This window comes from Pinus tabuliformis, chromosome 2_2 (genome assembly GCF_031772625.1).
Source record: "Pinus tabuliformis cultivar Carrire ecotype Pingquan chromosome 2_2, CPIR1, whole genome shotgun sequence".
In the NCBI taxonomy this organism is placed as follows: domain Eukaryota; kingdom Viridiplantae; phylum Streptophyta; class Pinopsida; order Pinales; family Pinaceae; genus Pinus; species Pinus tabuliformis.
The window spans coordinates 25,805,155-25,949,333 of record NC_142300.1 but is presented as its reverse complement, the minus strand read 5'-3'; the positions used below and the strand labels follow the sequence as shown (position 1 = coordinate 25,949,333).

The 144,179-nt window shown below is 36.6% G+C and overlaps 2 pseudogenes; one reads left to right on the top strand and one right to left on the bottom strand.

The window, feature by feature from the left end:
• Positions 1-36,348: 36,348 nt before the first annotated feature.
• Positions 36,349-106,947, bottom strand: LOC149191350 (endoglucanase 6-like; annotated as a pseudogene).
• Positions 106,948-135,138: 28,191 nt separating this feature from the next.
• LOC149191349 (uncharacterized) lies at positions 135,139-135,730 on the top strand (annotated as a pseudogene).
• The last annotated feature ends 8,449 nt before the right edge of the window (positions 135,731-144,179 follow it).

Sequence of the window (144,179 nt, the reverse complement as noted above, 5' to 3'; positions counted from 1 at the left end):
TCTGACTGGTAGGCAAGTACACCCGATAGTTGTGAGGTGTATCAGTGTACCCCACAAGTATCCCAAACTCTATTGTTGGCTCAAGCTTCTTCCGTGCATCTTTTGTCACATGGCAATATACCGGTGAGCCTAAGATCCTGAAGTGACCCACATCTGGTCTCTTATGGGAGAAAGCTTCCTCTGGTGTCTTCATCCCAAGTATGCGATGCGGGCTTCTATTCTGCAAATAGACCACTGTGTTGCATGCCTCAACCCACAAGTGAAGTGGTAGGCCTTGGTCATGCAGCATCAACCATGCTGCCCATACAATAGTTCTGTTCTTCCTCTCGGACACCCCATTCTATTGTGGGTTATGAGGCGCCAAAACTCTCGTTTAATTCCTTCTGCTGCACAAAAATCTTTAAACTCTCGAGAGACATATTCTCCACCGTTGTCGCTTCTCAAGGCCTTGATCTTCTTCCCTGTCTCTTTCTCGACCAAATCTTTGAACTCACAAAACTTTGAGAAGGTTTGGTCCTTCTTTTGCATGAAATAAATCCAACATTTATGAGAAAAATCATCAATGAAAATCACATAATACCTTTGCTTCGCTATGGATGCCATCGAGAATGGTCCACACACATCTGTATGAACTCGCTCTGAGATAACCTTTTTTCGACTGTCTCGATAATGAAAGGAAGACTTAGTGTACTTTCCCAAGGTACAAAATTTGCATGTGTCAACTTGCTCAAGTTTACCTTTGGGAATTCTTGTAGATATCTTCTGCATTATCTTCAAAGCCCCATGATGTAAATGGCCCAACCGCCTGTGCCACAACTCACCAATGTCTTGGCTTTGCACCAATTCTGCTTTCATACTCAATGCCGCACAATCATCTACCTCTAGTTTATGGAGATTCTTCACCCGAATCCCTATCCTCTTGGTCTGACCCATGTCTATGTGTCTTAGGAACGCCTTTCCTTTACTGAAGACAACACCATAGCCTTTGTCCTCCAACATTGCAACCGATACCAGGTTCTTCTTTAGTCCAGGCACATACATCACATTTTTCAAGGTGAGAGGAGCTCCATGCTCCCTCTTAAAAGAAACCGTGCCCACTCCTGAAACACTATAATTTCCATCCTCTCCCATCTCTATGCACATCTTGAGGTATTTCTCCTCCAAGGCACTAAATAAACTTTTATCGCCGATCATGTGGAATGAGGCTTCACTGTCAATATACTAGACACAACCCATCATTGATGACACCATGCATGCGATGAGGGTAAAGTCCATTTCGAACTAAGAGGCTAATGCCTCACCTTCCGATCCTACCAAGGATCCCTTCTTGGACTTCTCTGATGGGCAATTAGTCGCATAATGTCCCATCTCAATTTGAAGTATGATATGAATTCGATTTGCTCCTACAACCCTGAACTTCAAACTTGGAATTTTCTTCTTTATATACTGTTCACTGCTCCAATAAACTTGGCTCTAATACCATGTAGAATTTCCTGCAAATTCTCTACAAATCTACCTCTGAGATCTATGTAGAAAAACTGACTATAGATTAACTCGACAATGCAATATACCAAAGAAAAATACTATAATCTACTTCTACTATCAAACTTGCGGAAGCTTAAAGATCGAGCTGAACACATATAATCATAAGAAGAAGAATCAATACACATGAAACACATAAAATACTCAGGGGAAAGCCTTAGCTAAAAAGCCCATTATCTTTATTATCATACGAGGTGGAAATACATCAAGATTATACAAAGCCTTAGCTCTCATAGCTAGCCATCTCTCAGTACAATCCTCCTGGATGCTCATAGGCAATCAAAGCTTCTCATAAGCCTTCTCCTATGCCCTTCAAGATCCTATTTCCTTGTGCAGTTTCTCCTGGGTGATCCTCCTGTTACCAAGTGGAAGACTGATCACTCACACTGATCCTACACCCTGTCAGAACTGCACAATCCTCCTATGCATTAATCCTTCTGCATGCATGAGTTTCCTTTATAGGAGAAAACATGCAACTGATAGTACACTGTCCTTGACATTTAGCTCAACTGTGTCTTTCTCAGAATAGACATGCATGAATTTCTAATGAGGGAATCTTCAGTTATTTGGAGTACACTAGTTGAGTGTATACATGCATCAATTGACTGATAACTCACAATTAGTTCCTCAAATAGTTTGGAACTAATTTAATTGGACTTAACTCAGTAAACTGAGCTAACTAATTACAACTTAAATATAACTCAATCTTATCTCCTTAATTAAGGGATAATCTCCTTAATTTAAGGGATAACTCTTGCATGACTTCAGAAAGACTTCTAACTTGAATTCTCCAACTAATTAATCCATAATGAATTAATTAATTAATTCCAAGTGGCTGGTGAGACTAAATTCGAATTTAATTCACAGTTTTAATTCAAGGTCAAATTTAAATTGGAATATTCTTGTTGCCACATTTCAACGCTCCCTCTCAACAAGAAAGGGATTATCTGCCACCCTGATCCTGTCTCTATGGAACTCGAATTTACACTTTGACAATGCCTGTGTCAAAATGTCAGCATCTTGCTCCTCTATCGAAATATACTGCAGCAACATGATCCTCCTCTCTACACAGTCTCTAAGATGATGATACCGGATGTCGATGTGCTTGGACCTATCATGAAATACTGAATTCTCAGAGAGTTTGATACAACTCTGATTATCACAATAGATCACAGTTGTATCGATTCTCTGATCAAACAAACCAACTAGTATTTTCCGCATCCAGATAGCCTCACATGCTGCCTGACTTGCAGTCGTGTATTCTTCCTCTGTCGAGCTGAGTGCAACCGACCTCTATTTCCTATTGTACCAAGAAATTGCCACTGACCCAAGGTTGAAAATCCCTCACGATGTGCTCTTTCGATTTGATGGACTCCCTGCCCAATCTACATCAGTGAAGTTCTGTAGCTGCACTCCCTTTGTCCATTTGTACCATAATCAATACTGAGATTTGCCTCTGAGTTATCTCAATACATGCTTTGCCACCTTCCAAAACATCTTAGTAGGTTGAACCATCACTTGACTCAGCTGGTTCACCGCATAGCATAAATATGGTCATGTGTTCACTAAGTACATCAGTGAACCCGCAAGCTGCCTGTACACAGTAGCCTCCACTACTTCTCCTAAAGTAGCATCCTCCTTCCTCCAATTACTTGCTAGAGGAGTCTGCATGGGCTTGCACTTCTCCATGTGGAATCTCCTGAGTATCTCGTTAGCATACTTGCCCTGAGACACAAACAACTCCCCATCCTTCTACCACACTTCCATACTAGGGAAGTAATGCATGAGACCCATGTCTTTCATCTCGAATTCTCTTGCAAGGTCCTCCTTACAAGACACGATCAACTGATCATCACCAGTCAATATGAGATCATCAACATAAAGAACGATGATCAACAACTTACCTTTCACCATGATGCTGTACAGGTTCACATCCGCTTGACTCTTTGTGAAGCCCAACCTAGTGAAGTAGTTGCCTATCCTAGTGTACCAAGCACGAGGTGCTTGCTTCAACCCGTACAACACTCTCTTGAGTTGGCACACATGCAACTCACGATCAAAGGTCTCAAAACCTTCCGGCTGATCTATGTACACCTCTTCCTTAATCTCGCCATTGAGGAATGCAGTCTTCACATCCATCTGATGGATCTTCCAACCCACCTATGCTGATAGTGCCAACATTGATATGATAGATGAGTACCTTGCGACAGGTGAAAAAGTCTCATCATAATCAATCCCCTCAACCTGTGAAAAGCCATGGGCAAAAAATCTTGCCTCATGCTTCTCTACACTACCATCAACAGCTTGTTGTAAAGCCAATGGGAACTCACAACTGACTTGTTCTTCGGTCTTGGAGCCACGTCCCAAACACTGTTACGAACTATGGAGTCATACTCCTCCACCGTAGCATCAACCCAAATCAGTTGTTGTACCGCTTCCTCAAAGGAAGATGGCTTGATCTCAACACATTCCCCAGCAAGGGTCATGTATCTAGTGTACCTCTCAAGTGACCTCCTCCGTCTGCGCTGAGAAGAAGGTACTCCCACATTCTCTCTCGCATCCTGCAACAATCTGTCAGCTTCTTTTGTGCACTTCCGTCCATCTCTGAAAGACTTTGCTTGAGTGGATGTCTCCACTCCTGGAACCTCTGCATGCGGCTGCTCCACATCAGTCTGAGGCTCCTCCTCCTTAGGAACCAACTGTTCCTCCATAGCCTGTAGTTGGAGCTCCCTCTCAAGGGAAACTCGCATGGCCTTCTGCTCATCAAACTTGAGATCTCTGCGAACCACTTTCCTCCAACTGGTAGGCAAGTACACCTGATAGTTGTGAGGTGTATCAATGTACCCCACAAGTATCCCCAACTCTGCTGTTGGCTCAAGCTTCTTCCATGCATCCTTTATCACATGGCAATATACCAGTGAGCCAAAGATCCTGAAGTGACCCACATCTGGTCTCTTCCGGGAGAAAGCTTCGTCTGGTGTCTTCATCCCAAGTATGCGATGCTGGCTTCTATTCTGCAAATAGACCATTATGTTGCATACCTCAGCCCACAAGTGAAGTGGTAGGCCTTGGTCATGCATCATCGCCCGTGTTGCCCCTACAATAGTTCCGTTCTTCCTCTCGGACACCCCATTCTACTCTGGATTATGAGGTGCCGTCAACTCTTGTTTAATTCCTTCCATTGCACAAAAGTATTTAAACTCTCGAGAGACATATTCTCCACCATTGTCGCTTCTCAAGGCCTTGATCTTCTTCCGCGACTCTTTCTCGACCAAAGATTTGAACTCACAAAACTTTGAGAAGGTTTGGTCCTTCTTCTGCATGAAATAAATCCAGCATTTACGAGAAAAATCATCAATGAAAATCACATAATACATTTTCTTCGCTGTGGATGCCATCGAGAATGGCCCACACACATCTGTATGAACTCGCTCTAAGATAGCCTTTGCTCGATTGTCTTGATAATGAAAAGAAGACTTAGTGTACTTTCCCCAGGTACAAACTTTGCATGTGTTAACTTGCTTAAGTTTACCTTTGGGAAGTCTTGTAGATATCTGTTGCATTATCTTCAAAGCCCCATGATGCAAATGTCCCAACCGCCTGTGCCACAACTTGCCAATTTCTTGGCTCTACACCAATTCTGCTTTCGTACTCAATGTTGCACAATCATCTACCTCTAGTTTATAGAGATTCTTCACCTAAATCCATATCCTCTTGGTCTGACCCATGTCTATGTGTCTTAGGAACGCCTTTCCTTTACTGAAGACAACATCATAGCCTTTGTCCTCCAACATCGCAACCGATACCAGGTTCTTCTTTAGTCCAGGCACATACATCACATTTTTCAAGGTGAGAGGATGTCCATGCTCCCTATGAAGAGCAACCGTGCCCACTCCTGAAACACTATACTTTCCATCGTCACCCATCTCTATGCACATCTTGAGGTCTTTCTCCTCCAAGGCACTGAATAAACTTTTATTGCCGGTCTTGTGGAATGAGGTTCCATTGTCAATATATCAGACACAACCCATCATTGATGACACCATGCATGCGATGAGGGTAAAGTCCATTTCGAACTAAGAGGCTAATGCCTCACCTTCCGATCCTATCGAGGATCCCTTCTTGGACTTCTCCGATGGGAAATTAGTCGCATAATGTCCCATCTCAATCTAAAGTATGATATGAATTCGATTTTCTCCTGCAACCCCGAACTTCAAACTTCGAATTCTCTTCTCCGTATACTGCTCACTGCTGCAATAAACTTGGCTCTGATACCATGTAAAATTTCCTACAAATTCTCTACAAATCTACCTTTCAGATCTATGTAGAAAATCTGACTGTAGATTAACTCGATAATGCAATATACCAAAGCAAAATACTATAATCTACTTCTACTATCAAACTTGCAGAAGCTTAAAGCTAGAGTTGAATCAGAGTTGAACACATATAACCATAAGAAGAAGAATCAATACACATGAAACACAAAAAATACTCAGGGGAAATCCTCAGCTAAAAACCACACTATTGTATTATCATACAAGGTGGAAATACATCAAGATTATACAAAGCCTTAGCTCTCTCAGCTAGCCAGATCTTAGTACAATCCTCCTGGATGCTTACAGGCAATCAAAGCTTCTCACAAGCCTTCTCCTCTGCCCTCCAAGCTCCTATTTCCTTGCGCACTTTCTCCTGGGTCATCCTCCTATTACCAAGTGGAAGACATATCACTCACACTGATACTACACCTGTCAAAACTGTGCAATCCTCCTATGCATTAATCCTTCTGCATGCATGATTTTCCTTTATAGGAGAAAACATGTAATTGATAGTACACTATCCTTGACATTTAGCTCAACTGGGTCTTTGTCAGAACAAACATGCATGAGTTTCTTATGAGGGAATCTTCAGTTATCTGGAGTACACTGGTTGAGTGCATGCATGCATCAACTGATTGATAACTCACAATTAGTTCCTCAAACAGTTTGGAACTAATTTAACTGGACTTAACTCAGTAAACTGAGCGAACTAATTACAACTCAAATATAACTCAATCTTATCTCCTTAATTAAGGGATAATCTCCTTAATTTAAGGGATAACTCTTGCATGACTTCAAAAAGACTTCTAACTTGAATTTCTCCAACTAATTAATCCATAATGAATGAATTAATTAATTCCAAGTGAGACTAAATTCGAATTTAATTCACAATTTTAATTCAAGGACAAATTAAAATTGGAATATTCTTGTTGCCATATTTCAACATTTATTGATTTTTTATTTGAATTAGTATTTTTATTAAATATTCTGAATTTTGTTATTATAATTTTTCTTTTCGTGATTCATTTGTATTTATTTATTATTCTTTGATTTTTAGTTAATTTCTTTTATTACTTTCCATTTCATGTATTAATTAAAATAAACAAATAAATAAATTTAATAATAGTAGTAATAATAAAATAATAATTTCCTAATTTTCTTTTTTAGTATTATTTCTTATTTTAAAGGCGTTTTCATTAGTTCTATTTTCTAGTTTTGGTTTTATTATTTCTTTCTCACATCCACTTTTATTATTATTATTAAATATTTTTAATATTTTTTTACTCTTGGATTAATTGTTGCATCTCTACTATTTATTAGTTATATGGTTTAGCTATTCATATATGTCCTAATGATGAATCACAATAAGTTGTTCCAAACACGTCGACTTTAAAATCAATATGTGATTTTTTCCAGAAAATATTAGGCATAAAACATTTCAACCTTATAAATAATCCAAATTACAATAATACTACTCTAAATAACATTTTAAATAATTCCAAATTATTTCTTGCACTTATAAGTTAATTCTAAAATTGTAAATTAATTCATTTTATGATTTGATGAGTATCATTTTGAACTAGCCAATTCCGCATACAATATAACTAGAATTTCCACTATGTGAGAGACAATAAACAAAGAATGGAAAAAGAACTTTCACTCTTAGAGGATGTCCTTAGTGTAGACTAGTATGTGCTACAATGTATGTGTCGCTAGTTAGAAAATTCTTGTAAAGACAACATTTTTTTGCCATTTTAATCAAGTAGAGATATATCATCTAACCTTAATGATTTTCATACGTGCAAATCCCATGGTGAATGGTCATCAAGAAAAAGGTCAACTACTTGACACCCCTATAATTACATCATTATTACTATATAGTTAGATCTTGTAATGAGAGTATTTATTATTTGATGATTCAAAAATAGAATTAGAAATCACACAAGTTGCTAACATACTCTCATATTTCAGAAATAAACAATGTATAAAAAGGACTATGTTATTGGAGAAATAACCATAAAAATATTGTTATCCATGATTTTTCTCATTCTATAGGAAGATGTTTATCGAAAAGAGAAGTTCTCATTCTTAGTACAAGGTCCCAACCTTTTTATATAGGAAGCTGTTTATCCAAAGAGAAGTATTGTTGGAAAGGTTGCACTAAGGTTTTTGTGATATCTTATTGTTAAATCGGTTGGTTCACTATGGAGTCGTCTAACTAGGCGGAAGAATTGCCTGGACGTCAAAAGTGGTCGGAATCTGGGTAAAAAAATGTCAAAAAATCTTGTAGAACCAGTGTTTGAGTTGTGTTTTTGATGGTGGAAATGGATTCAGCACCATCAAAAACATATAGAACACTTGAAATTTTGAAGTTTAACAACTATAATTTGGATTTACAAAAATTGATTTTCTCTAAATATAACTAACTTTCCGGGCAACTCCTCTGCCTCGTTAGACTACGCGGTTCACTATTTGGCCCTATCTCATTTGTTGGAGTTTTGGTGTGAAGAGCTTTTGAAAGATGACGTCAAAAATCCATATGAAGCATCATCATCGAAGTAGGTCGACGGTATTATGAATATATTTTGAAGCATTGGTGGATAAACATTATTTGATGATGTCAACATGACGTTCTTCGGGAGTCAGGATGATGTCAGCACATAGTAGACATCCAATGGCGAAGTGTAGCTGTTTTACGTTTTGAGCTTTTTATTTAAATTATATTGTTGTTAAATATATATGCAGTTTTAATTCTCCGATTTTCTTTTGGGTATTTTGTGCTACGGATTGTGTAGATTACAGATTTAAAATTATAATTTCACTCAATCTCCACCCACTTTCAAATAAAATTTAACCGGAAAAATATAAATGCAAAAAAAAACCCATCACGTTAACATATTATAATTAAACTTTTCGGAGCATTTTTATATTTTTAACTTCAGTTTCACGTTAACATATTATAATTAAACTTTTCGGAGCATTTTTATATTTTTAACTTCAGTTAAGTTTCGCACCAACCATCTGACTTGTTGTTGCTTTCCTCTCATTCCATTTAGACTCACGATTACTGCTCATACCAACCAAAATATTATTTTCTCATTTATTGTCGGGTACTTCCTTTCGTTGCATTCACCACAAAAGTTTATATCTTTAGTTCACCCATATCTATGCAATGTGAGGCGTAATGACGTATGAGCAGTGTCATGTGAGTAAAAATTTAAAGTTAAATATTATAATTATAAATATATATATATATATATATATATATATATATATATATATATAAATAAAAAGTATGACGTATGAGCAGTGTCATGTGAGTAAAAATTTAAAATTAAATATTATAATTATATATATATAAAAAGTTAGTATTTTATTGTATCATAAAATTTATTTTTAATTTCTATTAGTTATCTAATTAATTTATGTTTTTAGGTAGATGGTCTTAATTTGTCTCGTAAGCAAGAGTATTAACAATGGTAGCATCTATCACACAATCACACAACAAAAAACTATTGGCAATTATTTCAACAACTAGGAATTAGAAGAGACAACAAGTGTTAAATCAACAAGTGTCAAATTCTTTATACTAGATTTTGGAGGAAATATGATGCTCAATATGAGCTGCACCAGGGTTCATTCTCTCAAAACAAACTCATTAGGTTCACATCCTTAGGACTATGAATTCATAGTTTGCGATTCATATTGTATTCAAGAAAGTCTTTTGGCATAAAAATTACATTCAAATTATTGGGTTTAACCACCTAGTGCAACTCATTGTCAAGACTAAGATGGAGAGTCTAATCTCAGCATGAAAATAAATAATGTAGAAATAAAGAGAAAATCAACTCACGATAATTAGATTATAATAGTGATAAAATAAATAATAATATAATACTTTTTAATGTAATGTTCAACAACTTATTAATTACTAAAATAGTTTATAGGAATCAACAAATTTAAATACCAAAAAAAATAAAGGAAAAAAGATATAATAAATAATAACGAAAGGACCATCACTTAATTAATATATCAAAATAAAATAAATAATTATAATAAAAAGAAATTGACTCAGTGAAGAATAAAAAACTATAGTATAGTATTAAATAAGAAAAGTTATATATATAACACTAAGACGGAGAGTCTAATCTCAGCATGAAAATAAATAATGTAGAGATGAAGATAAAATCAATTCACAATGGTTAGATTATAATAGTAATAAAATAAATAATAATATAATAATTATTAATGTAATGTTCAAAAACTTATTAATTAGTAAAATAGTTTAACGAAATTAAATACCAAAGAAAAATAAAGGAAAAAAGATATAATAAAGAATAAGGAAAGGACATCATTTAATTAATATGTCAAGATAAATAATAATAATAATAACAAATTGACTCAGTGAAGAATAAAAAACCATATATATATATATAAATATATATATATATATATATATATATATATATATATAAAACTAAGGGGTAGTCTAACTTATAGACGAAATGACCTTTTTCACGACATTTTTTCTAGTTATAGAAATTTTAAAAAACTTGAGTTTTTTAGGATTTTAATCTATTTATGCATTCAAAAATACATTTTAAAAAACAAAAAATCACATTCTTTCTTGAAATTATTTGGTGAAAAAATATATTTCATTTGTAAATTAGACTACTATCTCCAATTAAACATAATATATATGTTAATAAATAAATATAAATATACAAATAAAAAACTATATCCAAATAAATATTACAGACAAAGACATAAAAAGAAAACAATAAATCAAGAAATAAAAGAATCATAAGTTTTATATATAAAAAACAGAGAAAGAAAAACTATATCTAAATAAATATAGAATAAGAATTAATAAATGATAGATGAAAGGATAAAAAATAAATAAAATAATCTAAAAACTAAAATAAAAATATCAAAAGCTAAGAAGTATGAATATTTCTAATGAAAAAATATATATATATATATAAATAAATGTAAAAAAATAGAAAAATGAAAAACTAATATTAACTAATGATATTTATCTTTTTTATATAATATGCCAGACCAATAATAATAAGCATATAAATTAGGAATTTCTAATAAAAGTGATAAAAAATACATACTAAAAAGGAACATACAAAGAAAGGAACAAAGTGAAAAACAATTCAAAAATAAAATCCCTAAGAAGAAAGCACAGAGATCCAATTACTGCTAATTTTCCAACCATCATCCCTATTCAGAGTACTCAACTTTCTTTCAATCTCAATGGCCTCCCTAAACTTCTGATGATGGAAATGATTGATTCTTGCAATGACTCGGGCCTCTTTAGTATAGATGTGGTGTTTCGTCTTCTAATCATGTTATGCCAGCACTGAGGAGCGAGTCCTACCATGTTTGATGTTGGTTTCATGCTCATGAATCCTTTGATTTATAGAGTGACCGGTTTCTCCAATGTAGGAGGGCCCACACGAACATGGGATTACATAAACACATTTCATATTTTTAGGGTCCAACGGGTCTTTGACAGATCTTAGTGAGCTCTGAATGGTGTTTAGGGGCCTAAAGTTGGAAGGAACCTTGTGCTTCTTAAGGATCCAGGTAATCTTCTTTGTGGTCCCTTGAATGAAGGGAAGATGTACCCTGGAAATCAAATCTCAGGGCTCTTTTCTTATCCTTGGACTCGTGGTCACTTTTACGAAAGCCTTGAGACCTTGGCGCTTATTATAGGCATTATTTTCAAAAACTTTAAAGAGATGGGTTTTCTCACTATCAAGGTGACTTTCATCAGAAACTCTTAAAGCACGAGTAGCCAATGTGTTGAAAAGTCCCAATTTTTTAGTAGGATAATGATGGGACTTGGCATGAAGATATTGCTCGGTGCGAGTCTTCTTATGAAATAATTGGTGAGAGAAAGAACCATAATCCTTCTTAGAGATAAGAACGTCAAGGAAAGGCAGGCTACCATTGGCTTCTTGTTCCATTGTAAACTTGATGGAGTTAGATTGATTGTTCAGATGCTAAAAAAATAGATCTAACTTCTCCCACCCATGAGGCCAGATGATGAAGGTATCATCCACAAACCTCTTCCAAATATTAGGTTTGAATTGAGCTGAGGCCAATGCTTTGGATTCAAAGTCCTCCATGAACAAGTTAACCACGACTAGGGAGAGTGGAGAACCCATGGCAACTCCACATGTTTGTTCATAGAATTCACCTTCAAAGCTGAAAAAGGTTGAGGTAAGGAAAATTTCAACCAACTTGGCTATAGTCGGATTTGTAATGTGATTGATCACTTCTATAGCCTCATCAATAGGGATATTCGTGTAAAGGGAGACTACACTAAAACTAACAAGAATATCCTTAGGATCAAGCTTAATAGCCTTTAACTCATTGACAAAAGAGAAACATTTTTTGAAAAATGACTTTGTAAGGCCAACAAGGGGCTTGAGATTTTGAGCTAAATACTTCACTAGAAGATAAGTTTTCCCATCTATTGTATTGAAAATGGGTCTAAGGGAGCCCCCCTCCTTATGGATCTTGGGAAGCCCATAGATCCTTGGAGTAAGAGGGATACTCTCAATGAGATTATGGCTAATGGATCTAACGATGTTATTGGATTTTATAACTAGAGCCACAAATTTTGAGACTTTCAAATACATTATATCTTTTAGCCTTAAGGCTTGCAAATACATTATATCTTTCAGCCTGATTTTAAGTAAGAACCCCACCCAACAAGGTTTTCATTTTCGAGTAATGGGCTAAGGCTTGAAAATATTGCTTTTTCCTTTCCTTGGTATGACTAGAGTTAGGAACCCACTACCAAATTTAATTCATGAGCTCCAAATCATAGAAGATCTTCCCATATCTAACTATGATTGTTTCCATGTGTTCAATTTCAATACGGGTTTTTAGGGGAATTACCAAATGGAAGGTCTCAATAGCCTCTTGGGCTTATTGTTGGGCTCGGTTTTAGCCTTGAGGGTTGCGACCTCCCCCACATGCCTACTTCTCATGTGTTGGTACTATAAATGGTTAACTAGCATCACCTTCTAGCTTCAAGACAAAGCTATCTAGGAGAAGAGAATTGAGTGCAAAAATAAGGAAAAATAATAGAAGACAACCAAAATGTGAGGATAAAACTTAGAGGAAGCTTGACCCAACTCAAGCAAAGTAAAATCCAACAAAAAAAGGTATAAGTACATGAAAGTCCTAGCAAGAGTGGAAGATAAATAACCACAACATAGGTATAGAGGCACAATACTACAAACACCCAAATTAAATAGTGATCAAGCACATGAGAAAACACAATGCACAATGTTGAGACCAAAATTTGACACTAGAAATAAATACCCGTAGCTAATCGAAGAAGTTGTTGTGAAATTATAATTACGAGTAGGCTCTAGATTTACTGGAGATGTAGTGGCCTTCGAGCGATGAGAGCAAGTGATAGAAAAATATCTAAGTACCTATAACCTTGAAACTGACTGAGCCACTATAAGTTTCCATATGTACAAGGCTTAAACTCCAATCATACCTCCTTAATACAAAGCTGCAGAGAACCAGAGCATGATTTTTTAAACACAACTAACATAAAGCTTCCCTTTTAGCTCCTGGCCCTAAAAATCACTCCCAAGGGTACAAAGCAGCTATAATTCCATATTAAGATTAACAAATCACCTTTCCCAGGCCTGGAGAACGCCCAGAAATAGGACATACCTATTATCTAGGAGCAACAAGTAGTTTCTTTGCAGGGATGCTTCACAAGCGGACCTGTTGTGGCCCTCTCCTCCTTCAAATAACATTCAACATGAATGATGGAATACTTTATAGTCACATGCGTTTGCATGCATAGGGGTGGCCACACCACTCCCTCCATTTAATGACCTCACCTTCGTATGGTGGCAAGCACAACCCCATGGGCCCTCATTCTCCTCGAAATACACCCCCATTAGGGAGAGTATTAATATGTTTATGTTTTAACATTTTAGGATTTATTAATATTTATTAAATTGGAGAATAAAATAAATTTACATTAATAATATATATTAATTTATTATTTAATTAAAAAATAACTTTTAAGAAAAAGTACTTTTTATTTATTAAAATAAATATACATGTTGATGTTCCCAATGTGATTTATCATGGATTTTAAGTCCACCTTTTTAAAATCCAAAAACAACAAAGTAGATCTTTTTTAAGTATCTCTTCCGAATTGTAGTCTAAGAGATATGATCTTATGTTTCTTATACGAAAATATTTACTTAGGATAGTAAAAAATATTCTATCTTAATAGGAAAAACAATCTAAAAACAATCATGTGTATTGGAGATAATCATAAGTGAGAATCCATTTATTCATGTTCCTCTCCATCCACAAAATTAGAAATGTCAAACTAATTGATAGGGAGCTCCAAATCGTTTTTAGATAGAGCATTTAGAGTTGAGTTGTTTAGTTCTATAAGTACGCGGGGAAAAGATAACCATTAAAAGGAGAGCATAGCCTCTTGCATGTCTTGAAGAAGAGGTTGCAAGGAAAAATTTGCAACTTCAATTTTGTTGTTATCCCAATTGATTTCCAGTTTTGAGTCCCCCATCATTTGTAATTTCTTAACATTTTTTAGAGAAGCAATATATAAAAGTGTTTTTAATGCTTTCAATTATACTATATTGTTTGACCTATAAAATGACATCAATACCACACACCAACGGGTGATGCTTAAAATAACCATAAAAATACTCCATGGCACATAATCCAAAGAGGGCATTGACATATTCCTTTTCTTCTTCTGCTTCAAATCCACTCTAAATTCTTTGCAAAGTTTAATGATGAAGCATATTATAACTTCGATCGGAATGTCACGTGAACTAAATACACAGGAGTTCCTTATCCACCATATTCCATAGATTAATATGCACATAAAAGCTCCAAATTGGGCTATAGAGCTATCTCCTCTCCAGACTTTCATACAAACCACCAGCTCAGGTTGAGACCAACTAGCTTGTGTATCAAGTTGTAGGACTACCTTTCTGTACACTTGCTTTGTATATCGATAGGAAATAAAAATATGAAAAATGCATTCTTAAGATGCTTTTCACAAAGGATATCTACTTAGACCAACTCAACCCCTTTTTAATCCATTATCCCAAGTAAGAAGTTTGTTTTTTAGTGGAAGCCAAAGAGAAACTTTTCTTTTTAATGGAAAATGAAGCTTCCACATAGAGCTTCTCCACCACTTTGGATCACCTTAATTAAAACGGATTCAAAATAAGAACAATATCCATGTTTGGTTGTGAATTCACTATTACTTGGATTCGTTGACGACACAAGTTCATCCTCTATATTGTCCTTAAAAATTATAAAATTTGAGACAAGCAAACTTATGAAGGATTTCCATTTTATCAGTTCTGACCCTAAAAAGCCAAATAAATTGAGGATTTTCATCCCACGTGCCCCCAAAATTGGGGATATTATTCCTTTGCATCAAAGAGGACAATAATACCAGCTTGGTGCAATTGGTTGAGGAGAGATTTTGAAAAACATAGATCATATCTCACCTCGAGACTGGGATTCACCCCCAACTTCACCTTCAAACCATTTCCATTATGCTAGACCATCCATGATCCAATTAATGGAAATGCCAAAATTGGGGATTCCCTTACCTTGGAACCTTTTGTAGATTTCTTGGGATGCCTAAACATTCCTCTAAAGTCACAGGGGGAAGACACCTTGATTTCATAACTACGCCCCAAAGAGATGAATTACAAACAAGACAACAAATATTAGGGGCTGCTAAGGCTTTGTTGAAATGAAAAATATTCTTGACCCCCCATCCTCCAAACTTCTTCAAGAGATCAAATTTATCAAACTTCACTAAACATATTCCACCCAATTGCCTAGCTCCAAACCATAAAAATTGAAAGCTGATCTTACAAATATTAGATAAAATATCTTTGAGCACATGCAAAATCAACATCCAATAAACATGAATACTTTCAAGGATAACTTTATGAAGGGTAATCCTACCAACTCTTTCCAAAATGTGATTAACACAAAAAGAGATTCTTGCTTCTATACTTTTGTAAAGCCACAACTAGTCTATGTACTTGTATCCATTTGGTTTGAGGAAGAGACAAGATATTTAAAGCCCTCGTCCAAAGGCTTATGCGGGAACAATAAACAAAGATCCACTTGGAGAGAGATAAGCTCAATAAGAGCATGAGTGATGAAGCAAGATATATCATTGGTTACTTACATGCCCATTGCTATATAGAAATGATCCAACATGTTTTTTAAATCTAAAATATACCTCAAACATCCCGTAGAGAAAACTAAAATGTCATCCACAGAAAGTAGATGGGAAAGGAGTTGATTTTATACCACCTTTATAACTTTAATAACTATCCTATATTGGGTCTATTGTCCTCTGAGATGACTCTAGGTCAGTTAGTCATGCCACAGCATCTAAAATATTTTGTTGGTTTTAAATTTTATGGATGACCAATGATATGAATTATTTAAAACATGTGCTTAAGCCTTAACAATTACTAAACTAGATGAAAGGGATGCTATTTGTCTAGCTATAGTTAATTGATTTAAAGTGAATGAATAACAGAATATGTGATGGTATAACTTGCTAAATATTCAAACATAATATTTGATTGGTTATAAGCAAAGAATACAGGCAAACAACATTTCCTATAGAACAAAATATATTCAAACGAATGTAGATTTGTGTGACAATTAATTGATATAGGGGAGTTTATAATAACAAATAGTCTTATAAGCTAGTCCCTAGTTATTGCTGATAACTTCACAGGGGATTTAAGACTGACTGATACTCAATATGATCTTACCCAGTTCTCTGCATAAAGAATTGAATATATGAAGCAATACATAATGAAATAAGCACATGTGAAAACTTACAAGAAGACAGAACTATAGTAGGCAAATTCAGAATCCTTTCATTAGCTTTTGCAATTCTCCAACTCGGTTACAATTATGTTCTCAATGTTCATACAAGGGTTCAACCCATAATAACTTGAATGAGGAGTTATTTATACAAAACTAAATATCTGCTAGAGATATTTCTTACAAAATCTTACAAAAATAGTACAAAATAATAGGAAATTAAAAACTGCTAAGTGGTGGCACTATTCTTTAGGAATCTGTTGATGACTGGTCCCCAAAAAGTGTTGCCCAACTGTCTGTCGGTTGAAGATGAAAGTTACTCAATTACTTCGCAGAAGTGATCCCATATTTCTTCACTTGGTATGGTGAGATTCACCAACTTCTTGTAAACTTCATCTACTTCTGTATATTTCTCAAAAGTGGGCTTATTTATAAAAAGATGTTTTATTTCATGCTTAATGGTCAAGTCAAAATCTAATGCTTCCAATGCTTGCTTCCCTATAATGTGCCCTTTTATGCCTGCAAAACTTGATTTATCAGTTTCTTTGTTGTAAAGTTTCTGGCAGTAATCTTCCAAACTAATAAGCCTATCATTTGGAGCCACTAATCCTGGCAATCCTCTCTGATTAAGTAAATTAAACTTAAAGTGAAATCTTTGAACATAGGTCCTTAATACTTGACATTTTGTTTCAAGTTGTGTCATCAAGTTCTTCTTTTGGAGAACCTTCTTGATCTCCAAAATGGTTTTTGTTCTGTCTAAAATCTGTATCTGCTCCAACTCTGTCCTTCTCTTTGAATTAAGAACTTTGATCATATCAGTAGCCTCACTTGGTTTATCTTTAAGCAACTATTTCACTTCATCAATGGCTACTTGACATTTGTTGATGAGTTCCTCCTGCTCAAAAATGATCTGAATGGATGGCCATATTTCAGTTATGTTTTGACTAATGTTAGACCAAATGCTTGCCTTGGCTTGGTCCAAAGACTATGCCATCAGTGCCTCACTTTGCAATTCTTCGATCCTTCTGTTCAACCTATGTGTTTTCTACATTTCCTCAACATACAAACTGTCATTTTTTATTTTTTGTGCTTCCAAAGTCTGAAATTTCTTATGGATCCTCTCATTCTCTTGCTTTTGATGAATGAGTTCCTGTGAAAGTTTGTTCAAATCCTCTGTTGTCAATGTAGATTTCCCTATGGCTGATGAAGATGTAATAGGAATAGTTGTGATGGGGGCTACAGATAATTGAGTAAATTGCTCTTTTTATTTAAGAAACTTCTCAATTTGTTCCTCCATGGTTTTAATCTGTACATTTTTCTCAATTATTAGTTTGAGAATTTCTTCCTTATGTTGTTCAGTCTCTGTTATTTCCTTAGTTTGGGGGTCCTCTGTAGAAGGCATTTTCAACTGTTTTCTCAATGCTGCAATATCTTTGTTCTTTCTTCTGATTATATCTTTTGTTGCTTTTACATTAGTAGGGTCATATCCTATTTTAATGACTAAGTCCTCCAATGACTTAACCCTATTATCCTTAGCCAGAGATGATATTTTCTCAATTTTCAATTGAGACTGGACATTTGATAGAGCAGTTTTAAGCTTAGACAATGCCATAGTAGTGTTGGTCATGGTTGAGAACAACATCTCACCAAACTGCCTATGCATGTCCATTTGGTCAATTGGATGAATCTGATTGGCATCAAATGAGAATATAGTTTTCTTATAATCAATAGAACCCTTGGGAAAAGGTACTTGAGCCTGCAGAAAGGCCATCTGCATTCTTCCCTTCTCACTATCAAATGTTGTCAGTAACCTATGTTGTGAAGTGGAAGTCTACTTCCAGAACTATGCATAGACATTAGCTTTTAAAGCTTCATTCTTTTGCTTGATCTCAAGAAAGTTAGTGAAAACATTTGACTCCTCTATTTCACTTGGACCAACAGAGTGAGTAATTTCTAGCAAATTTTGTGAAGTAGAAGAGGAAGAAGGAGTAGTAATTATAGGCTCCTCAGAGCCTATAGATACAAATTTTGTGAAGTAGAAGAGGAAGAAGGAGTAGTAATTATAGGCTCCTCAGAGCCTATAGATACTTGTGAATCATCCAGGTTGATGTTAACATGCTCCATTTGACCTTGAGTTGTAGCAGTAATAGTAGCCTTTGATTTGATCCTTGGTTTCTTCTAGTAGTGGATGAACTCCTTTTCTGCCATTGCTGATGATGATGATCCTTCACTAGGCCTTTTGTTTAGCTTAGTTTGAGAAACTGGAGTCTGATGAGTAGAAGGAGGCAAGACTTGTTCCTTTGCTTCTTGAAGAGTATTATCTTCCCACTGTTCCTGATTTCTAATTTTCTTAATTCGGGCCTAGGTGTGTGATTATAAGGAGTAGCCTTAAGCTCGACCCTTAAATCTGAAATAATACTGAATGGATTGTAGGACCAAGTGAAGCTGGGTTGAAAACCCATCTGTTTGAGTATGGCATCTGCCTCTGAGCCAGTTGATCTAGTGTTGCAAATGAATGACCCAACCTGTGCTTTAAGATTAAATTGTGATTTTCTCTTTCCTGAGATGAAATGTAGCTCATCCATATTCATCATTTGCCTGATATATTCCAAAGAGAAAATTCTCATTGGAACATACTTTGGCAACTTATATGGAGCCAACTCACACCCATATACTCTGATCTCTGTGTAGTTCTGGTAGAGATACCAGTCTCCTATTCTGACTTGATCACTAAGGTGCAAGATCCTCTTGATTTCAAGACTGACTCTTGGTTCACTTTGACTGCTGAAAAGTTGTGCTATTGGGTGAATGAAATAGTCTATGAAATCTGCAAATTTGAACTTAGTTGAGTTCTTTCTGATCAACAAGGTCTAATGAATAACTGATTGATCCTCTCGCTACTCATCCTACTTGTGTAAAACAATGGTTAATTTGTCTCCCTTGCTGAAAAATAAATATGTGAAATAAGATAGAAGAGTATTTGATATTCATAAGCTTCTCATGCATAGCATCAGCCAAAAATTGATTGTAGTTATACATGAAGGTAGGCTTGTTTTCCTTTGAAAATATAGACAAATAACCTAAGATAGCCTCATCTACCCATTGATCTGATGGGTAGCCTAACAGGCAGGAAATGAGGGAAATAATTTTCTTGGCTCTCTTTGGAAACATGGATGTTGAGTAAGGAGGATTTTTCTTGGGAAGCTCAACATCTTTAGGGAGAAAAATCTCAAAGATCTGAGCTCTTTGAGGGAATGTAAGTTTATGATATAGGTCAATCAGAGTTGCAGGGGAGAAAAATATGAGGGAATCACTCTCAGGTATCAAAAGCATTTTTTTTATGGCTTTAATAGTGATGGTTATCAGAATGTCACCATTCTGAGCCACTATTGTTCTTTGCAAGGGATTATACTTAGATTGACACCAAATAACCAAATCAGGGAAAGAATGAGCTTGGGGAAACATGTACAAAGGAAGGTTTGATTCCTAGAGGTTTATTTCTCCTGAATCAAGGTATGTTTGTCTGAGCCAATTATGCAATTCAAGCATGTCAAATTCACACTTAGTATCTGTGATTTTGAAGTATTGGTTGGCTAATGGGATATGGTCCAGGTCAAGCGGATCAGAAGTTTGTGGGTTCTCCTGTGCTGAAGAAGAACCAATGGAAGATTTTTCCTTCTTCCTAGGAGCCATAATTTAGACAGAAATGGTAATATGACAAAAACTTCAGAGATAGTTGAGTGATGATTCAGATTACAGACTTGGCTCAATAGCAATTTTGTAGGAAAACTGAATAATTTTGAAGCAATGGAACAGTAAGAAAAGCAATTATAACAGGGAAAATAAGTATTTATAGGGAAAATTAAGCTACTATTATAGTAGAAGCCATTAATAACGGGCTAATCGATGAATTAATGACTTAACGGGAAAGGATTGTAGCAACGGATAAGCATTTACAGTGGAACGGTTAAGGCATTTATTCGGCAACGGATAGTGGGAATGGTTAATGGGAACGACTATGAAAATAGTGGGGGACATGTGGCACGAAAAGATTTGATAAATGTGGAGCGGAAGGAATAGATGTCGAGGTGGTATCAGAAGATGCGGGAGAGGGAATAACAGATTTTGGAGGGGGGGTGGTAGTGGTCAGTGGTTTAGAGTGGGGGGGTGATGCGAAATGAGAGGGAGATACATGTGTGGGGGGACTGCGCGGGCGGAGACTGCTTTTCGCACCCCCCCTCATCGTTAAATCGTTTCGTAGCTGGGTGGTGTGAAGCGCTTCCCCATCGTTGATCTAGGCGGGAAAAGATTCAACCGTTGATTTCAGTTCGTTCATTAACACTTTCTGACAAGCGTTTTTGTCGTATATGAGCTTTATTAAATAAATTTTTACATATAACCTTTACAATAATTAATCACCACTTAAGCAGGGTAATTAACAATAATAAGAATTAATACAATCACTAATCAACTATTCTAAACCTAATCTATATGTTTTTAGGCCAATTTTTAAGCATATTAGGCCTTTTATTTGTCCTAATCTAACCTAATTTATAATTTTGAACCAAGATTAAATTGTTTGGCTGAATTTATTCTCTAGACGAGAACACAAATTTAAATGATATGATCAAGATTAAATAGTTTGATTCAGACCAAAAGAAAAGCTCGTAGCATAAAAACAAACTGCACACAAGCCTTTATTATTACAAATGAAATTTTTTCATGAAGTGGCACTTTAAACAAGCACACTTATTCAATTTTTTTTTACTTTCTTTTGATGGGGTTCTATTTCATCTCTTTTTATTTTTCTATTTTTTCAAAATAAAATATGTTACAACATCGGCTCCAACTGGGGACTGCTTCCTCCTACAGGATGCAGAGAACTTGCAGATCCATGTGCCTTCTCCTCGGGCTAATGGGGTCTTCTATTGAAACAAATACACACTGCATGTAAAATAAAAATCTCTGGTATAATACAATGGTGAATGAATGGAAACCTCTCAATATTAAATATAGTGCTTCAAGTACTTCCCATTGACAAACAATGAGGAATACTCTCCCTCCAAATTCTGCAGAATGAAAGTGTTATTACCCTTGACCTCAACAATACTAAAAGGTCCCAACCAAAGGTTGTCAAACTTGCCATGTTTTCCTTTGTCTTCTCTCCTAGCATCCCATCTCAGTACCAAATCACCTTGCCTGAAATCTCTTTCCCTGGCTTTCCTATCAAACAAGATTTTCATTTTACTTTGATATTTCTTAAGCTTGTATTGTACTTCATCTCTATCTTCATTCAATTCTATGATCTGATTTATTGTCAATAGCCTCTTCATTTGACTCTTGCAAAAAATTCAAAACAAGAAAAGCTAAATGTGTGGGAAATATTGCTTCTTTTCCATAAACAAGCTGAAAAGGGGATTTACCTGTTGATCTTTTGGGTGAAATCCTGTTGGCCCAAAGAGCATAAATAAGATGAATATCCCAACTCCTTTTATGATCCTCCAATGTTTTCCTTATTACTTTAACCAAACTTTTATTTGAGGACTCTGCCAGTCCATTTCCCTGTGGATAATATGGTGTAGAATGATGCAACAAGATCTAATATTTCTAACAGAATTCAATCATCTTAGTACTGTTGAATGCTTGTGCATTATCTATCACTATTTGCTGAGGGCATCCAAATCTAGACAATATATATTCTTCAATGAACTTGATCACAATAGTATCAGTTGCATTTATGACTGGAATGGCTTCTACCCACTTGGTAAAGTAGTCTGTAGCAGTCAATATCCATCTGTGTTGACTGCTTGATGGAGGATGAATTTCACCAATGAAATCCAATCCCCATTGACAGAATGGTGCTTGGACTAAGACTAGAACCAATGGAAGAGTTTCTAATCTTTGCTTTCTAGCAAACATTTGGCACTGTTTACAACTCCTAACCTTTTCTCCTACCTGTGCAAAAAGAGTAGGCCAATAAAACCCTTCCCTTAGGATCTTGTATGTTGTGGCCCTCCAAGCATAATGGCCTCCACAAATTCCTGCATGAAATTCATCAATGATCCCTTCTGTTTCATTCTCTGTTAGGAAAAGTAGAAGGATATTAAGAGGATCCTTCCAGTACAAATTTGCATTCACAATACAATACTTAACAACTTTCAATTTCAATGTTTTACATTGATTTCTGCTAAATTCAGCTGGACATTCAAATTCTCTAAGAAAGTTCACAATGTCAAAGTACCAATCTGATAACAATTTTTTTTCATCAATGTGAATCAAAATTGTCTGATCTAATGCAGAAGGTTCTTGTGGATTCTCCTGTGTGGGGATTTCAAAAGGTTCTTGTGTATTCTTCTTCATTGGGATCTCAAAATGTTCTTGTGTATTCTTCTTCATTCAGCTCTCATAAGGTTCTTGTGGATTCTCCTGTGTAGGGGTTGTAGAAGGTTCTTGTGTATTCTTCTCAGCTGGGATGTCAAAAACAAAATTTATTCCTAAGATCTTGCAATTGGATTCAACAAGGAGCTTGGCCAAGCCTTGACCTTTTATTAGTTTGGTAGTCTTGATGATGAGATCATACTCTAAAATTTTAGTTATCCATCTCCCTCTCCTTCCATTAGTGTCAAGCTGAGTTAGAACAATTTTGACAACACTATTAGGCACATAGGCAATGATAGAATATTGGAGATGATAGACCCTAAAGGCTTTTAGAGCTTGAACTAAAGAGTAGGATTGTTTTTCAATGATGTCATACTTTAGCTCAGCATCTCTCATAACCTTGATAAAAAAGGCAATGGGTTGGTCATCTCCATCTTTGTTCCTTTGCAAAAGAACAACAACTAATGTGGTTTCAGAAGCAAAAGAAAAGACACTGAAAGGTTGGGAGTAATCTGGACTGGCTAAGATGGGAGCTTCTACAATGGCCTTCTTAATATGATCAAATGCATACCTAGTAGGAAAATTCCATTTGATTTCATGATTCTTTTTCAGCATATCAGTTATGTCCTTAACTATTTATGCATAGTTAGGGATAAATCTTCTTAAAAAAATAATTTTGCCAAGGAAAGCTTGAACTTCCTTCTTGTTCCTTGGTAGTATGAGTGCCTGAATTGCTGAGACTCTTTTAGGATCAATGACTACTCCTTCTTTAGAAATGATGTGGCCAAGCAGTTTTCCTTCTTGAAGTGCAAACAAAGACTTCTTGGGATTAAGAGAAATCCCAAATTTTTTGCACCTGTCAAAAACCTTTCTCAAATGCTTCAAATGCTTTTCATCAGAATTGGAAAAAACAGTTAAATCATCTAAATAGATAACAACAAATTTGTTGATCTTACCTACAAATGCAAGATCCATAACACGTTGAAATGTTTCTCCAACATTAGTTAACCCAAAAGGCATCCGATTATACATGAATGTGCCCCATGGAGTTGTAAATGCAGTTTTTTCTCTATCCTCTAGACTAACCATAATCTGGTTATATCCGGAGAAACCATCTAACATGGAAATTCTCTGGGCTCCTGAAACTTTCTGAAGTAATTGATCCATCTTAGGTAATGGATAATTGTCCTTCAGGGAAGATTTATTCAAATTCCTAAAATCTACACATAATCTAATTTCACCATTCTTTTTCCTCACTGGAACTAGATTGGCTACCCAATCTAAATATCTTAATGGAAGTATTATTTTAGCATCCAATAACTTCTTTAGTTCTTTTTCAATTATAGGAAGAAGTACAAGATTAATTCTCCTCAATTTTTGTTTGAAAGGTTTTTCTTCTGGTTTTAATGGAATTTTGTGTTCAATAAGAGATGTTCCATTGATAGGGATGCAGAAATTTTAACGTTTCTGATCTCTTCAGAACTTCCAATGTTATAAATTTCAATATTTTCATCAGGTGAATCAAAAAGTGGATTTTTGGGAACATCATTATGATCAAAGAGCTTCTCAAGAGGGATTAACCCTTTTGGAATAAAATTGTTAGAGAGTTGGATAATGTTATGATCAGCAATTGTAGAATCAAATTGTGGTGTTTGATCTTCATTATCAATTTCAAGATTATCAAGTGGTTCTTCCTCAACTTGCATGTTTGAGAATCCATCTATGACTTGCAAAAAGGATTTTAGTTGCTTGTCATCATAAAATTTTTTCCAATACTTAAGATTGTCAGGAATAGATGGTTTATACTTGACTTGAATTTGATACTGGACAAGCATCTTATCAAGGATTTTAAAGGAACTTGCAGAAACAACCAAGGAATCTGCATGCATGTTTTGATCTCTAGGAATAGCAATAATATTGAATGTTGAAAATAAATTTTCAATTGAATCCCAAACTTCATTCCTATAAGATCTCAATCTTGGGTGCTTGGTTTGACACTAATTCCTAACTTGTCTGACAATAAGTTCATAATCACTATATACACTTAAGTTCTGTACCTTAAGACTTCTTGCTAACTCCAATCCTAGCAGAAAAGCTTCATACTCTGCTACATTATTGGTTACATCGAATTCAAGTTTGTATGATTGGGTAATGTTTTCTTTATCTGGAGAAATTAATACAATTCCAGCTCCTGCTCCTTCCTTTGAGCAAGAACCATCAAAGTACATTTTCCAAATATCAATTTCAATGGTTTTAGGTTGATCAACAATATCTTCAATAGTTAGTTGAGTATTTTGTGAATTATTTACAGATAGTTCAAAACACCCAAAGTCTTGATCAACAACATAAATAGGATGATTCCTAGCCTGATTAGCTCTACAAACAGTGTTCATAAATTTGACTTCTCTATACAGCCTGAGATGTTCACCCCCATAAACTGGGATAGTGGCATAAGACATATCCATTTGTAGGCTCCCTTCTAGTTTAGCACAACAAGATCTTGAAAGCAGCATGCCAAATTTTGGAGGAATGTTAGTGACTACTATGTCTAAAACCACACTTTTGACAGGGATCTAAGCTAAGGTTACCACCAAATCTTTAATGAGTCCAAGACAAGGAACTTTCTTGGAGTCAAAAGTGTAAAGATCATGATAAGTTCTAGTGACTTCTAATTGCAACTGGTCCATGATCACTTTAGGCATTAGATTATGGGAAGCCCCAGAATCTAGCATACAGTTATATAGTAGGAAATCATGAATTTTCAAAGTCACATAAAATGGTGGTACATTCTCATCTATCATGTCAGAATTAGGACCAAAAACTACTGAGGGTTTTTCGTCCTGCAAGCTTATCACATCCCCTTCAACATCCACACTGGATGACTGAATCCATTTTGAAACTTGGTTCTTATACCCTGTGTTTTTTGACAATTCAGCTAGGGGAATTGGTATTTTAACCCTTTCTAGTTCTCTTTCAACATTAAAGGTTGTCAAAACAGTTTTATCAATTTGACTTGTTTCACCTGTTTGATTTACGGGTTGTGTTAGTGTCGGTCTTGAAAGCCCTCCATCAGTGATCAAAGCTCTTTGCATTTGCATTAGTAGGTGTCTCATCAGTGTCAAAATTTGCATCCCGTTAGGCATGCCATAACCCTGATGGAGGAGCTGGTCTATTCATATCCCTTTTGGCTTTGCTGGATCAGGTCATATCAGGTCATTGAGTTTGTCAAGTTGCTCTTGTTTGGTCTTAATGTCAAAATTCTAGGTCTAGGGTTTTGGTCAGTTGTTTTAGCAAGGTCATGTCTCTGAAAGTCCTTGAGTGACCAGCAAGCCAGAGGGAGGATGGTAAACATGTTCCTTTGAAATTTTCATCATGTACAGTTCATTTTTAGCCTTGGATTTAAAAACCCTGTTTTTAAAGCCAAGGTCATGATAAATTTTGTAAAAAAGAATAAGTTTCCAAGAAATCTTCAAAAAGGCAGCAACAACCCTGGTCCCCTTGCCACAGTCCTTCAGATGATCTACCTGCAAAAAGAATCAGGTGAAAGCACTCAAAAAATCAACTTCAGGATAAAGGAAACCAAGAAAATCAGTGTTTTAAAAAAGTGACAAAATAGACTTTATAAAGTGGGTTTTTGGATGAAATTTTTTCAAAATGAGATTATAAAAGGTAATGTTCCTTCCTTTCACTCTCATTGTGCATTTCAAGCTTGTAAGAGAGATTGTGAGAGAGTGAAAGGCGAAGGAGGCGAAAATACAAGGGTTTCGGGCAGTTTGCAGGTGCGCGACCCGTCCAGGCTCGTGCGCGACCTGTTGGGCGGTGCGCGACCCGTCCAGCGGTCTCCGGCAGTGCAAAATCATAACGGGCGCGACCCGTTGGGCTGTGCGCGACCCGTCCAGGGCTGTGCGCGACCCGTTCAACTGCCTGCTACCAAAACTTCAAACAAATTCCTTTATTCCACTTCAAATTTGCTCAATTGGTCGAGGTAGGCTCTTAATCCATGGTTGTTGATATTGGTGGTGAAAATAATGATGTATGCTATGATTTCATCTTCTAAATTTGCAAATGAATGGATTAATGTGGCTGTTTGCTAATGTTTGTAAAATGCTAGGGTTTTGTGACTGTTTCAAGTGTTTTTGTCCCATTTGGTCCCTTCCTTCTTCCCCTCTTTCATTCATAGTCATGCTTGCATCTCTGTCCCATTCTATTTGTACATAAAATGTTGCCTTTTTCCCTCATCTCTAAGCTATAAACCCTACCCCTCTCACAAGCACACAAAACCCTAATTCCCTCTACCATACACATGCAAAAAAAATAAAACAAAAAGAAAAGATACATTTGAAAATAAAGAAAAGAGTCATGTGAAATTAAATGTTGCTGTATATCTAAAGGCATGTACATAACCCCTATATACCCTTGACATCCCCTTGTACATGAACACTTTCCCTTTATGTGAAAATAATGTGTATGTACTCCTTAATGTGCATGTACTCCTTAAGAACAAAAAGAGCAAAATTTGCCTTATGACACACATGAACTCCTATAAGCAAATTTGGTGTATGGTGTCCCTATGTCCCTATTGATACATGTATGCCCCTTCCATGTTCATTATCATACATGTTTTGTCCCATATGAGATGTTCTTTGCAAATGATTTCCCAATGTTAAAATTGTTCCTATATACATGATAATTTGTAAAGTTGCCCTTGAAAATTCCCTGTTATTTTCATATATTCCCATTCCTCGTTAAGAAGTTCCCTCCCCTAACATTCCCCTCATGTTTTTCCCCTTGAAACAGCATAGAGTTCAGTACTTTTGCAGGCAGAGGCAGCAGTTCAATTTGTCCTTCAGTTTGCCCACCTTGCTCCAAAACCATGTCAGATACCGAGACTTATGAGCAAGGTGATGACCATTCATCATCTACAGAGATTGAGGAGTAGAGGAGGCCTCGTAGAGGGGGTAAGGGAGGTCATCATAAGAGGGAGGAGCCTACTTCTTTGGCAGAGTTACAGGCTTGTCCTTTGGCACTGAATTGTTTCCAGTATATGTCATGCTATCAGTTTTGTAAGAGGCTCTCTCAGATTCAGCATCATAGAGAGTTGGCCCGCTTGTTTATCTTACACCTCCATGATGGACATGTCACTCTTGCAGGGGTAAATTTCATATTGACACCCGAGGTGATCTCAGAGGCTACAGGGATACTAAATGTGGGTGAGGTGTGGTCTAAGCACCGATTACTTGATTTTGTTCACTTTGAGCCTTATGTCTGGCCATCATTTGTGAAACTGTTGATGGGTGTTTTCCCATTCAGATTTCTTCGGAGTGAGTATGCCCCCCTCATGAGACTTATCATGCATTATTTTACATGTGAGGGCAGATTTTCACAGGTGTATTCATATCACATTCGCCTGTTGATGCATTTCACCCGGGTGAGGATGATGAACCTCCCGGTCTTCCTGTTTCAGAACATTCAGAGAATGGTGCCCATGTTGCAGAGGAAGACCCCGGCCCAGCAGTACAGGAGCCTTTGTCACTATGGTTTGATCCAGCTTATAGTTTCTCATCAGTTGACTCAGCAGGGTATCTTATGGGAGGAGTTTATCTCCCGTGAGTTTTTCACAGTGCCACCTCAGCCACATCAGGAGGCTATTCATGAGGAGGGAGGACCATCTCAGCAGCCTGATGCTCCCATCACCCGACATGTCAGCTCCACTCCTATGGTCACCTATCAGAAAGGCCCACGGGCCTTATTTGCAGCAGCTAGGCGAGTACTATCTCCACAACAGGTGGAAGGGGTCTCGCCTTCGTTTTCAGAGCAGCGAGTGTTATCTCCACAGCAGGTGGAAGGGGCCTCGCTTTCTTCGCCAACACAGGTATTGTAGAGGGGCAAAGAGCCCATGGTTCATGAGGATCCAGTGATCGATCTTGAGGTCACTTCTCCTAGCCAAGAGGCAAAGGAGACCATTCAGCAGCTCAGGGCTGAGAATGATATTTTGCAGCGGAGAATTGAGGGTGCCCAATGGACCATCACATATCTAGAGCAGCGAAACACACAGCTGGAGGAGGAGAAGGCACTTGATGAGATTTGGAGGATTCGTAGTGACCGAGTCCTAAACCGTAGGAGGCCCGGTGATCCATTGCCTGTTGACTGGGAGTCTTTGCTCATTCAGGAGAATGCCCACTTGGAGAGGCTGTTGGCTAAGGCCAACCAAGAGAAAAGGCTACTGAGGAACATGAAAAACCACTATTGGGCTAGGATGCACGTTTGTAAAGCAAAGATGAAAATGTTCCAAAGAAGGTTGACCGAGGCACTTAAGAGGAAGAAGAAGGCCAACCCACTCCGCATCTTGGCCGAGGCTTCTCTCACTCATCATGACACTCACTAGCCTCTTCACAGCACCAAGCAAATTTTTTTTTGGAAGTTTTGGCTCATTTTTGGCATTTTTGGGCAATTTACAGGTTTTGGCCTCTCAACGGGTCTCACCCCCGGTGAGACCCTTTGTCATCGTAGCTCCGTTTTGCGAAAAATCAACATTGATGGATTTTTCATGCAAAGTTACACATGCCCATGCATTACCTTGAGTTTTCATGGAGTTTTGGGCTTCCAAAAGGTCAAAATACAATCAAATTTTGACTTTCTGCCCCCTTTTTGAGCTGCAGAAGTAGTCTTGGGAGAATTGACTTTTGACTGGGCAAATGACCTCCAAATCCAAAAATTCCGGTTGGGTTGGAAATTAGACTCATAGACCTTTCCAACAAGCTATCCTACACCTCATTCTGACACCAGGAAGGCCTCCAAACAGGGCTCCAAAGTGCGCGACCCGTTGAGGAGGATGTGCGCGACCCGTTGAGGAATTTGTGCCAGATTTGACCAGTTCAGCCCAGAATTTGCAGTTTAGCTCCAGTTTGACTTGCTGAGGTCGATGATGGTCCTTTTGACTATACTTGTGGCACTTTTTGGGTACTTTTACTCTTGTTTTACTCTTCTAGAAGTTTCTCTCATGTAAACGGGTAAAATTGACTGTATGAACTGGTTTCCATGTTTTTAGAGGCAAGTTGTTTTGACTGCCTATTTTGTAGTGCTTAGTTTAGAAGTTGTTCAAACAGCTCCTAGGATAGTGAGCTCGACCCATGGAGGCAGGGAAAGAGGTTAGATCATCTATATTATGTACTTTCATGCTCATTTTCATGGTTGGACTCTTGAGGGAGGAACTATCATTGTATATTTCACTTGTATCTCTGCAATTTTTGGCTAAGGAAGACCAGGGTTTTGCAGTCATCTTTGGGATTCTTGTGGACTCATGTGTTGATAATGTGTTTCTTCATGTCATTGTAAGCTTTTTTATGTGATTCATTTCCTTTCTATACTGCTACATATTAAACAAATGAAGTGATAAAGTTAGAATTCATGCTAGCCATGCTCTGCTTTTAAATTTGTTTAATTTCTATGTTTTCTGATGTCTAAAGAGAATTCAAACCCATTGTTTGCTCTCTTTAGCCCTCTCATCTTTCTTCTTAATCATCCCTTTCAGCTAAAGACATCAATACAGCTTCCTACCTTGCCCCAAAGACCCCCCTGCAGAAACTGTGTCCAATCCCCGCACCCTAAATTGCAGTTCCTCAATTTGCCACCAAAAACCCCAAAAACCCCCAAATCAACCTTCAAATCAGTTTACTAGCCTAATATCAGTGTTACCTTGTTGGTCATCTCATCCCATTGACGATCTACCGAGATTGACCGGAGAGAGCCTTCTCCTGCCCCGTAGGGCTAGCTACGAGGCTGAATGGTTTGATGTAGCCTTGAGGTTTACCTTTCTCAGCCTGAGGTGAAATTTCAAGTGCTAACAGGTTGAATGATAGTTGTCTGGGTTTCAACAGATTTTATCTAAGGTTCATTTTGTATGGGACCCTTTGGAGGTCTACTAGGCCCTGCCCTAGGCCTAAGATCGTATCTTCTATTTAATTCACCAATTAGGAATTCAGAGAAGGCCTGGTATTTAGAAATTTGATTGTCTTCTTGATTTTGGGAAGACTGATTTGAAGGGTGAGGAACAATAACATTATGTACAGATGTAGAATCAAAATTATTTATGTCTTTAGAAATTAGAGGACCAATATCATCTGGTTGTTGGTCATCAATCATCAGAGGAGGTTGGATCTGTTGATCAGTGTTAGGCCTCTATAAAATTTGAGTTTGAGGGGCTCTTCTAAACTGATTTTGTGGTCTAACAATAGTTTGTTGTATGGTTCTAGGCTGAGTTTCAATCTTATAAATCCTATTAGATAAGTTTCTAAGTAAATATGTTATCTCGTCTATTTTTTATCATCATTTTTGGACTTTGAGGAGGATCCTTCCTCCTTAGCCTTCAATTTTCTTTCAGCCTTTTCAACTTTGGCTTTGAGTTTAGATGAAGCTGATCTGTTAGCCTCAACTTCTATAGCATTAGTTTTCATATCTTGAAGGGTAGGAGATATCCTTTCCCTCAACATGACTGCAAAGTCATCATCAAAGGCTTTGGAAAACCTAACCTTTGTTGCTGCAATAGGAGGTTTACAATCAGGAGGCATTTTGTGGTAGAGTTTATTGAATCATTTAATGAAATCTACCACAGGTTCTCCATGATTCCTTTTAAGTTATTCAAACTCAGTAAGGAACTATATTGCATCCTTTTGGACACCACACTGATTTTTGAATATATAGTTTAAATCATTCTAGGACTAAATTGAATCAACCCTTAGTTGCCTAAACCATATCCTAACATTTCCCTCTAAGGACTGAACAAATAAATGCATATAAACATCCTCATGCTCTATATTCATATTATCTACAAAATCTAAAAATGTAGCTAGATGATCTTCTGTAGTGGGGCCAGTTTCACCATTGAACCTGCATAGGTGTTCCAAATACCCATCAGGAAAATTGTTTAACTGGTTGGGAAGATGTAGGGTAGCATATCTAGCTTGAACTATAGGTTGAAATGCCATATCTAAAGATGAAGAAGAAGATGATTCAGTAGAAGAGGTAGGAGATGATGTAGTGGAGGATGATGAAGCAGGTGGTGAGGCAGTGGGTGAAGATGGAGGTGTAAAAGTGGGAGGAGGAGAATGGGAAAGTGGAGGAGATCTAAAAGTTTTCAAAGGTGTTTTTATTACTAACTTCTGAACCTCTGTTTCAACCTGTTCTTTACTTTCAAACAGTGGGTTTGAATATACAAAGAAGGTTTCTTCAGGTTGGGCAGAAGTGGATGGGAATGTATAATGAGTGGGGGAGATAAAATCAGTTGGTTTTAGCTCTGATAAATGTACATCTAGCTCTTCCTTTGACTTGGGAGAATCTGAAAATATTTCAGGAAGTTTGTAAGATTCCAAAGATTGGACTAAGAGAGTTGACTGCAGATCAACTCCTTTAGATAAAATTTCTAAAACCCTAGGTGTTAGATAAACCAAATCTAATTAGGATGGAACAGAGCTAAAGGGATAAGAAGCTGGAATATCTTGAGGTTGTAATGGTACAAAAGAAGAAGCAGAAGCTTCAAGTCTCCTTCTAAACGAGGCCTCTCTCACTAGTCTCTCAGGATCAAATAAAGGAGATATAATTTGAGAGTCAGAGTGAGATCTGGTATGTTTTGAAGGAGCCAGCTTGGTCAAGTGGAGTTTCCAGGTGAATGATTTTTAACCTACAATTTCTTTTCACCTTAAATAAAATGTTTTAATCGTTGTCCCAGGGAAAATAGATCAATTTTCGCTCCTCGACAATGATGCCAGTCTAATGTTGTCCTCTGAGATGACTCTAGGTCAGTTAGTCATGGCAGAGCATCTAAAATATTTTGTTGGTCTTAAATTTTGTGGATGACTAATGATATAAATTATTTAAAGAAGACGCTTAAGCCTTAACAATTACTAAACTAGATGAAAGGGTTGTTATTTGTCTAGATATAGTTAATTGATTTAAAGTGAATGAATAGCAGAATATGTGATGGTATAACTTGCTAAATATTCAAACATAATATTTGATTGGTTATAAGAAAAGAATACAAGAAAACAATGTTTCCTGTAGAACAAAATATATTCAAACAAATGTAGATTTGTGTGACAATTAATTGATATAGGGGAGTTTATAATAACAAATAGTCTTATAAGCTAGTCCCTAGTTATTGCTGATAACTTCACAGGGGATTTAAGACTGACTGATACTTAGTATGATCTTACCCAGTTCTCTGCATAAAGAATTGAATATATGAAGAAATACATAATGAGATAAGCACATGTGAAAACTTACAAGAAGACATAATTATAGTAGGCAAATTTAGAATCCTTTCATTAGCTTTTGCAATTCTCCAGCTCGGTTACAATTTTGTTCTTAATGTTCATACAAGGGTTCAACCCATAATAACTCAAATGAGGAGTTATTTATACAAAAATAAATATTTGCTAAAGATATTTCTTACAAAATCTTGAAAAAATAGTACAAATAATAGGAAATTAAAAACTACTAAGTGGTGGCACTAATCTTTGGGAATTTGTTGATGACTGGTCCCCAAAAAGTGCTTCCCATTTGTCTGTCGGTTGAAGATGAAAGTTACTCAATTACTTCGCAGAAGTGATCCCATATTTCTTCACTTGGTATGGTGAGATTCACCAACTTCCTGTAAACTTCATCTACTTCTGTATATTTCTCAAAAGTGGGCTTATTTATAAAAAGATGTTTTATTTCATGCTTAATGGTCAAGTCAAAATATAATGCTTCCAATGCTTGTTTCCCTGTAATGTTCCCTTTTATGCATGAAAAACTTGATTTATTAGTTGCTTTGCTCTAAAGTTTATGGCAGTAATATTCCAAACTGATAAGCCTATCATTTGGAGCCACTAGTCTTGGAAATCCTCTTTGATTAAGTAAATTAAACTTAAAGTGAAATCTTTGAACAAAGGTCCTTAATACTTGACATTTTGTTTCAAGTTGTGTCATCAAGTTCTTCTTTTGGAGAACCTTCTTGATCTCCAAAATGGTTTATGTTCTGTCTAAAATCTGTATTTGCTCCAACTCTGTCCTGCTCTTTGAATTAAGAACTCTGATCATATTAGTAGCCTCACTTGGTTTATCTTTAAGCAACTATTTCACTTCATCAATGGCTACTTGACATTTGTTGATGAGTTCCTCCTGCTCGAAAACGATCTGAATGGATGGCCATATTTCAGTTATGGCTTGACTAATGTCTAACCAAATGCTTTCCTTGGCTTGGGCCAAGGTCTGTGCCATCAGTGACTGACTTTGCAATTCTTCGATCCTTTTGTTCAACCTATGTGTTTTCTGCATTTCCTCAACATACAAACTGTCATTTTTTATTTTTTGTGCTTCCAAAGTCTGAAATTTATTATGGAGCCTCTCATTCTCTTGCTTTTGATGAATGAGTTCCTATGAAAGTTTGTTCAAATCCTTTGTTGTTGATGTAGATTCCCTTGTGGCTGATGAATATGTAATAGGAATAGTTGTGATGGGGGCTATAGATAATTGAGTAAATTGCTCTTTTTCTTTAAGAAACTTCTCAATTTGTTCCTCCATGGTTTTAATATGTACATTTTTCTCAATTATCAGTTTGAGCATTTCTTCCTTATGTTGTTTGGTCTCTGCTATTTCCTTCGTTTGGGGGTCCTCTATAGAAGGCATTTTCAATTGTTTTCTCAATGCAAAATATTTGGGTTCTTTCTTCTGACTATATCTTCTGCTACTTTTACATAAGTAGGGTCATATCCTATTTTAATGACTAAGTCCTCCAATGACTTAACCCTATTATCCTTAGCCAGAGATGATATTTTCTCAATTTTCAATTGAGACTGGACATTTGATAGAGCAGTTTTAAGCTTAGACAACGCCATAGCAATGTTGGTCATGGTTGAGAACAACATCTTACCAGACTGCCTATGCATGTCCATTTGGTCAGTTGGATGAATCTAATAGGAATCAAATGAGAATATAGTTTTATTATAATCAATAGAACCCTTGGGAAAAGGTACCCAAGCCTACAGAAAGGCCATCTGCATTATTCCCTTCTCATTATCAAATGTTGTCAGTAACCTATGTTGTGAAGTGGAAGTCTGCTTCCAGAACTGTGCATAGACATTATCGTTTAAGGATTCATTCTTTTGCTTGATATCAAGAAAGTTAGTGAAAACATTTGACTCCTCTGTTTCACTTGGACTAGCAGAGTGAGTAATTTCTAACAAACTTTGTGAAGTAGAAGAGGAAGAAGGAGTAGTAATTACAGGCTCCTCAGTGCCTATAGATACCTATGAATCATCCAAGTCGATGTAGACTCCCTTGTGGCTGATGAATATGTAATAGGAATAGTTGTGATGGGGGCTATAGATAATTGAGTAAATTGCTCTTTTTCTTTAAGAAACTTCTCAATCTGTTCCTCCATGGTTTTAATATGTACATTTTTCTCAATTATCAGTTTGAGCATTTCTTCCTTATGTTGTTCAGTCTCTACTATTTCCTTAGTTTGGGGGTCCTCTATAGAAGGCATTTTCAACTGTTTTCTCAATGCTACAATATTTGTGTTCTTTCTTCTGATTATATCTTCTGCTATTTTACATCAGTAGGGTCATATCCTATTTTAATGACTAAGTCCTCCAATGACTTAACCCTATTATCCTTAGCCAGAGATGATATTTTCTCAATTTTCAATTGAGAGTGGACATTTAATAGAGCAGTTTTAAGCTTAGACAATGCCATAACAGTGTTGGTCATGGTTGAGAACAAAATCTCACCAGACTGCCTATGCATGTCCATTTGGTCAGTTGGATGAATCTAATAGGAATCAAATGAGAATATAGTTTTATTATAATCAATAGAACCATTGGGAAAAGGTACCTGAGCCTACAGAAAGGCCATCTGCATTATTCCCTTCTCATTGTCAAATGTTGTCAGTAACCTATGTTGTGAAGTGGAAATCTGCTTCCAGAACTGTGCATAGACATTATCGTTTAAGGATTCATTCTTTTGCTTGATCTCAAGAAAGTTAGTGAAAACATTTGACTCCTCTGTTTCACTTGGACTAGCAGAGTGAGTAATTTCTAACAAATTTTGTGAAGTAGAGGTGGAAGAAGGAGTAGTAATTACAGGCTCCTCAGTTCCTATAGATACCTATGAATCATCCAAGTCGATGTAGACTTCCTTGTGGCTGATGAAGATGTAATAGGAATAGTTGTTATGGGGCTATAGATAATTGAGTAAATTTCTCTTTTTCTTTAAGAAACTTCTCAATCTGTTCCTCCATGGTTTTAATATGTACATTTTTCTCAATTATCAGTTTGAGCATTTCTTCCTTATGTTGTTCAGTCTCTGCTATTTCCTTAGTTTGGGGGTCCTCTGTAGAAGGCATTTTCAACTGTTTTCTCAATGCTACAATATTTGTGTTCTTTCTTCTGATTATATCTTCTGCTACTTTTACATCAGTAGGGTCATATCCTATTTTAATGACTAAGTCCTCTAATGACTTAACCCTATTATCCTTAGCCAAAGATGATATTTTCTCAATTTTCAATTGAGATTGGACATTTGATAGAGCATTTTTAAGCTTAGACAATGCCATAATAGTGTTGGTCATGGTTGAGAACAACATCTCACCATACTGCCTATGCATGTCCATTTGGTCAGTTGGATGAATCTGATAGGAATCAAATGAGAATATAGTTTTATTATAATCAATAGAACCATTGGGAAAAGGTACCTGAGCCTACAGAAATACCATCTGCATTATTCCCTTCTCATTGTCAAATGTTGTCAGTAACCTATGTTGTGAAGTGGAAGTCTACTTCCAGAACTGTGCATAGACATTATCGTTTAAAGATTCATTATTTTGCTTGAGCTCAAGAAAGTTAGTGAAAACATTTGACTCCTCTGTTTCACTTGGACTAGTAGAGTGAGTAAATTCTAACAAATTTTGTGAAGTAGAAGAGGAAGAAGTAGTAATTACAGGCTCCTCAGTGCCTATAGATACCTATGAATCATCCAAGTCGATGTAGACTCCCTTGTGGTTGATGAAGATGTAATAGGAATAGTTGTTATGGGGGCTATAGATAATTGAGTAAATTTCTCTTTTTCTTTAAGAAACTTCTCAATCTGTTCCTCCATGGTTTTATATGTACATTTTTCTCAATTTTCAGTTTGAGCATTTCTTGCTTATGTTGTTCAGTCTCTGCTATTTCCTTAGTTTGGGGGTCCTTTGTAGAAGGTATTTCAACTGTTTTCTCAATGCAACAATATTTGTGTTCTTTCTTCTGATTATATCTTTTGCTGCTTTTACATTAGTAGGGTCATATCCTATTTTAATGACTAAGTCCTCTAATGACTTAACCCTATTATCCTTAGCCAGAGATGATATTTTCTCAATTTTCAATTGAGACTGCACATTTGATAGAGCAGTTTTAAGCTTAGACAATGCCATAGCAGTGTTGGTCATGGTTGAGAACAACATCTCACCAGACTGCTTATGCATGTCCATTTGGTTAGTTGGATGAATCTGATTGGCATCAAATGAGAATATAGTTTTCTTATAATTAGTAGAACCCTTGGGAAAAGGTACCCGAGCCTACAGAAATACCATCTGCATTCTTCCCTTCTCATTGTCAAATGTTGTCAGTAACCTATGTTGTGAAGTGGAAGTCTGCTTCCAGAACTGTGCATAGACATTAGCTTTTAAAGCTTCATTCTTTTGCTTGATCTCAAGAAAGTTAGTGAAAACATTTGACTCCTCTGTTTCACTTGGACCAGCAGAGTGAGTAATTTCTAACAAATTTTGTGAAGTAGAAGAGGAAGAAGGAGTAGTAATTACAGGCTCCTCAGTGCCTATAGATACCTATGAATCATCCAAGTTGATGACAATAGGCTCCTTTTGACCTTGAGTTGTAGTAGTAGTAGTAGCCTTTGATTCAATCCTTGGTTTCTTTTGGTAGTGGATGAACTCCTTTTCTGCCATTGCTGATGATGATGATCCTTCACTAGGCATTTTTTTTAGCTTAGTTTGAGAAACTGGAGTCTGATGAGTAGAAGGAGGCCAAACTTGTTCCTCTACTTCTTGAAGAGTATTCTCTTCCCACTCTTCTTGATTTCTAAATTTCTCAAGTTTGGGCTTAGGTGTGTGATTATAAGGAGTAGTCTTAAGCTCCACCCTTAAATATGAAATAATACTGAATGGATCATAGGACCAAGTGAAGCTGGGTTGAAAACCCATCTGTTTGAGTATGGAATATGCCTCTGAGCCAACTGATCTAGTGTTGCAAATGAATGACCCAACCTGTGCTTTAAGCTTAAACTGTGATTTTCTCTTTCTTGAGATGAAATGTAGCTCATTCGTATTCATCATTTACCTAATATATTCCAAAGAGAAAGTCTCATTGGAACACACTTTGGCAACTTATATGGATCCAAATCATACCCATATACTCTGATCTCTGTGTAGTTCTAGTAGAGATACCAGTCTCTTGTTTTGACTTGATTGCTAAGGTGCAAGATCCTCTTGATTTCAATATTGACTCTTGGTTCACTTTGACTGCTAAAAAGTTCTTCTATTGGGTGAATGAAACAATCTATGAAATCTGCAAATTTGAACTCAGTTGAGTTCTTTCTGATCAACGAGGTCCAATGAATAACTAATTGATCTTCCTGCTGCTCATCTTGCTTGTGTAAAACAATGGGTAATTTGTCTCCCTGCTAAAAAATAAACATGTGAAATAAGATAGAAGAGTATTTGAATACTCCTTCAGTTGTGATATTCATAAGATGCTCATGCATAACATTAGCAAAAAATTGACTGTAGTTATACATGAAGGTAGGTTTGTTTTCCTTTGAAAATATAGACAAATAACCTAAGATAGCCTCGTCTACCCATTGATCTGATGGGTAGCCTAACAGGTAGGAAATGAGGGAAATAATTTTCTTGGATCTCTCTGGAAACATGGATGCTGAGTAAGGAGGATTTTTCTTGGGAAGCTCAACATCTTCAGGGAGAAAAATCTCAAAGATCTGAGCTCTCTGAGGGAATGTAAGTTTATGATATAGGTCAATCAGAGCTATAGGGGAGAAAAAGCTGAGGGAACCACTAGTGGGTATCAAAAGCATTTTGTTTATGGCTTCAGTAGTGATGTTTATCATAATGTCACCATTCTGAGCCACTAATATTCTTTGGAAGGGATTATACTCAGATTGACACCAAATAACCAAATCAAGGAAAGAATGAGCTTGGGGAAACATGTACATGGGAAGGTTTGATTCCTAGAGGTTTATTTCATCCTCTAAATCAAGGTATGTTTGTCTGAGCCAATTATGAAATTCAAGCATGTCAAATTCACACTCAGTATCTGTGATTTTGAAGTATTGGTCGGCTAATGGGATATGGTCCAAGTCAAGAAGATCAAAAGTTTGTGGGTTCTCCTATGCTGAAGAAGAACTAGCAGAAGAATTTCCCTTCTTCCTAGGAGCCATAATTTAGACAAAAATGGTAATATGACAAAGACTGCAGAGATAACTGAGTGATGATTCAAATTACAGACTTGGCTCAATAGCAATTTTGCAGGAAAACTGAATAATCTTGAAGCAATGGAATAGTAAGAAAAGCAGTTGTAATGGGGACAATAAGTATTTATAGGGAAAATTAAGCTACCACTATAGTAGAAGCCATTAATAACGGACTAATCAGTGAATTAATGACTTGATGGGAAAGGATTGTAGCAATAGATAAGCATTTACAGTGGAATAGTTAAGGAATTTATCTGGCAACGGATAGTGGGAATGGTTAATGGGAACACCAATGAAAATAGTGGTAGACATGTGGCACGAAAATATTTGATAAAGGTGGCGCGGAAGGAACGGACGTCAAGGTGGTATTGGAAGATGCGCGAGAGGGAATAACGGATTTCAGAGGGGAGGGGATAGTGGTAAGTAGTATAGAGCGGGGGGGATGGGGGTGGCAGGGGGGGCGGGTGGGTCTGAAATGTTGAGAGGGAGAAACGTAGTTTGGGGACCCACACGGGAAGAAACTGCTTTTCGCACCCCCCGTCAGCATTAATTTGATTTGTAGCTGGGGGTGCGAAGCGCTTCCCCACTGTTGATCTAGGCCGGAAAAGCTTCAACCATTGATTTCAGTTCGTTCATTAACACTTGCAGACAAGCGTTTTTGTCATATATGAGCTTGATTAAATTTTTTTTTATATATAACCTTTACAATAATTAATCACCATTTAAGCGGGGTAATTAACCATAATAAGAATTAAATCAATCACTAATCAACTATTCCAACTCTAACCTATATATTTTTAGGCCAATTTTTAAGCATATTAGGCCTTTTATTTGTCCTAATCTAACCTAATTTCTATTTTTCAACCAAGATTAAACTGTTTGGTTGAATTTATTCTCTAGACTAGAACAAAAATTTAAATGATCTGATCAAGATTAAACAGTTTGATTCAGACCAGAAGAAAAGCATGTGGCATAAAAAAAACTGCACACATGCCTTTATTATTACAAATGAATTTTTTTCATGAAGTGGCACTTTAAACAAGCACACTTATTCAAATATTTTTTACTTTCTTTTGATGGGGTTCTATTTCATCTGCTTTTTATTTTTCTATTTTTTCATATTTCATTTTTTTCTTTATTTTTTTATACCCTCTTTTATAAAATAAGAACTAACTTATCAAAAATAAAGTATGTTACAACAGGGCCTCCAAAAATAATTTGTTGAGGGCTTCCACTACTAGAAGGAAAAGAAAAGGAGAGGGCAAACATCCTTGACACAAACCACGTGAAGCCTTGAAGAAATGGGAAAGGGCCCATTTATTAACACCGCAAATGAAGCAGATTGTAAGCATCCCATTTTCCAATTTATATAAGAGAGCCCCATTCCCATTTTTAGCAATACCAGCTAAAGGAACATACAACTCACCTAATCATATGATTTCGATAAGTCTAGTTTGAGAGTTACAACAATATTATTTAGTGTTTTTATAGAATGTATTGTTCCCTATGGTAAAGAGACTACATCATGGACATGCCTACTATGTAAGAAGCCAAATTTCTCTTCTAAAATAATGGAATTTAGTATTGGATTTCTTTGTTGAGAAATGATCTGTGAGATTATTTTGTAAATTACATTACAAAAAGATATCCATTTTCTTGCAACATTTTTTGGTTTCGATAAGTTAGAATCAATTAGTCAAAAAATGAAAATATTTCTAAAAAATGTTAAGCTAGGATATGGACAAAAAGAATATTGAATAAAAAATGTTAGGAAATATCTTGATAACATGTCCATATCAAAGAAAATGTTAGAATAGATGCCCTAAAAAATAAAGGCAAAAATAAAATGTTAGGTTAGAGAGAAAAGAAAAAAGAAATAAACTTTAAAAGTGTGCATGTCCAAGTGCCACTACTTTTACTTTATTATGCAAAATAATGGTTGTGTGCAACTTGTCATAAATGCCACAGCCCATAACAGTCAAATAGTTTAATCTTGACTAGTTCATGCTTTAAATTTCATGTTTATAGTTAGAGAATAAAGATCTAGCCAAACTGTTTAATGTTGGCAGATCAATAGATAGGTAGAGAATAATAAGGAGCTCCTCAGTTTAATATGAGCCCTTGGATGTTATATGGTTAGAATTAGATAGTTTAATTTTCAAAATAAAAAGGAAATAAAGGGTCTGCTATCTTAAATGCACCCAATTAAGTGAAGAAAAAAGGTTAGGGTAAGTAAAGGGTAGGTAGAAGAAAGGTTGTAGAAGTACAAAGTTGATTGAGGCATAAGCACATTTATCATGCTTGATCATGTGTTGCAGTGTGCAAGAGCAGTTATGAAGGTGAAAAGATGTTCACAAGTTGATTTGGTTAACTTCCCCTCATTTCATTTCACCCCCCACTACATACTTACTAATTTCCTCATTATCCCATCATTTCCTAAGAAAATACCCTTTTCCCTTCATTTTCACCTTTGCCCCTTGGTTTCACACATTTTCCTAGCAATTTACCCTCAAAACTCATTCCCCTACCTAAAAACCCCTTTTCCCTAGTGTGAAACCCATTCCCCTTTGAAGAAATCACTTTCCCCTTGTAATTTTCCTATTTTTCCTAGAAAACCCATAAAAAACCCATAATACCCCTTATCCTAAGTCTTTATTCCCCCCTCCGCTTTATAAAGTTAACTCCGCCATACCCATAAAACCCCTTTTAACCTAAGTTTTATTAAAACCTCACATTACTTAACAAACCTCCGCAAATTACCTTTTTCCCGATATAAGAACTCTTTTAACCCACCACCCTTGGTGTGGTTAAATAAACCCTGCCACCGTTAACCTTGGTCCCACTCCATAAACCCGTGCATTATGTTTTAACCCGCTTATGTTTAAACCCCACTTATTCATTAAAATAATTACAAATCCTTGTAATTATTCCTCGGGCCCCGCTAATCTCAGCGCCTATTCCCTCTGTGCATCTCGACTGCGCGATAGCCGTTAGATCATCCGCTCCCAGATCCAATGACCCACAAAATATCACGCGCTCTCGATCTCCTAGATTTACCTGCCCGAGAGGACGCAAGATTTGTGGTTTTTCTCGGGCCCCTTGTGGTTATGTGGCAGTCCCATGTTAACTCGCGTGCCCTCGGAGAAAAACCACCCCATGGCCAAAAGTGGTGCGATGAGCCTCCAAAACCACTCCCCATGTACGATAAAACCATCCACTATTCACTTAACCCTTCCGCGCCAAATTTTAAAAGTTTCCCGTTTAAATGCCAAAACCCTCACTTTCGCTCTTTTCGCCCGTTTACATAGTAAAACCCATATAACCCTTCCTGCACCACCCTGAGCCTCTACAACCTATTTTGACCCCCGATTACCATCCAAACATTGCCAGGACTCTGTCCATACACTATCCTGTTCCCTAAAGCCATTACGGCCCTCCCTGTCTGCCTGTGTTTTTCTTAACAATTGTTGTCTTTTGCAGGCGATCATATAAAACCTGTTTGTTCCAAATTCACAAGGAAATCCATTTAAAAGCCTTTATTCAGAAGAAAAAGACATTTATTACAGAGCAGAAGGAAAAAATTTACAAAGGCAGTAAATGATAAAACAAAGAAGAAATCCTTCACACAGAGACAGTAAATGTTAAATAGAGGAGGCAGATAAAGACATACAGTTAAAAGACAAAAAGATGAAATATACATAAAAATATCAATATCCAACTACCTGATACTGAGACATGTAAAAAACTAAATGATTTACTGTTGAAATACACAGTAAAAACTTGAAATGTACAACAAAAGTAAAAACCACAGTAAAGGATATTGACAGGTCAACAAGGTCAAAGAGTATCAGATGAAAGGTCATAAGTAAATATGACATCCAGCGTGAAGACCAAACAACCAAGTAGCTTAAAGGGAAAAAGATCAAAGACCAAAGCCAATAGAACCTAAATAATAGGGACAGCAAGCAACAATTCAATAGTTGTCTCTATCTTCTTGCATGAAGATATTTCCTTTTCCTTAAATAAATCTATTTTTGTAAAAATAGTTTAGGATATTTTCTTAGTTCTACTGTTGTATAAATAACTCTCCTTATGAGTTATTATAGGTTCACCATTGAACCAGGTTGACCATTGAAAGAGAGTTTCACTCTTGAAGAAAGGTTGCACCTTGATGAAGCATTTGTAAACATTTGATGTACTTAGCTTTTCTAGACCCTTAATACAAAGCAAAGGATTCTGAATTTAGTTTTACACAGTTTGTGTTTCCTGTAAGTTTTTCCAGTAACACTCATTATGTTTTTCTTCATATTCTTATGTCTTACAGAGATACCTAGGTAGGAATAATTGTGTTTCAATCTATTCCTATAAGCTTCTGAAGTGATAATCTATAAAGAGAATGGATTAATGGACTATCTGTTTAATTAATTCCCTCTGAATCAATAAATCATCAACATCTTGTTGTAAGCATAAGCATATTCTCTTGAACCTTCTGAACATCGGTCAGAGGTTTTCATACTTATGATTATTTAATTTTCTATCTGAAATTTGTGATAATCATATTATTTTTTGTTTTTGCTCACCACTATTCAAGCTTTATCACTGTGTGAAATTTTATAGCAGCCCTCTATTTTGGTATTAATATTATTCAAAAGGTTAGGCATTACAGTGTTACATCTATTTCATTCATTGGTCTTCCAAATTAAAATAAAAACCCCAAAACAATTATCTTAGATGCTCTGGCTTGATAGCTGACCATTATCAACTCAGAGGTACAACACATTTGAAATCATCAAAGGTGACCCCATCTTGTTTCTTGTGAATAAGCATGAGAATATTTGAGTTGAAAGCCCCAAAAACTTTTCCAAACTCTTGAGATTCCAAACCTTGAGGAGATTGTATTTATGGAATTAAAAAAAGTCCACATAAAATTCTATAAGAAGACCATTTGGGCCTAGAATTTTTCCTTTTTACATGGAGAGAATGGCAACATTAACCTCATTTCCAAATATTTCCTCTTTTAGCTCTTTGTTCATAACCTTCGTAATCAATGGGGGGGAATTGGAAATCACATATGGAGTTTCCTAAATGGAGCAGCCAACTAGATATTTGATTAAAGCTTCAAAGTGCTACCTCATTCCTTTCGAAGCCTTGTCTTTGAAGGTATGAACCAGTGAACCATAAAAATTCTATATTTTCCATATAGAATTTAAGTTATTCCTAAAAGAGGAAGACTGATGGAAGCACTTTGTGTTGTTGTCTCCTTAAGTTTATCCATATTTCTCTACTTTTGTTTTCATTTTTCACAAAAATGAGTAGAGTTTATATTAAAATATGTTCATGGATGTAGCGATTACTTGGGAAATGGGTTATAATATGATATCCTTCATGTGAGTCCCTATGGATAGCTTTGACTAATGACACTTTTACAAAAAAAAACTAAGAAACCAGCCACCTCCCTATAGGACTAGGGAGGGAAAAGTTCCAAAAATAATAATTTTGATATATTTTCCGACTACTTCATGGGAGCAAGAGTAAATTATAGTAAATTTCTTACACAAGAAAATGTAGGATCATGACATTTCTAAGAATTACTAGTAGAAAACCCATTGATAGACCCACGAGGTGCAAGAGAGTCCTCAAGGTTGTAATTCTTTTTACTAGAGCTTTCCTGCTTCTTGTAATTAGAGGAGAAGAAAAATGATTTGTAATAACTTTTGAGTAGGAAGGGGAAGAGGAGGAGGGTGGGTACCTCTTCTCAGTACCCTTACCAAATTATTCTACTTTTGGTGTTGATGAACCATTAAAAAGTATTTATTTGGTCCACTTTCATTTTTTTAACCAAGAGGGGACCTGATATGACATTGGTGGATCCTTTTGGGTCTCAAGATTCTCATCTTCTACATCAGGGGCATTCAAGACTTCACAACTATTTCTAGAGAGGGGTCGATGTTGATATTGAATCAACCTTATATATCTGTTGATGCTTATTTCCTTGCTACTTGTGTTTCCTTTTCCCTGGAGTGAATCCTTGTTTATTTTCTTCTTTCTCCTCTTTAGGAGGAGGCTGTGGTTTTGGAGAGCTACATGAGACTGAAGCTTTTGGAAAAAATTTCACAAAGTGTCCATACTCATGACACAGATTACACTTGAAAGGAATATGTTCATAATCCAAAGCCTGTAGGTGAGACCAACTATCCACATTTTGCTAAATCACGTAAGGGAGTCCTTTTGAGAAGTCTATTTCCACACATATTCTGGCATACGAAATATTGTTCCCTTGATCCTTATCACTAGTGATAAGTCAACCTAGTTTATACACTATTTACTTAAAGATACAATGACGCCAATGAATAAGAGGGAGATAAGGCAGTCTTATCCACATGGGAGCAAAGGATATTTTCTTCATGGGTTTAAAATCCATAGATCAATGAGTGAGAAAATGACATTTGATACCCATGAAATAGGGGCCCGATTTATAGATTTGGTCTCTATCTTCTTGGTTTTCAAAGAGAAACATGAAATAATCATTTCCATGGTAGAAAATGTATGAGGGTTCATGATTTTCCCAATCAACATAAGCTCAATTCCTAATGGCTTCATAACTTGGCCACAAGCCCGTAAACTTTCCTAATAACCAATTTTCTTTCAAAAATATCACATTGTTTTTCACTTGGGAAGAAGATCCCAAATCCAAAGAAGGGATTGATTATGCATTCATCACAAATTTGGTGGGGGCGCTCATTGTGCATGCATGCAACCACACAACAAAAGTCACACCCTCTTGAAATCCTGCATGAAAATCCTAAGAGGCTAATATTGTTATCCTAGAATACAAAGGAGACAATGAAGGAAACAATAGAATCTTGGATTGATCAGCTGAAGCAAGGTGAAAATGACAATAGAAACTCAGATCAGTCACTAGAAGCAAGATTGTGATGGTATATCTTAGATTCCATATTGGAATGTCCTTAAAGAGGCACCCCAAACCCACATAGTGACCTTGAGCAGGCCAGTTGACGATCCACAAGAAGATAGTCGATGGTTCAAAAGATCAATCAAGTTACAACAACTTCAAGCCTCAGTATCAATGTAGGCACGATTCATTTGTGACGACTAGAAAAGAAGGGTGACACCTGTAAATAAAGGAATTAATAATAGCTAGGGAAACCCTAGCCGTCAGGAGATGGGTGTCGTGGATCACCAAGGCATCCTCATTTAATTTTCTCTTCTTTTCAATCTCCATTCAATTTCCTCATTCTCTAATAAGGACTATCTTTCCATTTCCAAGGAGTGAAGAGTTTATCCATATTTGGTTTGAGAAGACGCCATTCACATTTGATTTGAAGAGAGGTATGATGCCCTTTTCCATTTCCGTCAGGTGCACCTGCTTTTTTTCTCTAAAATGGAGAGACCATTGTTTTGTAGGAACCTTCAACCTAGATATTTTCTTTGAAAATTAAGCCATGTAAGGGATATAAATGGATAACTCTAAATGGATCTAAGAATATTCTACTAGTTTCTCAAATATGGCTTCATAAAACCAAGAGTAATTTTATCTTAATGTCAAAGGAGGCTTGTCATTTTCAAAATTATACCATTCACAGCGTAATAAGGAGGTCATCCAATAAACCTCCTATGGGTTCCCAAGTTTGAGTGATGAAGAATGAGTTTAGGAGCCCAACCAAGACCAATAATTGATCTAACCTCTTAGAGACTTCTTCCTTATTTGCACAAAAATTACACTAGGTAGGGGATATTTTCATAGGCTTATAATCCATTAGATGATACGTGTTAAGAAGTGCCGAGAAAAAACTACTCAGGGATTCTCGGTGAATATTTGACCCCCATACCTCCCTTAATGAAAGAGTAAATTTTAAATCTCCCCCTGTCAGGTCGAGTGAAGTAACTCTCATACTTGAATTTTCCATTAACATTCAATTAGCTGTATACAATGAGTTGAACCTTCATTTCATATTATAAGGGTATCTTCATATTTTCCTTCTCCTAATTTAGTTGTTTATGTCTATATTTCAAGGAAAAAATATCAAAGGATTATGTCAAACATTCCCCCCTTAAGTCGAACGGGTGTTTTTAAGCCCAAACATCATTTTGATTTTTTCAAACTTTTATTTTCTGAGTGCTTTGGTGAATATGTTTGCAATTTTCTCATTAATGGAACAATTTCCTAAATTAATAGCCTTTTCCTCTACATGATATCAAATCAAATTGTACTGTGTGTTGATGTGTTTGGTTCAATCATGGAATCTAGGATTCTTGGCCAACCTAACTGTAGAAGTATTGTCAATGAGAAGAGGAGTAGAATTCACTTATTTCCCCTCAAAATATTAAATTATTTTCTTGAACCCCACAATATCCTTTGTTCCTTCTATAGCTACCACATAATTTTCGTGGAATCTATTGGAACTGATAATTTGTGTGACTTCCAGGAGATAGTTGTTGATCCAAGAATCATGAGATAGCCTGAAGTTGACAATCAATTTTATTTATCTCTATCAAATTTTCAATTTAAATATCCAATTAGACTAAACTCATCCATTCGTGAATATTGTATTCCAAAGTCTTGAGTTCCTTTCAAGTACTTCAATTGTTTTTTTTTGCAACATAGCAATGTCCTTCACAAATTGTTTGCATAAATTTAGAAATAATTCCAACAAAAAATAAAATATATGGTCTAATAGTGGTGAGCTAGATAAAACTCCCCACAAATTGTTTGTACTTTGTTGCATCCTCAGATTCATTCCCTTATTTTTATGCAAGCTTCATGTTTTGCTCCATCTGAATAGATAGAGGGTTCTATTCAACCATGTAAAACCTATTAAAAGATTCTCCAATGTACTTCTTTTGGGAGAGGAATATATACTTTGGATGTTGGGTCACTTCAATGCCCAAGTAGTAGTGAAGATGTCCCAAATTTTTCATTTCAAATCCCTTCTTCAACCCTTGCTTTATGGATGCAATACAGTTTTCATTGTTCCATGATATTAACATATCATCCGCATATACCACAACATATAAAACAAAATTTCCAACTTTCTTGAAAAGCAAATTTATGATCATCAATATTAAAGTGTTTGAAATTCAATTTTAGAAGATGGTCAATTAAATTTCCATATCAAGCTCGTGGTGCTTACATTATGCCATATAAGGTTTTGATGAGTTTACATACTTATTGTTATTTTCCCTTTACATAAAAACATTATGATTGAAATATGAAGACATTATTTTTTAACTCTCCATAGATGAAATCAACTTTCACATCCATTTGATGAAATTTCCATCTATTTTGAGTTGTCATAATCAACACCTTCTTTCCATGAAAATCGTTCCATCCGCCTTGATTTGTTCTTGTCAAGTGAGCTATATAATTTGTAGTTGTGCTGGTAGACACACTTGCAACCAATTAGTTTAGTTCAAAATGGAGGGTTCATCAACTTCTATGTTCCATTCTTTATGAGAGCAACATACTTCCTCTGCATTGCTTGTTTCCATTCATCATTAGAAGAAACTTATTTAAAGGAAGTTGGTTCAAATTTAATAGATAATTTTACTTCACAATCATATGAAACATCCATATCATTTACATCATCTAAATCAGAATTATATACATCACCTTCATCTTGTCTAGTGGAACCTCTAGTTCCTATCTTTCTTACCTCATTAAGACGAACACTTTCAAGTTTTTAGGTGATCCATTTTTGGGGACCTTTTTGATATGGTCCAAGTTACTCCACTGATTGAGATGGGGTTGCATCAATATTTATTCTTACAATCCTCTTAATCACATCACTCAAGGGGTCAACCAGATCTGAAGAAGTGGCTTGAATTTCATTACGAGAAAATAAATCTTTAGAGGGAGATTCCATACGTTGATCCAAGATAGGAATCTACTTTCAAGATGTGCAATCTCATTATCAAATTCATGATATGTCTTTGCATTATTAAATCTATCCAAACGATCAAGTTGCCGCTACACATTGTTATCAGTTTTGGAAGATTCAAGAAAAACCACATCTCTAGAAAGTATACACTTAATTCATGTTTACCTCATCATAAATACATATGCATTGGTCACATTTGAATACTCCAAGACAATGCACTTTTGGCTCCTTGCATCAAGCTTACTACTTTTTTCCTTAGGAAAGATAAAACCAAAGACCCTAATACTAAAGGAATGTGGCCATACCACATTTCATAAGGAGTCTTATTTTTGAGAGCATGAGATAGACATCTGTTTTTCACATACAATGCACATATAATTGCATCAAATTGTAACATCAACTTTATATTTTTCTAAAAACGTCATCGAGTGAACCATATTCAGGATAGTTCCAGTCATTCTTTCAACTACACTATTTTGTTGAGGAGTGTATGGAACTATTATTGGATCATATGTTAATGAAGATAATTTTAAAATTAATAAGAGGTGTATTGTCTTCCATCATTAGTACAAAGAAAGCTAATGTGAGATTGTGCTTCATTTTCAATCCATACATGAAAATTTTTGAAAGTTTTAAAAGGTTGAGATTTACTTTTCAACAAGTCAACCTAACACGTCCTGATGTAATCATTAATAAAATTTATCGCATCTTTATTTGCATCAGCGTAAGAAACATGCATAAGGACACACAAATAAGAATGTATTAGTCCAAGTTTTCTACATGTTATGGGAGTGGAACCATGAAAATGTTTTTTGCCATGATTTCCAAGGATGATAATCTACCTTCATCAACTTCAATATTTTTTCATCCTCCACTTGTGCCATGACAGCCAGATTGTCAAATTATTTTCTAATTTCCAATTAACCATCAAATATATAAATAGAGTGTCGTTGATGGTGAATGTGAACAAGGAATAACATATTTTTTAATAGCTCTAGAATGTAGAGCACATCACATGGAAGAAAATAATGGAATCTAGGTAGTTCAAGCTTGATAGTGTCAAGTCCCAAGGGCTTGAAACTTGATTCGTCTAAAAAGTACGCTGTTCAATATACTTTATCACTGAAGTGTTCAAGGAAGTCTCTCCAAAATTCCATGTGGCATGTTGCACGTGTATCAATTAACCATGCGTCTTTCCAGGAACCAAATAAAGTGTGAAACAAATATTCGGGTACTCCAATATTACAATAAGTAACAATATAATGGGTAGATTCAAGTGCTTTACCTTTATTTGGATCTCGTGTTTTACCTTTTTATTCTTTACAATATCCATTTTATTTGATTATCTTAGGGTATTTTTCATGTTGATGCAACAAATCCATCTCTAATGCAATCATTAGATTGAAGATCGGGCCTTTCTCCATGATGGTGTTTACTCATTTATTTTTGAAATTATTTCTTCCACATCATCTCCTGTTGTCACTTCCTTTACAAGAATCATGTGACTGATTGTTCCATTCTTGAGAAAGGCATATAACTTCTTCAAGGGATTGAATAGATGTCTTGATGATGACAACAAAGAATACACATCCAATGGTGAAGTGCAACCATTTTTTTTATATGATTAATATTGTATTTATTCACCAAATTTATCTAGATATCATTAATATCAATGATGTTTATCAAGTGGTTTTAATCTTCCCATCGGGAAATAATATATTTTTAACCACATACCTATGGAATACTTAGTCCAAAATTCTAATAGTATTAACAATCTAAGCAAAATTAAAGTATTTATTGCCAAGTTCACAAAACAAGAGCTAAAAGAAAACATTATGGAACTTAGGAGTCTGATGAAGTAACAGGTGTCAGGTCTTTGTCACTTGAGCCTGGAGGCACTAAGGTGGCAAGGACACATTGGATGTGGTGCTCAATATGTTCCAGCCTAGCATCTATTCTTTCAAGGGAGACTCATTGATTTCTCTGAACGAATTTGACATCTTCAAGGCTTGCAAAGATGTTACATCTATCAGCCTGCTTCTCTGTAAGGACCTTGCTAAGTAGGGTTTTCATTTGCCAATATAAAGAAAGAGCTAATTTCCATTTTAAGCTTGATAGTGCCATGTCCCGAGGGCTTGAAACTTAATTTCCTACAAAATACATTGTTCCATCTACTTTGTCACTGAAGTATTCAAGGAAGTCTCTCCAAAATGTCATGTGGCATGTTGCACTTTTATAAAAAAAGCATGTATCTTTCTTAGAACCAAATGAAGTGTGAAACAAATATTCAAGTACTCCAATATTAAAATGAGCAACAATATAATAGGATGATTTGAGTGATTTACCTTTAGTTGGATCTGGTGGTTTAGCTTTGTCTTATTTATAGTATCAATTATTTGATTCTCTGAGGGGATTTTGCATGTTGATGAATCATGTCCATGTCTACTGCAAGGAATGTAGTGGAGATCAAGTATTTCTCTATGAAGGTGTTTACTTTTGAAATTATTCTCCCACATCATCTCTTGTCATCACTTCCTTTAGGAGAATCATGTGACTGGTTCTTCCCTTCTTGAGAAAGGCATATCGCTTCTTCACAAGATGTGATTCGATGTCTTCCTCTTCTCATAATTTGTCTCTTGTTTTGCAAACTTTTCCACTAGAGAGTCTAAAGTAATGGACTTAGTTACTAACTAGCTTGCATGGATTCAAGATATTGAAAGTATGTATGGTAGAGGGACTTAATGAAATCTTTGAGAGGAATGTCCATCTTAACTACGATGCCATCTACGCCATGCATGTTGGCTCTAATTTTAGAGGCTAGGGCCAAGTTGTCATCGTCTTTCAAATCAAGGTTGAAGAGAATGACCATCAATTGAACAATCTCCAATTTTCAATATGAGTCATATATATTTGTCAACTTATTCAATGCACCATAAAAATTTATAATTAAAACTATATGATGGCTCACCACTTCACTTATGGAAGAAAGAATTAGGGCATATACTTTGTTTTCCTTGTTCTCCCAAATGACTAGATTCTTATATAATGTGGGCATGGTGGGTGTTTTGCACTCCTCTCCTTCTCGAATTCCTTTCCATAAGTCATTAAAAGTGAGGGTATGTATAATTTTTATGGACCATTGTTTATAGTTCTCTTTACCAGTCAACACTACATTGACAATGGAAATGAGAGAGTGCTTAGTAGCAGTGATATAATTCTTACAACTTAATCAAAAGATCATTGACCACCTAGACAAAAAATTTCAACATTTTTCCATGAAATTATCATACATACATGGACAAATAGTAATAAAAACTAATTCTGATATTAGTAATTGATGAACAACTAAGTAGTCTACACAACTTGAGATAGCAATGACCAACAAGTTTATATATATATATATATATATATATATATATATATACACTTTTTATTATTAATATTAATGAATTATAGTTTAATCATTTTAAATTTTGAAAAAAAAACAACTTTAAATATTTTAAAAATATTTAAATTAAATTTTAATTTCATAATATTTATTAAATACTAATATTTTTAATATTCTAAACGGAAAAAAATATAATCTGAAATGCTTCCTATAATTTTTAATACCAAAACAATGTTGTGAATAAATTCAAACAATCTCTTAATCCTATGAACAAATTACAATATTTATGCCAATAGGCATACCTATTTCAAGCTCACGGTGGATGCATGCTCGTGGAATTTTTTTTTTTTTTAATCAAATAGCAGGATTCAATGTTCATTGAATATTCTTCGTTTGATTACGGGATCTACAACTGTGATTTTTGAGAGCACTCTCCTCTTGTGTGTTACAACTTTAAAAACAAGTGTAATATGCAGCGTTGCTGCTTAATACCTACTTCTTATGTAAAAAGTAATTGATAGCTACTTTAGATTAATTTAAATGTTTATAGAGTTAAAAACCTCCAAAACATATGCATATAAAGTATGTTATATAGTAATCATAAACCTCAATTATATCATATTTATATCTCTTAAAATTAAATTATTGCTATTATTATGTAAAAAATTGTATTAAAAATTAAAAATATATAAACTTTGAAATGCAACATCAATATTTTTCATATAAAAATCATAGTAAATTAATAAATTAATAAATTGTCTACATAGATTAATTATAAATAGATTATATTTAAAAAGAAATCTAAATGGTTTATGCAAATAAATTAATTTAAATGAATATTGTAACTAAAAAATTACAATTAAATTCATTATCCAATTATTAAAATAGAATTTTGGTGGGGACTTGGCATCCAAATGAAAATGATCAAACTTTAAGTTCATTAAAAAATTGATGCCACACATACTCCACCCCTACATGAACTAGGAAGCCACAAAAATCAGAATGATGATGTTATTTCCTTGCAATCTTCCATATAGCATCTTCACATGGTACTACTTGATCTAGATCCTACCAATGTCAGATGAAAAGAACCAAACCTTAAGTTCATTAAAAAATTGATGTCACACATACTCCACCCCTACATGAACTAGGAAGCCACCAAAATCACAATGATGTTGTGGTTTCCTTGCAATCTTCCATATGACATCTTCACCTAGAACTACTTAATCTAGATCCTACCAATATCACATGTTCACATGTCTGATTATTATTGGTCAATGTGTATCACCACTTACTCCTACATAAATCAAAATAATCATGATCTAATACTGCAATGGATTTCCATGTTACAATCTATGATTTACCCTAAGCATACTAAGGAGGCAATTCATACTAAGGAGGCAATTCCCATTATTGTATTGGTCCTTATAGTTAACATTAATCATTCAATTTCCCACCATTTACTAACATGCATTATAGTTTCAAGCTTTGAGGAAAATTAATCACATTTGAAATGAAACATTAGTTTATGCCCAATTAACTTAACTTTTGACATACCCAAACCTTTATAATATGGAATTGTAATAGATAATGGAAAATTCTTTGAAGATTTAAGAGATAAGGAGGGTACAATTCATTTAATTCCTAATGAAACCAAAAGATTTTGAAATATGATGATTATGGGTGTTTGAAGTCTCGAAACTTGTACATGAATGAGAAGATAACTTTAACTCCACTACCTTTTGTCAGAATCAAAGAACATGAATTCAAAGGAACTTAACCTAAGAGAACGATCACAAATGAGGGAAAGTATTATTTATGGAAAAATTCAAATAAATTAACAAACAACATTACTAGACTAAAGAATTTGAAAAGATAATAGAAATCAACAATTTTACAAAGATTAACTTATATTTTGATTACACAATATCCATATCAAGTTAAAAAATAAATGAGAGATGACTTTTAAAATACAATTAGGATTGTCTGAAGAATTGGTGGTGTTTATGGAAATGATAAACATAGTACTTTGTACATGAGGTTTTGGATTAATGATGAATGGGTGCATTGTTAAGGCACTCTTTGTGATGAACCCCTATAAATAATGATGAATGAGTGCATTGTTAAGGCACTCTTTGTAATAGGCCATCAGTTCAAATCCGAGGTATGTTAACACCCAATTTTTTTAAAGAAAAAACCCTATTGTTAAAACTTCAAGATGTGAAATTTAAATCATTGTAGGGCACTTATATATTATGGGATTAGGGGAAAAAAATGAATGCAGATAAGATTTTGGTTGATTATAGCAAGAGCGGGAGGCATTTTAAGAATTCAACAAACTCGATTTACGAATTCTTTCTGAATATCATTTTTTTTTTACATTATTGAAAGATGTGGGAGGATATAGTATAATTGATATGGGATTTCAAAATTCCTAGAAAACGAAAACTATAAGAAAACTATAAGAGGAGTAAGGTCAATTTAGTATATTCAAAATCTGAAAAAGTATTAGTATAGCTAGTACAATTACATTAATAAATGTGGTTGATAAACGTTGATAGACCTATATCAAGCACATTTATTATTATTTATTTATTAATATTAACATTAATAATTATATTTTTATTTATAGATTATATACTATCATTCTTATTCTTATTATTATTATTCTTATTATTTATTAATCTTAAATAACCAACTAATAAATAATAATAATAATAATAATAATAATAATTTATAATTAAAAATAATATAAATATGTGTATTAAAAATTAATAGTTATAATATTAATAATAATTATTTATTAATTATAATAATTATTAATAAGCCAAATGGATTGATACTATAAATCTAAGATATTAATATTTAAAACTCAAGAGATTAATAAACACAAGAGATTTAAATTAAACCTTGGGATTAATATTATAAATCTTATGAAAAATATTATACCTTAGGAACATTTAAAGAACACAGATGTCGATGAATTCTTACCAAATTAAAACACAAATAGTCAAATAACTATGTTCGTTAGATGTCAAATCAATAGGGAAGAATTGACAAATTGATCTGTCCATTGCAATGGTTGTTTACATATTAATGTAATGGATTTCCCCCAATTCATATAAACCTAGGATTTCACATTCCATGAAGTGTGGGATACATTTTATTGGAAAAATAAATTCCACGAGGAGAAACAAATCCAAATAATTGGTATTCCCATAAAAATAGGGTGAAATATATCTCAATACTTTCCACTACCATAAAAACAGGGCGGACAGGAGAATGTAGCTCGAATTTCATCGAAAACAAAACAAAACAAAACAAAAACAAAAAGTCCAACATTTTTGGGTTAATAGAAAAACATAATAGAGTGAAAATAAATTCTAAGAGGAGAAACAAAATAATTGGTATTCTCATAAAAATAGGGTGTCTTGGGATGGGGTCCTGTGGGTCATTTTTGGGGCAAAAGCCCAAGTTTTGGGGCAAAAAGCCCAAGTTTTGATGTAGAAAATGTAAAGTCTCTACAAATTGTGGTCGCGGAACGCGTAGATAATTAAAGAGTCATAAAGGGTTTTACCCTTCATTATGTAAGTTGAGTCGGCTTGTTGAGGATCTACCCATGGTCCGCGGACCATGGGATTGTATAAATAGGTGTGTCTTAGGATGTCTAAGGCAAGTAATGAAGTTTTTTCTGGGGGAGAAGTCTAGAGAGTTAGCGAAAAAGAGTAGGAAAAAAGGCTCTACAGCTGTGTGCGCACAGGCCTAGAGTAGAGTCTGCAGTTGAGTGTGTGAACCCCCGCAACTGAGTGTGCAGGGAAGTCTTGAGTCTGTAAGCTGAATTAAATATTAATAAAGAATATTTTTGTAGAAATACTCGTGTTTATCTCTTTATTTTTGTTTTATATGAATGCACTTTATGTTGTGATGAATGAATGTATTGATGAGTGACTTTACGCGATTTATATCATTATGTGAATGCAATTAATGTTAATTGTTTACACGAAGATTATCTTGTTGTATGTTAAGTTTATCGAACACTTAGGCCGATCTAAGTAATTGTTGGGTTAAGAGTAATCTTTGGTGCGCATAAGTAGTCAATTTACCTATTCAGGGTCGGCGAAAGACAATCGTAGACCTTCGCGAAGGTCTAGAAGTTGATTAAAGGGAGTTCCATCGATAAGCCATAAGGGCTTATCGATCTACGCAAAGCCACATTTAGGGCACAAAACAACATTACATCGATCTCTGAGTGTGGAAACTTGGTTCTAGCATCCCCCCATACTGCCTCAGGTGAGACTTCAATCCGCACTTCCTGGATTGATGGTGAAAGGGCCAGTAGTGTAGGGATGTGTTTGGCACAATCAACTCTGAACCTGGGTCAAGACCCACTAAGTCAACAAATGGTTTTGTTGCCAAGATCGGGATCTGCATAAAGAGATGTGTGATGTCACATCACTGGAATCCAACAAAGAAAGAAATTGAGAAGTGGTTGGATAGAAATATGAACGAATTTGCGGTGCAAGAAAACAGAAATCCACACCCGAAAAAAGAACAGTGGTTGGAAAGATATCTGTATACAGAAATACACGAAATTTTCTTTTGCACCTTCCCAATTGAACTGTACGAGTGGATCACTAAATTAGCAGATGGCCAAGGAAGGTGGAGGCTTGATGGTCCAATAGTGTGGACCTTGGAGCTAGTGCGGAGGTTGGAAGCTTTCGAAGATAAGATCACACGCTGTTGACCATTGGCTCGATAGAGTCATAGGAGGATTTGTGACAGAATTTGCGGTCGATACCTCAGTCAGCTACAATGAAGTAGAGCAATGCTTCTTCAAGGGTCCGTGAGGTAAGTACTTGAGATCCTTGAATGCTTGGATTAAAATGCTTTTGTGTGAGAAGCGTGTTGTGCCACTACCTTGATGTTTGGATACACGTGAAGTGGACGAATATTTAGAAATTAGGAAAGAGTAGATCCTAAATACAACCCATTGATAGGACCTCCTTCGACTGATGACGAGGGAGCGGTACAGTCCTCGTCGCGAAGCGTTGTACAGTCGATAAGACATGGTTTTCCGTGAATACCTCATCCACCCACACCACCTCCACCTTCACCTCCATAGCATACACCTTCTCCCACACCACCACCACCTCCACCATCATTCAACATGTCGAACACGCTGAAGTTGACCATTTTCAAGGGCTTGGGAAATCAGGACCTGGACCAATTTTGGTTCGTTGCGAAGGCTATGTGGACAACAAAGAATATTACAGATGATCATATGGAGAAGGTGCAATTGGTTACTTCTCTACAAGATCACGCGTTGATGTGGTACATTAAGTATTGCATTGATAATCCATTGGCATCATTAGCGGACACTCAGATTGCTCTGAACAAGGAGTTCGGAAGGCCTAAGTCTGAAACTCAATTAGTAGTGGGGTTCAACGAAATCGCGATGAGGATCGGCGAGACACCCTAGGAGCTGGATCAAAGATTGAAGTGCAGAATCCGTGAAGCCAATATGAATCTCACAGACAGCCAACACCATGATTGGTTTATAGTCGCACTCCTGCCTCACTTAAGGATCGCTTTGTCACAACAAAAGATAGGGACTTAGGTGGAAGCGCTGGAGATCGCAATGAGATTACATGAGATACCTATCTAGGACGTGACATTGGGAGTTCAAAAGATTCATGCGGAGTTGCAGAACCTCTACTTGGAGTTTCAGAGGTTGAAAAAGGAGAAAGCGACTCGGTTGGAGGTGCGCGAAGAAGTTTGGTGCCTGAAGTGTAAAAGCCAGGGGCATGATAAGGATCATTATCCTGTTTTCATGAACTATATGGTAGGAGGAGGGTCCATGCCTCTGAGGCAGGAAGCTCAAGAAGGACCTAGTATAGGGCCCGTGCTGTGGTGCGCTATCTGCCAAGTAGTAGGAAAACATGTAAAAGACAATTTCCACTTACTGCAAAAATTTGTGCAGACACTACAACAATTATTCTGAAATTTCTGTAAATTGGCAGGCCACGATGAGTGTAACTATCGTAGCTATGAATTAATGATGGAAATAACGCCCGCATATTGAATGCAAATAGAAACTTGGCCTCCAGATTAAGGCGTTAGGGAGCGCGCGGAGGATATCAAGGACGCGGACAAGGCCGAGAAGGAGGAGGGCCTGATAAAGGTCAGGGACAAGTTATTTGCTATAATTGTGAAGTGCCAGGACACTACGCATGGGAGTGTACAAGCCAGGCACGCCCATCATGCCGATATTGTACTCAATTTGTTTACGCGATAGAATAATGCCCTATATTAATAGCTAGGATGCAAGAAAAAAAGGTGTAGCCTCAGCAACCTACCCAGAATTTATAGATGATGAGAGCCGATCCCCGCGAAGAGGATCCCAATGTGAATATTATGCTGCGAAGTGGGATGATGATCAGTGATGATAAAGGAAAGAAACCTGAAGAAAGTCAGTGGGTTCACAAGGCCCTAGAAAAGGAGGTTGGGTTTGATCTGGAACACGTGAAGGAAACATTCATGGAAGCAAAGAAAAGCTTCACTGAGGCCTCTACCTTAGGAAGTCAGGATAAATTATCTGAAGAAGTTGACCCCTCTATGCTTACCACCCTTTTAGAGGCTTGTATGAAGCTGTTGCGCGACAGAAATGTAATGAAAGGGTTACAAGAACTGATAAAAAAGTGTACCAGTAAGGAAACTATTACTGAAGAGCACCGTGCAGTCAGAAAGATAGGCAAACACAAGACAAGAACATGGCGCGAGATGAGGCTCACTGTGTAAATAGGAGAGTATGAAATGGATCAGGTTTTTTTGGATTTAGGGTCAGATGCGAATGTTTTTCCTAAATAGATGTGGGAAAGAATGGGGAGACCTGCACTGTAGTGGTCTCTAATTCAACTGAGCATGGAAAATCAATAGAAGATTATCCCTATGGGAAGATTGCATGGAGTGGCAGTAGATATAGAAGGTGCAAGCGCATTGCCCGATTTCGAAGTGATAGAGATTATTGATGAAAACAATCCATACCCCATGCTCCTTGGGATTGATTAGGATATTGAAATGAATGGGGTGATCAATTTGAAGAAGCGGGAAATGTCAATTGAAAGGAAATCGCTCCGTGTAGTGGTACCATTGGACCCTACAGAAGGACTTCCCTATATTGAACCAGTCCACAATTATGAGGAAAGTGATGATGATTTGGACCATATCTATAAGATAACAGTGCGAGACCAAGATTAGGTTAATCTGATGGCCGATGGATGAATTTCATGGGACCGCAAAAGTTCCTGTACATCAGAGTTGGATGAAGAATTAGAGCACTGGCATAATAGGTTGCATGAAGTATCTACGTTGCGTTGTAATATGATGACTAAATCATTGCATTGTGTATCATCCGAGGTAAGAATTTGTTTCTATTATGATGGTATAACTAATGTAGATAAATTTTTGGATGCATTTGAAAGGAAAGTACTAGAGAAGCATCACTTTCAAGCACTGGATTTGGCGCTGCACGCTATGCCTGCAAGATGGTGGGGTACGCATAAAGACAGGTTTGATGAGTGGCACGAGTACAGGAGAATGATGAGATTGCGATTTGGTCGCCCAAAAGTTCGGCTAACAGAGAAATATGATGGGAGGAATGATCCACGCGATCATTTAGCAAAATGGACTAAAGTTTATGGAACATAGCCGCAACCAGAGTGGGTGAATATATTCTGTCACACTTTGGATATCATTCCTATGAATTGGTACCTGGAGATGGATCTCCGCCACGGCACCGCAGAGTGGGATATTTTAAGAGAGGGATTTTTGATGAAATTTAGCTTTGAGGATGGCTTCGAATGCATTGATGAGGTGCTGCAGGAGGTTAAGGTGGCAATCTTCAAAATACCACAGGATCCTTTACAATTGATTCAACCAGATTGGAGCACCCAGCTGCACCATGTGCTGGAGTGCTATAATGTGATCACTGAAGAAGATGATGAGGATCCAAGGAATATTAACATCCTATAGGTAGAAGGCCACCGCGAAGTTGAAGGACCGTAGATAGAGAATCCAGATATCACCGTGCCACTGAAAACTACGTAGGTAAACATTGGCAAAAAAGTGGAGCCGAAGTTTGCGAAGATTGGGGACTACTAGGATGATGCCACAATAGATAAGGTTGCTAAGTTGCTCCGCAAATATCAGGATTTGTTTCCTACCAAATTTTCAGATCTGAAGGGTATCATAGGAGACTTAGGTGTTATGAAGATTACCTTGAAGCCGGACACGAAGCCGATTAAGCAGAGACCATATTGCCTTAATTCGAAGTACAAAGAAAAGGTCTGCTTGGAGTTAGATAAGATGCTTGAGGTAGGCATTATTGAACCAGTGGAGGAGTCTGATTGGGTAAGCCCAATGGTAGTCCAAGAGAAGAAGTAGAAGGGAGAGATACGAATTTGTGTAGATCTCAGGAAGCTCAATGATGCTTGCGTTCATGATCCTTTTCTGACACCATTTACAGATGAAGTACTGGATAATGTTGGAGGACAGGAGGCATAATAATTCACTGATGGGTTCTCTGGATACCATCAGATTAAGATTGCACCAGAAGACAGGAGCAAGATGACCTTCACGACAGAGTGGGGATTCTTCCAGTATACAGTGATGCCTTTTGGACTTAATAATGTGTTGACGATCTTCTCGTGTGTAGTCATCGCGATGTTCAAAGAGTTCATTCAAAAATTTTTGGAGGTATATTTCGATGACTGGACAGTGTTTGGACTGGTAAAGCGTAATGTATCCAGTTTTCACTTGATGTTGGATAAATGTCGAAGGTATCAGATCGCGCTAAATTTGAAAAAATACTTATTTTGTGTCCCCTTTGGAATTTTGTTGGGTCATGTGGTGTGCAAGCAAGGATTAATGGTGGACCCTTCTAAGATCACGATTATAGTCAATTTGGAGGAGCCAAGGAGTGTTAAATAGCTACACGCGACACTGGGCCATACTGGGTACTATCGGAAGTTCATCAAGGGTTATGCTCATATTACCGCACCTATGGAAAAGCTGATGAAGAAGGATGCTACATTATGTTGGGATGAAGAATGTCAACGGTGTCTGGATGTATTGAAGGAGAAAATGGTCACCGCGCTGATCCTAGTCTTCCCGGATTAGAAGAAGGAATTCAATGTGCATGTGGATGCCTCGTGTATTGTGCTAGGAGTAGTACTGACACAAGCCGGTGAAGGAGAGATGGATCACCCTATAGTGTTTGCGAGAAAATAGTTGTCTAAGGATGAAAAGAATTATTCGATGATAGAGTGTGAAGGGTTGGATATGGTGTACGCGCTCCAAAAATTCGGACATTACCTACTAGGCAGACATTTCAAGATGTATACATACCATTCTGCATTAAAGTATATAGTCAACAAGCCTGTGTTGGGGGGGGGGGGGGGAATATGCAGCTGGCTGTTGTTGTTTCAAGAATATGACTTCAAGGTAATTGTGAAGCGAGGGCGATTGAATGTAGGCCCATACCATCTGTCGCGCATTGAAACGGGAGAGGAGCCTACCAATTTGGAGGAAGGGTTGTCTGATAAGCAGCTCTTCATGGTGCGCGTTGCGGATAATCACTTTACTGATATTATCCACTTTCTAACTACAGGGGCGACTCAAGAAGGATACACCAGTCAGCAGAAGAAAGAATTCGTGGTGCGCACGTTAGACTTTTCAGTTATTGAAGGGAATTTGTATAGGATGGGATTGGATGAGATTGGATGAGATACTTCGACGTTATGTGTTTGCTGTTGAACAAAACAGTATCCTCGCTGAAGCTCATGGAGGAGTTGCGGGAGGAAATTATGCAGGGAAAGCGACAACACATAAGATTTTGCGCGCTAGATTGTGGCGGCCGACGCTGCATAAGGATTCCAAAGCATATTGTAGGGCATGCGACGCATGTCAGAGAACGGGTAGGCCATCGTGGAGAGATGAGCTACCTCTCAATCCGTAAGTGTCATTGTAGCCATTTGAGAAGTGGGCAGTTGATTTTGTAGGATCAATTCAGCCTCTAGGTAAGAAGGTAGGTGCACGGTATATCATCACCGCGACCGAATATTTGACCAGATGGGCAGAGGCACAACCTGTGAAGGACTGTACAGGGGAAACAACAATGCAATTTTTATTTGAATATGTGTTAACCACGTTTGGTTTCCCGAAGGTATTGATGAGCGATCACGGTACGTATTTTCTCAATGAAACGATCAGCGTGCTCACAGAATAATTCCAAGTTTATCATCAGAAGAGTATGCCATATCACCCTCGGGCCAATGGAACGGTTGAGTCTTTTAATAAGATATCGTAGAAAGCACTGGAAAAGGTTTGTAACATGCATCAGAATGATTGGGACGTGCACATACCAACAATGTTATGGGCTTACAGAACTACTTGTAAAATGCTTACTGGTCAGACACCTTTTCGGTTGGTCTATGGCATGGAAGCTATAATTCCTATCGAGTATATCGTGCCTAGTCTATGCATAGCAGCTTTCACAGGAATGGCAGACCATGAAGCCTTATAAGAAAGGCTCTCGCAGCTAACAGAGCTCGAGGAAGATAGGTTTTTGGCTGGATTCCATCAACAGGTTCAGAAGGAACACGAAAAATCTTGGCACGATCGACACATCAAACTATGTTCAGGAGGAGCAGAGCACTCCCTTCCAGATTAAAAAGTATAGGGAATAAGGAAAGGAAGGCTCATGGAAGAAATCGAAAGCGACCAAGCCGTTGCTGTATCCAATCACTCTGATAGATGGTGACCTTGACAAGATTGGAGACAAGGTGTGCGATACCAATGAAGAACTGCTACAGTAGTTCGAACAACAACAATAGTAGGTGCTGAGTACCATTGAGAAGGATCTGTGCGAGCTGCAAATTTAGACGAATAGGATCAAGGTAGGCATAGGGCAGATCAACGCTGCATCAACGAGTTTGGCATTGGGGACCACTCAAGCAACATAGATGGTCTGATCACTAGATCTCTAGGCAGTCACACTGCCAGATGGATCCTTGAGTGTGGAGGCGGCCAATGACAAGGTCATCGTGAGTTCTTTGAAGAACATCGGCCTCAACTTAGATGCACTTCCAAATGAGTATCTTCACATGCTACAGGCAGGTGTGACAGCAGAGTTTCGGGCGCGGGAGAAACATGCACTAAGCCTCATAAGTGAATATAGAGTGAACAACTAACATGTGTTCGCTGAGAAATCAGAGATGTTGCAGAAAAAGCAGAAATTTCAGGCGCAGAATGCCCAGCTTGCAAACACAGTGGTAGAAGCATGCAATATGGTGCCAGAATTGCATATTCCATAGGACGCACCACTGGAGGCGAAGATCATAAATTTGGCTGTGGGCATGCACAACGCCAAGATGGAAGTAGCTAGAGTTCAGTTCAAGTTGAACTTGAAGATAACTGAACTGGAGTTGAAGTCACAACCTTCAACCCCGCCAGAGGTAAGGGAAAAATGCGAAGCCGCTATGAAGGATGGAGTCGCGAATGTGGATTCTGTGGTGGTGGACTGCACCACACTGTTTGAGCAGGTTATGGAGGTAGTCATGGATCTGTAGGAAGATCCCACCCTAGAGGTCTTGAATACAGAGGTATGCGAGCTCCAACAGCAAAAACATGAAGTGAGGGCAACAACATGCATCGCTGCTATGGCACAATGCCTTGCCAAGCTGCAGGAGGCAAAGCGGCTGCTTACACAGGTGGAATCAGCGCAAAAGAAAGAGGCAGTCCTCAAGGCTAGATTGGCGCCTTGATTGGATGAGGCCTACATCGTCTTCACCAACATTAAGGAGAAATTGGTGAATTTGCAGAGTACACAACAGAAAATCAAGCCGGACAATGCAGGACCATCCATAGAGCTGCTGGTGGAGCAGATCAGGTAGGCAGCCACAAAGAGCACGACTGAGGTAGAAATTTCACAAGTGGAGTTGGGGATCTTCACAGTAAGATCTCTGTGCTAGTCGAGTGACTCAAGGGTGAGTCAAGATCTTTGTGTTGGGGGCCTGTTGGGATGGGGTCCCTTGGGTCATTTTTGGGGCAAAAGCCCAAGTTTTGGGGCAAAAAACCCAAGTTTTGATGTATAAAATGTAAAGTCTTCGTAAATTGTGGTCGCAGATCACATAGATAATTAAAGGGTCATAAATGGTTTTACCCTTCGTTATGTAGGTTGATTCGGCTTGTTGAGGATCTACACATGGTCTGCGGACCATGGGATTGTATAAATAGGTGTGTCTTAGGATGTCTAAGGCAAGTAATGAAGTTTTGTCTGGGGGAGAAGTCTAGAGAGTTAGCAAAAAAGAGTAGGAAGAAAGGCTCTGCAGCTGTGCATGTAGAGGCATAGAGTAGAGTCCACAGCTGAGTGCGTGAACCCTTGCAGCTGAGTGCGCAGGGAAGTCTTGAATATGTAAGTTGAACTAAATATTAATAAAGAAGATTGTTGCAGAAATACTCGTGTTTATCTCTTTACTTCTGTTTTATGTGAATGTGCTTTATAATGTGATGAATGATGGTGTTATAGGGAAAAGTGTCTATACAGAACTGCTTATCCCACTAAGGTGTGGTAGCTACCTTAGAAACAAACAAAGTAAAGCTACTTTCATTTTTCCTTTATGAAAGATAAATGAGAGAAGAATAAAGGAGACCAACCTCTGTCTTGCGCTTGGCTCCTAGTTCGATTCCTCTCTCTTCTGATAGTCCTTTGCTACTTGCTTCCTTGTACGCCCATCTTCACAGAGTACCTATAGAATCAGAGTAGCATAACACTATACAAGAACATGGATCTATATTCATAAACAATCTAGGATCAGATGTAAATTGACCATACAAATGCATAAAACATAAATGACACAAGAGTATGGAGGAAAACTTGAATAGCTTTTATTGATAATCAAGAAAGAGCCAAGGGAGTTACAACCAATTTTTCTAACCCAGCATCGTCCTCTCAGCAAGTAAGCCCTTCTTCACCTCATACAAAGCTTAGATCGCCCAACACTATGATGTTCTATCAAGAAACCAACAACAATTCCTTACAAGATGCAAAATTCCAGCCTCTCGATCTCTGGGATGAGGGATCCATATATAGATATCTGTAAGGGAGATGAGTCAGCTTGTGATTTGATTAGTGTCTTCCCTCTAATAGTTCTTGCTTCCACTTGGAGATTGATGATTTTTTACTCATCCTTGGTCGAATTCAGAGAGGCAAGTGTCACAGGAGAAGTTTCTGGAAGATTCCATGCCTCTCCACCACGCAGATTGACACTGCCATTTGCCACTTCTCACCCATCGCACCCCATAGAAGGGATTTTTGAAATGCAACGCACCCACAGAGTGTACTTAGGTGAGATGCAACGCACTTTGCCTATGGAGCAGGTGAAATGATCCTGTTTTGACCAGTTCTGAGCATTTTTTCATGGAGAACTTCTGGGAGAAGCTGTAATCAGTTGACCTTGTTCCTCTAGGGGTTAAAACAACACTTTTAGGGACTCAGGAGCCCTTGGTTTATGGACATTTTATGCTTGGGGTTGCAATGCCCAAAAATGTCTATAACAGTTGCCCCCTAAAGCATGAGGTTGTTAATCTTTTTTGATGTCGGGTGAAATGCTTTATCATGACGATCCGAAGTTCTTTCAAGCTGGGAGGAGACCTGTAATAAGATACAATACAATACATTATCTTCATAATATTTTCATGATCTAGCTGAGGTGGGCATTCCCATGCTTAGCTTTATAAATTCATTTTCATGTACATAGGACAAACAATCGTCTGAGTGTAGATTGATGATTTTGGTAGAGCCATCATCCCTTTGATTGGATGATTATCTGTGCAGCAATGATGTACATTTGATGTCTTTATTTCCTTGAATATATATCACAGCCCGGATGGATGAAACTAGATCCGGGGTCTTCAATCTTGTTCGATCTTCACTCGAAGTACAAGTCGATCCATGTGAGAGATGTTCTGGAGTCGAACATGGAAAGACATCGCCTGATTACCAGCCAATGATGTAAGCTGTTAACAGGCACGAGAGGAATCACCGATAATGATAATGACCCTCAAGGTACTGCAGTACAATTCACACGGTGTGAATAAAGGACTTGGCGTTGAACACCACGCAAAATCTTTCGGTCGAAGGTCATTGATGAAAACCTGTCGCCGGAAGTGAGAAACTTGCCATTGAGGCATGCAAGCTTCAAAGTACTGAAAGGGGTGTTCCTAGATCAACTTCTTGGATAATGAGCTGATGTCGACAAGAAGCGATCCGTCATAGGAGGGCCTTAATGAATCCCACATCAATGACACGGAACGGAGCAAATGATTTTAATGGAGGTGAAAACGATCTGGTGATATAAGGTTCAGGGTGGCGGTCATGAAAGAATGGAGCGTAAATGTATTGCAGCGGGTGAGACACAGGTGAATTCTCTGAATGACTTCTCTTGAACATATCGGCGACACTGACGTGATGGATTGGTAGCATTAACCCCAAATGTGGATGGTGTGATGGGACCATGGTGATGTGACCGGTGAATGAAACAACCCAACCCGACTTGGATGCGGAGTGAAAGTGTCATGTTCAAGAGCGACTTGCTACCAACAAAGTTTCTTCAAGTTTTCTTCCCAATTTTTCCCCAGTCATTGCTGACTAGTGCCTCTTTATTTTTTTTCAAGCTTAAGGAGGATAACATATTCTTGTTCTATAATTTTCCCTTTGGGCAAACCCATCGCTATGTTTTAACGAGCCTAGCGATAGTGAAACTCGTTCTTGTCTTCTATGGACAAGTTTGTCGCTATTAGGTTTTAACGAGTTTAACGACAAAGATAACTCGGTCCTTTTCAATTTTAGAGAGTTTGAAAAGGGATGTAAAGGAAACTCCAAAATTCCTTTTTCGTCATCTAATCCCTTAAGTCCGAAAAAGTATAAAACAATACAGAAGGGATGAATTTTCGATACTTTTAACGAGCCAAACAAAAACAAGTGCTCGATCTTTTTGTGTAATAATCCCTCAGGTCCAAAAAGATTAAAATCTAAAGGAGGGATAGCACTTCCGGTCCCTTTAACGAGCTGGAGAGGCCAATGGCTCGGCAATCTTTTCATATTTTACGAGTCAGTTGAAAAGAGATTAAAGGAGACTCGTCTTTTGAGGAACGAGTGATAAAATTGGGTAGCAGCTGATTCCAGATTAGGTTTGGAATTTTCCAATCACGACAGTGTTACAAGGATGGCTAGCGGGATCACTCTTCGCAGCTATTCCTCAAAAAGGGTAAACAATCAAATGGAGGCGAATGATCAGCCAATACAGAGTGGAAGTGATGATGAGAACACGACCAAGGCTTTAAAGGCTGAAGTACTACATTCACGATGGTTATTTACCGGGAAATTAATGAGCTTAAACGCGGGGAGAAACATTTGCTCATGACTTATGTTTATTTTTTAACGAGCTTGAACTATGTGCTAAAACTGCTCGATTAATCCAGTCGTATAATAAGAGTGTCTCATTTAAAAACGACAATTTTTAGAGTTTTGCCCCACATCCTTTCTTTATGCAAGTTAGGAAACGAACAATCCAAAAAACAGATAAATGATCGCTCTTTGCTTGCACGCCAAAATGTTTGCATGCCCCCAGGTATAAAACAGAGTTTCAAGGTCACCTTTCAAATCTCCAACAAAACATTTGTTTTATTAGGAAAGGCCACCTCTTTCAGGTTACCAAAGATTGTTCTATTCACAGCGCAAACAAAACATTTCCTCAGTGATGTCTACCGAAATAGACAAAGGTGAGACAATCCATTCACATAACTTTGACAAGGGAATCTTATTCCAGTCTAACCCCCTTTTCCAATCACGGATGGGAGTACAGACTAGTCATATATCTCTCTCGGAAACCTACCCTATACCCGAAGCTTTCCTGCCGAGGCAGACCAGGGTGCATACCCCCTGGGTTTCAGGTATGTCCCCCGAATTACTCGCGCTCATCAGGTGGACGAACTGGGGATTGATGAGACATTCCTTGTGTGAAAATACCATTCAGGGATGGTATATGACTATTTTCTATGTGTGATCCGGGAAATGAAAGCTGGTCTACGAGATTGACCACTCTTCCTTCGTGCGGAAAACACATTACTCTAAAGAGTGATGAGACAATGGCTCCCATGCAATAAATATGGTCCCGTCCAAGGAGTAGATTATAATCAAGGGGTCCTTGGACTACCATTACGTTCATATGAACGATTTTCCCTCTCAATGTTATGGGCACATTGGAAAGGATCCCTAACGGTCGACTGGTTCCTTTGTCAAAGCCTGTTAGATTTCTCATCTCAGGCAAAAGTGATGGCGAACCAAGTGCTTTCCAAGCAGTCGAGGAAAGGATACTCACAGAATCCCCTTCATCTATGATGGTACCAGCCATAACCATTCTATATATTTGAGCAATAATTCGGAATGGTACGCTAGCTGGTAAACAGGGTCTGCCTAGTTGATTCCAGTCGAAGGAAACAACTAGGTTGCTTGGAGGTGGGACCGAATAGATGGTCGGGTACGACTCTGACGAACTTCCTTCCTGTGGCAAAGGAATGGGAAAATTGCCCCCATGTTCATCGGAGTCTGTGCTTATGAAAAGAATTTGGACGGTGTCATCCTTATTCTCTTCTGTGACTGTATCATCCGAAGATGGAACCTCTGAAGGCAAGACCGGGTCAACTGCCGCCTCGACCTTTTGAATTTCATCTGGTATGGTTTCGGATGGTTCGTCTTCAATGATAGATGCTTTGGCCGACCACCTGGGCGGGTCAGCCGGATTTTCAACTAGTGACAGACTCGGAAAGAGTTTTTTTATATCCAGGAGGAAGTCGTAATGGTGAAGCCGGACGATCGTCCAAAACTCTTTTAGCCTCGTCTAAGAAGGGACAATGGTGGACGGCATGATCGCCTTCGCACAGCTTACAAGCAAATCTATATTTTCCTTTTTGTCCTGGGGCTTCACTTTCACTAGTCGACGGTGTGTTTTCAACATGATCATCAGAGGTTGATGACATTGGGTTTTGCAAACGAGGAGACCAGTCCCTTGAGATCCGAGGGATGCAGGGAAAATCTCGATGATAGTGGTCTCCTTTGCAAATGACACATGGCGATTTAGGCCTGGTCGGTGCAGTGTGTGGATTTTCGCTAGACAACGCTTGGTTGCGCCCTTTCGCTTTTGGCTCCTTCTTCTTCTTCTCTTTCTTCTTCTTCTCTTTCTTCTTCTTTTCATTCTTCTTCTTAGGTACTTGACTTTTGGCTTTACCAGCCCCATCAAGCGAAGAGGAAGGAGGAGAGGAAGAATTGGAGGAAGTAGAAGGTTGGTGGGTAACTCTGGAGTCGTCTAATTGCTGACTCGATTGTTCAGGAATTGCGGTGTTCTGAACGACAGAGGTTGAGAAGAGCCATACGGGCAAGCCGATTGTCAGTCCTGGAAGCGACAATGTGGCCATATGGGGTGCACCAACATCTCCCCAAGAGGAGAAGGGACTAGGATTTCCTCCAAGGGGAATTCCTTGGTTGGTGGACTCCATTTTCTCAACCTAAGATCAACGTAGGAAAGGGTGACGATTATTCCGTTTAAAATAAATTTTAGACGCTTTGACACAACTTGTTTTTTCAATTTTTAAGAGTCGAGAAAAAACAAAAGATGACTCTAGTCGCCTTCGATTTTTAATGAGCATGAAGTGACAAGTGCTCAGATGGACCTTTTCTATTAAGGAGTCTGAAAATGAACGAAAGGGACTGCTCTGGAAATCTAGGTAGAGGGATTACCAAACCAATCGTAAAACTGTAGAATACTTTTTATGGTACAACAGTCAATCTTCCCGAATGTTGTGTTCAGTGCATTGCGATCGATAGGGCGGCAGACACGACTTCCTATGGATAAAGGATTAAGCCTATTGTGGTCTCCCAAAATATACTTGATGGTACGTGGGAGCACAAGTCTGTACTGGCACTTATCGTCTCAAAGTGGAGGAATCACCCAACCATCAGTGAGAACAACAGTTACCAGGCTTTACGACGCCAGAATATGTCTCTAACCTAGACTTCTAGATGTTGTGCGTTAGGTTCCAAAGCGTTGTTAGATTCATTAAATTTATTTTATAGTTGATCTTGCTTAACAAATTTGCCTTTCAGGTTCACCGCGTGATGTAGATGTACAATTCCTAAAATGCAATCTAAGATGATAAACAGTCTTTTATCTTCTTTGTGCAATGAAAATCCTAGCTACTAAGGAAAGAGAGACAATATTCTTTCACAAAGAGCAAAGAGCACACACTATATGCACTGTCCTAAATCAAACCAATCAAATAGTCTAAATGCAAATGCACATGCATGTATTTTTTTCGGCTTTCTTAATATGTAAATGGTAAAAAGAAAGCTAATGCACAAATTTGAATTACTTTTCAAGAGAAAATTACTAACAAGTTTCTTTTCAAAATAAAAAATGAAGACAATCACAACACTTTACGATTTGGAAATGAATACTTGCTTTCGACACTAGAAAAACTACAAATTCAGATCAAATACAATAGTAATAGAGTAATCGACTATCAAGAGCAATCAAACTCTCCTCTACGACTGAAAACGACACTTGCGACACTTTCAAATCGAGAAACGACAGTACAACTATGTTACTTTTTTGCAAAGGAGAACTGAAAATGACTCAACAAATACACAAAAAAATTTACAGTTCTTTGCACAATGGAGGCGGATTAACAACAAGGAAAAGGGGTTTCAAATAGAGGTATACTGATTACAAGCAGAAAAACTCATGAATAGAACTAAAAATAATGAATCACAGAAACCAAAACTGAAGAACAATGCCTAGTCTGATCAACGTACCTGTAACACAGTGAACTTGAAATGCAACGCACCTACTACACTCAGGAAGTGCGCTGAATTTCAGATTCACAGAACAGAGCCTACGCTGGGCCAAAGACGAGACTTTGCTTGGGTTACGGGTCATAGTTTGCAGTTTAGTTCAGGGGTTTTGGCCGAGCAAGAGGTGATCAGTATATCAACAACAGGGGTAGATCTAAGGAGGTTACTAGAGCTACCACAAGGGCAATTAGAGAGTTTGTAAATCAGTTGTTTAATTCATAAACAAAACCTGGAGATTGACTGAAGTGACATTTATCTACTTTGCATTTGCATAGCAAATGCAGTTCGAAAGCTACCTGGCTCGACTTCAGGCTCCGTCTGTAAGTTTATAAAATAAACAACAAGGAAGATAAACAAACAACCTAGTCGCTCCCCAGTGGAGTCACCATTTTGTTACAGGGAAAAGTGTCTATACAGAACTGCTTATCCCACTAAGGTGTGGTAGCTACCTTAGAAACAAACAAAGTAAAGCTACTTTCGTTTTTCCTTTATGAAAGATAGATGAGAGAAGAATAGAGGAGACCAACCTCTATCTTGCGCTTGGCTCCTAGTTCGATTCCTCTCTCTTCTGATAGTCCTTTGCTACTTGCTTCCTTGTACGCCCAGCTTCACAGAGTACCTGTAGAATCAGAGTAGCATAACACTATACAAGAACATGGATCTATATTCATAAACAATCTAGGATCAGATATAAATTGACCATACAAATGCATAAAACATAAATGACACAAGAGTATGGAGGAAAACTTGAATAACTTTTATTGATAATCAAGAAAGAGCCAAGGGAGTTACAACCATTTTTTCTGACCCAACATTGTCCTCTCAGCAAGTAAGCCCTTCTTCACCTCATACAAAGCTTAGATCACCCAACACTATGATGTTCTCTCAAGAAACCAACATCAATTCCTTACAAGTTGCAAAATTCCAGCCTCTGGATCTCTGGGATGAGGGATCCATATATATATATCTGTAAGGGAGATGAGTCAGCTTGTGATTTGATTAGTGTCTTCCCTCTAATAGTTCTTGCTTCCACTTGGAGATTGATGATCTCTTACTCATCCTTGGTCGAATTCAGAGAGGCAAGTGTCACAGGAGAAGTTTTTGGAAGATTCCATGCCTCTCCACCTCGCGGATTGACACTGCCATTTGTCCCTTCTCACCCATCGCACCCCATAGAAGGGATTTTGAAATGAAACGCACCCACAGAGTGTACTTAGGTGAGATTCAACGCACTTTGCCTATGGAGCAGGTGAAATGATCCTATTTTGACCAGTTCTGAGCAGTTTTTCATGGAGAACTTCTGGGAGAAGCTGTAATCAGTTGACCTTGTTCCTTTAGGGGTTAGAAAAACACTTTTAGGGACTCAGGAGCCCTTGGTTTATGGACATTTTATGCTTGGGGTTGCAGTGCCCAAAAATGTCTATAACAGATGGGTTTATAAAATAATGATGTATTGATGCGCGACTTTACACGATTTATATGGTTATGTGAATGCAATTGATGTTAGCTATTTACATGAAGATTATCTTGTTGTATGTTAAGGTTATCGAACAATTAGGCTGATCTGAGTAATTGCTGGGTTAAGAGTAATCTTTGGTGTGCGTAAGTAGTCAATTTTCCTATTTAGAGTCTGTGAAAGATAGTTGTAGACCTTCACGAAGGTCTAGAAGTTGATTAAACGGAGTTCTATCGATAAGCCATAAGGGCTTATCGATTTGCGCAAAAGTAGATTTAGGGCACAAAATGAAATTACACCGATCTCTGGGTGCGGAAACTTGGTTTCAGCATCCCCCCATAATGCTTCGGGTGAGACTTCAGTCCGCGGTCTGTGGAGTGATGTCGAAAGGGCTAGTAGTGTGGGGATTTGTTTGGCGCAATCAACTCTGATCCTGGGTCATGACCCACTAAACCAACTGGGTGAAATATATATTCATACTTTCCATTACCATAAAAATAGGGCTAATGGGAGAATTCACTTTGAATTTTGCAAGGAAAAATAATTTTTTAAACTCTTCCCATCAAATTCTCATAGGCTAATAGTTTACAACTAATTTTATTTTAAATAAATATTGGGCAATGCATATTCAAATCCATATTTGCAAAAAAATCATCCAACCAAAATAAATAACCCCCTAATTTCGCCCCTCAAATTTTCTATGCTAGATAGTTTTAATTATGTGTTTTCTCTCATTAACATTATTTTGAGTCCACCTTTCTAGTAGTTTGGGCAATAGTACATGGGTGAAGGTCCATTTGGGGAATTCTTGGTTCAAATTTGTCTATTCTATCATAATATTGTGGGCTCATCTTTGGAGGCTTTTTCGTCCGATGTGGTAGTTATAATGGAACCAACCAATTTCTACCAAGATACCGTGCCAATGGGCTAGAGTCCATAGGGGAGCGACCTAATATCAGTAGAGGGTCCAAAGGAGGGAACCTCATAGGAAATAGTGGCTATAATAATTTTTAGGTCATTACAAGGCACTTAATCTGAACCCGATACTTGAGGAAATTGTTAGAGAAAAGATTTAGGTCCTTTCCCACAAATTATCCCTTTCAAAGACTAAAGTGTTGATTTTTTTTTATCGATTAAAACACAAATTTTATATTACTGAAGGAAAACCAAGTACACATTGTTGGTCATAAAATAATCCCGCCTCACTCTAGATCGATTTGTTGGCAAGGAGAGTTGGAATATACAACATAAGATTTCTCAATTTTCACCTTATTTCTGCAGGGCTTCTCAGCCATACAAGCAAAAAAATAGCCAAAATTAAGACACAACCTAGTGTATGCATATCAGGGTGGTGGATGTGGTGGATACATGTCTACATGAGATGGTTGCTCCCTTTTCATTTGCTAGTCATGCTGATGAAAATCAATGTGCTCTGGATGCTCCTTGATCTCACTCAAATGGTCATGCATTTTATGTTGGTTGCGACGGACATGAGCTAGTTGCTCCAAAATTTTCTCTTGCGTGAATTGGATATCATTCCAGTAGGAAACATATTCATTAGGATCCTCATACCTATGGTCCTATAGGATGTCCATGTTGGCCTAAACTCTCCTCAATTGTTCTGCAATGGAGTCCAATGTGTTATCCTGGACTACATGGTCTGATGGCTCACTCGGAACTTGAGGTAGCCCCTCCTCCCTATCCAAGCTAGCTCAATGAGAATCATTGGAGGAAGAGGCACCATCACCTCTATTTTTAGCACGCACACTCTATCCACCTCTACAAAAGGGCCTCCCTCATTTTCGTTGCAATCCTACTGCAAAACAAATCTCGGGCTCCCACACTCCCAGGCACTCCCTTCTCTCCCTCAGGCACTTACACACCCACAACCGCAAACACTTAGCTGTTTCTACCCTCTTCCCCCCATTGAATTGTCTTGGGATCCAAGAATGAGAGTTGTCTGCCCACCTCCAAGATGCCCTCGGCCTTACAACTCCAAAAGGACACTCCAAGCTCTTGAATTCATAGAAACATGATAGCCAACTAGCACACTGCCCCTGGTTCCTCTTAAGGAACCTCTCAATCTGAAAAGGGGTTGGAGTTGTGATGTGGCCGCCCTCAGAGCACTTCTAGGTATAGAATTTCGTCCCCTCAAAGCCCCAAGCCACCACAATATCTTGACCAGTTGAACTAATGAATATAAGGGTAAGAGGAAGGAACTTGCCATAAAGACTGAAGAAGCACAAAGTTTAGTCCACCAGGGGTGTAGATATCCAACATATAACTCCAAATTTTTTCTCACTCCAAAAATTCCCATACCAATTCACTCGGCTCATAAGATCCCTCTCCAGGTGATCAAAAAAATTATTCCTCCATACTCACCCGCTCCCTTGACTAGTGACCCTGAAATTAACAAAGAAATCAAAGTCCAAACTAGCCCATAAAAACCAAACAAGGTAGGAAGGAATAACTCAAGCTTGGAAGATGGCTGAGTTCCATAGAAGAAATATATAAGTGATTATCATAAGATAATGTTGCAAACTGACGAGGGTACAAACTGCTACTCGACTCCAAATCTCTAAAAATGGTGCCCAAGGATCCCAGACAAATTCTTGAAGGCAATACTAGATGCACAAGCTTATCGCTCCAACCAACAGTTTCCCACTCCAACCTTTCAACATTTGCTGGAATCTTGACTAGTGAATAGAACCGTCACCCTTCCACTCTCCTCGTGTTCTCATTGCCTGCCAAGGACACACTATAGCCCTCCTCCTCCAGCACAAGTACTTAAGCCTCCCGTTCTCATGGTAGTTCTTTGGATGGGCCAAGATCCCCCTATTGTGTCCCATTACGCTTCACATGATTACTAGATGGAAGCAGGTGGGAATTTTGAAGCCTCCTTGATCTCCTATCTATCACCCCCATCGGGGGAAGTTGAAAGTTTTTATTGAATGGGATGATTAGATCCAAAATATAGGGAAAACCAGAGGGTGTTCCACTGAATATTTGCAAACTATTAGTTTATACTGGAAAAAGAAGTTTATTCCTGGGTGCACATTAATGGGTAGAGAGAAGCATACATATAATGTCCTCCAAATCACTAGAGTAATTTCATAATTTCCTGCATATCATGGATCATTGCATATTGGTGTGGATCAAGCAGCACTCTAGCCTTCCTCCTATGGGTGGCACACCACAAGAGAAGGATAAATAACCCATTAGGATTGTAGTTTCAGACACAGATCCCTCGTAATAACATTTATGTCATTGTTTCACATACCTTTCGTTACTACTTTATATAGTTAACATATCTCAGGACAATACACCAGTTATAATGAGTTGCTTGCATTGCATTTTTGTTTTTTGATATCACATACCTCCCTTAAAAGGATTGTATTTTCATTATGGTCATCTATCCCTAGTGAGAGACTAACATTGTCTATCTATATCACGATGTAATTTTCTATTCCTCCACTTAATATAATATTCACCTTATAAAAAATAAAAAAATAGTTTATAAATGAAATTATATATTATAACATGTAGTTTAATTAATATTTATTAACACTAGCCTAGATCGATTGTAAGCTTGGATCTATTAAGCATTGTGAGGGCTGAAATCTCTTGATGTGCAAACTTCCCTTTTGAGTGAAAAACTTGTGGAAAGTTTTTCATCTCGAGAGATTTGATCTCTCTTGGTGCTTGATAGATCCGGGGTTAAGATAGATCTAGGTTAGTAATATAAAATATTTTTTATTTTTTATTTTAAGAACATTTTATCAAGATTTTAATTAAAATAAGTCTTATATGTATTTAAATATTCCTAAATAAAAATATGATACATAATTATGTTTTCTTTTTAAAATTATTCTACTTAATAGTTAAGATTGTGGTAAGTTACATTCTAGTGTTAGTCTAATGCTCTCCTAAACAATCAACATCATAAGTTACACTTCATAATTATTTTTTTCAAATTACCAACCTATAATTATTAGAAATAGTTATTAACATCATAAATTACACTTCATGGTTCTTTTATCTAGACTTCCAACCTAAAGTTCTCATAAAAAAAGTCAAGAACAAATGTCATTCAAATAACTAGATAAAATTTTAAAGATCCATTTTTATTTTGTAGTGTATAGACATTTTTGAATCATATTAAATATTAAAATTCTAACCTTCCCCTAATCGGGCTGGTTCTATAGCAAAACGTGTGAGGGGGGGTGGGGGGGGGGGGAGGGGCTTGGCCATATGTTGTCACCCCACTCCACCAAGGTTGGAAGAAAGACCAACCTACCCTCCATCTAGCACTCAACATTAATGACAATTAATCATGTCACTCCTTTCCATTGGGAATCACGATTTTCATTAGACCAAAACCCATAGGTGTTAGTCAACGATCGCATCACGAGAGATAAGGATCCATGAGAGGCGGATATTCCATGTCGCGAAACACAAGAGGATCGTTGGTTTATCCAATGTCCAAAAATAACCACCCCAATGCGAGTTGGATTTGTATCAAACTCGTGACCCGCACTCTGATACCACTTGCTAGGAATCACGATTATCGTTAGACCAAAAACTGCAGGTGTTATTCAATGATTGCATCACCAGCGATAAGGATCCATGAGAGGTAGTTAGTTCATGTCATGAAACACATGGGAAGCGTTGGTATATCCAATGTCCAACACTTTCAATTAATTCACATCTAAAGGTGCCCAAGGGAAACCTCAATATGGTTACCACCATGCAGAATACACTCTAGCAAGGTTTGTTTTATCTTGTGAGTGGAAATTATTGAGGGAAGTATTCCATCCTTCTCATTCATCTTTCATTATTTGTTGTTATTTCCATCTTACGAAAGGGGTAGGTCTAAGTACTCCTAACCCAACCTTTGTTGGGTTCAAGTTTGTTGCACTCTCGCTCGGTGAGGGACTTTTTTTATTGTAGGTGTGGGGAACATCTAGTTGGTGCATGAAATTCACCTTTGAAATGCAATTGAAGACTCGCTCTAAGCATTAATAGGATATCATCTTCAGCATGGGCCTAACAATTACCCGATTTCATCGTAGGTGCTCTCGTGCTCAATTGCACTTAGGTCCATTCTGAAACATATTTTTATTGTAATTATTTTATTGGGCATTATTTTATTTATTGTCTTTTATTTGAGCTCAAGAACCATAGCTCTCTTCAATTTTTGTGCCACCCTCCTCTAGTTATTTGTGGTTTCTAGTCAAATTCTACAGTAGGGTCACTCTACCGTTTCACCTAGTTGTCCTTGGGTTTTCATAGAGCTCAATTCTCATATGTTGGGTTATTACACTTCACCTTAATTGCATTGTTAGGTATCTTTCCCTCCTCCTACAACCAATTATTTGCACACAACACTGACATTGTTAGCCTCTTAGCAGTGCCTCACTCTAGCCATCAACATTATTACACTTCACCTTCTCCTATTTACACTTTCTCCTTCGTGGTCCTTGTTAAGATCATCCTCTAGTTTTCTCCCACCATGCTTCGCCAGTGAATGCATTGCAGAGGGTAGCTCCCATGACCATTCTCGATCACAATGTGTAGTGCATCACTACAATGAGGCTACACCTGAGCATAAAAAGAAAAAAAATAATCATGTAGCAATTGAATCTATGCTTGACAAATAAGTTCACATAAATGACGACATCCTCTCACAAACTACAGAATGGATACTGGATTCCGACCACACTCATGGCTGATAAAATCAATATTTGTGCATAGTATAACTCTATCGGCACATAAAAAATATCATTAATAAGGCTCTCAAAGACAAAGAAGATAACAATAGTAAAATATCCCTCTAGATCAACATAATCTAGGCTGAAAATAGAGAAATGTCATTAGAACATAGAGATATGGCTATAGACTTGCTAAAATTAAAGCTCTGCTTCACAAGTGGAAGGGTACATCCTCATCAGGTACCCCTGATGCTCCTATAAATGTATTAACTTTGTCCTAGACATCGCTGTTGTTTCTTTCATATTGGATAGTCACATCTTGTTATGGTTTGTACTTCTATAACTATTACTGATCACAGGTAGAGTACTTGCCATTTTCCTTTAGTCAAAACTACATATCTTTTTGCTATAATTGTATTTCATGAAGAAACTATGTCAAGCTTTAGTTTACGTATTTTATATGTACTCTTGTGGATAGGGAAAATTTTAGGGACTAAATTTCACAAATAGGCTATTTTTTGGTCATTTTATGAAAAACATATTCACCAATTTGGTTAAAAATTCACCTATTTTTTACATATATATGATTAAATGGATGGCATTCGCCAAAAATTTACCGACTTTATTAGTAAATTACATTTTTTTATTGAATATTTGTCTACATTCTATATGTATGAATTTTCAAACTAGAATAGTCGCCTACAATATTATATATAGGAAAAATATTAAATCTTTAAAAAATACCCTGCTTGTAGATTTTTATTTTTATTTTTTTCCACTGGTCTTATTTCCCTAGTGGAAAACCATGATGGAAAATTGTTTGATGTATGTTTTTCCTTGCTAATCAATAGAAATTTCAGCTTAAAAAAAATTCAAACCTTAAAATGTTTAACAATATTTGTGTAAAATTATTGAAACTTTTAAAGATTTATACTTTTTAGAAATTCTGACAATTTTTAGAAACAAAAATTATAACTCTATTAAATTTGGATGAAAAATGGAAATCCATAAATTATTTTTTCAAAAAAAACATAGAAAAATGATTATTAGACATAATTTAACACTATAAATTTTCCTTACAAATAACTAACTACTCTAATTACTCTAATGACTTGTCAAAATTTATCACCTTTACTCTTGATTCACATAAGTACTCTCCATGCTAAAGTCTTACGACTTTCATTAGGGGAATTTTGAGGTCTAAAATGGGCCTCCTAAGGAAATTATAAAATAATAGTGGAAATAATAAAATAAGATTAGATTACATCATCAAATTTTATAGGGAAAAAAAAAAAAAAAAACTATTTTTTCAACTTGTATTTCCAATTTGTCTCCCTATGGGTTTACTCAAATTTTGAGCGAAAACACTCGTTGGATGCATAATTTGATTCTTCATCCAAGGAGTACCAATGTTGCATACTTTCGATGCACCATTCTAAATGAAAAATGTGAAATACAGAAAACCATAATTGCAATCACATTTTTTCATGTATTTCTCATTTTTCATTTAGCAGGGTCCATCAAAAGTATGCAACATTGGTACTCCTTGGATGATGAATTAAATTTTGCATCCAACGAGTTCTCCTGCTCGAAATTTGAGTAGAACATTAGGGAGATAAGTTGAAAAAGTAGTTTTATTATTTTATTATTTTTTGATCTTTTTACTTTTTGACTCCAAAAAAGGTGAATCATCCCTCATGGTTGACATCATCATCTTGAATCCTATTGGTTCTTATAAAGTTTATTTTGGTTGTACATTTTTCCTAGGAGGCCCATTTTAGACCTCAAAATTCCCCTAATGTACCGACCCATCACAACTCACACTTACTTAACAACATTAAAAATTATTTATTAACATACCATGTATCATCATATAAAAAATCAAATCAACGTCAATCTCGCATTCTCTCGAAGATCTCATCATCAATTATAAATTCTACATATCACATATATATACTTTCATGTGCAATTCAAAATACATGAGAAGTATGTATCATATACAAAACGAAGGTTAACAATCCAAACATTACATCATAACTACTAAAATAATATTGATTTCAATTATTAATGTTATACTCATGTCATAGTTTGACAAGATTAATAGCTGCAACACAATATAGTCCTTTCCTTTAGTACTAATTAATTATTTAAGGATGTGCAGAGTGCGGAAGAAGCACAATGAAAGCTCCCTCTCCACTTTTTCACTTTGTGCAATGACATATCACAATGGCAATCATTTTTGATCCACATTTTCTTGTTATTTGAGAATTCTTTGTTTCCGCAATCGTTTCCACATACCACACAATGTTCAAGTTTTCATATTTGTTCAACCCCTCCACATATTAAAATGGAACAATTTTTCGCACAAAGTAAGAAACATCACAATTTCCAATAACCATCGTAGCAAGTGAAACTGAGAAACCAAAATTAACGCATTTGGAGATGTGGAATTTCCAAGTAATCTCCTCGAAAACAATGTAATGAGTCATGGAATTACAAATTAGTAGGAAGATTTTCTATTATTTTTTACCTTTTTGTTTTGATTGAACATTCTAAATTAGTAGGAGGAATTTAGGTTATTTACTATATATTTTGAAAGAGAGTTCCTTGCATTTTTGTTTGTTTTCTTTAAGAGGAAGAGGAGTCCGTAAAGGGAAACCATAGACACAAATCTTACACTGGTCCTCTAGTGTTATTTGTGTGAAGGAAGAGGTCAAGGGAGTGGCTACATGGGTTTAAGAATAAGATGAATCCTCATTTTATAATGGTCCCACACAACTAAAATTTTGTACAAAGAGATAAGGAGCTTAACTCCGCGAATTTAATGGTGTAGAGCTTTGCATTACCAGAAAATATACACACCTTTGCACCTCATTCATGGGTTTTTACATCATTATATTGGATTTAGTTTAATGTAAGATGCATGGATAATGATTTGGACACCTCCAGAAAAGATGGTTAATATAAAGTAGACATGTATATGGAAAAGAAAAAATAGAAATGTGTAACGTATGAATTCTCAATTTTAAATCTTTTATATCTTGAACATTGGCATTATGGTCAAAATAAAAATGCTATTTGAATTCAAATTCGAATTCTAAGTAGTTGGAATTGAAATACAACCAAATATTGACACATATAAAAAACCCTACCTTTACATCATCATTATCCCAATAAAGTCACTACATGTTTACTAGGAAAATAAGTGGTTGGTTGTTGTGTTGTGTGTGTTGTTATACTCATTCCATTGCTCATTTTATTTATATGTGGCATGGGTCTTGTGGGGTCACAAGAGACAACTCATTGAAACATCTTATGTTTGTGGATGATATCCTATGTGTCAAGGAAGCCCAATATTCAAAGTGGAAGTCCTTCCATAAGGTATTTGATAAATTTGGCAAAGCAACATACCTAATCATTAATAAACACAAGACAAAGGTAATTTTAGATGAAGAGGATTCTAAGGTAATATAAGAGATTGCATCATTGCTTAGGGTAAAAATTCGTCCAATGTCTCATGGTTTTAAATATCTAGGATGCAGTTTAAAACCCTACAAATATAATATCTAGGATTGGGCCTGACTTGTCACAAAATTTAAAAAAAGTTGACCTGCTGGGATCATAAATGGCTCACTACTAGGGGCAGGGTAATTATGGTGAAGGAAATATTACACGACATTCTAGTTTTTTGGATGCATTTAATTCATATTCCATAGGCCATCATCCATCAAATTAATGCAATAATTACAAAATTTCTTTGGACAGGCATTGGTATTAACAAAAAGATTCACCTAATTTGCCTAAATTCGATCTCTAGGCCAGTTTAGATGGGTGGGTCGGGAATTCATGACTCCAGGTGGTTTAACCTTGCATTATTGGCCACAAATATATGAATGGTTTTTAATGAAACATGGTTTTGGCAGAATATTGTTTTTGGAAAATACCTCCAGCAACATGGCCTGGAGGAGTGGGTTGTTGCAGGAGGACCTTCTGATCCTATAGAATCACTCATATGGAGGAGTCATAGGACTAGGATCCCTTGGCTATACAGTAATTTATGATGGTTGGTGGGGGATGGTCAAAAAACCCACATAGGGTTGGATGCAATAAAGGGGATGCCTGGTAGCCGTATATTTTCGGACCCAATTATTCATTTTCTCAATCAACAAGGTATTTACACTCTTTCTAGTCTTAGTGATGGTCATCGTATGATGTTTGCTTCCCCTTCTTAGCCTCATGCATGGCAGGTTGGTATCCCGAAACATATTGAAGGTGAATGGGAATTCTTCCGTGACCATTTATGTTAGGCTGGAATCTCCTTTTCCCAAAGATAGGACTAGTTGGTGTGGGGTGTTCATGTTGCAAATGGGAAGATATCTGCTAAAGAGGTTTATCCTTTTATATCCTTGAACAAACATGTGTTACCCTATGTTGATTGGACTGCATAGATGTGGGGTTGGGATGTTCCATTGAAGATCAAATGTTTTGCATGGCTGACCATACACAATCACATTCTTACATGGTACAACCTATTAAAGAAGGGTTTTGTGGGGCCAGGAAGATGCTATCTCTGTGGGGTGGAATCAAAAGTTTGCATTCATCTTTTCTTAAAATTCTCCTTTGCAGCTGCTATCTGGGAGGAAGTATCCATATTATTGGGGGTCAATGTCCCTCAGGACAACACTTCTATTACATCTTTCCTTATCTCATGGGCACATCGAGAGAAATAACTCAGGGTTGTACCCTTATATATCTTGTGGGGGATTTGACGCGGTAGAAATGATGTTATCTTTGAGGGAAAATTTTCAGATGGTAAGATATCCATCCTGAGGATTGTTGCTTATTCTCAGGAGATAGGTCCCTAGATCCCCAAAGCTTCTTCACAGTCCATATCCCTTTTTGACCTAGTTGGAAACTACCCAATATGTTTTTTTTACGGGGCCTCCTTCGATGGTTGATGTGGCTATGGAGTTCTTCTTCAGATTAATCCCTCATTGGCATACTGTTTTTGCTGATTTGGGGGTATTTGTGACAATTTCATGGCTGAGGTGATTGCATTGTGGGGATCACTACAATGTATAGTGTGGCTTGATATAGAGAATATTATGGTCGTCAGGGACTCTCTTACCATAATTCAATGGATCCAAGGGAGGAATGCATTGGAGGGACCTATATTATGTAATTGGATGCAACAGATTCAAGATTCGCAATCCTCTTTCTCTAAATCCACCTTTCGGCATGTATACAAAGAGCAAAAGATTGATGTTGATGCTCTCTCCAAGCACAACCTTTCTCTCTTTATGGGACATATGAATTTTAAGCATCTGGTTGACAAAGCGGTCTGTGGTCATGGTTCTTTAGAGATCTAATATTTGGGATGGTTGGTATCTGTTTTTTATCTTCATACCCTGGAGATTTAGTCTTTGGTCTCTAGTTTTTTTGTTTTCTCTCTTGATAGAGATAAACTAGATTACGATTTTGTTCCAGTGATTATGGTATCTAGGTCTATATTTTTGGGGTAGTAGGGGACTTTTGTCTTTCCCTTCTATGTATGTCACTGATGTGTTTGTTGTCTGGGCCTGTTAGTTTCTTTTATGGTTGCAGGCAATCAGGTATTCATGGATTAGGATCCTTGTCCTCTATTAATGAAGGATTCTTTTGTTTTTTTCCTCTGAAAAAAAATGTGGCATGGGTCGACTAAGGGTTGTGTCCCTTGGGGTGACATGTCTCTTTAACTTCAAACTAACCTCCACTTGTACGAAGCAACCATTTTATACCCAAGCTGACTCTACCATGTGTTCATTTGATGCTTCATTCAATTCACACCTTAGCACATATAACCATTGTGCAGAGGCTTTCATTGTGATGTTTCTTACTCCACACCTTTGCACAATGGTTATATGTGTGGAGGTGTAGGTATTTTTAGACTAGTGGAAATTGTGAGCAAATGAAGACAAACTACTAGTGATATGTCAAACTAAATCATGATTTGAGCTCAAAAATGAAAGTGATCAACAAAAAACCTACCAGAAACTACCATGCAATGGGCCAAGCTATTTTCTAAAATCGCTTAATCCTAATCAGACAGTTTCTTTCGAGCCTGCCTTTGTAAAGTCTTATATATTGTCAGCGCAAATTACTAGCGCAACTCATGAAATAGATCAAATATTAGCATAATTTGTGATATTTAGGTTATTATTAGATGTTATAATTAAACTCCCTTTTTGTTTCAATATAGGAATGTTTTCCCATTTTCATGATATCTCCATATATGGCTTTAAATGTCATATTGATGCGCGAATATTAGAAATCAAGTATCAGCTAATGACATTTTGTCAAAAGATTTTTTTTTCATCCTTGTTGTGTCTGATTCGTTGTCCAATTTTCAAAAGGAAAATGAAACTTGCAACGTCAAGGTAGCTTTGTTACAAGTAGCTTGTAATTTCTTAATCGAAAAAAACCAAGGTAGATTCATTACAAGTGGCATGAAATTGAAAAGTAATTTCTTAATTGGGTAGTGTTCAATATGCACTAAAACAGACATGTTAATATTAGTATTGTATAAAATCTTATTGGATACCACTTGGGATATATTAATCTTTCTAAAGTTACAAAATTTACCTTAACTTATTTCAAGTCTATCAGCGATGGATTTAGCCATTACTTATTATAGATTCACTTTATGTTACATACCAAAAACAATATAATATTTCATAATTTTATTGATTGAAAAAAAGATATTAAAACCAGACACTCTTGCAATCATAGTATGCACACTAGAAACTCCTACGCAATGAGGCAAGTTGCTTTCTGAAACTGCTTAATTACAGTCAGACGTGTTGGGTGTGGAGCCCAATTATCTTCCTAATTGTTCAAAGGTTTTTGTTTAAGTCGCGTTGGATTCATTTTCCTAATGGGGTGGTAATTCCACCCATTTAACCGTTGTAAGGGGGTCTAGGGGGGGACAAAAACAACTTTTATGAGCCCCCTCTGGCAGGGGTTCAAGGGAAGCGCCCTAAAGCTAAAATAGATGAAAATTTTCCTTGCAAAATATTGTAATTTCATAGTCAATATGAGTTGTTCATTAGGCAGATGATATGACGATAGAAGTTAGGTTAATTTAGCGTTTTTTTCCCTAGAAGGAAACCCTCGATTTATATGAGGGAATTGTATTGCAGCTGTGTATGATTATTCTGTGTGTGTGAGAGAGAGAGAGAGAGAGAGGAGGTTATGTGAGAACGAAGAGGAAATAATATTGGATCTGTTGTGGGTTGTATCTCTTCATTTTCCTAGATAATATAAAAGGAAGAACTTTTTGTTTCTCCATGGACATAGCCCTAATTGGGTGAACCACGCATATTTATGTCTCTCTTATTTTATGTGTTTCTGTATTTTTGTTTTGACAATATTTTGTGTATTTCATTACCCTATTAATTAATTTCTAACAACTGGTATCATAATCGAAGGTCTATTTGGATAATAAACTCGCAGGAGAGAAGGGTTCCTGGTTCGAGTGGGAACAATGGCAGAAGATGGTAGGTTTTGGGTTGATAAATTTAACAACCAAAACTACCAGTTGTGGAAGATGCAGATGGAATACAGAAATATCTTCACCTACCATTGAGCGTAAAAACAAAGAAGTCGACCAATATTATGGACGCAGAATGAGATATCTTGACAGAAAGGCACTAGGAACAATATGGTTGTGTCTAGCAGTGTTGATGGCATTCAACATTTCAAAGGAAACGAAAACATAAGATTTAATAATAGCATTGGAAAAACTATATGAAAAACCCTTGACCTCAAATAAGGTATTTCTTATGAAGCATCTATTTAATGTGAAGATGTCAAAAATTGGATCTGTTGCTAATCATTTAAATGAATTTAACATGGTTACCACTTAGTTAGGTTTTGTAGGGTAAATTTTGATGATGCAGTTAGGGTTGTATTGTTTCTGTGCTCATTGCCAAAATGTTGGAATGACTTAGTTATGGCTATCAGTAAATCTATCTTTGGATCTAGTAGTTTAAAGTTTTATGATGTTGTTAGTGCTATCCTTAGCAAGGAAATGCGACAGAAAATCTTATGTGATACATCAGGTAGTTCTTTGACTGTAGAGACTAGGGGAAGAAACATGGAAAGAGGAAGGAGCCCAGGAAATCACAGTAAGTCAAGAAAAGACAGATCCAAATCCAGATCAAGGATATTGTGCTGGAAATGCACAAAGAAAGGACACTTGAAGAATGACTACAAATCTCGGAAGGGAGAACAAGGAGATGGACACCAAGAGAACAATGATGAAGTGAATGTGATAGGTGATGTGTTGCAAGATGCTTTGATTCTTTCATTAGAGAATATTATTGATGCTTGGGTAGTAGATCCAAGGGCCTCATTCCATGCCACACCTGATAGGAAACATTTTCTTGATTATGTTTAGGGAGTTTTTGGACAGGTTCGTTTGGGTGATGATAAACCCTGTAAAATCATTAGAATGGGGAAGTTTTTTATAAAACAATAGAATGGAAACCAATGGTTGTTAAAGCAAGTAAGGAATTTTCCAGACCTGAAGAAAAATATAATTTTAACAGGGTAGTTAGGTGGTGAAGGTTGTGTAACTAATTTTACATACAAAACTTAGAAGGTCACTAAAGGAGGTCACTAAAGGAGCCCTGGTAATAGAAAAATGAGAAAAGGTTGGTATGTTGTATTTGTGAAATGGTATTTCTAGTTCTATTAATGCTTTAGCCTCCACATGAGAAGAAACTACATTGTGGAATTCTAGGCTCAGGTAGGGAAAAATTTAAGAACCTCCCTAAATTTATATGTATAACAAATGGGTGAATCCTCATGATACATCGGAAAAATGGAAGGCGATTTTATTAATGATATAATATGTATATATAATTTTTTTGATGAATCTCTCACTAGATTATATTATCTTGTAAAATCATGGCAAATCACTATTGCAAAATGGCAAATCACTAAGAAATCCAAGTGTTGTTGCAGTCGCTTGGCACCAAGAGGGTATTCAAGAAGAAACTATAAAATAACTTGACTACATTGTTGGCGAATCAGAAGAGCTTGACTAGTTACCATCAAACATGCCACTCTAGTGACTAAATCATACAAATCTGGAACCAATAGTTTCCGCCTAACAATTTCTTTCAAAAGTGATAGTGCAATGATAGTTGAGATACTCTCTAAATTTATAAAGAGTGGGCATTGGAGAAGCATATTTAATGGATCATTTGAGATGGTTGTATTTGCATGTCTCAAAAGCATAACAAGTAAATCAACAGAAGACTGCATTAAGGGACTGTCACTCTTTCCTGATGTTAGGACCATATTAAAAACCAAGTCTTGTCTCAAATCAACTTCACAAATTTTTCAAAATTCAATTCAATCTCTGCTATGATTTGTCCCCAAGATGATCACCCAATCTGATTATATATGTACCTCTTGGTACTTCTAAAATTTGCATCAACATAGGAGACTAACCCTCATAAACTTGCATCGTCATATACTTAAAACTAGCTTTCATTCTATAGAAAGTGTAGTTTCTCATTAGCTCACATAGGTGCCATGTGATTACAGGAAATCTTCCATAGGAACTTGCATCTTTTGATGCAAAAGTTTGCATTATTTTCTACAGGAACTTGTATATACATGTATATGTATCATAGAGATGATATTAATATATGGTCCTTCTTACAAATCTCATAATTCTTTGTCACAACTTTTTCTTGAGATTGGACTCCAAACAAAGAATAATCTTAGACTAATAGCAATTTAGATCACAAACAAATTAAGTCTCAGACTTCCTGGATTGGATGTTGCAGATTTCGGATCAATAGACTTTAGAACAAAATCACAGGTTTAGAACCATGCTATAGACTTGATCAAGTGAATGCCACAAAATTTGTACAAGATGAATTAGACCTAAGAGAGAGAAGAGAAGACTCCTTGCTTGAATAGACTTTTTGTTTCTCCTTGGATATGCTTTCTTCCATAATTTTGGTACTTTCCATATTGTTAATAGAAGAGATCCTTGTGTGTCTTAAGAGGGAGATAATTGTTGTCATGGTGTTTTTAAATATGCCAACAATATGTGATCTTCAAACTTCCTTCCTTTAACCTTAGCTCTGATTCCATCTTAAGAAACCAAGTATAGAATAACTTTAGGTTTGATTTCTTTGCCTGATAATTACTTGTGAATGTTTGTTGGCTTCTTATTAACTTTTATGTTCTCTTCATCAAGAAATTACCAAAACATAAAGATCACAAGGAGACAAAGAACACCAAACATTCTTGAATGGAAAAAATACCAAGTAAGAAACATTTCTTGAATGGACGTTTATTGCATAAAAGGGCTCAAAGATACTTTTGAGCTTCCTATCAATTGAATATTTCTATTGGAAAATTTATAATATAGCTGGAGAAGTAGAAACTATACAAAAATAAATTAGATGAAGAAACAATTAACCAACCAAAAACTGAAATATTTTCAGATCACCTGGCTTGGATCTGTATCCATCTCAGGGTGCATATTTATCAAAGTCCTATCCATCCAGATTAAACTACTATAAAATACAAAGAATGAAAAAAATACAAGAATTTCATTACTGCAAGGAAATCTTGGGTAGTTTGTAGCATAACTGAAAATGGGCACGTTATCAATATCAAGCTCCTGAAAATATCTTCACAGATCAAGTTCATCATAAAGAGAGAAATAGTTACCTAAGAGCAGCAGCACTTTCCCAAGGAAATGTCGAACTTGTGCTAGCCTCAGTTGTACTAACAAGACATGCATTGAACCATTAGAAAATACCTTCTGTGACTTGACCATTTTCGATTGTGAAGGAATCCACAAGAAGTATATAGGGATTTAATTTTACCTTATGCAAAAACAGATGGAACTTAATAAATAAAAACATTTGTAGATTAGCTCCATGAAAAACTAATATATCAAATATTCACACATCGGTTTCCTTGGAGCTTGAACAGGTATACCTGTATAATATGGTACATAGGCATGGGCCAAAGCCTTGTTCACCTGGCATAGGTAAGAGCTTCTTTGGTATGAATTTTGGCACTTATGCCACCTCCCAATATCATTACATTAGTTCAGAAGTTGGAGCTTCCATATATGGGATTCCTAAACTACTGGACATGGAACTTTGCATTCCATTGTGCCCTTGTCGTTGTTGTTGTTGCTATTGTGACAGTGACTGTTGAATTTTCCATTGAGAACCAATTTGTGATGACATCCTTGCCCTTATTACTAGATGGGCTCCCACATTTTGACCATGGACTAGACCAAGTGGACTTACATATTATCGTTGAGGTAGTCTTGTGATATTTGTCTCTGGAGACAGTATGCCAAAAGTAGTGGTTATTGACACTGCAACAATTCCATTTAATGTAGTGATCAATGTCCCTGTTGAATTGGCTAGAGATATTTCAGTGCCTAAAACACTACTATGATTAGATAATTTATATGGCACACATTTTTGTGATATGCTCTGCCATGCTTTCAACTGTGCTGTATTTACAGCAGTGGCATTTGAATTCATAGCAAAAGCAAGGGGTACAATAAGATTGGGTGATATTGTACTTGATAGGCTACTCACATTAAACCCAACTTGAAATGCTACATGTCATATTGAGATGAAAGTTGAGAATCACCCTGATCCTGTTGTTGTAGAGAGCCTTTGCTCAATGGAGCGGATGGTTGTATTCCAACATCAGATCCTGTTTGACGAGGCAAAAGCTTTTGGTGAACAGTTTGTTGGGATTGAATTAATTTCCTTTTTTGTTATGATGGTGAAACTGATGGAGGGATGGGAGAAGATGCTACTTATTGTGACATATGCACCTATTTTTGTGGCTATACAGTAGGTGGAAATGACACTGATGAGTGTTGGCTTTCCATGGATAAAGAAAATTGAGACTGCTGCTTTACTGATGATTGTTGCAAAAATCCCTTTCGATGCTAAAAAAAGGTTGAAGTATGAGACAGGATACATGTTTACTACACAAGACATATTCCTTGTTGTCCTATCATCCCCTGACTGTATCACCTATTTCCCTGACTACAGAAAACTTGGACTAGTAAAAATTCTTTCTCCAAGTGCTATCTACACGATTTTCTCCCCTTTTTCAGCATGTTAACTTCTAGGTACAGGCGCTTGAATCCCATTTCCTTAACCAGTCTCTAAAAACTGGTTTTGTATTATCATGCTCCCCTCTTCCAAACCTTTTGATACTTGACTTTGTTGTTGTTGTTGACATTGTGGTTGGTGTTTTTATTGTTGCGGTTGTGCTTGATGTTTTGGTTATTATTGATGATGCAGCTTCTGCACTTGGTTTGGTTGCAAGATAAATTAGCCAACACCTTGAGAACATTGTCCAGGTGTTTGAGGGAGACTTAGGTGTCACTTTTGTGCATTTTGAGACATATATGGAGTAAGGGATGAAATAGCAGATTGTTGGGGTGGTTGATGCTGCAAAGTTGGGGATGACTAGGATTTAGACTGCTAGGGACCACTAGTATGTTGGTGCTAAAGCACATGTGGCATTGAATGTTCCTGTGGATGAGAGTTATTAGGGAGAGGTGGCATTGTATGCAGTGTTTGAGAAAGTGGGTGTGGTTGGGACTGTGGAAGTGGGGATCCATTTGGAGGAAAGTTGTTGCTGGAGGTATCGCTGACCATGTTGTTGATGTAGCTATTGGTGAAGCATATAGGCTTATGGATTATTATTGGGATTTTGTGTTAGGTTCCTATAATACTAGTGATTCCCCCATCACTATTTTCATTGTATCCATTATTGTTATTGTTGTGCCCCTATTGTCCCCATATTATTATTATTGTGCCCCATAGAATCCCACTATTATTATTTTTGTGCCTTTATATTATTATTTTTAGGTCGGCTTTGGTTATATTGTGATCCCTTAGACTCCTATATATAGAAAGGAGGTTTTGTCATTTGAATCATATAGGAATTGTTCATTTGTGTAATGTAAAGGAGGTTGCCCCCTCGAAGAGGCTTATTTCTAAGGCGTTGATCTATATTTTCTATCTTTTTGTGAGCTAGTTTCATAGCATTTTGCAATTGAGAATGGTGCAGAATAATGTGTGGTTGTGGCATATGGTTTTGTTGGTGTTGACTAGAAAAATTATGAGATGGAGAAGAGACCATCTGATTAGAAAAATAAGTATTCAGATTACTAAAAGAAGGTGCAGCTTGACCATTGCCCTGTGTAGCCTGGAGCTAAAACTCTTGCATTAGCATCCAATGATAGTCAGTAGATTAGCCAGGCTGTAAATTGGAATGAAAATAAAAAAGGTTCTAAATAAGATAGGTAATAAACAAAAAAAGGGAAAACTTTCATGTTGAAAACCTAAACACTGCACTCTCTCAATATTACAAGGTTTGCAGCTTTTTCTTAGAAAAATATTGCAGCACTTACGACAAACACCATCTGACACCACTAAATCAAGCATTCCAAAGAAAGGTAATACAATATATGATTAGTGAACAGTTTCCCATTCTCTAATCCCATTGTAAGAAAGAAACAACAATATTGTTCTCCTTTAAAAAAAAATCCAAAGCATATAAATTCCTTCCATGACGGAAGATTAAAGAAGATAATTTGGATTTCAATGCACTGGCATAAGGGAGAGTTTACTAAACTAAAATATACATTTCTAAAATTACATAATAGTATTATTTACATTATGTAATTCTATTTACCACCAAAGGAAGTCCAGAATGTGTGGACAAGGAGGAACAAACAATGGTGTTTCTTTTCTACCCCACGCTTAGTCATTGATTTCACCAAAGTTCTTTTTTTTAAATGTTGCTTATATCAACATAAAATATGATATACATATAATATGAAAATGGACATGAGACTACCTGAAGGCCAATAAAAGATTCTTTAGATTAGCCTTTGACTCAACTGAACAGTCTGACATTTCATTGTAGAAGAATGCTTGGAAAAATTCAGAATATGGAAAGCATCATGACCCAAAAAATAAATTTGATTGCATTTGGTAAATTTATTTGATTCAATTTAGTGGATCAAGTTCAAATTTATCATTTATAAAATTAAATTAAATTTAAATTCATTCATAAAATTTAATAAAAATCGCTAGTGCATAGAATATTATCATGTATGTCAATTGGGGTTATCTCGGGTGGTTGGGTAGAACAATTATTATTCTTGCCACCCAATTCAAATCCCTGGTAGTGACATGATGATCTTTGATGATATTGTTGTAATGGCTTTGAGCCTGAGAAAAACACTCTTAAGTGAGTATAATTGTGGGTTGGGCTGGTACCAACAACCTCACTCTTGCCTTCAGGCTGAGAGGGAGCCCGATTTCTTTCCTTGGAAAAAAAAAAGAATATTATCATGTATGTTTTTAAATTTTGAATAATAACTTTTTCTCAAACTTCATGACAAATTTTATCTAGTTTCTTGGATGGGCAGAGTTTTTCCGAATTCCTTGTTACCAAATTTGAATGCAAACATGAGCTAGATGACTAGGCTCCAGGATAGGCCCTATGCTTCAACACCTAGTATTTCTAATTTTCCAATGGTGATTTCTAACATCTAACAAAGCCAACCAATAAATATGGATTAAAAATTCCACTAAATTATTCCATAATTGAAAGCATACGACTGACCTGCAACATCCACATAGAATCTATGGATCTAGGGACCAAGTTCCCTTGGCTGGTTATAGCTCCAGAAGTTACTGTGCTAGCAGTAGGCAATCCAACACCACTACAAGGAAGTGTGTTGTTCACTAAGTTTCTTAATCTGATCTTCCTTTATCCTGCAGGCTTGTAATAATGTTTTAAATAGGTCATTAATCCATGGATTCCTCTTTCTTGTTTTAGGTAGATCAACCAATATGTGTCACAGGTGTGCTATTCAACATATTCCATTCTTGGTAGCTGCAAATGCATAATAAGGAACTGAATATAAAATCCATTTAAAATTTGGATTTGCATTTCTGTGTGATATAACATATTCTTCTTAGGTATGAAAATTTGGATCTTAATGACAATCTATATTTAGCACATTGGTGAATTCCCTCTATTTAGAGCTAGATGGTTTGTAGGGGTAGAAATGGATGCAAAATTTCACCATATTTTATTATATATTATTATCACAATACCTTCATCAGATTACATATGTTGGCTCAAAACTTTAACTAGAGATACTTGACCTTATGGTAGGTCTCCCAAATCTCTTTACCTCTTTAAATCTTAGACAATAATATGCTGAGAGATGCTAAACTCAGGAGATAATGTTCTCTCAAATTGTATATATATGACAGACAACCAACAATGAAAACTGAACTACTACAATATATCATATCAACATAACTGATACTAATAAAAATGGAAAATCAAGGAGTTGAAGGATGAGCACTAACACATTTCTGTCTCCTCACTCCATTCTCCTTGCCAACCTTGAGTACACTGACATAATTTTTATTAATCAACACCAGGGCTTGGGGATTAGAGTACAATATGTTTGTGCAGCACACTGTACAGAAATGGGGATTAGCTCTCTCTCCAAGGTTTGATGGAAAGAAATGCACTGAAAAGGAAAATTAGTTGATAGGTTTTGGAAGGGGTATGTACTGGTGAATGGAGTACAATATTTTTGTGTATCATAGAAAGGTTGAGAAAATTATTTAATAAGCGTATGTTACCAGTTTGTAACATGCACTTATTAAATAAGAAGAGCCCCTTGTTTTAGACAGACCCTAAATAGGGCCATACAATCTTTGAACTGAGAGCTTGATGTTCTTCACTATTTTCTTGGACTTGTTTGTTATCAATGTAGAATATTTTTAGTAAGTTTGACCTCGAGAACTCCAGGATGAGGTCACCGATTGTGATATAGCAATTGGAGAGTAATCTTTAGGTGCCAGTGGAGGAGAGGCCTGGACTGGAGCAAGTGATGGTTTGGGTTTGCTTACACGTGCAGGAAAAAAAGCTGGAAGAAGTTGGTTTAAGCTACAACCAACATGAAGCTTGGCCATGACTGTTTTGGAGAATTTGGTATCTACGGATAAATACCAATTCCCTAGATAAGTAGCCATATCTAGAACAACAATTTAAAGCACTTTAGCCTTTTCCTATAAGTAATAGATAATACAAAGAGGATGAGAAGACCTACTTGTAGTTTCACTTTCCTCTTGTCTCCTTTGTATCGGTCCCGTTGCTCCTTCCCATACTTAACACACTTGAGAAGTACCTGCAAACATCAACAAAAGACAAAGAACCAATCAAAGCAACAGATCTATTGATTACAAGTAAATGGAATCAGATACATTCACACATATAAGCATCATATAATAAGATAAGCATATGGAAAAAGGTTTAAATACTTTATTGAATAGAAGGAAGAATTGCAACCATGAAGTTTGATTCGAAGTCACTCCTCCAGCTTTGATCCCATCCACATCACATCAAAATCATGCCACTCTGGCAACATAACAATACTTGTCTCAAAGTCAATTCTCATGGCAACATTATCTCCTTACAATTCATCAAAGTCCAGCCCCTGGTCACTTAGATGAGTGGTCAATTTATAGGAAAATGGAGGAGGTTATGTCATAAATGGGGGTACTAAATGGCCTTCCATACTTAGAATTAGTTCCATGGAGGAAGGGATGAGAGGATAGGATGCATATTAACTCATTCCTCATCCATTTTCGAGCTCATAGGAGTTGATAAGTGAGGGAAACTTCTAGAATACTCCAAGAGATAAGAATATTCCCCAAACCCTATGTGAATTTCACTCAATCTCGCCCAATGTAGGTCAAAGAGGGCCTAAGTGTTTTGCAGAGCACCCTGGCATGGACTTAACTATTCTGCAATGCACCCTTACATGGGCCTACCTGAGATGGCCCCTTTAGAGATCATTTCAGGATGTCTTCAAGTCATGAAACTGTCTGGAAAGGAGGCATTCAAATGGTTGACTTGTTTAGGACATGTAGCAACTACAATTAGGTTTTTATGAGCCCTAAAACACTGATATGGATGATGGGAGTGATATGCCTAAATGGATTTGTAACAGCTGCCCCCTAAAGCATGAACTCGAAAAAATGTAAATGTCGAATGAAATGCTTTACGATGTGATGAGGAGGTTTCGAATTGGAAGGTGACCTGCATCAATTACAATACATATATCATGATATTTTTATTTTTTCTCATGAATCATTGAGGGAAGGCACACCCATGCTGAGCATATAAAATTTTTCATTACATGTACATAGATAGTCATCTACAGATATAGACCCATGAAAGGATGACCATCAGTGTAAAGCCATCGTACATATGATTTAGTACTCCTGAAATCGCAGCCCAGATGGATGAAACTAGATCCGGGGTCTTCTATCTCGTTCGCTCAAGTACGATTCTAACCATGCGAATATGTGATCTGAAGTCAAACATGGGAAGACACCATACGATTACCAGCCAATGATGTAAGATGTTAACAGATGCGAGAGAAATCACCGATAATGATAATGATCCTCAAGGTACTGTAGTACATTTTGCATGGTGTGAATGGATTTTTTGATGTTGAACACCATACAAAGTCTTTTGGTCGAAGGCCGGTGATGTCAACCTGTCACTGGAAGCAAGAAACTTGCCATTGATGTATGCAAGCCTCAAGGTACTGGAAGGGTGTTTCTAAGTCAACTTCTTGGATAATGAGCTGATGTCGACAAGAAGCGACTCATCGTAGGAGGGCCTTTATGTATCCCACATCAATGACAAAAAACGATTGTAATGATTTTGGAGATGGAATTTGACTGACGACACAAGATTCAGGAATGGCGGTCATGAAAATGAAGGTTTATGGTATTGAAAAAGATGAATTTTGACTGAATGACTTCTCTTGAACATTTCAACGACATTGAAATGAATTGGTAGCATTGACCCAAAACAAAGTGATGGATGGTATGATAGACCAACAGTATGATAACCATCAAGCTAATAACCCAACCCAAGTAGTCACAGTGATGAAGTGAAAGTGTCATGTTCAAGAGCGACCTGCTACCAAAAAGTGGTTTACCCCTTTTTCCATTTTCCCCAGTCATTGCTGACTAGTACCTCTTTATTTTTTATCAAGCTTGAGGAGGATAACATATGCTTGTTGTATAATTCCACCCTTCAGTGAATCCATCGCTATGTGATGTTTTAACGAGTCTAGCGAAGGTGAAACTCGGTCTTGTCTAGATGGAAAAGTTTGTCACTATTTGATGTTTTAACGAGTTTAATGACAAAGATAACTCTGTCCTTTTCATGTTTAGAAAGTTTGAAAAGGGACAGAAAGAAAAATCCACAAGTTCTCTTTCGTAGATTTGTCTCTCAAGTCTGAAAAAGCGTAAAACAATACGAGAGAGAGCCTATTGACCATGTTCGGTCAATGTATTCCTTTTTCGTAAATAATCTATCTCAGCCCAAAAAAGGGTTAAATTTATACTGAGTAGATGTCGTTTCCAATCCGTTAACAAGCTGAAAAGGAAAAGTGCTCGACAATCTTTTCATATTTAGAGAGTCTGAAAAGAGCTTAAAGAGGACTCCACTTTGAGGAATGAGTGGTGTCTAGGATAGCAACTGGTTCCGGTGATGTTGGAACTTTTCAAAACATGTTGATTTATGTGAAGAGGTTGGCTAATAAGACTACTCATTACAACTATTCCTCAAAAAGGGTAAAACAACCAAGTGAAAGCATATGATTGGCCAAACAGATAGTGACGATGGAAGGAGAAAAACCAAGGCTCATTTGACGGAAAAGGCTGATAGAATGGCAATCACAAGGGTTAAAATGGAGATGGGTTCATTTTTACACAATCTTGAACCATAGGGAACTATTCTTGGATTCAGTTTCATGTTTACACAAGATTGAAATGACAAACTATGCTTGGATTCAATTTCATTTTTACACAAGCTTGAAACAAAAAACTATGCTTGGATTCAGTTTCATTTTTACACAAGCTTGAAATGAAGAACTATGCTTGAGATTGGTTTACATGCCCCCAGCATGATGAAAGGGAGAGTCTCATGTAACCAGATGGAAGTCGTTGCGGTGAAGCAGGACAATTATCCAACACCTTCCTGGCTTCATCTAGATAGGGAAAAAGGTGAATGGAGTGATTCCCTTCACATAAACTACAGGGAAACTTAACTTTACCACTAGGTGCATGTCCCCCAAGCTTCATTACATTCACCTAAGTAGACTACTCGTGGCTATCAGGTGGATGGAATGAAGGTTCTTTTACGAGATCAAGTGAAAGACTCGACTGGGATTTTACGAGATCTAATCAAAGACTTGACTTGGAACTTTGCTCCAGGGGATATTGTTTCATTTTTTAATGAGCTTGACACAAGACAAGGAACTATGCTCAGATTCCTTGTTTCATTTTTTAACGAGCTTGACACAAGACAAGGAACTATGCTCATACTCCTTGTTTCATTTTTTAACAAGGTTGACACAAGACCAGGAACTATCCTCATATCCTTGGTTTCATTTTTTAACGAGGTTGACACAAGACAAGGAACTATCCTCATATCCTTGGTTTCATTTTTTAATGAGGTTGACACAAGACAAGGAACTATCCTCATGGGAGTTGTTTCATTTTTTAATGAGGTTGACACAGTAAAAGAACTATCCTCATATTCCTTGTTCACAACTCATAAGATGTCATGACTTCCAAGAGGTTCTCATCAGATGGGAGAACAATGCTCTGGAAGGGATCCATAGCAAGGAATCCATTAGAGAGATCTGGTTCCAATGCCCCCAGTACATAATGTACAACATCACTAAATTGATCGTCAGTTGATGTAGCCATGGAATGGGTTGCCACATAATTAACCCATGGCAGGGATGATACCATTGGTACAAAAAGACCATTTAGGGAATATGGTTGACTGGAAGCCATATTTGGACTAGGAAATGAAAGTTGGTCAGCGGTGACAATTCTTCCTTCATGCGGGAAACACATCACTCGAAAGAGTGCTGAAATAATAGCTCCCATGTCATAAACATAGTCGCACCCAAGAATTAAATTGTAATCTAAAGGGCCTGGGACTACCATCACATTGAGATAAACAACTTTTCCTCCCAAAGTAATAGGTAACTGAGGAAGGATCCCTAATGGTTCACTAGTTCCTTTGTTAAAAGCCAATAGATTCTGGGTAACAGGCACAAGTGTCGATGAACTGAGCGCTTGCCAAGAAGTGGGGGAAGGGATACTCACAGATGCACCTTCATCTATAATAGTTCCATGTACAATCATATTACAAACCTATACTATGATCTAGAAAGGCACATAAGAAGGAAGATGAAATCCTGCTAGTCGATTCCAATTAAAGGAAGTGACTAGACTACTTGGAGGGGGTACCGTATGAATGGGAGAATTATCCCCTTGAGTTACGAGAATGGGAGGATTTTACTCCTGTCTTGATGGAATAGGAGGGTTGCCTCCAAGCTCATTGGAATCTGAAGAAACAAAAAGAACTTGTGTGGTATCATTTTCACTTTCTTCGGGAAAGGTACGATCAACTAAATGTGAAATCGAGTCAACTGTTTCCTTGACCTGTGATTGGTCAAGTATAGACTCATGAGATTCACATTCAGAGAGAGTGGGTTTGACCGACAATTGATTTTGGTCAGTCAGTTCATCAACTAATTAAGGATTAAGGGAGAGTCTCATGTAACCAGATGGAAGTCGCTGCGGTGAAGTAGGATGGTTATCTAATACTTTTTGGGCTTAATCCAGATACGGACAAAGGTGAATGGGGTGATTCCATTCACATAACCTTCAGGAAAACTTAACTTTACCCTTCTTTCCATGAACTTTACTACCACTAGTTGATGGTGTGTCACCAGCATGATCTCCAGAAGTTGATGACACAGGATGATGTGAACGAGAAGACCATTCTTCTAAAATATGAGGAATATCAGGACAATTTTGAAGAAGATGGTCTCCCGCACAAAGTTTGCATGGATATCGAACTTTGTGAGGCTTGAAGGACAGTTTCTCATCAGATGTTACATTCAAAGCAATGGTTGCTTGGTTGCCCCTTTGCTGAATTTTCTTCTTCATCTTCTTCTTCCCTTTCTTCTTCTTCTTAGCCACTTGGTTACTAGTACCAATACTTTCACCAGGTGAAGAGGAAGAAGGGGAGTAAGAAACAACCGAGTAAGAAGGTAAAGGGTCAACTTTAGGATCAGCTGGAGGTTGATTTTGTCCAGTTGGAGGAGTACTCAATTGTAGAGAAATCATGACATTTTGAACCAAGGAGGTTGAAAACAACCATATTGGCAAGCCAATGGTAAATCCCGAAGGGACAATGTAGCCATATAAGGAGCACCAATATTTCTGAAAGGAGGAAAAGGACTAGGATTCCTATCAAAAGGAATTCCTTGATCGGTGGAATCCAGAGTTGTTGCCATATGTCTCAACCTAAGATCAACTAAGGAGTGAGCATGGAGGATGCTATCTGTGGTCAATTAATTTTATTTTAATCAAAATAACATAAAAAAACAAAAGAGGGATAATCGAGGCAAAAGGATTACCAAGTAATTGTGAACTGCATAATACCTCCCAGCGAACCGAGAAGTATGGGCAGACAATGTCCCCAAATGCTATGTTCAGTGTATCACAGTGTACAAGGCAGCCGACTCGGTTACCTAAGGATGGATAGCAACCTAGTGTTGTCCTCCCATATATACCAGAAAGTACGTGGAGGCCCAATCCGTATTAGCAATGTCTAATGCGAAACTGCATAGTGAGAGCATTCCCATATACTTTACGTATTGTAACACCGCCCTATATACCCGAAGGTACATGGATGAGCTACGATCTACTGACGTACATGGAATGAGGTATCACACTCAGGATGTATTGCATACAAGTTGGCGACAGCTGCTATGTTTTACGACACTGGAACACGTCTCTAGCCTAGAACCTCTAAATGTTATGCGTAAGGTGACAATGCTCCATTAGGTTAATTCAGATGAATTTTAAGTTAATCTTCTTTAGAATTTTCCTTCCAAGGTTCACCACGTGATGTATGTTTGCAATTCCTAAAATGCAACTATCATGATAAACATTCTTTTCATTCAATTTGAATAATGAAAACCTTAGCTAGAAAGGGATAGAGCAATCAGATCTTTAACAAAGAGCAAAGAGCACATCTAATGCAATTTCCCTAACTATTCCTATCAAGCACACACAAACTCTTTCAATGCACAATGCAAGTTTTTCTTTTCGATTCCCTTAATGTTATGATGAACAAAAAAGAAACTAATGCACATACAATCAATCAATCTTTTTTCAAGAACGAGGACTTTACGATAGTTTTGTTTCGAATGAAAAGAAGACTTTTACGACACTTTCTTTTGAGCAAAGATTAATCAACTATAATATAACTTTGACAATGAATCAATAATGAGAAAGAAATCATTTAATAAACATTAATCAATCAAAGCCAAAGTAGGGCTAGAAAAGGAAATACAATATTGATTTCAGAGACATAACAATCATTGGTCTTTTAGCAAATAACTTCAGAAGGAAATTTGGAAAAAATCAAGCCAAAGGTAGAATTTTTTGGCTTAAGGAGGATCAGCGCAACCCTAAATGGGAGATAGTGCACTGTAGAGCATTGTCTCTAAGCCAAGGGTGCTTTGCAGAGCACTGTCCCCTGACCAAGGGTGCTATGGTTACAACACATTCCTAGAATAGACATTTTAGTGCAAATTTTGACCAAAAACACTTCAAAAAGGTTGAAACAAGATCAATGAAGGCAAGTAAAGTCTACTAGAGTGTCCTAGGATGTGTATAAGCTACTTGGAATGATGATCGTTCCCCAGTGGAGTCACCAATTTGGTTTGGAGAATTTGGTATCTACGAATAAATACTAATTCCCTAAATAAGTAGCCATATCTAGAACAATAGTTTATAGCACTTTAGCCTTTTCCTATAAGCAATAGATAAGACAAAGAGGATGAGAAGACCTACTTGTAATTTCACTTTCCTCTTGTCTCCTTTATATCGGTCTCGCCACTCCTTCCCGTACTTGACACGTTTGAGAAGTCCTTGTAAACATCAACAGAAGACAAAGAACCAATCAAAGCAACAGATCTATTGATTACAAGTAAATGGAATCATATACATTCACACATATAAGCATCATATAACAAGATAAGCATGTGGAAAAAGGTTCAAATACTTTATTGAATAGAAGGAAGAATTACAACCATGAAGTTTGATTCGAAGTCACTCCTCCAGCTTTGATCCCATCCACATCACATCAAAAGCATGACACTCCAAAAGCATAACAATACTTGTCTCAAAGTCAATTCTCATGGCAACATTATCTCCTTACAATTCACCAAAGTCCAACCCTTGATCACTTAGATGAGTGGTCAATTTATAGGAATATGGAGGAGGTTATGTCATAAATGGGGGTATTGAATGGCCTTCCATACTTAGAATTAGTTCCATGGAGGAAGGAATGAGAGGATATGATGCATCTTAACTCATTCCTCATCCATTTTCGAGCTCATAGGAGTTGATAAGTGAGGGAAGCTTCTAGAATACTCCAAGAGATAAGAATATTCCCCAAACCCTATGTGAATTTCGCTCAATATCGCCCAGCGTAGGTCAAAGAGGGCCTAAGTGCTCTGCAGAGCACCCTGGCATGGACTTAACTACTCTACAACACACCCTTACATGGGCCTACCTATGCTGGCCCCTTTAGAGATCATTTCAGGATGTATTCAAGTCACGAAACTGTCTGGGAAGGAGGCAGTCAAAAGGTTGACTTGTTTAGTGCATGTAGCAACTGAAATTAGGGTTTGAGGAGCCCTAAAACATTGATCTAGATGATGGGATTGATATGCCCAAATAGATCTATAGCAAGGACACCCACAACAGGGCCATTGTTTTAGGTATTTGGTTCCGTCTGTTCATAGTTGTCTCTCTCATTTGAAAAACTATCATTCCGATCAGGCCCTTCAACAAGAGAATCATGCAAAACATTGGGATCACTTCCCTTGTTGCTAAACCAAGTGGCATATCCCCTTCTACAAGGCATGACAGATGGGTTTACTTTATAAGATATGATAGATGAAGCTCTGTGGTGTACTAGATGAGGTTAGTTTCTACCATAGCCAACTATGTAACTTATGGCTCTCAAATTGTCTTCGAGGATGTAATCTATCTGAGATTGAGAAAAGGATAGAAGCTCTGAGGGTTGCACAACTTCACCTGAGAATTGAAGGTTCTTGCGAGAAACAATGAGGTAATCAGAGTAAACTATGAGGAGAGAAACTGGATGTTATTCCATTTATGCCAAAATAGGAGGCCACCTGGTGTTTTCTATACAATCCTATTGCCTTACTGCAAGTACATGCATGAAAACCTCTGTTTTTTCCTGATAGTTCTATAGAACAACATTGCTATGCCCACTTCTGCCTTGCATGAGGGACTTTGATGCTAGGTGTTGAAGTCTTGCATACTTGACATCCCAGCTGAATTTAGTCATTTTCCATCTCGTTCCACCTAGAGAAGCAACATTGTCAATCACATAGTTCATGTAACAGTAAGATAGATCTCTAGTAGCCTCATGAAGCCATGTCACTGCCCAAAGAATCTCATTTTCATGTACACTCTTAGAGGCATAATAATTATGTGCAAAAATAATGTTGTTGTCATATTTTCCTTTATACTTGTCAGCAAATGTGAAAATTTGCTTGGCATGGTTGAGAAGCTCATTAGAGTAGGCGAGATCAGAGTGCCTAAAAACAATTGAAGAAGAAGCCATTATAGCTTCTATTTCTCCCGCGAGATCTGAGCTAGGAATTTTTGCATCAATTCTATATGCCTAGAGAGGTGTGGTCATGTCTTCTAGCCTTTGCTAGCAATAATGGTCTAAGTCGCCATCACCCACCTCTCCATATAGTACATCAGGCTTTGTATGTGCCTTGAGAAAATAATCAGTCCCCCATCTAATAGCCTCCATCGAATGACCCAACTCACCACTACTGGCCAATTTCTTTCCATATTCAATAACACTCCATGAGAGCATGGTGACTATGAATTCCATTGGGAGGCCAAATTTAACATTGTCACAAGCGTCATATTATCCTAGAGCCAATCCTTTAAATAAAAATGAGGAGTTATCAATCCCTCGGTTGATGGTACAACATCCTCATGCCTTTTGGCTTGTGGTTGTTATGTGTGATGTTGCAAGTTGTCTTATTATAGTGGCCATATCCCTATGTTGGGATTCTGTTCCATATTAATACTCATCTTCTAATCTTGCCTATATTATGATTAATCCTTCCTGCATAATCCATCCTACATCCATAATCATTATGAGACAAAGATGGTTTACAAAGCATGGAGAACCTTAAGCACTAGACAAAAATCATTAAGGGAGATTTGAGGTCTAAAATGGGCCTCATAAGAAAAATGTACAACAATTTTTTTTTTTTATAAGAACCAATAGGATTCAAGTTGATGATGTCAACCATGGGGGACGATTCATCATTTTTGGAGTAAAAAAGCAAAAATAATAAAAAATAATAAAATAATAAAACTACTTTTCAACTCGTATTTTCAACTTATCTCCCTACGTTTTAACTCAAATTTCGATCGGGAGTACTCATTGGATGCATAATTTAATTCATCATCCAAGGAGTACCCATATTACATACTTTCGATGGACCCTGCTACATGAAAAATGAGAAATACATGAAAAAACGTGTTTGCAATCACGATTTTCATGTATTTCTCATTTTTAATGCAGCATGGTCCATCGAAAGTATGCCACATGGGTACTCCTTGGATGAGGAATCAAATTATGCATCCAACGAGTGTTTCCGCTCGAAATTTGAGTAAACCTATAAGGAGATAAGTTGAAAATACGAGTTGAAACAATAGTTTCTTCTTTTTCCCCTCTAAAATTTAATGATGTAATTTAATATTATTTTATTATTTCCACCATTATTTTATAATTCCTTAGGAGGTCCATTTTAGACCTCAAAAATCCCCTAATGTGCCATCATGGGCTTGTAGAGACAGTCAGGAACCATCATGGGCAGGGGTGGAAACATCAACAACATGGAAATTTCATGGTTCCACTGTTGTCCTTCATAGGTTTGGGTAGTGTGTGCAAGCCAATGATTGTGTTTGTGCCTAGCCATAATATTTACCTATCAGGATCACCTACACCAAAAGATTTTCTAATCCAGAGTGTAGCTTTGGGGTGAAAATCGCATGTTGATGTGATGTGATAGCATCCTCACTCATTATGATACTCACATTGCTGGCATGGGCACTCTCTGGGTTGTGGTGGTTATTTATGTGATGTTGCAAGCTATCTTGCTACTGTGGCATATTGTGGAATCTTTTTCGACATCAATACTCTCATTCTTTATCAAGTATTAAAAATCCAGAGTCTGTCATTGTTCTATTTCATAGCATGTTCTGATTGTTTACCATTTGAGCCAGATTATGACCATAGGAGTTAAGTTTTCTCAGACATAAGCTCTCAAACTTGTGGCAAGGCTTCCCTATCCAATATAAGAAAACATCGGTTGAAAACTTTGTTTTCCCTCCACTTTGTGGAAGAATATTCCCTCTCAAACACTGTATCTATGGTGTATTTCACGTCTTCATAAACTCAAAAGCTCCCTCTACTAGTGAAATCTATCTCTTTTGGGATTGATGATGTTAAAATTAGGAATCATTAAATTCAAATACTGATTGGAGTGTTGATATCTAGAGTTAATATCGATGGCTCTGACTTCCACTGTAAATTGTTATTGCAAACTGACATAGGCTATTTTGTGTTTGTGCTTGGGTGTTGAATTCACAGTAAAATTCTACGAATAGAAAAATTGCTTCATAAGTCTCAATATATGTCTGAAATGTTTGCTAATCCTAAAGCAAGCACTAACGTGCAAGTTCTGAAATTGATGTCTTTGCACTATTTCTCTCTCCATCATTAGCATGGTTTGATGGTTTTGTTTGTTATAGCCTATTCATCTTACCTTGGATTTAGCTTTGTTTGCATTGGTGTCTCATCTTGCTAAACTATGCATTTGTATCTTTCATGCAGAAGGTTGACAATAAGACATAAAATTGCCCAACTTCCTACTCTATATGTATTTTGGACATCTATTGGTGAAAGTGGATCCACTAGTTGAAGCTTAAAACATGAAATAGTGTTAGAACCTAGAAATGCTGCTAAGAAAAGATAAAATTAGTCAGTACACTAGAGGAATCAAATATATTAAAATGAACAGAAAAACTCAAAATATTATTTAAGAAGTTTGATGATAGCAATATTGTTATAATTAAAATAATTACTTTAAATAGTCCAATAGACGAACAAGATTGAAATGGACGATGATAAAGAGTAAATGATAATTCAGAGCAATTCAACTTCCTTCATTGGTTATGAAAGCATCATTTTCTCTTCTGCAGAAGGCTAAATTCGGTTCCAGTTAAAAATGGCTACTCGTTTGTGGTAGGATCTCGTATTGACTAGATGGATTTCTTTGGCTCATACAAACAACTTTTTAGATCTTAGAATCCTAGGCACTCTTTTGGTCCCATAGATATAATTCCCATTGGTCAATCCATCACACAAGCCAAAATCAACCCTCCAGGTGACTCTCTGATTGCCAGGAAGATTTCTATATCTCTGGGCCTCGTAAAACATGATACTCTTACTCAATTTTGCACCATAATCATGACCAGCTATTGCAGCTCTAATGTAGAGTGCCAAACTCAAAACATACAAATATGAAGCCATGGAGAAACTCAATTGAAATAAACTAGATGGGCCCACTTCAGATAAGGCCCCTTTTTGAGGACCCTAAAGTTAGTTATTTATGATAGGATAGCATGCAATGGACGAGGAGGAGATAGTTATTGAAATAATAATGCAGCAAGCTAAGTGAAAGTTGGGAATCAATCTCAATGTGAATCAAATAAAGATATATGAAGCCAAAACGAATCGTCCCAAATAAAGCATATGAGAAGTAATACTCAAAACTAATATCTTGGAGGACTAATCCAATTCATTGCAACAAAAAGAAACCCCAAATGACTAGATCTGAATGTGGGCAAGCTAAGAAATATAAGCTCCACTGCTAGCTATTAGGGTTAAGATTAAAACAATTCACCATATATATCTATATGCCCCAACACATCAGAATTGCATTCATCAAAATGCCCCTCAATAAAAACAAATCTTAGAGACTGCCAACAACAAACACCCACAACAATGGACAATGTAGCTTCAGCAAAAGAGGCACAATGCCTAAAACCATGCCTACAACTAGAATAAATCAATAGATGACATATGCATTATAAAGACGTAGAGCATTCTGTAGAACCAAGTGAGAGAATTGCTTAATTCTCCGACAACCTACACAAAAACATATGACATTATCTGCTATCATTGCTTATAGATCACAAAGCCATAATTCCCATCAACATAAGCACTTGAGCAAGGTTGACATACACACAACAACTATGGATTGTGGGCTCTTCTTCACAAAATGAAGAAACAAGGAAAGAGGGATAGCAGTAGCTGAGATGAGGAGTGAAGAAAGGCTAGAGAAGTCAAGACAATATATGCACAATGTTGGAGGCAATTTCCAATATCTGATAATTAACAAAATGTTATATTATTTTATGAAAATATAGTAACTATTTTTCTTTAATGCCATTGACAAACTAGTTCCAAGTTCCCACTGATCTTCCTTCTGACATATCTCTTCACACTCACTATCATACCAGTTGGTGCACATTAAATTCCCAAATTTACTTCAATCCCATTGATCCTTGACCTTAATTCATATGTACCCAACTATATAAAACACCCATTTCATTTTCTCTACTATTTTTTCCATTTTTACCATTAGAAACCTAGATGAAGACAAATAGTGAGATCCTGAACTATTGGCCTCTAACAAAAAAATAACAAAAAATCCCCTACATATATCTCAATCCCCTCTTCCCATTACACATGATCACAAATACATTAAAAATGCCATTTTTCCAACAACCTTCTACTTTTTTTCCCCTCTGCCAACAATGCTAGTTTATGCTAAGTAGGCTATGTATAAATGGCAAGAAGATTGAGAATCAAAAGAAAATTATCTTCAGATTTTAAAGAGAGATGAATTATTGTCTTCAAATGCCATATTTGCATTTGAAGAAAAAATAAGGTCAAACCTACTTTTCTATATTTCCAACTAAGGGAGGCTTTGCATTAGGGTCCATTTAAATAGATTGCCAACCATCATCAAGAAGAAGAAACTTTGGAGGGGTGCCCCCTTTCTCTAGACTGTTAAAGAAATAAAAAAAATCACAAAAATTTGGAACTAGACCCTTATGATAAGGTCACCGTGTAACTACATCTCGACAAGGGTTGATATACGATTACAGAACATAAAAGGGGGGCGGTCAAAATAATATACCTTTATAAACTTGTTTTACACCCTCGGCTATGACATCTATGTAAAATGTGTCCCATGTATGCCACCCAAACCAATTGAGTATATCAGGTAACTACAAGAGAAATATTCAAATCATAAGACTATAGAGAACCAACAAGAACTTATAATGACTTAGTAAAACAATACATGGATGTGTCATTCTCAATTAAAATTCAATGTGAGCTAAACATTTTAGCACACAGAACAAATTCAGACACCATTGGAAAGAACCAAGCTTAAATTTTATGAGAAATTACCATCTTTCTTTCAAAATGGGCATTGGTTTTAGAATGCCTCTCAACAACCTACGTTATCAATAATTGATGTTAATCATTTAACATTGATTCTAAAATCTGTGAAGTTCCAAAAGAGAAGAAATTAAATAAGAAAGGTTTTAGAATGCCTCTCAACATCCCTGTGTTATCAAGAATTGATGTTAATCATATAACATTGATACTGAAATCTGAAAAGTTCCAAAAGAGATGAAATTAAATAATAAATTTGAAACATGGAAAGGTTCTCACTTTACTGCACTAGTAATCACTTCATATGGATCTGTTCCAGCACCAACAAAAACTAAATAAACTCCTTGAGTTGTCTCAACAGCAGGATCTCCTGGAATGCCAAATACGAAGTAAATTCAAGAGAAAATAAAAATGTGTATTTTACTCTAGGAAATTGACAAATTGAGTCATATTAAGAATTTTATATCATTCATAATCCCTGCAATTCTTACTGCTTTCCAGATATATTTCAAGCTCATTGTTTTCATTTCCTTGCAAAACTGCTCTGAAAGATCCTTCCAACAGTGATAAGAAAACAATATAGATTGTTGGCTCTCCAATGCCATCGCCCACACCAGTGCTCAGAGGTGAACCTTCACTACCCACACCTAGAAAAAATTGAGTCTCAAATGGCACATCTCTCCCATAGGAGCCCATCCTCTGTGTCATCCACCAGAGCTTGTATCGAAACAAAGACATAAAACGAAGGCCTATGTAAAAATACATATAAGATCATCCATCGTAACCCATAGAAAAGAATTGCGATCAGAATAACCAAAAAAGGCCCAAAAAGTTCACTTCTGATCTGAAATGGGGGTTTGATAACTTGTTATGCTTACAAGAACCTCCCACTAGTTAAACAAATAAATTATCTAGCTTATATATGAAATTTGCGGAATTAAATACTTGAAAAAGGTGTATGTTTTCTTTTAACTGTTTAAGTGCTTTAAGTCCATTTGTTTCTGCTGATATTAAACACATATAACAGACATATAATGCAGCAAATAAACATCAACACATAACAAAAAATTTAATCCAAGAGTTCACTCGAATATCGTGGGCTACGTCTCCTTGAGCTTTTGTCATCTTGACTTGGCTCTTTGGGATTATGACAAAGTTTCTTTTAAAATTTCCACACTTAACTCTAAAGGTTATTGAACTGAACCAATGGGCTTAGAATACCATCTATATCCCTGTCATGGCTGTCATCACTCTGCAAACATATCTAAGCTCCCTTAGACTTGATTCCTTCAATTAGTGCTCTGAGCTACTCTAAGCTTCTTGATGGCACTAACTCCTTCAGAATTCCTTAACTGTGACTGAAACTTCATCCACTGTCTCCAACACATATCAAACATTGAAAATAGACTGATCATATGCTCAAAATGAGCACTACATCCCCAAACTAGGCCTTCCTCCACGGTTGGCACTGGTCTGCCTAAAACTTCCCTGTAGAAGTCTCTAAATGCTTTTGCAAATCCCTTCAATGGATTCAGAAGTCTCATCATAGTCAGGAATAACTGTTGGTTCCTTAAGAACAAGTACTAGTATCTCCTACAACTGCCTCCAACTCCTAGTGGCTCTGAGCTCCAAAATCTCCCTGGATGAAAATCTCCATGAAGATGACTTCTTCAACTTCTCTGGACTATTCCATTGGCTTCAACATGCTCCAGTTAGCCTAGATAACCTCATGTTTCATTCCCTCTGTCTCTCTCTGGATCTTTCTGGCTCTTTCTGGCTCTCTGGTCAAAAACTGCTCCTAGAGTGCATTTAAGCAATATCCACTCTATTTTGATGAATTGCACTTAACTCCAGTTAAATATAGCATTTCTACCTAATTTTAGCCACTCCGCCATGCTGACTATCAGAGGTGACTATTACAATAACTGTTGGGCTTGCATATGTGGCGGTATAATCCCGATGGTTAGGGATAAGGCTGGTGGTCGTATTAATCGGCAACCGTGTGGGACTGTTTACTTAGTGGAATCTCCACCATCGATCAATCCCACTCAATCCTTCTTTGAATTTCCCTTTTATCAAATGCTTCAATCTACGCCATTGATCTCACTTCTCTAGATCCAACGGATATCACGTCGTCTGCTTACCAACTAACCCGGATGATCTCCACCGTCGATCTGTCCCGTCTGATCCAACGGCTATCGCGTCACCCGCTCGCCAACTAGCTTGGCCGATCTCCACCATCAATGTGACCCATCCAATCGAACTACTATCGCGCAATCTCGTATGAAATCTTGCACGACCGATATCAGGTCGAGAGCGTGCGAGAAAAGCAGTTTTCCCATGCTACGTGTCGCCCACTAAGGGTAATCGCGTCGAATTTAGAAATACCATTTCCAGCCTTTAGGGCATGTGAGATACTAGTTTCCACTTTCTGAATACTACCCACGTGCTTAATTCACACTTTTAAGAAAGGCACTTAAGGAAAGGTTTAGCGCTTAAAACCAAATTAATCTTGGTCAAATGTCCATAATTTGCAGTTTACTGGACTTTTTCAAATTGCGATAACTCCTTCATACGGTATTGGTTTTTCAAACCGTTCACGGTGCTAGAATCAGAAAGACAAGATCTATCTGGTCGCTTAGGTTCGACACTCTTTCGAACACTTTGAAATTTGAGCTATCATTAAGGTCTTGGATCAATATCTGATCACTCCTCCCCATTAGGAATCTTTTGGACCCCAAAAGACTGATATACTGATCTGTATAGTAGATGAGAGTACATCACCCTCTTCTTTTCAGCCTCCATACACTTTCCTTGCATGGCTAGTGCCTTTGAACCAAAACTCGAAGGTAGTCGACACTTCCCTTCCTGGATACGCTTGTCCACCCGTTAAGAACTGTCTTCCTTGAACTCATTTAGAATTTCTGTTGAGAAGTTTACAGAAGGTAACTGAACATCACTTCCTTGATCATCGATCCAAGGTGGCTCAAACAAACGTGAGATTACATTATAAATATATGCATATTCAACTAAAATTTGCATATGTACTAATGAAAGTATATTTTATTGTGTCAAGAAGTCCAACCAATTCTTACCAAGCCACTTCTATGGCGACTTTTGCTGCTACAAATCTTCTTCTAACATCTTGTCAAAAACAACATAATGCAAAAAAAAACAACTTGACAACATAAATTCACATCATGTGAATCATCATCATGTCTCTACATCTTGTGTACAAATTTTCGACTAAATCACAAACCGACAAAAACATACCTTTTTCAAACAACTGACTCTCCAAGTCAAGCATGTACAAAAATAACTTGACAATTGTTTTTCAAAGTAGAAAGAATTCCACCTCTTGTGAAACACTTCATCATTATCTCCCTTTTCGATCTTGGAGACAAAATCAACTTTTCCAAGTTGATATGACATTGCATGCATGTTTAAACAAAGCAATCAACCATCAAGTCAATTACACATACATGTTCAAATACAATGAGTTCATCAACATTCCTTTGTTCATACATACCATTCTCATGCATGTATTCCATTCTTCAACTTTCTCTCAAGCACAATAATAAGTACAATATCCTCAGTGCAAGATCCTCAATCATATGTAAATGTATTTACAAAGCTGAAATGAATATAATTTTTCTGCAATAAAGCGAGTCTCATACTCAATTTTTTCATTCACCTTTTTGGTAAAACCCTGCAACTTGCATTCCATTGGCAAAGAAATGTACCAAATCAAAAGACATGCAACCTTAATTGGATAAGAACTCTAACCATTTCTTACCAATCCACATTAAAGGTGCTTCCTTTAACTGCACATTGACATCAACATGTGAATCATCCTAAAACACATAAATTATGGAAACTTCCTTTCCATTATTGCCATTTTCTTTTTCCACCTTCTTCAAATTTCATGGAAGCATTGTTGGATTCAAAATCCAACACTTTTCAGCAATATGTCCTTGCTTATGGCAATAAGTTCAACACATGTTCATCCTCTTTACAACATAATTTTCCTTGTCCAATGGACCTTTGGTTTCTTGCCTCCTTTTCTTCAAAAGTTTCCTGTATGTGGTCATTTTCTTCCAACATCTAGAAACACCATGGTTAACCAAACCACAAAAGGAACATGCAAATTTTTTCCAATTCTTATGTGGAAATTGACCGTGCTTTACATAATCAAAATAAATGTGATTGAAATCATATTTATACCTTCCTCTTTCACCTTTGTTTCCTTAATGAGTAGGTGAATTGAATGAAGAAGTGGATCCCTTTGGAACACCATCAATCTCTTCAATGATTTTAGAGCTTTCACAACTCTCTTGTTCAAGTGCATGCTTAGGAACACCTTCTTCTTGCAAAGTATGTTTCAAACAATTGCATTCCCCATGAATCCAATCTTTACAAACTTGAGGTAGAGAACCTAAAATGAAACTACTTCTAGGAACTGTTTCAATTGCCTTCATGGCTGCTTTGGAACATTCTCCATAAGATTTTCCATAGCCAAGACCTTTCCCAACCATCATTGTCTCAACAATGCCTAGTGCATGTTTTCCCAATCCTTTTCCTTCATATCCCATTTTTTACATCAACTTGGACGCTATACCTCTTGTATGTTTTTCAAAAGAACCAACATAAACATTCTTTGAGGAAATTGAAGACAAACTAGAATTGTTTACCTCTTCTTCAAATTGATGTTTGACTAAGGCTTCTTTGGCAACAAGGAGTTGTGTTTCCAACTCATGCATCCTTTCTAGGTTCATATTTTCAATATGAAGTTGGGTCTCCATTTCCTGCAACTTGTCAAAAAGTAACTACTTCTCTTCTTTCATGGAATTCAACTGCTCTCAAAGTTTGGTGCTCTTCCTTTCATCTTCATACATTTGTTTCACCATATCCATCATGATGGACAAGTCTCGCTTCATGTCTTCATCAAAGAATCTTGTGAAGGAGGAGGATTTTGAAAACTCGCTTGTAGAAGTTGTCATTATAAAAATGAACAAAAGAAATTCAACAAAATTCATAAAGCTTTCAAAGAACTAATGGCTGTAGAGTCAAACTCTTATTCAAGAAGCCTTTTGCAAACAAATCCTCTTATGCTTCAAGGGTTGCCTTGAGGTCCTTTGGGTAAGGAGAATGCCTTCAACCCTTCTTCCTTCTTGTCCTCTCCTGGACTTAGCTATCAGTAGCTTTCCCTTCACCTTTTCAAACTCAAACAACAGTCAGTTTACAAACAGTCAAACAATCAAATCCTTTGTATTGTTTAAACACCTTTCAAGTCAAACAAGCAACCTACTACTCTATCAATCAAGCAACTTATTTCTCTGTCAATCAAGCAACCTGCTTTGATCATCAAGCAACTTGCTTTGATACCACCTGATCTGAAATGGGGGTTTGATAACTTGTTATGCTTACAAGAACCTCCCACTCAGTTAAACAAATAAATGATCTAGCTTATATATGACATTTGCGGAATTAAATACTTGAAAAAGGTGTATGTTTTATTTTAACTATTTAAGTGCTTTAATTCCATTTGTTTATGCTAATATTAAACACATATAACAACCATAGAATGCATCAAATAAGCATCAACACATAACAACAAATTTAATCTAGGATTTCACCCGAATATCGTGGGCTATGTCTCCTTGAGCTTTTTTCATCTTGACTTGGCTATTTGGGATTATGGCAAATTTTCTTTTACAAGTTCCAAACTTAACTCCAAAGGTTATTGAACTGAACCAATGGGCTTAGAATACCATCTATATCCCTGTCACGGCTGTCATCACTCTACAAACAGATCTAACCTCCCTTAGACTTGATTCCTTCAATCAGTGCTCTGAGTTACCCTGAGCTTCTTGATGGCACTGACTCCTTTATAATTATTTAACTATCACTAAAAATTCATCCACTGTCTCCAGCACATGTCAAACACCGAAAATAGACTGATCATATGCTCAAAATGAGCACTACATCCCCAAACTAGGCCTTCCTCCACGGTTGGGACTGGGCTGCCTAAAACTACCCTGTAGAAGTCTCTAAATGCTTTTACAAATCCCTAAAATGGATTGAGAAGGCTCATTACAGTCAGGAATGACCGTTGGTTCGCTGAGAATGAGTACTGGTAGCTCCTACAGCTGCCTCCAACTCCTGTTGGCTCTAAGTTCCAAAATATCCCTGGATGAAAATCTCCATGAAGGTTACTTCTTCAGCTTCTCTGGACTATTCCATTGGCTTTAGAAGGCTCCAATTAGCCTAGCTAGCCTCTTGCTTCACTCCCTTTGTCTCTCTCTGGCTCTTTCTGGCTCTCTGGTCGAAAACTGCTCCTAGAGTGCATTTAAGCAATATCCACTCTATTTTGCTGAACTGCACTTAACTCCAGTTAAATATAGCATTTCTACCTAATTTTAGCCACTCTGCAATGTTGACCACCGGAGATGACTGTTACAATAACTGTTGGGCGTGCATATGTGGCGGTATAATCCTGGCGATTAGGGATAAGGTTGGCGATCGTATTAATCGGCAACCACGTGGGATTGTTTACTTAGCGGAATCTCCACCGTCGATCAATCTTGCTCAATCCTTCTTTGAATTTCCTTTTTATCAAATGCTTCAATCTGCACCATTGATCTCACTTCTCCAGATCCAACGGATATCGCGTCATCCACTTACCAACTAACTCGGATGATCTCCACCGTTGATATGTCACGTCTGATCTAACGGCTCTCGCATCACCCACTCGCTAACTGGCTTGGCCGATCTCTACCATCAATGTGACCTATCCAATTGAACAGCTATCATGCAATCGCGTGTGAAATCTTGCACGACTGATATCGGGTCGAGAGCATGCGAGAAAAGCAATTTTTCGTGCTACGTGTCGCCCGCTAAGGGTAATCGCGTAGAATTTAGAAATACCATTTCCAACCTTTAGGGCGCGCAAGATACCAGTTTCCACTTTCTGAATACTACCCACGTGCTTAATTCACACTTTTAAGAAAGGTGCTTAAGGAAAGGTTTAGCGCTTAAAACCAAATTAATCTTGGTCAAATGTCCATAATTTGCAGTTTATTGGACTTTTTCAAATTGTGATAACTCCTTCATACTGTATCGGTTTTTCGAACCATTCATGGCGCCGGAATCAGAAAGATGAGATCTATTTGGTCACTTAGGTTTGACACTCTTTTGAACACTTTGAAATTTGAGCTATCAATAAGGTCCTGGATCAATATCTTATCACTTCTTGCAGCTATCATAATGCATTGCAAACGTTCTGCATATTGAAGTTGACATTTTATGAATACAATACGTTGGTAATAAGTATTTCATAAACTTATTAATGCACTTTCAATAAATTAATGAAACCCAGTCTTGACAATACAAAAAACATCCAAATTGAAGACAAAATATCCTAATACAGTAGTCTCCTACATGAGATTTTAATGCATTATTAAGATGCAATCTTCAATATGTCCATCAAAATTCTGATAAATTATTAAAACTGAGTCCTCATCAAAACATATCAAAAGTTAAAAACCAAAAAACAAGAGATCCAAATATCATTCTGGTGTTTATTATCATACATGAACATGTAGTTTCTTCAGAAATTAATGAAACCCATTCTTGACCAAATCATGTCGGAACTAAAAGAAACATAAAACGATAGATTCCAATACACAACATTCTACTACTTTTTGTTTTACATTAGATCATGTAAACTATCATACTACTGAAAAAAAATAAAATTCAAAATGACCTTCAAATTAGGCTTCTGAATACAAGATCAAGTTCCCCAAAAAAAGTGTAAAACACAAAAGAAAATGCAGCTATGCTTCTGAATACAAGATCAAATTCTCCCAAAACAAAGGTTTAAAACACAAAAGAAAATGCAACATTATGTTTCTTAAGATTGTACAAAACATAAATACATTTTGTTGTCACATGAACAACTAGTAAAATGAATCAGATCGTTACACTAGAGAAAACAATATCAAAAAAGTTAACAACACAAACAACCTCCAAATTAAGCTTGATTTCGAACCCCTAATATTTAGAAACAATAATTTTCCATGAACAATTTTGTTGCAGGGAATAACCATTCTATGAATTGGAGAATATTGAATTTGCTAGTCCCAATAAAATACCAAATATAGCCTACAAAACTGCAAATTACACTACTGAAAAGAAGATAAAACTCCCACCCACCAAAAAAACCTAAAAAGTTGAAAAACAATATATTTCAATAGCCTCAACAAGAAAAAAGCATCAAAAATATCCTGCAAAATAGGCTACTCAAAAGAAGATCAAGCTCCCTTGAAGACCAAATGAAAAATGGCCTGCATCACTAAGACATTTATGGGCACAAACAACCAATCAAAAAATTGCAATAACAATTATAAAAAATTGTAAGGAGAAACTCAATCAAAATTAGCACCCTTGATAAAATCAATAATCCTCAAACCAAAATGTAAAACAACTTGATGATTATCTCACTCAAAAAATAATCAAACCTTCAACATTTATGCACACAAACAACCAATCAAAAACTTATAATAACAATTATAAAAAGATTGCAAGGAGAAGCTCCATAAAAATCAATAACCCTGATAAAATCAATAAACAGAAAACCTCAAACTAAAAAGTAAAACAACTTGATGACTATCACATTCAACAGATAATCAAACCTTCACCCACCTCCCACAAGAAAAACAAAGTGAAAAATAAAATGGAACAAGAAAATAGAACCAAGAAAAGCATTAGAATTTAGAATGGACATCAGATAAACAATATCTGTTTTATTGCTGAGGATTTCCCATTCTCATTAGTCGCAACAAAAAATTGTTGCATGCAGAGGAAAACATTACCAACGATGTTGGATCATTGTAGATTCCTTATGAGGAGGTCAAAGCAAACCAACCAACACAAAGTGAAAATATGAGTGCTCAATTCACATATACCTGTTAGAATTTCAATTTTCGCCTACCCAATTCTCACAACTGCTAGGAATTACCAATACTCAACTTTCTGAAAGTTATAAAGAATAATAAACCACAAGAATGACAATAAAAACAAGCACAAATTATATTGAAACCCTTGTGAATAAGGTTGTATCAAAATGAAAACTCAAAAACTAAAATGAACCAGATAAAAGACACAAAAGCTAATATGCACTCTCTTCATGGTAGGCAGAGGTAGCACCAGACCTGCCTGAACAACTTCCAAAATCCTTTTGATCAAGAAGATTCAAAGAGTGCCTCACCTCCATCATTTAGGCTATAATAATTGAAAATTCATAAGTGATCAATATGAACCGTTTTCTAGGGTGATAATGTGGATCCTAATAAACATTGGATAGGATTTGAACCATGATCTGTCTTCCTACTCAAAATCAAAAACTAGTCCACAACCCTTCCCCAATATTAGCTCCCAAATCGCAAATAAAAAGAAAGAAAGTATTATGCCCATTGGCATTGAAAACAAACCCAACTTCAAAAGGTAAACCACCCCATGTTAGGATATTCTGACACATAGGAAATAGTTAAGTATAACTTGGTCTAGTGTAGAGTTAGGTAAAGTGTGTTTCTTTGCTATGTACTTTTGTAACTTACAATCCGACGGTCACGATATGTTCTGTTGGAAATAATACTGAGGGGGGGGGGGTGAATCAGTATTATCACATCAATATAACTTTTTCATTTCCATATTAAGATTCGTATACTCTACTTCAGTTAAGGCAACAAGCGTATATCCAGCAAACTCATGATTCAGTTAGTTGATCCTTAATGAGTGCATCAGAACATTATTAACCATAAGAATAATAAACAAGAGCAGGAAAACAAAATAGATCATCACACACAAGAAGCACACATGAACACCATGATGTAAGGTGGAAACCCAATGTGGGTGAAAACCACCTGCTGCAAGTCGTCTCAATCTTACTTTTAATAAGAAAATTCTTTTACAATGATTCTGTACTGGTGCAGTCTTATACCAGTACGCAGGTTTCTACTTGCAGAAGGCTACAACCTTCTTTCATTCTTCAGCTTCTCTTGAAGGGAGCTACAACCCCCATAGCTCTTGTACTAGACGATCCATTTACTAGTATGCAGGCTACTACCTGCTGACATGCTCCAAAGTTTTCCAACGCTACTGGAAGGGAGCTACCACCCCCTTAGCTTTTGTACTAGCTAAGATACTAGTATGTAGGCGCCAGCCTACAATCTTTTCTCCTCCGGGTACCTCGTTTCATACATTTTCAGACTGGATACTCCTGAAGCAAAAAACATAATCTGAAGGCCATGTTTCATCCAATTTCCATACTGGACCCATTAACAACATTGAAGCACAAAATTAATCATCACAGCAATACACCCATCAACTACACCTGCATCATCAATCTCTTAATCACCCACTCACCAGATCACTACATATACAAGGATTAATATGTGTGATAGCAACCAGATCTAGTCCATCAGATCACATAAAGATAAATCATTATGAATCTAATCCATCACTACTAAAGCTAAACATAATCATTCAATCAATCACTTTAGAATGCTATTATCAAAACATAATACCGGTAACCAGACATCACTTCAAAACCCGGAACACTGCAAAAACATATTTCAATAACAGGTACGCAACTTCACCAATAGAAAACTGCGGGTATCCGCGCCTGCTCTTTCTTCTGATCTGTGAGTATCCACACCTGCACTTTCTTCTGATCTGCGGGTATCCGCACCTGCACACGGTGCTGATCTAATCCGTAACTGCTGAGTCTTCTGATCTGCGGGTATCCGCACCTGCGTAGTCTTCTGTCCTGCGGGTATCTGCACCTTCTCTGTGTCGCTCTTGCGTACACAAATTATCAGAGTTATAGATCAGATCTTGCACTAACCTGCATACCCAAATTATCAGATCTGATCATGTGTCAAAGAGATCTCGACCCATCAGTGGATCTTAACCCTCTTGAAATGCTCAGGTTCCTCTTTGCTTCAGGTTTAGCTATTATTCACCAATAGATCACCAGTATTTCAGATCTTACTCTTCTCAAGATATTCAACACATCACTACTACTCAGCCAAATGATCTCCTTCCCTTTTATACTCTAGGCCTTACTAAACCCATGGGCCAAAACCATAGAGATCCAATACTAGGGACCTAATACCTGGGTTCAATATTTTAGATGCAATACCACGGACCAAAACCATAGGATCAAAAACGTCGGACTAAATACCATGGATCAACCATAAGTTTTCCCACGTGCGTGCGGTTTTCTCTGCATGAAAGTCTGTGAACTTTAGGTCCGCACCTTTTGTTCGGAACACCTGCGAACATGTCCGCACTTTTTGAATGACGCACCTACAGACCCTGTGGATGACCACATCTTTGTGAATAGGAGCCTACGGATATCTCATTTTCTACCATTCTGAGTATTCTAATCATCAATTCTTTGCTACTGACCTGCAGCACTATGATCTATCATTTGTGTGAGTTGCCATAAAGGACAACACTTGTATCATAATGCCAACAATCTCTCCCTTTGGACTTGATGGCAAAGCTAACTTGCCATACTGAGAACTTGTTATCTAATTCCTTTGATCTGTCCTACATCCCATGTATTATGTCACATCTGATATCTCTTTTGTAGATTCATCTAGTTATGTATAAGTGAGTTGTTCTTCTACGAGAGGGTTGTCATCAAGTACAACACATGCATCATAATTCCAACAATCTACCCCTTTGGACTTGATGGAAACAACACCAAATCACTCTCCCCCTTTGACATCAAGGGCAAAGGGCGGAACAAGATATTCTCTTTCCTTGGTAAACATTCTGCTAACCATACTCCCCTGAGTGTCTGCTGAAATCTCTGAATGAGATCCCCCTTTGTATATGCCAAGGTGTACCAATCTATCCATGCCCCCTCTGAGTACATGCTGAAACCTCTTGTTCTGCTGAAAAGTGTTGTTCATGCTCCCCCTGACTGTAAGCAAAGGAATGTTCTACAAGAAGAACATGACTCTATACATTAAAATGACCTTTCTATTACCAAGGACTCATACATACATCCATCTCTCAACCAAGAGGGGATATACCAATATTGACTTGTCCACCCAACCAAGTGGGGATACACCAGATACCAATACATGATTGAAATATTACATCATCCTTCCCATGCATAGTGGGGGTACAAATTACATCATATGACCAAAAAGGGACTCATCAAATGACTACAATAAACAGAGACAACTATTACATCATGAGTCTTGGTATGACCTTTACATTGAATGATATCCATGATGTTTATAACAGAGACCAAACATCTAAATAAGACCATGATAGTCATCAGCAACTATCATACACAATGTATGATCTGTTCCATAAGCATCTGTCAACAACATCGAGACCAGCAACCAAATCATCTATGAAAAACACCATAGCCATCTCATCAACATCAAGATCTACATGATCCAAGTATCATCACTTTGGGAATATCAATCAACATATGTCATCATATAGGTAAGAACTCATCATCATCATGTCTCCAACCATGCAACTTTGAGTAATCATCCATGTATCCAGCACTATGTATCTTGAGCTCAAGAGCACCAAGAACTATAGAAATCCTGCATCATAACTGTATTATATTATCTTTATGCATATGAAGACAATAGCATATGAGTGACTCATCATCAAGTAATGTGAATTCAAGGTAAGCACCATATATGCATCATCAGAGAATCAACCACAAATCTGATCTGAACATCAACTATGTAATCCCAAGAATCATATGAGACAACTCACAACTATATCATAGCAAGATATATCATTTAGCCATGTAATCATCATTACCAAGGACTACCAACCATAATGCCAACAATGCATTATTGAAAGTGTATGCTCCCCCTGAACCTGTGCCATCTTGTTTACTGTCAGATCTGATCATGCATATATCAGCAAGAAGTATCAAGGCATCATCATCAACAAGTTAGGATCAAAATAAGTATCAAGAAATTTCCACACATCATCAACAGATTGTAACCATTATCAAACAGAGCAAGTAATGGACTGAATCATATCAAACCCTTTTCCTGAGCCTATCCCACTGTTTTTCTCAAACTGACATATACGCGACTGTGCACTGTCTAACTCACGTATATACGCGACTTCCCTTTATGAACTTTGCATATGATATTTAGGATACTGAAGTTTTACACTTTCAAATCCCCCTGAGTCTGTTATGTCTATATATGGTGTTGTGCCACATCTTTTTGACTGTACTTCCTTCTTCTTCCATATCTTCAAGTGTGATGATGTTTTCTCCTTTTGGTGTGGTGCCCGTACCTTGTTCCTGCATTCCTTTGCTATATGTCCAAGCTTGTTACATGCATAACATCTCATATGTTTCATATTCTTCCTGTAGCAATCAACAACTTTGTGACCAAACATATTGCAAGAAAAAAAATATCCCTTAAAGTACCTGGAACGTGATGATCTTTCTGTGTGATGGTCTTGAACCATTCTTCTTCTGCATCTAGCTGCAACATGTCCAAGATTATGACATACATAACATTCAACATTATTCATCGGAGGAGTAAAAGATTTTCTTTGAAGAATTTCTTTCCTTGGCTGTTGATGGGGTTGACCTCTCATCTCCTTGTTGAGCATTTCAGATTTTGCATTGGAGTCCCTTGTCTTACTTTGTGAACTAGATTCTCCTTCAACAGATCCATGAAAACCAAGACCAGTTTTGATAGCAGGAGACCTTTGACTACTAAGAATATCATCCAAGATCTTAGTACTATCTTGAAATCGTAAGAGCTTATCTTTTTCTTCTAATTTATCTTTTAGAATATTTACCTCATCCTGATGTTGCTCTTCCTTTTCAAGATACTGCTTCTTCATGTTTTCTTCAGCATTTCTTCCTTCTTCCAACTGATGTCTTAGATGAAGAACTTCGTTTTCTTGTTTTTCAAGAGATTGGAGTAGTTCTTTATTCTGCTTCTTTGATTCTTCTAGATCTTCCTTTAGTGAGAGGATCATAGCTTCAAGCCATTCATAATAACTGGATCTATCTATGAGTTTCTTGATTGTTGTGCTCCTTTCATTGACTTCATTTCTTAATGATGTCACTTCATCCTGCAACTTTTGACATCGAACTACCTTGCCTTTGAATACCTTCCTTACCTTGTTTCCTTCCTCTAGTTGAACTTTTAGTTTGGTAGCTTCTTCTTTGAAGGCACATTCCTTTTTGTTCAACAGATCTTGTTGATCTCTGATTTTGTCTGTAAGCCTTTTAAATTCTGCCTCTATTTGATACCTTTCTTGCTCACCCATAAGAGAAAATTCAGTTGTTTCGTTACCACTTTCATCATCTTCAAATGGATAGATAACTGTATCACCAGAGGATAACAAATTCATACATGAAATTTCTTTTGTCTGTTCATCTTCATTCTGAAGTGATTATGAATCTGAAGTGCTTCTTCCACATAATCCCCAGTCGATTCTCCCACTGTCATAGTTCTTCTGAGATGCATTCTTCTTCTTAGGTGCTTTCTTCTTAAGCTTCTTTTCCATTGTTCTATGGATCTTCTTCAAGCGATCAAGCTTCTACCAAAGGACCTGCTCTGATACCAATTGTTGGAAATAATACTGAGAGGGGGGGGTGAATCAGTATTATCACATCAATATAACTTTTTCATTTCCATATTAAGATTCATATACTCTACTTCAGTTAAGGCAACAAGCGTATATCCAGTAAACTTATGATTCAGTTAGTTGATCCTTAATGAGTGCATCAGAACATTATTAACCATAAGAACAGTAAATAGGAGTAGTAAAACAGAATAGATCATCACACACAAGAAGCACACATGAACACCATGATGTAAGGTGGAAACCCAATGTGGGTGAAAACCACCTGCTGCAAGTCATCTCAATCTTCCTTTTAATAAGAAACTTCTTTTACAATGATTCTGTACTGGTGCAGTCTTATACCAGTACGCAGGGTTCTACCTGCAGAAGGCTACAACCTTCTTTCGTTCTTCAGCTTCTCTTGAAGGGAGCTACAACCCCCATAGTTCTTGTACTAGCCGATCCATTTACTAGTACGTAGGCTGCTACTTGCTGACATGCTCCAAAGTTTTCCAACTGCTACTGGAAGGGAGCTACCACCCCCTTAGCTTTTGTACTAGCTAAGATACTAGTACGTAGCTGCCAGCCTACAATCTTTTCTCCTCCGGGTACCTCGTTTCATACATTTTCAGATTGGATACTCCTGAAGCACAACACATAATCTGAAGGCCACGTTTCATCCAATTTCCATACTGGACCCATTAACAACATTGAAGCACAAAATTAATCATCACAGCAATACACCCATAAACTACACCTACATCATCAATCCCTTAATCACCCACTCACCAGATCACTACATATACAAGGATTAATATGTGTGATAGCAACCAGATCTAGTCCATCAGATCACATAAAGATAAATCATTATGAATCTGATCCATCACTACTGAAGCTAAACATAATCATTCAATCAATCACTTCAGAATGCTGTTATCAGAACATAATACCAGTAACCAGACATCACTTCAAAACCCAGAACACTGCAAAAACATATTTCAATAACAGGTACACAACTTCACCAATAGAAAACTGCGGGTATCCGCGCCTGCTCTTTCTTCTGATCTGCGGGTATCCGCACCTGCGCTTTCTTCTGATCTGCGGGTATTCGCACCTGCACACGCTGCTGATCTGCGGGTATCCACAACTGCTGAGTCTTCTGATCTACGGGTATCCGCACCTGCGTAGTCTTCTGTCCTGCGGGTATCCGTACCTTCTCTATGTCGCTCCTGCGTACCCAAATTATCAGAGTTATAGATCGGATCTTGCACTAACTTGCATACCCAAATTATCAAATCTGATCATGCGTCAAAGAGATCTCCACCCATCAGTGGATCTTAACCCTCTTGAAATGCTCAGGTTCCTCTTTGCTTCAGGTTTAGCTATTATTCATCAACAGATCACCAGTATTTCAAATCTTACTCTTCTCGAGATATTCAACACATCACTACTACTCAGCCAAATGATCTCCTTCTCTTTTATAGTCTAGGCCTTACTCAAACCATGGGCCAAAACCATAGAGATCCAATACTAGGGACCCAATACCTGGGTTCAATATTTTAGATGCAATACCACGGACCAAAACCATAGGATCAAAAACGTCGGACTAAATACCATGGATCAACCATAAGTTTTCCCACGTGCGTGCGGTTTTCTCTGCATGAAAGTCTGTGAACTTTAGGTCCGCACCTTTTGTTCAGAACACCTGGGAACATGTCCGCACCTTTTGAACGGCGCACCTGCGGACCCTGTTGATGACCACATCTTTGTGAACAGGAGCCTGCGGATATCTCATTTTCTACCATTCTGAGTATTCTGATCATCAATTCTTTGCTATTGACTTGCTGCACTATGATCTATCATCTGTCTGAGTTGGATCAAGGACAACACTTGTATCATAATGCCAACATGTTCTAGACATGAAGTGATCTAAAAGTTCATTCTCTCCTCGGTATTACCAACACTTGATCCGTGGCTTAACACCTGACTGGTCCATGATCTCTATTTAAAGAGCATGGAGGGTGATTTGTAGGGTGACCATTCATGAGAGAAGCTTATGTAAATTTTCTTTTTTTATTAATAAATTTCCTGAAGTGGCCGCGTTGGCTTAGGCCGTGGACTATTTCCCTCTTTTAGGGTTTTAACCATGTCAAGAATATTTGTGTATTGATCTGTGATTTGTTTGTGATTGGTGTCCTTTGGTGTTCTATCTGAGGAACTTTCCCTGTAAATTCCTACATGGTATCAGAGAAATGGAACTTTGTTTCTTGCAAACCCATGTAACAGGTCCAGTCCAACATCAACGCAACAAACACATTGAACTACACATGCACTTCATCAGAAAGCTCATTCATGACCATGTTCTTGAAGTGCAATATTGTTCAACTAATGATGAAGTTGTAGACATATTTACAAAGGCTCTCACAGAGGCGAAGTTTACTAAACTTTGATTTATGGTTGGATTTCAGGAAGTTGTCACTAAGGGGGGATAGGCTTTAATGCCTCATTCCTTCTCCTATTGTGTCATATTTGTACATCCTTCAATCCTATCCCGAGTTGTTCTTAAGGGGGGATGTTAGGATATTCCGACACATAGGAAATAGTTAAGTATAACTTGGCCTAGTGTAGAGTTAGGTAAAGTGTGTTTCTTTACTATGTACTTTTATAACTTACAATCCAATGGCCATGATATGTTCTAGACATGAATTGATCCGAGGGTTCATTCTCTCCTTGGTATTACTGACACCTGATCCGTGGCTTAACACCCGATTGGTCCATGATCTCTATTTAAAGAGCATGGAGGGTCATTTGTAGGGTGACCATTTATGAGATAAGCATATGTAAATTTTCTTTCTTTTATTAATAAATTGCCTGAAGTGGCAAATTTGGCTCAGGCCGTGGACTGTTTCCCTCTTTGAGGGTTTTAACCACGTCAAGAACACTGGTGTATTGATCTGTGATCTATTTGTGAGCGGTGTCCTTTGGTGTTCTATCACGACCTGCATGAATGGAGACTATATAATTTATACTACGAATCTCCAAATTCAACCTTGCCCTCGATTTGCAAACTAGGAAATCGAGGCGACTGCAACCAAATGTAACCTCCAACCAAGAAATCGAGTGATTGCAAGAAAATCCAACCTCCCAAACTAAGAAAATCCAAAAAAAATAGATCTTGTGCATACAGATGTATGGAGATGTGCTCAGGTATCATCTCTCGGTGGCTCTAACTATTATGTTACTTTTATTGATGATGCAACTAGTAAACCTAGATTTATTTATAAGAAATAAATCTAATGTATTTGATAATTTCAATAAATGGAAAGCTTTGGTTAAGAATGAGACAGGAAAGAAGTTGAAGTGTCTCATATCCGACAATGGAGGTGAATATTGCAACAAATAGTTTGATAACTACTATTCAGAGCATGGAATTCATAGAGAGAACACAATTCCAAGAACACCATAAGAAAATGACGTGTCAGAAAGGACGAACAGGACAATCATGTAGCATGCAGGATTTCCCTTACAATTTTGGGTAAATGTTGTAGATACTATTGTTTATCTAATAAAAAAAGGGACTTCAAGTTCCTTGGATAGTGGTATTCTATAGGAGGCATGGACAAGTAAAAAGGTAAACTATTCATTTTGAAATATCTTTGGTTGTGAAGCCTTTGTCCACATTAATAAAGAAAATAAAACAAAGCTTGAGGCAAAATCAAATAAATGTACCTTCATTGGATATGGTGTTAATGATTTTGGTTATTGCTTATATGACTATGAAAATCACAAAATCATTAGGAGGATATATGTCATATTCAATGAAAAGGTCTTGTATAAGGGTCAAATGCAGGAAAAGGAAAACAAAGAATGCACAGTGCTTGATGAGATCATACAAAAAGTAAAGGTGCCTAAAAATCATAATGATCAACAACCGCAACAACAACAGCAAACACCTCAAACACCTGAAAGAGACCTACGAGGATAAGCAGCCCCCTTAAACGATACTCTCCTTCATTATATTATGTATTGTTGACTAATTTTGGTGAACTAGAAAGATATGAAGAAGAAATGCAGGTAGAAACCAGGAAGAAGTGGGAGAAATCCATAGAAGAAGAGATGGAATCCTTGATGCATAACCACACTTGGGACTTAGTTAAGTTGCCTGCAAGTAAAAAACATTGCAGAATAAATGGGTTTACATGTTGAAGGAAGAAGATGGAGGAAAACAGAGGTATAAGGCTATACTTGTGGTGAAGGGGTTTGCACAAAATAAAGGTATAGAATTTGATGAAATTTTTTCTCTTTTTGTTAAAATGACTTCAATCAAAACTATTTTAAGTCTAGTGGCAACAAAATATTTTCATGTTGAGCAGTTATATGTAAATACAACCTTTCTCCATGGGGATTTGGAGGAAGAAATATATATGCAACAACCACAAGGATATGAGGTCAAAGGAAAGGAAAAATTAGTGTTCAAATTTAAGAAGAGCTTGTATGGCTTAAAATAGGCTCCAAGGTAGTGGTATCTAAGATTTGACAGGTTTATGTATGAACAATGTTATACTAGATGTCACTTTGACCTTTGTGCTTATCTTAAAAAGCAAAATGATGGAAACTAAATTATGTTGCTGTTGTATGTAGATGACATGCTTGTTGTAGGGTCTAACATGCAGGAAATAAACGTGTTCAAAAGAAAATTGGAAAATTCATTTGCAACGAAGGATTTGGGTGCTACAAAATAAATCCTTTGCATGAGATTAAATAGAGACAGGAAAAATCACAAATTAACATTGTTTCAGAGTGAGTACATATAAAAGGTGTTGGAAATATTTAATATGTAGAATGTAAAACCAGTTAGTACATCTTTGGCTATCCATTTCAAACTAAGTAAGGAGATGTGTCCCAAGACCCAGGAAGATATGGATTATATGTGTAAAGTTCCATATGCATCAATAATTGGAAACTTAATGTATGCAATGGTATGCACAAGGCCTGATAGTGCACATGCAGTGGTATTTATAAGCAGATATTTGAACAATCCAAGAAAAGAGCATTGGATGGAAGTGAAGTGGATTCTCAGGTATTTGAGAGGTACCACAAATCAAACATTATGATTTGGTGGTTCAAACATTTCTCTACAGGGATATGTTGATGCAGATATGGCAGGTGATAGAGATAACAGGAGGAGCACCACAGGGTATGTGTTTACTATAGGTGGAACAATTTTTAGTTGAGTTTCAAAGTTGCAAAACATTGTTGCACTTTCAACAATGGAAGTAGAGTATGTTGCTCCTAAAGAGGCTAGTAAAGAAATAATTTGGTTACAAAGGTTTATGGATGAGTTGGGAAAGAAGCAGGATATGGGCAGGTTATACAATGACATCCATAGTGCCATTCATCTTGAAAAATAATCAACTTTTCATTCCATGAAGAATCATATACAACTCAAGTACCATTTCATATGGTCAGTGTTGGAAGATGGACATTTGAAACTGGAAAAGATACACACTAGCCAGAATCCTGCAGATATGTTGACAAAAGTTGTAACCAATGAGAAAGTGAGATTTTTCTCAGTTTCAATTGGTCTTCAAGTGTGATGATGAAGATTAGAAATATCCAAGTCCAAAGTGGAAGTATTATCCATCAAGTGAAGTAGTGGTGGAGTTGCTATAATCAGTCTCTGAGTGGGAGATTGTTGGATGTGGAGCCCGATTATCTTCCCGATTGTTCAGAGGTTTTTGTTTCAGCCGCTTTAAATCCCTATTCCTAAAAAGGCAGAAATGTTTCCTGTTTAATCATTGTCAGGCGGGTCCATGGAGGGTGATAACTTTTATGACACCCCCCCCTCGGCAGGGGTGCAAGGGAAGCGCCCCCGAAACTAAAAATAAATGAAAAATTTTCTTGTAAAATATTGTAATTTCATAATCGATCTGGGTTGTTCATTAGGTGGATGATCCAATGGTAGAAGTTAGGTTAATTTAGGGTCTTTTTCCCTATAAGGAAACCATTGGTTTATATGAGGGAATTGTATTGCGGGTGTGTATAATTATTCTCAGTGAGAGAGAGAGAGGAGGTTGTGTGAGAACGAAGAGGAAATTACAGCAGATATGATATAGGTTATATCTCTTCATTTTTTTGGATAATATAAGAGGAAGGACTTGTTGTTTCTCCATGGACATAACCCAAATTGGGTGAACCATGCATATTTGTGTCTTTTTTATTTTATGTGTTTTTGTATTTACGTTTCTAAAATATTTTGTGTATGTTATTGATCCGTTAATTAATTTCTAGCAACTGGAATTAGAGTCAAAGGTGTGTTTGGCTAATAAACTCACAATAGAGAAGAGTTCCTGGTTCGAGTGGGAGAAATGGTAGAAGATGGTAGGTTTAGGGTCGAGAAATTTAACGGCCAAGACTACTAGTTGTGGAAGATGTAGATGGAAGATTATTTGTATAAAAAATATTTGTACCTACCATTGAGTGGAAAAACAAAGAAGTTGACGAGTATGACGAATGCAGAATGGGAGATTCTTGATAGAAAGGCACTAGGAACAATACGAATGTGTCTGGAAGCGTCGGTGGCATTCAACATTTCAAAGGAGACGACAATAGAAGGCTCAATGAAAACATTGGAAAAACTATGTGAAAACCATCGGCCTCAAATAATGTTTTATTATGAAGTATATATTTAATATGAAGATGTGAGAAGGTGGATTTGTTGTTGATCATTTAAATGAATTTAACACGATTACCAGTCAGTTAAGTTATGTAAGGGTAAATTTTGATGATGAAGTTATGGCTTTGTTGTTTCTGTACTCATTGCCAGAAAGTTGGAATGGTTTAGTTATGGCTATCAGTAACTCTGTCTTTGGATCTAGTACTTTAAAGTTTGATGATGTTTTTGGTGCTACCTTTAGCGAGGAAATGCGGCAAAAAAGTTGAGGTGAGACATCAAGTAATGCATTGAATCTAGAGACTATGGGAATACAAATGGAAAGAGGAAGGAGTCCAAGAAATCACAGTGAGTCAAGAAAAGGATCCAAATCCAGATCAGGAATAGTGTGCTGAAAATGCAGGAAGTAAGGAAACCTGAAGAAAGATTGTAAATCTCAGAAGGGAAAAGAAGGAGATCGAGAGTAAGAGAACAATCATGAAGTGAATGTGATAGGTGATGTGTTGCAAGTTTCTTTAATTCTTTCATTAAAGAATACAATTGATGTATGGGTGGTATATTCAAGGGCCTCATTCCATACCACACCTGATAGAAAACATTTCCATGACTATGTTCAAGGAGATTTTCGACAGGTTCGTTTGGGTGATGATAAACCCTGTAAAATCATTGTAATGGGTAAGGTTTTTATAAAACAACAAAATGGAAACGAATGGTTGTTAAACCAGGTAAGGCATGTTCCAGATCTGAAGAAAAATCTAATTTCAAGAGGGAAGTTAGGTGGTGAAGGTTGTGTAACTACTTTTACAAAAAAAACTTGGAAGGTCACTAAAGGAGCCCTGGTAATAGCAAAATCAGAAAAGGTTGGTATGTTGTATTTATGCAATGATATTTCTAATTTTTTTAATTCTTTAAAATCCATAGGAGCAGATATGGAATTGTGGCATTATAGGCTTGGGCACATGAGTGAAAAGGGGATGCAGATTCTTCACTCAAGAATTTTTTGCCAGTTTTGAAGCATGTTGATGTGGATTTATGTGAGAATTGTGTTTATGGAAAGCAGAAGAGAGTCGGATTTATCAGAGTTGGAAAAGAAATATGAGTGAAAAATTAGATCTTGTGCATATAGATGTATGGGGACCTACTTAGGTATAATCTCTCGATGGCTCTCGCTATTATATTAATTTTATTGATGATGCAACTAGGAAAACCTAGATTTATTGTATTCGAAATAAATCTGATGTATTTGATACTTTCAAGAAATGGAAAGCTTTGGTTGAGAGTGAGACATGAAAGAATTTGAAGTGTCTCTGATCAGATAATGGAGGAGCAAAGAGTTTGATAACTAATGTTCAGAGCATGGAATTAGCAGAGAGAAGACAATTCAAGGAACACAACAACAAAATGGTGTGTCAGAAAGGATGAATAAGACAATCATGGAGCATTCAAGGTGCACGAGACTGCATGCAGGATTTCCCTTACAATTTTGGGTAGATGTTGTAGATATTGTTGTTTATCTAATGAACAGAGGTCCTTCAAGTTACTTGGATGTTGGTATTCCAAAGGAGGCATAGACAACTAAAATGGTAAACCTCTCATTTTTAAAGACCTTCGGTTGTGAAGCCTTTGTCCACATTAATAAATAAAATAGAACAAATCTTGAGGGAAAATCAAAGAAATGTACCTTTATTAGATATTGTGCTAATGATTTTTTTTATCACTTATATGACTATGAAAATCCCAAAATCATTAGGAGCAAATATGTCATATTCAATGAAAAGTTCTTGTATAAGGATCAAATGCAGGAAAAGAAACAGGAAAAGGAAAATAAAGTACACATCGTGCTTGATGAGATCACACAAAAAGTAAAGGTGCTTAAAAATCATAATGATCAACAACCACAACAACAACGACAATATACACCTCAAACACTTGAAAATGGCGTTAGAAGATCTACTAGGATAAGTATACCCCCTGAACGATACTCTCCTTCACTATATTATGTATTGTTGACTGATTATGGTGAACCAGAAAGATATGAAGAAGCAATGTAGGTAGAAAACAGAAAGAAGTGAAAGGAAGACATGGAAGAAGAGATGGACTCCTTGATTCATAACTAACTTGGGACTTAGTTAAGTTGCCTGCTAGTAAAAAAACATTGCAAAATAAATGGGTTTACACGTTGAAGGAAGAAGATGGAGGAAAACAGAGATATAAGGCTAGACTTGTGGTGAATGGGTTTTCTCAAAAGAAAGGTATAAACTTTGATGAAATGTTTTCTCCTGTTGTTAAAGTGACTTGAATCAAAACTATTTTAAGTCTAGTGGCAGCAGAAGATTTCCATCTTGAGAAGTTAAATGTAAATACAACCTTTATCCATGGGGATTTGGAGGAATAAATATATGTAGCAGCCACAAGGGTATGGGGTCAAAGGAAAGGAGAAATTAGTGTGCAAATTGAAGAAGATCTTGTATGGCTTAAAACAAGCTCCAAGGCCGTGGTTTCTAAAATTTGACAAGTTTATGTCTGAACAAGGTTATACTAGATGTCACTCTAACCATTTTTCTTATCTTAAAAAATAAAATGATGGCAACTATATTATATTGCTATTGTATATAGATGACATGCTTGTTGCATGGTCTAACATGAAGTAAATAAATGTGCTCAAAAGAAAATTGGCAAATTCATTTGCAATGAAGGATTTGGGTGTTACAAAATAAATCCTTGGTATGAGAATAACTAGAGATAGGAATAATCGCAAATTAACATTGTCTCATAGTGAGTGCATAGAAAATGTGTTGGAAACATTTAATATTCATAATGCAAAACCAATTAGTACATCTTTGGCTAGCCATTTCAAACTAAGTAAGGAGATGTGTTTCAAGACTCAGGAAGAGATGGAAGAGAAAAGGTCGGGTCGTATTTATTGCCAAGAATTGAAGTTTTTTAAAGGTTTTTCTTTTTCCTTTTTTCTTTAGTATTGTTGCCATATTTTTGGGCCTAAGGCTTGTAATTTCGCCACAATAATATAATTATTTGTTAGTAGGAATTATATCAACCTTTAAAATATTTGACATCTGTTCAGTATTCTATATGGGGTCTGTTCAATCATTTTCTTAGGTTTTCTGAGTGAAGAACATTTTTAATACTACTTGGCAATGATAGAATAAGATAATATTTGGCCAAAATTGTCACGATAAGTGTTGTAATGACATTTGAAAGGTTTTCATCTTTTAAGTATTCAAATTGACTTTGTTTTAACATTTTCTAATTTCATTTGGCAATTTCTTATTGTTGAGATATTAGTCTCACTATTTGTTAGGTGTCATCATATTTAATTCCATTGTCTACTAGGTGTCATAGTCGGTTCTGATTCTCTTGATATTAGTTGAGTTTAGTCGAGTTGTAATTCAGTCTCACTACAATTATTTATTGTTGATGTCTCCAATGTAATTCTATTTTACCTATTTTGAATATTGAGAAGAGTAGTTCTCTCCATTCTAATTTTTGAGTTCATTCTTTGTCTATTTCTACCTCTACATTCTTTGTCATAGTATCGGAACCCCAGGTCGCATAAGACTCCATAGAAAACAACATTTCGTCAAAGTTCATGGACGAGAAGAACTAGAAGACTGAAAATACAAGTTATGAAGAAGCTGCTACAAGCGAGCCAATGTTTTTATTTTTTTTAAGTGATTAGTGCACTTACTGTCTCTACTTAAGTGTGTTAATGGTGAAGTGCGATTGAACGTAGCCATTCTCTCTCGGGAATTGCGCTGACCAGTTAATGCAACCCTTAAAAATAAATGTGTCATTTTCTCCACAACAAGCTTTATCATACATTGTTTGAAGTCATTTATTAATTGGATCCACGTTTTACAAAGGTCAAACGAAGGAAACCTCCACTCAGGGGTTAAATTTGACGGGTCCCCCTACCCATCACTGAATTTTTTTTTACTGTTTTATTTTTAAACTGCCCATCGCATGACGTTTAATATTTATTTTTACCAGTTTTATATGATATTTTCAAATTATATTCACCAATCAACTAGGTTTAGAGTTAAATATGGATCTAGACTAGTTGGTAAATAGAAAAGCTTCCAATCTTACTAAATATATTCCTAACTTTAAATTTAAACTATTGACTTGTTTAATTTTTTTTTTTATCAAATTAATCCACCTCTTGCCCTTTAAAAATAGTAAAAAGAAAAAAACTCTTATTCAAAAAATTAAAAATCAGTTGAGAAGTTTGAAAGCTTGGGAATTAGAGGCATGAACTACCATGAACAACATTCACATACAAAGTCAGGAGTTAACCACAACCTGGGATAGGCCAGCGTTAATCCACAACAATAAATTTTCTCTTTCTAGTTAGAACTGTTTTGCTGATATATAGTAACTTGTAGGATCCAAAGGGAGAAACGTCCTTGACTGGGAAAGAATTTTTATGGATATTCATTTATTATTGAATTGACAAATCATTAGAATGTTCTCTTCCTTCAAATAGAAGAAGTCTATGTTTGGCAACGGGTGTCATAACTAATTGTTTAAAATGGAAGGTTCATATATGATCCCTGGAGTCATGAATATATGATCCTTGGAGTCATGAGAATCTTGAGGTGGTCAAAAGAGAGACATAGCCATGTAAATATTAAAAGTCATGCTGATCCATAAATATTTCATTGTTTTCCATTTAAATTGAAATTGGGCACTGGCAGCCGTGGAAATTGTAATTGCAACTAGCTATAAATCTTATTCAATCCAGGGTTCGGAGGCACTTACATAATGCTTTGTGTTCAATAATTGATTGTAACGCCCTCTAGGTTGTCACGGATTCATGCATCCAATTCCATCTATAAACTTTGATTATTCCATATATATCTAATCTCTACATAGGTTTATATGTTTGACTATTCCATAGATATCCATTTGACTACATGTGTAAGATAGAGATAAAGAGGATTGAGAAATATATGAATGGCTCGCGAAGTAAACTGAGCGATGATCAAATTAATTCATTTATGGGTGGTTGTGTTGTCAAGGATGACATTGAGCATGTGGGGCTATATAGGCTTATCAGACATATGACGAGAGAGGTTTTGGAGTCTTTGTTTGTGAATGAACTGTAAAAACTCGAAGACTAACTTGAAATCATGACAACTATGGTACGAAAGAAAATGTTTGTATGGAATAACAGATTGAGGTTATGACACAAAAACTTGAAGAGTCAAAAGAAGGCTAAGACATAATCAGGGTTTTTCACAAAAGAAAATGACCTATAACCTATATATGTTCTCTGATTGTCATGGATCACTGGCAGAGATAGTCAACCATCCATTTTGTCAATTAGAAGACAAAAGCCCTATTTACATGACATCTTCGGCCCCTGTATTTCATGTGCAACTAGGTCAACTACACTTGCATGAAACGAACAATCGATAACTTGATCTAAAGTTGGGGATCGGGTATGACTCAAACATCAAAACCTACCAAAATCTTGACTTACAGTTGGGGTGTAATACAACTTGAAAAATTAGGATGTTGATTTTATTATGACAACCTACTTCGTTTTTCAACGGGTCAGAAATGTCCGGTGTTTTTAATTGAGTGGATTGGCTGACATGAGAACCAGAGAAGGTTGACAAGTCCATGTCACTCTATTTTCAAAACCAGTTTGGCATTTGTAGTCGATCTTCTTGACCTATGGAATTTATGTATATAAAGAACTTGAATACAAAGAAACTTTACTTGTGGAAAAAAAAAATTGCATCGCTCTGCTATATCATATTAATCGGATAATGCAAAACTAAAAATAATATAGTTGAAACTGAAATAAAGCACTGTGATAACATAGCAGAACTAAAAAAATAGCAGCAAGAAAGTACAAGAGAAGAGCTTACCTTGAGTAGTTGTGGATTTGCGACTCAATTTTTTTTTTCTTTTACGGGCTGTATCTCTACGAAAATGAGAAAGCTCCAGGCTCCAGCACTGTGATGGGCATTGGGCATTCACTGCATAATATTCCAATTTCCAACTTCCCCCACATACCATTTGAGAATCGAGATTATGATAAAATTGGGACGAAATTTGTAGGAAATGGAAGTCAGATCATCATCGGATTGGAAAAAAAAGTTAACGCAACGATAATTCTCATAAATATTAGAACTTCATAATAAATGCCTTACCAAACCAATGCTAAATTGCCAATGTTGACAATGTTGTGTCAATTAATGCGTTGGTGAGCTCCCTGTTTTAATTGTGTGCCTTAATGATATTGAAATCTAGATATGCTGGCGATGGATATGGACTCTGGACTCTTAGTCTCGTCACATTGATAATTACATAAATTCACATAATTGCTGGAAGCATAGAATGATACAGTACGTCCAGTCCAACTCAGGTAAGCTAATAGTGGGTACTTATACTGTCAACTTAATATAAAATTTAAACAAATACAAAATATATATATATATATATATATATAATTAAAACTTGTAATTTTATTACATACTCGTAATTATGACAGTTTTAGAAATTATTAACAAGTTAATAATAAAATGTATATTGTGAAAGAACCTCTACTTAACGGCTAAAAAAGGTCAACACGTGCATACAGGCGTCAATTTTAACCCCTGCCTCCACTATTCGTTCACAGCTTCATGGTATTTATTTTTAAAAGTACCTTTTAATGAGTTCTCCATTTTCAATTAAAAGGTTCACGTTAGAGTGAAGCCTTCTTTAAAAATAAATCTTTTATTAAAAAAGGGATATCACCTTAAAAAGGGATTGATTTTTTTTGTAAGTGTAAAGGGAGGGTTTTTTAAAAAAGGAGATTGTTTTTGAAAAGATTTGAGTTCAAAAAAAAAGCCATTTGAAAAGGTATTGGTTTATTTGAAGACAATTTTTTTAAAAAAATAAAGGGTTTTATTCAATAATTTTTGTTAGAAAAAATTCGTTTGAAAAGGTGTGTGTTCACATTCAAAAAAATGGCTTCTTTTAGTGATTTGCCATAGACCTTGATTCTGTTTGGCAAAAATGACAATTTTTGGTCTTTAAGAATGAAGACATTTTTGCAAGCCCAAGATTGTCGAGATACTTTGCAAAATGGTTATGTAGAGTCAACCCAAGAACAATTAGCAACCATGAATAATAATTAGAGGAATGTCGTTACAGAACTCAGAAAGAAAGAGCATAGAGCCAGAGTTTGGATATAGACCTTAGTTGATGACTCTATCTTTGACAAAATAACCAGTGCATGAACAACAAAAGAATCCTAGGATATTTTAAAAGTTTTGTTTCAAGGCAATGATACAGTGAAGACCGTTAAATTGTAAACTTTGAGAGCTCAATTCGAAACCCTGAAGATGACTGAAACAAAGAATGTGGACCAGTTCATGAATAGAGTCATGGGAATAATCAATCAGATAAAACTCATTGGTGAAATCATTATAGATCAAAAGATAGTTGAAAAAATCCTTTGAAGCCTACCTAAGAAATATGACATGGTTGTAACAACCATTCTGGAATCCAAAGATTTTACAACTTTCTTAGTATAATAGTTGATTGGATCACTTATGGAACACGAAACAAGACTTAACTTGACAGAAGATTCCATGGAATAAGCTTTCAAATCACAACTCTCTCTTCGTAGAGGTAGAGGCAAAGGATATAGAGGTGGAAATAAGTGAGGTAGAGGCAGACTAGAACATCATCATGCATCAGAGCAGTCGATACCTTCAAAAAACCAAACACGGAGAGGCAAAACATGGAGAAAATTGAATGTATAATGTTTTTACTGCAAGAAATTTGGGAATTATGAACATGAATGCAAAAAGAAACAATCAGATCAACAAAGAGACAGTGTCCATCTCTCCAACAATGAAGGAGAATCCTCTGAAACAATGTTTCTTTCCTACCATCTTTCTAAAGACAGTCACAACAAGGGACTTTGGTTGTTGGACAGTGGTTGCAACAATCATATGACAGGTAACAAAAATCTATATTCTTGCATTGATGCTTCCATAACATCTAAAATTAATCTTGGAGACCATTCATGTATTAAAGTTGAAGGGAAAAGTACGGTCCCTATTCTTACCAAACAGAATCAATAGAAATACATAACTAATGTTTATTATGTTCCACATTTGAAGCATAACCTCATCAGTGTAGGTCAATTGATGGAACATGGTTATGATGTAATAGTTCAAGGAAACACATGTTATATCTATGACAAACCCTCTAATAGAATACTGATAGCAAAGGTTGAAAACACCAAGAATAGGATGTTTCCATTAACTCTTAGAAGTTAAAATATCTCATGGTCTTTTGCCCACAATGTGTCAAGAATATATGAGTCTCATATATGAAATTATCGGTATGAGAATATTCCATTCAAGAGTCTAATTCTGCTTCAGAAACATGGTCTCCCTGTTATGAATGAAAAAGGTTGTAACTGTGAAATATGTATTCTAGAAAAGCACAAAAGAGATAGATTTTTGACATCTTGCTCTAGATCAAAAGAGCCTTTAGAGTTATTCCATATAGATATATGTGTCCCAATGTGGAGACAATCCCTTGGTGGTAGTATTTATTTTCTCACATTCATTGATGATTATAACAAGAAGATATGGGTTTATTTTCTCAAAAATAAATCAGATACTTTCTCAAGATTCAAAGAGTTCAAAGCAGAAGCATAAAAACAAAGTGGAAAGCCTTTAAAAGTCCTCAGGTTAGATAGAGGAGGAGAGTACAACTCCAATGACTTCAAATATTTTTTTCAACAACAAGGAATCATCATGCAGAACACAACAAGATATACTCCACAGCAGGATGGAGTAGCAGAAATGAAAAACCAGAATCATGAATATGGCCAGATGTATGCTTTGTGAGAAGAAGTTGGTAAATGACTATTGGACTGAAGCAGTTTTAACAACAATATATTTTCTCAACATATCTCCAATAACTAGTCTCCAAGATGCAATACCTTAAGAAGTATGGGATGGTAAGAAGGTGATTGTATCTCATTTTAGAATTTTTGGATCTATTTCATTTGCACATGTTCTTGAGAAGCTAAGAAATAAGCTTGATGATAGGAGTGAAATATGTATTTTCGTAGGCTATAGTGAGTAGTCAAGGACCTATAGACTTTACAGTCCAGTTACCAAGAAGTTTGTTTTAAGTAGAGATATTAAATTTTTTGAAAATAAATCTTGGTCTCGTCATATTTATGAAGCTTTAAATCGACCTATTTATACACCACAGCGATCAAGATTGCAAGTTGAAGAAGAGTCATACCATTATGAAAATGGTACATCTTCCAGCACTGAATCTACTAGTGAATCAACATCTTCTAAAGACAATAAAAAAACAAGAAGCATCAGAGAAATATACGAGCAGGAGTATGAGTTTGATCAACATAATATGTTTTCCTTTCCTTCATCTCAAGCAACCCATTTTGAAGATTCAGTTAAATAAAAACATTGGGTTGATCTAATGAACCAAGAAATTGCTTCCATATAGAAGAACTAGACTTGGGAATTAGTTGATCTCCAAAGAGACAAAACCAAAATTGGTGTAAAATGGGTATATAAGACCAAGATGAATGAAAAAGGAGAGATTGAGAAACATAAGGCAAGGTTGGTTTCCAAAGGATTCTCACAATAGTTTGGTGTCGACTATGGTGAAACCTTTGCTCCAATAGCAAGGTTAGACACTATCAGAACTATTTTATCCACAATAGCTCAACATAAATGGAAAGTCTACCAACTTGATGTAAAACCTGCCTTCTTAAATGGTATATTGAAAGAAGAAGTTTATGTGGAGCAACCTCCTGGTTTTGATGTTCTAGGACAGGAGCATAAGGTGTACAGGTTGAAGAAAGCTCTGTATGGATTGAAACAAGCTCCAAGAGCTTGGTATAGTCGCATCAACACCTATCTCATCAAAATTGGTTTTTGTAGAAACAACCATGAGCCAATGCTATATACATAGTCATGAAGGTAAAATTCTCATCATATGCCTTTATGTTGATGATCTTCTTTATACAGGAAATATGATGTTAGAAGACTTCAAGGAAACAATGAAAATAGAGTTTGATATGACTTATCTAGGGGTCATGAAATACTTCTTAGGCATTGAAATTCAACAATCTGCTAATGGAATTTTTGTTGGTCAACAAAAATATGCCACTGACATCCTCCAAAAGTTCAGAATGACTAATTGCAAACCAATTGATACACCAATTTCTTAAGGCACTAAGTTGAGCATACAAGATGCAGCACCACCATTTGATTCCACATTGTACAAACATATAGTATTTAGTCTATTATATCTCACTGCAATTACATTGATATCATGTTTGCAACTAGTTTTGTCTCCAGGTTTATGCAGTGGCCCAAGATTTCTCATTAGAAGGTTGCAAAAATGATCTTAAGATATATTGCAGGAACCCTAGACTATGGTTTGTTCTACACACATTCTGAAGATAACTCACTTTCAGGTTATACAGACAATGATTATGCAGGCAATTTAGATGATTACAAAAGCACCTCAGTGTATGTTTTTCATCTTGGAACCAATCTGATTTCATGGGCATCCAAAAAACAACCAATCGTTTCAATATCTTCAATAGAGGAAGAATTTGTAGCTACCACTTCAGTAGCTTGTCAAGTAGTGTGGCTCAGAAGACTATTGGAAGATCTTTCAAATGTTCAGAAGGAGGCAACTACAATTTATTGTGATAACAATTCTACAATTTCTTTATCAAAAAATCACGTCTTTCACAAAAATAGCAAGCACATTAAAACACTTTTTCATTTCATCTGTGAGCTTGTCAATGATGGAGACATATTACTTGTTTTTTGTGGTACAAACGATCAACTTACAGATATTTTCACAAAGCCTTTGGGAAAAAATGTATTTGAATTTAAAAGAGAGAGACTAGTCATTGTAAGTGCCACTACTTGTAACGGTTGAGATTGGGATACTAGGTGTCATAGTTTGTTTTGATTCTCTTGAGATTAGTTGAGTTGTAGTTCGGTCTCAATGTAGTTATTTATTGTTGATGTCTCCAATGTAATTCTATTTAACTTATTTTGAATATTGGGAAGAGTAGTTCGCTCCATTTTAGTTTTTGAGTTCATCCTCTATCTATTTATGCATAGTCGGTTATGATTCTCTTGAGATTAGTTGAGTTTAGTTGAGTTGTAGTTCAGTCTCACTACAGTCCTTTATTGTTGATGTCTCCAATGTAATTCTATTTAACTTATTTTGAATATTAAGAAGAGCATTTCTCTCCATTCTAGTTTTCGAGTTCATTCTCTGTCTATTTCTGCCTTTGCATTCTTTGTCACTTATTTAGTTTGGCTTGAGGCTTTCGATTATGCAAATTGTTCGTACAATCGTGGAATTGGACATGAGCTAATCCTCTAAGTGAAATTACTATTATATGAATATAATAACTCGAGCATAATTAAGCACACTCATCCATAGCATCAATAAAAATTTCCATTGGTAGTACGATAGTAGATTTGGTTGAGCTACGAGAGTGGCATAAGCAGGGGTGGATAGAACATAAAAAATATCATTGATTACAACAAGGTTGATCCAAGTCCAGTGGTACAACCTGGAGTATCCCGTGGGAGATCTAGATATAGAATCATATGCTCATAGTAGGGATCGAGATCCATACTATGGACAAAAGAATCCAAGTTCCAACCACTAAAGAAAGGGGAAGTAGTATACTAAATTGAGAGCTCTTGCATTCAATGCCATTTGTTGAATACTATCACTGAACTCTTGGAAAGATGGGGAATTGTGATTGAACATGTCTTTACCAAATTTCATCATTACTAACATATTAATTATTGCTCTTGGCATCAAGACATTCTTTGGAGTGTGGAGGTCCTGAGGAATGAAGCTTTCTCATCACCTCAACATTTTACACATTGTATCAATGTTATGGCACTAGAATTCCATGTCATAGTGTTAGTGTCAATTTCAATGTGAGAGAACTCACCAATGAATAACCACTCAAAAAACTAGCATTTTTCGAATTTAAAATTAGTTTTCAAGCACTGAAAAATATCGAAAATAAAATGTCATCATCAGGGGAATTATGTCACATCAAGGCCCATTTAGCCAATGGAAAATTAGAAATAAGAATTCCAAAAATTAGAAAATTATTTTTGAATTTACAAGAAAGTAGAAATATTCAACATTTTCCCATAATTTTGGCTAAAATTGCAAAAACTTGGAAAAATAATGAAGATTCAAAACACTTTGAATGTGAAGGGATTGTTATAGTCCCTGGCGAGGCAGGGACTAATAACCTCCCTTTTCTTCACAATGTAACATTTTATTGTTAATATCATTTTATCTAATAATACAAAGTCGTGTTTGATATTTAACACTCAAATTGTCACATTTTTCGTGAGATTTGTTTTTCAATAAGTTAAAGTTCTACATTTTCTGTTTTTTTTTTGAAAAATCAATTACTTGGGTCATTTTAAAATCAACCAAAACCCTCAAAGAAAAAATTTCATAAGCAAAGTTATCGTTTGATAAGTAGAAATTTAACCTTGAACATAACTCCAACTAGATTTAAGACCAAATTTACGTGGAAAACTAAACACTTTGAATATTATTTATCATGCACTACAAAGAAAACAACAATACTTTACTAAAGCATCATTATTTTCACCATGTATCACTTCTCTTTCCCATTGTGGCCAATAAGATTTTTGTGATATATATTCCTAACTCTATTTATTTGCTTGCACAATTGCACTATGTGATTATAACCTATTCTTTGTCTCTGCGTAAGTTCACGCAGTTTTGACTTGTTAAGTATTTGAATAAACATGAGTAAGTTATTATATCCTTCAAAATTTACAATCCCTTGCTTTCATTTTCATGGTTTAAATCGAAATGATTTTATTAGTTGGGCAATATAGTTTTCACATTGCATCCTTGCCTATACTCAAGCCTATAGGCAAGGGTAGTTTTTTTTTCCATGTAGCAAAGTACAACTAAAATTAACATGAAAATTGTGAGAATTAAACATGGGTGGGGAGAATAATAATGATTACATGCAACCATTTGATTAAAAAAATATTTTTCTTGCAAATTACATTATTGAACCCTTTTGAGGCTTTGAGACTCTAACAACTGATGGAGGACAAGTTTACTAACTTTGACATGCAAGTTCCCATTCACTGTAATCTCAATGTTCAATGCTCATCCATAATCATTGCTTTCGATGCTCAATGCTCATTCATAATCACTGCAGTTTATGCTTGCTGCACTTGATGCCTAATCGATGAACGTTCCTACTTCACATGCCCACCACATGCTTGATTGAAGAGATGTCTTTGCATCATTTCTTTTCTCAGCAGGAATCCACTTGGAATGCTTCTACTCACTTCCACTATCTCTACTTTCTTCTACCACATTGTCTATCCACTTTCCTAAGCATTTCAATTCCTACATAACATGTGATTTCTGGAATTAATCCATAGCATTCCAATCCCTACATTACTTATGATTTCAAAAGTCATTTGATCTAATTGATAACATTCAATTCCTACATAGCTCTTCATTTCGAAAATCGATCAATCTAATCCATATTGTTTCAATTCATACATAACCCGTGATAAATTAATTTATGGTCATACCTATGTTGAATGAGAACCTAAGATATATACCTTAGAGTTATGGATTACATGAGCATGGAAAATAAGTGTTCTAGGATTAACCAAACCCTTGAATCTATCCCTATGGATGTTCTTAACAATGATAAAGAGAGGTATGTTGTTCCAATAATTTCCTTTCGGGTTAGAATGAAAATATATTCACTGCAACTAAAAATTTTCATGCCCAATTGATGTATTTGGGTTGTTTCAATCCAATAGTAAAAAACAAATTTTATGATAGGCAAAAGCAAATGCATAAATAGAAAAAAGTCAAGGGAATGCTTACT